The 122,993-nt window shown below is 49.1% G+C and overlaps 5 protein-coding genes across 5 annotated transcripts in view; all 5 read left to right on the forward strand.

Moving 5' to 3' along the window:
* Nucleotides 1-2,231, forward strand: part of ATP6AP2 (ATPase H+ transporting accessory protein 2) — an 11,576-nt gene extending 9,345 nt beyond the window's left edge. Inside the window, exon 9 of the mRNA XM_032958287.2 lies at nt 1-2,231. This exon is cut by the window's left edge and continues 101 nt beyond it. Coding sequence (XP_032814178.2) covers nt 1-94 — 94 coding nt within the window. The 3' untranslated portion in view covers nt 95-2,231.
* Nucleotides 2,232-14,235: 12,004 nt separating this feature from the next.
* Nucleotides 14,236-47,282, forward strand: LOC116944582 (sodium/potassium-transporting ATPase subunit beta-1-like). Its single transcript, XM_032958286.2, has 7 exons — nt 14,236-14,371; nt 17,543-17,670; nt 33,420-33,548; nt 34,488-34,634; nt 34,982-35,160; nt 40,473-40,547; nt 41,889-47,282. Exons 2-7 carry the CDS (start codon nt 17,568-17,570, stop codon nt 42,150-42,152), a joined length of 897 nt encoding a protein of 298 aa, XP_032814177.1. The 5' UTR covers nt 14,236-14,371; nt 17,543-17,567; the 3' UTR covers nt 42,153-47,282.
* Nucleotides 20,162-29,249, forward strand: LOC142925585 (uncharacterized). The gene is made up of 2 exons (XM_076068629.1): nt 20,162-20,167; nt 25,839-29,249. The coding sequence occupies exons 1-2, from the start codon at nt 20,162-20,164 to the stop codon at nt 27,753-27,755; spliced, it is 1,923 nt and encodes a 640-aa protein (XP_075924744.1). The 3' UTR covers nt 27,756-29,249.
* An 11,794-nt stretch (nt 47,283-59,076) lies between the features above and the next one.
* Nucleotides 59,077-65,478, forward strand: RPS16 (ribosomal protein S16). The gene is made up of 5 exons (XM_032958285.2): nt 59,077-59,245; nt 63,051-63,152; nt 64,139-64,235; nt 64,512-64,559; nt 65,270-65,478. The coding sequence occupies exons 1-5, from the start codon at nt 59,198-59,200 to the stop codon at nt 65,413-65,415; spliced, it is 441 nt and encodes a 146-aa protein (XP_032814176.1). The 5' UTR covers nt 59,077-59,197; the 3' UTR covers nt 65,416-65,478.
* Nucleotides 65,479-69,696: 4,218 nt separating this feature from the next.
* On the forward strand, nt 69,697-120,931 carry LOC116944580 (AP-2 complex subunit alpha-2-like). The gene is made up of 23 exons (XM_076068620.1): nt 69,697-69,950; nt 77,747-77,815; nt 82,870-83,012; nt 84,049-84,242; nt 85,443-85,572; nt 86,286-86,387; nt 87,889-87,997; nt 88,634-88,784; nt 89,351-89,519; nt 90,765-90,902; nt 92,585-92,767; nt 93,457-93,554; nt 95,127-95,358; nt 96,081-96,257; nt 98,637-98,887; nt 100,634-100,708; nt 102,381-102,463; nt 103,129-103,217; nt 105,306-105,430; nt 107,953-108,069; nt 108,987-109,056; nt 109,704-109,838; nt 110,330-120,931. Exons 1-23 carry the CDS (start codon nt 69,884-69,886, stop codon nt 110,405-110,407), a joined length of 2,985 nt encoding a protein of 994 aa, XP_075924735.1. The 5' UTR covers nt 69,697-69,883; the 3' UTR covers nt 110,408-120,931.
* The last annotated feature ends 2,062 nt before the right edge of the window (nt 120,932-122,993 follow it).

Below are 122,993 nucleotides of genomic sequence, written 5' to 3' on the forward strand. Positions count from 1 at the left end.
CATCATCGCCGTCTCCTACGGGATGTGGAACATGGACCCGGGCCGCGACAGCCTCATCTACCGCATGACCAACCAAAGGCTCAAGGCCGATTAGACTCCCTCACCCTCCCACCCCCTGCTCCACCCAGGTGTCTAGTGATGCCCCCCGTTCATTAGCAACACACCCTCCCTTCTCGTATTACCTCTGTCCCCCATCCATTCATTCCGCTCCCATCTAGTATTGTCGCACACCTCTCACTGGTGCCACGTCCCCTGTGGCTCTGCACCCTCTTGTTCCACCCCCCCCTGGGTACTGCCCCCTCCACACCTCTGCTACCACCTTGCTCAGCGCCCCCCCTCACTGGTGCTGCCCCCCTTCCTCTCCATTGGCTGACGATATTACCAACCGACCGTCCGTTCATCGGATGGGCAATCGCCGTGCATTCCGGCAACCGTAATCTTTTTTTCCCGCGCTCTGATGTAAATTTTTATTTTTTTAATTTGTTTTTGCGCGGCGTCACTTCCTCTAATAGCCAATCATTGTGATGTCATATCCTGTGTCGTCGACACCCCCTCCCACCCGCCCCCTACCTCCCCCACCACCCACACCGAGAGACTTTGTGTTTTGCGAGATTTGCCGAGCGTCAGCCCCTTTGCCCCCCCTCGATCCCTACTCTGGGTTTGTTGTTGTTGTGATTCGTGATCCGCACACAACGTCATTTCGGTGTTTGTGTCGCCGGCCTTGTGTGGTTCCCGTCCTCTCTCTGATCTTCAGAAACACTCCGTGCTTGCCGTGGGTAGTTGTGTGTTTGCTGTAGATGCAAGTGGTGGCTGCGGCTTGTGCATTCACTCGGCTTCACCCCACCCACTCGCCTCCCCCAGGTGAATCGTCACCCACTTGCGGGGGTCACAATTTGATTATCGTTGTTTCGTTTTTTACCGTCTCGGTTCTCTCTCGTTTCTAGTTTTGTTCCGTCTCGTTATTCGCCCTCCTCTTCTCCGTTAGCATAAACGTAACAATTTAATTTGCATTTCGAGAAGGCCTCAATTGCCATAGGCGAGGATGCCACCACCACTCCTCGCTGCCGACGCGTTCCGCCGTCAGCCAGATCCCGCAGCTGCCGCACGCTCAACGCGCGGCGACCTCCGCCATCTAGACATCTGTGGAAAAAAGAGCTTCATAGCTCATCAGATTACTCCGGTATAAATAAATATTCTGATCTGCTCAGTCGCTGGGCCCGTGGAGACGATCGCTCCCACGCCCGTCTTGGCAATCGGCCTTCTCCACCTGCACCCTGCACACGCGTCCCACCCAGCTAAACGAAAATACATCAATCTCGTGATGAGTTTAATAAAGCGGCGTTCATGCAAACTGCGTGCTCACAATCGCCGGGTCGGGACTGCAGGCAAGCTGGAAGGCTGCCAGGTGGCGTGAGCCGGCGCCACCGACAAACATCTGCTCTGCGGTTCTATACGTGTTAAGATGTTTTCAGCCAGTTAGCGAGTGTACAACGACGCTCCCCACCTGTCACTCCGGCGTCGCTCATCCCATCTTGCCACAACATTCCCAGCGTCCGTCTCGAACACGCGCCGGCCCTTAATGCCCCATCGGCTTCTCTTGGGGCTGCGGAGGCATAAATCGTAACGGGGTTCTCGCACGCGCGACCACTCGGATTACCGATCATTCGGCCTGCGATTCGTTTTGCTTCCACGGTCAGGGAAATTGTGAAATTGAAAGGAGGAGCCTTGGAGGTGGCCGACTGGATAGATTGAGCACTTGTAACACGTGCGGTATTGTCATGTGCTGAAGGGCTTCCGAATTGTGCACAGCTCTGCATTGGCCGTGGGGAGAATGGAGCATTGGGCCTAAACTGGAATATGGCTGACTTTGGTATAATATATTATTTTTGCTTTATAATTCACATTTTAACAGGTTTTTTTGTTAAATTAATATATTTAAAAATCGTATAAATGTCGCCTGTTTTATGTAAATGATATGCTAATGAACCATTTCATGCGAAACGGGTGCGAACAAAACTACAACATGGGAGCTAAAAAATAATCCCAGAAACCGTGCAAACGAGACTAAGCAAATCGCACCCCTGGATCGTCACGATCGTCGTGGTGTAATGCCCGGAGTGCGCAGTCCTCTCCCCCCCCCCTCGTCTCGGATGCTACTGATGATGTGTTATTCACGTACACACTGAGCAAAATCATAATTATAATAAAGTGTTTAACCCTCGCGGGTCCGAGTGCAGTGTGTGGCACTGCTTCTGTGTGAGTGGTGAGCGTGCTGCGATACGAACCTGGCGACCCGAGTTTGATTTATGCTTACGGCCCCCAAGACCAAATACGATTAGCGCAACCGGTCTTGCGCCTCTCCCTAGATCGGCTCGGCCTCAAATGAGCACGTGGTGCAGTGTGCAAGCATCGCCACTAAGGAAATAACGGCGCTCTGGCGTGGTGCTGGCCACCCACCCCCTCGTGTGCCGTGCAGGCCTTCATGGGTGCTCGCTAACAGCACTTGCCGCAAAAGTATGTTTAAGCTATACGGGGGATCTTTGTCATGAATGGCTCTGACTCCCAGCCACGCAACGTTACCCAGGCTGGCCATCACCACCACGAACGGCCCTGGCCGTCTGCAGAGGGTCAGTGGTCCCAAAATTCTAAAAGAACAACCCAAAGCTCTGGCCTCTTCATTTGCATCGAATGCCTTGACCCGGGCCAATCAAGCATTGATGTAGATCCTGTTGAAATGGTATGTTCTTTAACGCGTGTTTTAATAACGCCAATTGGATATAACGCGATTTATGTGTTTGGGAACGCATTTTTTTAGAAAACGGGTGCGATTTGGATAAAACGCGATCGAGTGAACGGAACTACGTCGCAGCGCGAGTAGGAATAAGCGCTCGTACGGCTGCCTTGGCACAGCAGCATCACACAAGGCAATGGGATGCTGCTGGATGCTTCTAGATGCTACCCACGTGCCTCCGTCTTTGCTCAGCCTGCGTGCGCGCCTCACGCGTTTTCGCGGACTGTGCTTTACCCCCTATATTATACATTATTTATCATAACGCGATATTTCCATAACGCGGTGTTCTTCAGGAACGCAACTACCGCGTTCTATGAGAACAGACTGTACCGTACATTTGCTGACGGGACAGAGTACCAGGTCTTTGCAGAACCACCCTTGCCTGAAACCATAGCGGATCTGCGAACTGGTTCGGATACAACAAGGAGGCTGATTGATGCCTCGGTGTGGTTCAGGAATTACTTCCTATTGATCAATAACCTTGCTAAATGTTTGACTTGCTAATTGCTGCTCGCTCTGTAGAATGGGTTGGAGAGTCTGCTGCTGAACTCTGGAGCTTGCCGTGAAGGAGACGGGCCCTATCAAGACGCCTACGTGGGTATTTTATTTCGTTGAACTCTCCACGAGCAATTGTGAAGAGAGAGTGGAGGACTTCCCATGTGCTTCAGTTTGGAAGCAGAGGTCTCATTCCGAATCATTCGGGCGGAATTGTATTTCCACCAGCTGCATAACGCTGTGTGGAAGCTACCTGGCATGTCGCTCCACACGAAGCTTCGGGTCTTCTCGGCCACAGTCATGCCCTCCCTTCTCTTCGCTTGCAAAACCTGGACCCCTCTTAGAGAACATTGGCGCCGGTTTGAAATATTCTGAGTGGCATGCCTACGATCCATCTTGGTGTGAGGAACTTACAGATTCTTGAAAGATCTGGACACAGTCCTATTAGTGAGGCTTCGTCATGTAGCCCGCGTGCCCAGCCACCGCGTGCCCAAGCATCTCCTGTTTGACCAGACAGAGGGGGCTAAATGGGCGGGGCACGGACTACAGAAGAAATGGACTCTGTGTCTTTGTGTATCTCTCTGCTTGTGTGTCTATGTGTCTCCGTGTCTGTGTTTTGTCTCTCTCTCAAATTTAGCAATCTTTGGAAGAACGTAATCAACCAGGTAGGGTGTTGACTGTTGTGTTAGCCGACTCTGTGTTGTATTGCATTGTATTTCTAAGTTTACTAGGTTTAAATTTAGATTTAAAGCTTTCGTGACTGCAGGGATTCATATTCTTGGTTCTATCGGTAAAGTCACGTAGAAGGGAAACAATAAAATAATAAAAATATAAAACAATACAATTCTCACGACGTTTCGACTGCAACACAAGCAATCATCATCAGGTGTGAAAACCAAGGTAAGAAAAATTGAAAAAAGTGGCGTTTTTTTCTTAACGTTAGCACCACGAAGAGAGCGATTTGTTTTCTCATTCATTCTTACCTGATGACGGTTAACTTGTTTTGCAATCGAAACGTCGCATTCTATTATTTAATTTATTTTCTTTCTACGTGACTTTACCGAAAGAGCCAAAGAGTAAACGGACTGATGTGCGTGTGAGTCGGTGAGTGAGTGACACAGGCTGGAGAGGTTTATGTGGTACGATATAACGTGGAGCTGAGTGGACTTGCCGAAGACTGGTACTAGCGGTGTCAAGATCAGCTTCCATGGAGGAGCCTCGTGAAGGATGCCACTTGGCAAGTGGAGGTAGTCGCCCTCCAACGGATGAACGACGCTCACAACAACGAGCGGAGCACCGGACGGCTAAAACGCAGCAAATTGACACAGTAGGGGGCACAGTTGGTGCATTTGCCAGTCATCTCAGTCAGTCAACCCATTGAACCTGGGTCTGTTCCGTGACCTGCCAGCAGCGAGCCTTCAACACTTCACGTGGCCTCCAGGTGCACCTAGCTTGGCACAAGCGCCGTTGTGACGTCGTCGCCATTGAGTGGCGAACGACAGCTGTTGTTGTTAATGGCTGTCTCATCTGTGTGTTGTGGCTGTGTGGTCTGAGTGAAGGATGTGTGGTCGATGTGTGTGTGTGTCTTTGTGTATGTATGATGTATGTCTGTATGGGGAACGGTAGTGTCGTGGTTGGTGTACGAGCCGTTACACTACCGGCGTCCCGAGTTCGATTTCCGCTCACGACCAGCACCAGTGACGATTATCTGAACCGGTCTTGGGCCTCAGCTGGGTCGACTCAGCCTCAAATGAGTACCTTTTGCAATGTGAAAACATCGCCACAGAGGGAGACAAAGGCGGCCGTGCCGGCCTTCAAAGGCTATACGGGATTAATATTTATCTTTGTATGCATGAGGAGCGGTAGTTTAGCGGTAAAGGCTATACAGGGCATCTGTCTTTGGAGCGATAGGTTAGCGTGCTGCGCTACGAATATCTTGAACTCAGCCTCAAATGAGTACCTGGTGGGGGTGTGTAAACATCGCCACCGGGGAGACAAAGGCGGCAGGGCGTGGTGCTGACCACCCACCCCCACATGTGCCGTGGCGGGCTGTCATAATTGGTACTCGCTAACAGCACTTGCTCCAACAGTCTGATAAGGCTACACGGGTGATCTTTGTTGTGTCTCTGTCTGCCAGGTGTCATTCTCAAGGGCGGCTGCATGAATTTCAATGAACTCCCCCCCCCACTTCTCGCCCCCCCTCCCCCCCGTGGATTTATGTGAAAATGCAAAATCAGTCCCAAAATAATCCCACGCAACCCGACACCCACGCCTGACGGATTATCATTCTGATCCCGACCTCGGAGCGTGGAATGGCTCGGCCCACACGGTCATGATAACTCTTAATTCTCACCATGTCTCCGTCTTGTCTCACCGTGTCTGTCCATGTGACCTTGTTCACGTGACTGTGTGAATGTCTGACTCTCTCGTTTTCCCTCCCTGTCTCTTCCCCTCAATGTCCCTGTCTCTCTGCCTCAGTCTCTCTCTCTCCTCCTCTGTCCTTGTCTCATCCACGTTCTTTCCTCCAGCTTCTCCCTCCACCCTCTCCTCTGCTCTCACTCTCTCCCTTCACTCTCTCTCTTCTTCCTTTCTCTCTCCACGCTCCTCCGCTCTCTCTCTCTCTTCAAGGTGATGAGTCACGTCTCAGTCACGCATCGACTCTCCTCCTGCAGTGTCTCCCTGTGTCTCTGTCTCTCTGTGTCTCCCTGTGTCTCTCTGTGCCTCCCCGCGTGTCTCTGTGCGTCTCCCAGTGTCTCTCTTTATCTCTGTCTGCCTCTGTGTGTCTCTGTCTCCATGTGTGTCTCCCCGTGTGTTTCTGTGTGTCTGTGCATCTCTCTTTGTCTCTGAATGTCTCTGCGTGTTTCCCTGTGGCTAAAGCACAGCAGGTTGGCACAGTAGGGGGCACAGGTGGTGCATCAGCCAGTCATCTCAGTCATCTCAGTCAGTCGACCCGTGGCACTTGGGTCTGCCCCGTGACCTCCTGCCAGCGGGCGTTCGACACTTCACGTGGCCTCAATGTGCACATGACCTGGCACAAGCGTCGTGGTGACGTCATCGCCACTTAGTGGCGAATGGCGGTTGTTGTTGTGTGTATGTGTCAGTGTGTATGTGTGTCTCTCCAGTAGTGATGTTTACACACCGGTGACGCTCGCTAACGGCACTTTCCCCAAAATAATGTTGAGGCTACACGGGGTTTCTTTGCCTTTGTGTATATGGTGTCCGTGTGTCTGTGTGGTTCTCTGTTTGACTGTGTTTGCATGTTTCTTTGTGTCTGGGTGTCTCTCTTCTCTCCTCCCTCCCTCCATCCCCCCATACCCAGCACCTCCCCTCCCCCACATCTCCCCACCATCCCCTCATCCCGCCGCCCCTCCTGCTGTCTGGGACACATTGAACACGAATCAATAGCGCAGCGGTCACTGGACAGGCAATTGACCTCCTATCACCATCACCACCACCACCATCACCACCACCATCACCACCATCACCACCGCCATCACCACCACCATCACCACCATCACAATCACCACCATCACCACCATCACCACCACCATCACCACCATCACAATCACCACCATCACCACCACCATCACCACCATCACCACCACCATCACCACCACCATTACCACCATCACCACCACCATCACAATCACCACCATCACCATCACCACCACCATCACCACCATCACCACCACCATCACCACCATCACAATCACCACCATCACCAAAGCTAAAGATCCTCCGTATAGCCTGAACAGACTGTTGGGGCAAGTGCTCATAGCGAACACCTTATTTAGGTCGGCTCCGCACACGAGGGGGTGGATGGCCAGCACTACGCCCGGCCGCCTTTGTTTCCCCTGGTGGCGATGTTTACACACCGCACCAGGTACTCATTTGAAACAGAATCGACTCAGTCGACCACCACGATCACGACCACCATCATCGCCAACACCACCACCATCACCACCACCATCATCACCACCATCACCACCACCACCATCACCACCACCACCATCACCACCACCATCAACACCATCACCACCACCATCACTACCACCACGGTCACGACCACCATCATCGCCAACACCACCATCACCACCACCATCGTTATCACCACCGATACCACGAAGTGACGGTGACGTCACCACGGCGTCTGTGCCAGGCCAGGTGCACGTTTTAGGCCACGTGAAGTGTCGAAGGCTCTCTGACAGGAGGTCACGGGACAGACCCAGGTGACGTGGGTTGGCTGACTGGCATGACGAGTAGATGCACTACCAGCTGTACCCCCCACTGTGCCTATTCTGGATTTTATCTGCGCGGCGCTCCGCTCGTTGTTGTGAGCGTCGCTCCTCTGCCCTTCGTTGTTGCTGGAGGGCGACTGCCTCCAACTGCCGAGAAGCATCGGCGTCCTTCACGAGCCTCCTCTACCACCATCACCACCACCATCACCACCTTCAACACCATCATCACCACCACCACCATCATCACCATCACGACCTTCAACACCATCATCACCACCACCAACACCACCTTCAACACCATCATCACCATCACCACCACCATCATCATCAACACCATCACCACCATCACCACCACCACCATCACCACCATCATCACCACCACCATCACCACCACCATCACCACCACCACCATCACCACCACCATCACCACCATCACCATCGCCACCATCACCACCACCATCACCACCACCACCATCACCACCATCACCACCACCATCACCACCATCACCATCACCACCATCACCACCACCATCACCACCACCACCATCACCACCATCACCACCATCACCACCATCATCACCACCACCATCACCACCACCACCACCATCACCACCACCATCACCACCACCACCATCACCACCACCACCATCACCACCACCATCACCACCATCACCACCACCATCATCATCACCACCACCATCACCACCATCACCACCACCACCATCACCACCACCATCATCACCACCACCATCACCATCATCACCACCATCATCACCATCATCACCAATACCATCACCACCATCACCACCATCACTACCACCATCACCACCACCATCACCACCACCATCACCACCACCATCACCACCACCATCACCACCATCACCACCACCACCACCATCATCACCATCACCACCACCATCACCACCATCACCACCACCATCACCACCATCACCACCATCACCACCACCATCATCACCACCACCATAACTCTTCCCCCTCCCCCCGTGCCCCCGTGGTTGGCGCAAGGTCATTTGTAACCGCATTGATGACGTCACCGCGCGCTGTGTCGTCACCGCGCTCTTGATCGCCGCAAGGATTCCCTTACGTCGATTACGTCACAGCCCGTAATGATTTACGGGGGGGAGAGGGGGGGTCCCTCAGGCAGCCGTGAAAATTCCACATTCCCATGACGGGAGGCTAAAATATACTAAGGAAGACCGTTATTTCGGGCCCATTGGGATTCGCGGGAGAGAAGATGACGTAATCGCACCCTGCGCTGTGACGTCATCGCGCGGGGGTTCCCTATTGCCGATGATGTCATGACTCTACATTGTAATCTTTTCGATGTGAATATTGTAGTCAACATGACCATCATGATGACGATGATGTAATTAAAACGTCGTCATAATTATGTCATCTGCATAATTTACATCATCATCTTCATCAGCTGTCCGTGAGCACAATGTAGATAAAAATGTCACCTAAAAACTCATTCCTTAAGAACAGTTTTTTGTATTTAGTTTGGTGTCCTTCCCCTGCACGTCAACAAACATAATCAATAACGCGATCAATATCATCGTCATGATCCACAGCATCAACAGAACCATAATCATCATCGTTATAACCCTTAACAAACATAATAATCCATCCATGACCGACAGCATCACCATCAGCAACACAATCATTAACATCATAACACCACCACCATCATCATCATCATCCATTCTCATCAACAAAATCATCAGCAGCAGTAACCACAGAATTATTATGAATACCTAAGCATAAACAGTAGTAACATTCACTCATCAACACCAATCATCACCAGCATCACCATCACTCAGACGTTAAAGTAGGTACCGCGGTGACGTCACACGGTTCGCTTTAATGGTCGTCCCTGGACGAGACAAACGCGGTCCGCTTTCATTTTTGTGACATTTGTAAACAATTTTTTTTGTTTAAATTTGTATTTTGTTTTACCAGGCAAAGCCCACTCAGCTACAGTATATAGCTCGTCTTCAGAAGCGGCCTGGCCCACACATGCTCGCTCAACGAAGTGGCTCGTCATCACGTGGACATACGAACCTCATGGCGATGCCCTGGGGTAGCACAGAACCCCGGGGTAACGCCATAAGTATCATATATCGCAGCCAAAGACTCTAAACGCGTGGTGACGTTGATTCAGAATGTGGAGGGGGGAAAAAACGGAGGACCCGGAGAAAAATCAACGCGGCCACGGAGAGACACCGCAAACTCCAAATCTACAGCAGCAGCAGGCGTCATCAGGGTCCAGATCGAACCCACGACCTCCTGCATACCAGGCGAGGTAGTCAACATCTCCTAGCCACCGTGATGATGATGATGAGAGACACATAAACTCCAAATCTACAGCAGCAGCAGCAGGCGTCGTCAGGCTCCAGATCGAACCCACGACCTCCTGCATACCAGGCGAGGTAGTCAACATCTCGCCACCGTGATGATGATGATGAGAGAGACACCGCAAACTCCAAATCTACAGCAGCAGCAGGCGTCGTCAGGGTCGGGATCGAACCCACGACCTCCTGCATACCAGGCGAGGTAGTCAACATCTCCTAGCCACCGTGGCGCCCGCATTCATGTTCTGCTTCACCTCTCACGAGCCTGATTAGCAGAAGCTACATAAGGAACCAAGCCTCAATTATGTAACCACAGTTTTACAAACTCTCTCCTCATTATCATTGATTGGCAGTATTCCCATAGTTATAAGTTGGGGGTGCGTCCATAAATGACGTCATGCACCTGGGGGGGGGTCAGACATTTGTGACGATGTGTGACGAGGGGGGGGGGTTTAGTAATGTGACGTCACATCAAAATGCGCAACTTTAAATAAATATAGACAACACGTTCTACTTAATTAAATAGACTTTTTAATAAATGTTTTCTCCTACAACATCAGAGTGCAGCGCCACTTAAATACGCACTACAATGACAATAGTTTAAAGCGATTTGAAGCATGTTTTTGTTTGGGGGGGGGGGCAGAGCTTTGTGACGTCATATTTGAGGGGGGGTCTGACTTTTCGTGACGCCGTGTGACGAAGGGGGTGGGGGTCAAAAATCGTCCAAAATCACGTGACGTCATTTATGGACGGCCCCCTTACTTTCCCGGTGCGTCTTATAATCCGAAAAATCCAGCAACGTCCCCTCCCCCTTCCCCTCCCGGCACGGTGTCCCCTTAGTGGGCGGGGCTAACGAAGGATCCATGGGGTGAGGGGCGGGGCCGTGGGGGAGGGGCGGGGGGACCCTTCACGCACGTGGGACCTTATCTCCGTGTATCCCTCCGCGCAAGGACACTGGCGGTGTCGAAAATAAATAAATAAACCCCCCGCCACGCTAATGGGATTCTGAGCACACGTGTGTGCATGTGCGTACACATGCGAGACAAAGATCACCCGTGTAGCCTCAACAGGCCCTTTGGGGGCAAGTGCTGTTAGCGAGCACGTTACTATGGTTGCCATGACGCACGAGTGGTGATTTCCAGCACCAGGCCCGGCCGTCTTTGTCTCTCCCCCAGTTTGACCGGGAGTCTGTTTGTTTGGTCTCTCGGCTCACAGGAGAAGGGCCGAGGGTCAGCCTCAATGTACCCGCGTCGCGTGAAATCCGTCTCGTGCTCAACGCGTCCAATAAATCGACCCCCATCATCATCACGATCATCATCGGTCAATCAGTGCCCTCGCCTTCCGTGGGGGTGTGAGAAGGCGGACAAGGCCACGTTCATCGCGCGGACGGACGATTCCCTCGGGCTCACGGGGGAAAGTGATTTGAGCGAGCGCCTATGAAGGCGCCAATGAAGACGATCACCGACTCGCCCCTGAATGCACCCAGGGCCACGCCAGATCTCGGAAGCTAAGCGGAGGCTGAGCCTGGATAGTTCAGAGTCGGAATATTTATACTCGAGGAGGAATCCGATGAGCTGTTGGTGATGCTCGTTTTTTCACAGATGTCCGGTATGGGCGGGATGGAACGTTACAACAACAACAAACGATTCAACAAAACACACGGCAGGAGTGCAACGTATAGGAAACAAATCACTTGAAAATATACGAATATATATTTTTTAATTATACAAATAAATACATTACCAGGTTAAAGCGCGCTGAGTTGCTGGGATGTGTGCCTGCGTGTTGGCTCTGGCACGGCCACTGTGCACCTCAAGACAGGGAGGAGAAGAGCACCACCCCCCCACACCCCCTGAGAGAGAGACACACACAGCTGTGCTGGGGGTACCAGAGTGCGTTGCAGCATAGTCCATTGTTGTACTGTACCACTATGCTCCAGAAACTCGCACCGACCAGCGAATGGTGAAGTATGGCCAACCCCCCCCCCACCCCACCCCCCACGGCCCTCACCATGACAACACACGGCGCGGTGTGAGACTCTCATCCAGCAGTGGATTGGCAAGCAAAAGACTGGCAAATTGTGGGTATGGATGATGAGTGGTAACAGGCTCCTTGGTGCTAGCGCGACTGCTCTGTGGGGCCACGGCCGGCCAGCGGTCTTCTTCTGACGCCCGCCACGGGGACACCGCCCGCCCTCGTCCAGCTTGAGACGGCCACAGCGAGAGCTTCTTCTGTACCAGCGCGGGGGTCTCCCACCGGATGATTATCGGGCTCGCGTAAAAGACAAGACCACTCTCTCTCTCTCGACGCCCGCCGACCTCGATGCTGCGTCGAACGGATGCACCATAAGGTCGCGCTACGTCACACACTCACACACCAAGTGTTTGGCCACGAGGGCACCGCAATTCCTCGCTGATCTCGTCAAGGGGCATACGCCATCATCACCACGCGGATTTTTAGCTGAACATCGAACGAAGACGGTCAACGCATCGCGCGTTTTTTAAGACGCGCTGCTGCGGCCGTCTGGATAGTTATCTTCCTTCCGATTGTTAGGAAGCCACTAGAGCTAAGCACTTTTAAAGCGAGATTAAAAACTGATTTATTTTATAACTTATGTTTAGTGTTTAGTCCGTTGTCCTTTCCCCGTACCTCCGATGATCACGGTTGGCTACATACGGTGCGAAATAAGTTCAACATACATACTAGTTTTTTACTTCAATTTTTATTTGACCGAGTGAGGCCCACTGAGCTGTATAGCTCTTTTTCAGAAGCGACCTATCACAAGTGATAGCTCAACGAAGTGGCTTATCACGTGGACATTTATAGCAGCCAAATAATCTAAACGCGTGACGTTGATTCTAAATGTGGAGAGGAAAATCTAGACGACCCGGAAAAAAAATCCACGCCACCACGGGGAGAGAGAGAGAGACATGTCAACTCCAAATATACAGCAGCAGGGGTCAGGGTCAGGGTCAAACCCAGGAGTTCTTGCAGACCAGGCGAGGTAGTCAACATCTCCTAGCCACCGTGATGATGATGAGAGAGAGAGACGCAAACTCCAAATATACAACGTTGTGAACGTCACGCTGAACGTCGCGGTGAACGGTGTGGTGAACGTCGTGTGAACGTCGGGTGAACGTCGCGTTGAACGTCCTGTGAACATTGCGCTGAACGTTGCGGTGAACCCGCGGCTGTGCGGTGAGCCGTGGTAGCGTCGTGGTTAGCAGCGCGCTGCGTTACAACCAGCCCACCTGAGTTCGATTCCCGAGCACGCCGAACAAGAATGGCGAGTGGCATCTGTGCTGGTCCACGGGCCTCCCCCAGGGCGACTCAGTCTCAAATGAGTACCTGGTGCGATGTGTAAACGTCAGCACTCGGGAGACAAAGGCGGCCGGGGGTTATTCTGTCCACACCGCTCCCTCGTGTGCCGTGCCGGGCCTTGACAGGTGCTCGCTGGTAGCACTTGCCCCAATAGCCTGTGTGGGCTACACGGGGGAGCTTTGACTTTGTTGTTTGTAAGAGGTGACATTCATTTTAGGCTACGTTGACCTAGGCAGAGGTCAAGGTCAGATGAATCAGGTTAGAATTGCTCACCAATACACACACACAACGATACAGAGATAAAGATTACCCACATAGCCTTTAAAAGGCTGTTATGACAAGTGCTCTTAGCAAGCACATATTGAAGGCCGGCACGGCACACGAGGGGGTGGTGTGTGACCAGAACCACGCCCGGCCGCCTTTGTCTCCCTCGTGTAAGGCTGAGTAAGACCTGCATACACGTTAACGCACGCACACACGCGCGCGTGCACGCGCACGCACGCAGCGAATATCTCAAACGGAACTATTTTTTTCGGGTTTAGATTTTTTCCAATTTAAATTTCATTTCCTCGGAAGGGCACAAAGTGCCGTGAAGCGGTCCCGGGATCCCCCCCTTCCCCCCCACCCCTTATCGCCCTTTTTTTACAGCCACACCCCAGACCCCCTCCCCTCCGGCCATCCATCTCCCCCGCAGACACCCCCCACCACACCCCCCACCACACCCCCCACACCCCCCACCTCCCGCCCTTACCTCTCTGACCCCCACTACATCGCCCCTCCCCTCTCCCCATCGACCGGCTCACCTCCCCCCCCTTTTTCCTCTTCCCTATCAAACCTTCCCCCACTAACACGCGCACCCCTTACCCCCCCACACCTCTCGCGACAGCCCCGCCCCTCACCAGTTGCTACCCCAGACACTCCATCACCCCTCCCCCGTTCTCCATCACCCCCCCCTTTCTCACCATCTCTACGCCACCCCTCCCCTCAATTCCCCCCCTCTCCACGGCCGCGTTCATCACTCCCCCTGTACACCCCCCCCCCTTCCACCCCCCACACGGTCCCTCGTTTATATAGCCGAGCCGGTAGGCGAGAGTCTTTCTCTCCTTCTCTCCTTCGCTCCGACCAGCGCCTCATCTACACCCACGCACGCTCAGGTACTCGCTACGCAATAACAGCAACAGCATCATCAACAACAACAACAGCGTCATCATCATCAACAACAACAGCATCAGTCGGAGGACCAGTAATAACATTCTCAATAGCGTGGTTAGCAGCAGCAGCAGCAGCATCAGGTTACACTATTGTTGCATGGCTAGTGAGTGGTATTCGTATCACCATCATCATCAGCAACATCAGTCGTATGAGCAGCATCAAGTTGCAGTATAATTAACATCAGAGGCGCCATCAGTGATCGCAGCATCATCAGCAGTAGCAGTTAGCAGCAGCAGTGGCATCAGCAGCAGCAGCATCGTGCCGAGCACCCCAATACCGTCAAGGTCACCACCACCATCATCAGCGGCGAAATCATCACCTTGAGCATCATCATCAGCAAGAGCAGCACACACCTGTTAACCACTCATAATTAAGACAGGGATTAATTCTCATAAATGTCGATCCGAGTCTGCAAGCAATATTGACATGTAAATATTTCTTTTAAAATACAGATGTTAGACATATAATGTACGTATGTATGCGAGATCGCCTGCGTGAATGTAATGTCCACGTGGATTACGCGGGCGTGCGTTGGGCATTCATCCAGCAGTGGATTGACCGCGGTCGATGTTCGGTTAAACGAGACGCGGGTCGCAGCGGTGACGCAGCGTCTATTGGCACGCCGCGCTGCTGCTGCTGCTGCTGAGAACCCCGCGGGACCTGGGTTCAATTCCCGGGCCACGGCTAACGTCAGTGGCGAGTGAGATATCTGAACGGGTCCCCGACATTCAGTGCAACGGTAAATTCGCTGGGGACGCTGGGCTGTGAATCGCGCCCGATGCTCGTTTTCGTCAACGTACAGACGAGACGCAGCGGCGGCTAGGAGATGTTAACTACCTCGCCTGGTGTGCAGGAGGTCGTGTGTTCGATCCCGACCCTGACGCCTGCTGTATATTTGGAGTTTGCGTGTCTCTCTCTATCATCATCATCACCGTGGCTAAGAGATGTTAACTACCTCGCCTGGTATGCAGGAGGTCGTGTGTTCGATTCCGACCATGACGCCTGCTGTATATTTGGAGTTTGCGTCTCTCTCTTTCATTATCACCACGGTGACTAGGAGATGTTAACTACCTCGCCTGGTATACAGGAGGTCGTGGGTTCGATCCCGACTCTGATGCCTGCTGCTGTTGTATATTTGTAGTTTGCGTGTCTCTCTCCCCGTAGTCGCGTAGATTTTTCTCCGGCTCCTCCGGTTTTTCCCTCCACATTTATAATCGCGCGTTTAGAGTCTTTGGCTGCTATACATTTCCACGTGATGATGATGAGCCACTTCGTTGAGCTATCATTTGTGGCCAGGTCGTTTCTGAAAAAAACCCCATTTATATCGCTCAGTGGGCCCTACCTGGTAAAATAAAAAATAAAATAGTTTAAATAATTTAGTTTGATACGGCCATACGAACCGTGTCTGTGATTTCACTGCCGGTCGAGGATTTCTCGCCACCCCGCGAGGGCCGTACGCGGCTACGTGACCATACTTCACCACGTCGGTCGGTGCAGACTGGTGGGGGGGAAGGGGGGGGTCTGGAGATAAGTGGGGGGAGGGCCAGAAATAACAATCCTATTTGCTGCACTGCCCCCTGCCTGCCGTCTGCTGCGTGCATCCCCTGTCTCGCGCGCTGCGATCGCCCGGCCAACAGCGACCCGCCCTGGCTCCACGTGCCCTCTTTATTATCGCTTGAGGTGCTCCGGCGAGAGCGTGGCGCGTTCCGGGTGATTTGGTCACGGACCTGCCCCCCCCCCCTTCCTTTCTCTCACTCAGAGGGTTCATAATGGCCAGGTCGGACACAATTAAAACTTCCTCGGTTCAAGTCGCCTGGCCTCTACGTGGGTGCCTCTTTGTCTTGGGGTTCACGAGGGCCATGTCAGAGCCATCACGGCCGCCACCCAACCCAGCAACTATCCAGGCTCAAATCCCAGCTCAGTTTTTGAGATCGGGTCGCGTTCCGGCCTGATTTTGTGACGGGCTGCTTCATCATCAGCAGCAGCTTTTTCTTATGCTGCTGCTACTGATGATGTTTCTATTGACCAGACTGAGCGCGAGGAGCGGTGGCGCAGTGGTTACCACACTGGCTCACATCATTGGCTGGTGATACCTGAACTGGCCTTCATCCAGCGGTGGATTGACAACGAACGGGGGTGGGGCTTAGCGTTGGTGAGGGAGCTGTAATTATGATGACCAAGCTTACGAGGCGCGTGCGTATGGGACGTGTTTGCACGTGTCTCAGCAAATCAAAGCGCATCGCATCTCAGTTTCAAGCTTGTTTTTTTGTAAAGCCTAGGGGACCCCCTGACGGCAGCTGTCCCTGTGCGGTGACACAAAGTCACAAGGCCAAGAGGGGGGCGGGCTGCGATGATTGCTGGGATGTGATTCTCCCACGTGAGTCATTTGAGAATCATTTTGGCAAAATTGGAGCGAGTTGCCGGCACACGATGGGCTACGTCACGGGATCTTTAACGTCCTCCGGGAAGCAGATGGGGCGCGTTTATCTTTATTCAAAGCTGAAATAAACCGTCAGTGTTATTTACCAGGGAGGCCGACGTTTGAACCGCGAAGCTCTGCAACTAAGCAACAAACTCGATGCGACTACTGTGTGGCGCCATCGCTGCGTGCTTCGTGCTGATGGTGATGCTGGTGGTGATGTTGGTGATGATTATGCTGATTATGGTGATGGTGATATATGGTGGTGATGCTGATGGTGATGCTGGTGGTGATGTTGGTGATGATTATGCTGATTATGGTGATATATGGTGGTGATGCTGATGGTGATGCTGATGGTGATGCTGATGATATTGATGATGATGCTAATGGTGATGATGGTGATGCTGCTGCTGATGATGCCGATGATAATGTCAATGATGACGACGCCAATGATGATGATGCCCATAATAACTCCGATGACGATGCCGATGATGATGATACCGATGACGATGCCAATGATGATGATGCCCATAATAATTCCGATAATGATGCCGATGATGATGTCGGATGATGATGCCAATAATGGATAATACCGATGATCATGATACCTAATGATAATAATGCCGATGTTGGTGATGCCCATAATGATGGTGATGCCGATGATGATGCCGATGTTCTGGTGATGCTTGTGAAGAGCCGCCGCCGCTCCCGCTGCTGCCATGGACCCAGCTAATCGCTTCGCGGGAGAGAAGACCAGCTGGAAGGTGTTCGTGTGGAACCCCGAGACGCGGCAGTTCCTGGGCAGGACGGGCTCCAGCTGGTGTGAGTGGCGGGCTGGGGGCGCACTCCTCACTCATTCATTCCTCACTCATTCCTCACTTACTCCTCACTCATTCCTCACTCATTCCTCACTCCTCACTCATTCATTCCTCACGCATTCCTCACTTACTCCTCACTCATTCATCACTCACTCCTCACTCATTCCTCACTCACTCCTCATTCATTCCTCACTCATTCATCACTCACTCCTCACTCATTCCTCACACATTCCTCACTCATTCATTCCTCACTCATTCCTCACTTACTCCTCACTCATTTCTCACTCATTCCTCACTCACTCCTCACTCATTCCTCACTCACTCCTCACTTTTTCCTCACTCATGCCTCACTCATTCATTCCTCACTCACTCCTCTCTCATTCCTCACTCATTCCTCACTCACTCCTCACTCATTCCTCACTCATTCCTCACTCATTCATTCCTCACTCATTCCTCACTCACTCCTCACTCACTCATCACTCATTCCTCACTCATTCCTCACTCACTCCTCACTCATTCCTCACTCATTCCTCACTCATTCATTCCTCACTCATTCCTCACTCACTCATTCCTCACTCATTCATTCCTCACTCATTCTTCACTCATTCCTCACTCACTCCTCACACATTCCTCACTCATTCTTCACTCATTCCTCACTCACTCCTCACACATTCCTCACTCATTCTTCACTCATTCCTCACTCACTCCTCACTCATTCCTCACTCATTCCTCACTCACTCATTCCTCACTCATTCATTCCTCACTCATTCCTCACTCATTCCTCATTCTTCACTCACTCCTCACACATTCCTCACTCATTCCTCACTAACTCCTCACTCATTCCTCACTCATTCATTCCTCACTCATTCCTCACTCACTCCTCACTCATTCCTCACTCACTCCTCACTCATTCCTCACTCACTCCTCACTCACACCTCACTCACACCTCACTCACACCTCACTCTCTCCTCACTCACACCTCACTCATTCCTCACTCACTCCTCACTCATTCCTCACTCACACATCGCTCATTCCTCACTCACTCCTCACTCACTCACACCTCACTCACACCTCACTCATTCCTCACTCACACCTCACTCACACCTCACTCTCTCCTCACTCATTCCTCACACACCTCACTTATTCCTCACTCACTCCTCACTCATTCCTCACTCATTCCTCACTCATTCCTCACTCACACGTGCCTCACTCCTTTCTCACCCACACAGACGCCTCACTCACTCTCACTTCACTCACGAGGGGGTGGTTAGGACAACCTCGCACCCGGCCGCCTTTGTCTCTCTAGTGGCGATGTTTGCACATCGCACCAAGAACTCATTTGAGGCTGAGTCGACCTAGGGGATAGCCCAGGACCGGTTCAGATAATCGTCACTGGTGTTGGTGGCCGTGAGCGGGAATCAAACTCGGGTCACCGGGTTCGTAGCACAGCGCGCTAACCACTGCACCACCGCTCCCCACGACCCACGTATACCCGCACTGCTATTGCAACGCCCTGCAAACAACATAGACGCCCCGTGTAGCCTGTAACAGACTGTTGGGGCAATTTCTGATAGCGAGTAGCACCTGTGAAGACCGGCACAGCACACGAGAGGGTGCGTGACCAGCACCACGCCCACCTTGCCACTTGTTGTACCGCGCTCGTCATGATGTGTGCAACTACAGGTGTGTGTGTACACAGGTGTGTGTATAGGTGTGTGTGTGTACAGGTGTGTGTACAGGTGTGTGTGTAATAGGTGTGTGTACAGGTGTGTGGACAGGTGTGTGTACAGGTGTGTGTGTACAGGTGTGTGTGGACAGGTGTGTGTACAGGTGTGTGTGTAATAGGTGTGTGGACAGGTGTGTGTACAGGTGTGTGTGTACAGGTGTGTGTGTACAGGTGTGTGTACAGGTGTGTGTACAGGTGTGTTTCTGGAGGAACCCCAAGGGCAAAGATTCAGTCTCCAGGCTCCGCAAAATAGGGTTTGGCCAGGAGATGTCAAAGACGCTTGTCCCCCGGGGCCTCCAGTTCAAGCTTAGCTCTATTTTTTCCGTGGTTTTGTGGTAATTAATTGAAGGTGGAGGGTTACCAGCCTCTCGCACCAGTCCAGAGCTCCTTTTGGCCGCTGCGGTGGCTTCAAACGCCATGAGGGGAGTAGCCAATCTAAATTGGCCCTCCCCCCATGGCAATGCTCACCACAGCGTTCCCATCCAGCACCAACGAAGAGGTAGGGGGTTGTTTTGCTGGACTGCAAAAAAACACTCCGGGTTGCCACGTGGAATGTTTGAACGCTCACTTCGGAGGAGTGGCTGCCACTCCTTTGTCTGGAGCTGGACTGGTACCGCCTGGATCTCTGCAGCATTCAGAAGGTCCGGTGGACTGGCTCTGGCCTCTGCCAACATGAGGGGTGGACAGTCCTCTACTCGGGGCAGGAGACTGCCAAACAACAGGACGTGGCTCTACTTCTGAAGATAAATAATTCAGGGGGCATGGGAGCATGGCGGTGAGGTGTGGGAAGCTGTAAGCTACTTTGGGCTCGCCTTCCCATCAACCAGAGGGGAGGAGTGGTGGTCATAGTTACTTATGCCCCTGCCGAAGATGAACATCAGTAGAGGGATGCAGGCAAGGCCGATGAGTCAGATGCTTTATATGACCTCCTGTCACAGGTGCTAGCTAAAGTGGCCCGTCGGGATAGAGTCATCTTGTTAGGTGACTTGAATGCTCGAGTGGGTCATGATGTTGCCACCTGGTCTGGAGAGATTGGATTGCATGGGCCAGATCAGCTCAATAACATGGGTAGGAGGCTGATAGACTTATGTTCAGCCCATGGGCTTGTAATAACTAACACGCTGTTCCGGCATCGGCGCATCCACACGACATAAGGGATACACGCTGGGTCCACGCAAGAACATCTGCTGGATTATGTAGTGACGGATCAGCGGATGCGGGCCCATTTTCTTGACACGAGGACCTACGGTAGAGCTGATCTGCCCACTGACCATCAACTTGTCATCTGCAAGATGCCCCTGCCAATCTTCCACTCCGGTGGTGGGTGTACATTCAGGACCCCATTCAAACCCACAGTGGCCTGGTCTTAGCTAGCTGGTGAAAGTTTCAAGCGAGAATTTCATCATCGCTTGCAACTGAAGTTGGCATCGTCTCCCACTGCTCCTGATGCCGAGGGGAAATGGGCGAAGTTTAGGAGTGTGGCGCATGCAGCTGCAATGGCTGCTTTGGGTGCATGGTCCAAACTTCCCTAGACACCCTGGCTGACAGAGAAGGTGTTCTGGCAGGCTGAGAAAAGCTGAGGGAGGATGGAATTTGTGCGCAGACTGCCCTATATAACATCATAAGAACAGTCTGGGCCACTGGACAGGTTCCACAGGATTGGAAGGATTCCCTGGTGGTCCCCCTGTTTAAGAAGGGGAACTGCACAGATTGTAACAACTACAGGGACATATCCCTCCTTAGTGTGGCGGGATAGGTCCTGGCAAGGATCATTCAACATCACCTTGCCAGGCATGCTGAGGGGAGGCTTGCGGAGCCCCAATGTCGTTTCAGGAAAGGGCTGTCCTGCATAGATGCTATTTTTTTCTGTCCGTCTGCTACAGCAGAGGTGTAGGGAATTCCAACAGGACCGACATCTCTGCTTTATTGACCTGCTCAAGGCCTATGATACCATTAGTAGGCCTGGGCTCTGGGTTGTTCTTTGTGCTTTCGGAGTCCCGGACTTTCTGCTGACAATCATTAAGGACCTTCATGATGGTGGGCAGGCCCGGGTAAAACTACGTGGCCGGGAGTCGGAGCCATTCCCTGTTCACCTTGGGGCGCGACAAGGATGTCCTCTAACTCCCACATTATTTAACATCTATTTGAACCACGTAGTTCGTGAAGCCTTCGATGGTTGTACCGGAGGAATTTCCATTTGGTACAGATACAATGGGAGGCTGATCGATGCCCAGGTGCGGTCAAGGGATGGCTCCCTATTGCTCAACCATTTTATGTATGCTGATGATCTGGTGATTGCTGCTCACTCAGAGGAGGAGTTGAAGGCGCTGCTGCTGAACCTGGAGCGTGCCACTAAGAGGTGGGGCCTTACCATCAGCCCCACCAAAACTAAGCACTTCTCTGGATATTTTGTAGCATCAGTCATTCCACCCCCACAATTCCCATTGGTAATGGGACAGTTGTGGAGAGAGTGGAGAATTTTCCATACCTGGGCAGTGTGCTCATGACCGGCTCCGGTTTAACAGCAGAGGTCTCACTCCGAATCAGTCGAGAGGTATTATCTTTTCATCGGCTGCATAACGCTATGTGGAAGCGACCTGGTCTCTCGCTCCACACTCGGCCACGGCCATGCCCTCCCTTCTCTATACTTGCGAAACGTGGACCTCCCTAATGGAAAATCTTCGCTGGTTAGAAACATTTAAGCTGCCCTGCCTACGATCCATCCTGGGTTTAACCTGGCTGGATTGTGTGAGGGGCTCACAAATCCTTAAACGATCTAGACAAAGTCCCATCGGTGAGCTCCTCTAGCAGGCAAGGCTGCGTTGGCTGGGTAATGTAGCCCGCATGCCCAGCCACCTGCATGCCTAAACAGCTTTTGTTCGGCCGAATAGAGGGGGCTAAACGGGCGCGGCTCGGGTTAGAGAAGAGATGGAGTGATGTGGTACAAGAGGATGTGGAGCTGAATGGACTTGCCGATGACTGGTACCAGCGGTGTCAAGATCGACCTCTGTGGAGGAGGCTCGTGAAGGACGCTACTAGGCAATTGGAGGTAGTCGCCTTCCAGCAACAACGGAGGGCAGGGGAACTCACAACAACGAGTGGAGCGCCGGGTGCTAAAACACAGAAAGTTGGCACAGTCGGGGGCACAGGTGGTGCATCGGCCAGTCATCTCAGTCAGTCGACCCATGGCACCTGGGTCTGTCCCGTTAGCCCCTGCCTAGGTCGACTCTGCCTCAAATGAGTACCTGGTACGGTGTGTCAACATCGTCACTGGGGTGACAAAGGCGGTCGGGCGTGGTGCTGACCACCCACCCCCTCGTGTGCTGTACCGGCCTTCAAAGGTGTTCACAAACAACACTTTCCCGAACAGTCTGTTAAGGCTATACGGGGGATCTTTGTATTTGCGTATGTGTATACAGGTGCATGAGTAAGGGTCTGTGCACAGGGCTGCGTGTGTATAGGTGTGTGTACAAGTGTGCATCTGCAGGTGTGAGTGTGTGTGTGTGTACAGGTGTCTTTGTGTGAGTGTGTACAGGTGTGTGTGTCTGTACATGTGTACCGGAGTAGTGGCACAGCGGTTAGCGCACTCCGCTATGAACCCGGCAGCCTTAGTTCGAGTAACGGACACAGCCAACATCAGTGGCGAGAGATATCTGAACTGGTCCTGAGCCTCTCCCAAGTCGCATCAGCCTCAAATGAGTACCTGGTGCGGTGTGTAAACATCAGCACTGGGGATACAAAGGCGGCTGAGCCAGGTTCTGTCCACACCACTCCCTCGGGCGCCGTGCAGGCCTTGATAGGTGCTCGCTAACAGCACCTGCCCCAACCGCCTGTGTAGGCTACATGGGGGCTCTTTGTCTGTATGTGGGAAGCAGTGGTTCGTGCACTGCGCTACGAACCCGGCGACCTAAGTTCGATTCCCGTTCACCGCTCACATCAGCGGCATAGGTGTGTTCACGTATTTTTATGTATTTTGCTAGTGCACGTATGTGCATGGGTAAAGGTGTGTGCCTATGCATGTATAGGGGTGTTCATGTGTGTGCATGTAGGGGTATGCGTACGTGTGGGCGTGTGCGTTGTGCATGCATAGGTGTATGGATGTTTCGCTACATGCATAGGTGTGTGCGCATGTACAGTATAAGGGTATTCATGTGCAAGATTGTACGTGCATATATATGCGTGCATGTACAAGCGTGTTTGCACGCGCATGTATAGGCGTATGTGTGTGTGTGTGCGTGTATGGGGGTGTGTGTGCGTGTATGGGGGTGTGCGTGCGTGTAATATATTTACGCGCGCGTGTGCGCTTGCGGATGTGTGCATGTATAGGCGTGTAAATATGCAACATTGTACGTGCATGTATATAGATGCGTGCATGTACGGGCGTGTGTGCCCCAACGGTCTGTTAAGGCTATACGGGGGGGGGGGTGGTCTTTGTCATTGTGTGGGTGTGGGTGTGAATTAGGATTCGCACAGCCGTGTACGTGCGTGCAGTGTGTCTGCGTGAGACGCGCTATCGGTCTCCATGCACAGACAACACAAACGCACGGCCCGAGATCGAATACCCACACGCTCTATCCACTGCTGGATGAATGCCACCTCCCTAAGTGTCGTCGCTTCTCTCGTGGGAGCGTGAATCTTCACGCGTCTCGCTCGCCCCGCCAACCGCGCAGCGCATTTTAAATCACGTGCGCGGTTTTCACATTAATTCGGAAGCACACGTAGCATTATTTATCATATATTTGTTTTTATATTTTCTCTCTCTCTCTCTCTCGATTTAACCACTGAAAATGCCGATAAAAAACGGAAATATGATGATATGCTTATCGTCGATTTATTAAATTAAATACATACAAAAAATACATAGATTGATAGAATTCGTTCTGGGATTGAAAAAAAAATCCTCTTTAAAAAAAACTCAAATTCAATCTCTGCTGGCGATAAGAAGGGGGCCGGGGAGCTGGGGTGGAGCTGGGGTGGAACGTGAGATGGGCGGAGAGACCTGTTTGCTCTTCTGATCACGCTTCTCCCTCACCTCTCCCTCCCCTCTCTCGATCTCCCTCCCCTCTTCTCTCCCTCCTCTCGCTCTCCCTCCCCATCACTCTCCCTCCCCTCTCGATCTCCCTCCCCTCTTCTCTCCCTCCCCTCTTCTCTCCCTCCTCTCGATCTCCCTCCCCTCTTCTCTCCCTCCTCTCGATCTCCCTCCCCTCTTCTCTCCCTCCTCTCGATCTCCCTCCCCTCTTCTCTCCTTCCCCATCGCTCTCCCTCCCCTCCGTTCCACGCGCTCTCCTAGCTCCCCACAAATTATCTCCCCTGTCTCGCTCTCTATCGCTTTCTCTCTCTTTTTTTTGTTTACGATCAGAGGAAACAAGAAGATGCTCGGTGTAGTCGGCACTTTGCTTCGTTCATCATTTCGGTTTTTTTTAATGATTTGCTTTATGTAACCCTCCCCCCTTTTTTCAATGAAAGATTTAGCAAAATATTTCTCGCTCAGCTCTCCTTACCCCTTCCCTCTCTCTCTACCCCCCTCTCTGCCCCCCCCCCTCTCTCTCTACCCCTTCTCTTCCTACTCCATGTCGCTCTCTCTCGCTCACTCTCTCTCGCTTTTTCTTTTTAACTACGACAAGTGCTGCATCTGCACGCAGCCCTTCCCACAGTCAAAGGGCCTCCGACGGGTAGCTCAGATCTGCATGCACAGAGCTCTCTACCGTCATCTGCCACTGAGCACACGGCCTCCTCCAGCGCCCTAGCACCGTCTCTCTCTCTCAGCTCCCCTATTTATTTCCCCTCTCTGCCATCTCCCTCCCCACGCTCTCTCTTCCACGCTCTCCCTCTCTCTATTCGCTATTTATCCATCCCACTCTCTCTCCCTCTATTCGCTATTTATCCATCCCACTCTCTCTCTATTCGCTATTTATCCATCCCACTCTCTCTCTATTCGCTATTTATCCATCCCACTCTCCCTCTCTCTATTCGCTATTTATCCCTCCCACTCTCTCTCTATTCGCTATTTATCCATCCCACTCTCCCTCTCTCTATTCGCTATTTATCCATCCCACTCTCTCCCACTCTCTCTCTATTCGCTATTTATCCATCCCAATCTCTCCCACTCTCTCTCTATTCGCTATTTATCCCTCCCACTCTCTCTCTTTATTCGCTATTTATCCATCCCACTCTCTCTCTATTCACTATTTATCCATCCCACTCTCTCTCTATTCGCTATTTATCCATCCCACTCTCTCTCTCTATTCGCTATGTATCTCTCTTACTCTCTCTCCCTCTCTCCCTATTCGCTATTTATCCCTCCCACTCTCTCTCTATTCGCTATTTATCCATCCCACTCTCTCCCACTCTCTCTATTCGCTATTTATCCATCCCACTCCCTCTCTCTCTCTCCCCGATATAACCTCTTCTCTTCCCTCCTCATCCCACTATCTCTGTGCTAAAAGTGTGCATCTTTCTCATCCCCCTCTCCCTCACTCTCCACCTCACTCTCCTCTCTCTCCCAAATCCCCAAACTCTCCCTCCCACACCCTCTGCCGCCTCCCTCCTCAAGATCTCCCTCAAGATCTCCCTCAAGATCTCCCTCAAGATCTCCCTCAAGATCTCCCTCAAGATCTCATCAAGATCTCCCTCAAGATCTCCCTCAAGATCTCCTCAAGATCTCCTCAAGATCTCCCTCAAGATCTCATCAAGATCTCCCTCAAGATCTCCTCAAGATCTCCTCAAGATCTCCCTCAAGATCTCATCAAAATCTCCTCAAGATCTCCCTCAAGATCTCCTCAAGATCTCCCTCAAGATCTCCCTCAAGATCTCCTCAAGATCTCCATCAAGATCTCCCTCAAGATCTCCTCAAGATCTCATCAAGATCTCCCTCAAGATCTCCTCAAGATCTCATCAAGATCTCAAGATCCCCCTCAAGATCTCATCAAGATCTTCCTCAAGATTTCATCAAGATCTCCTCAAGATCCCCTTCAAGATCTCCCTCAAGATCTCCTCAAGATCTCATCAAGATCTCCCTCAAGATATCATCAAGATCTCCTCAAGATCTCCCTCAAGATCTCCCTCAAGATCTCATCAAGATCTCATCAAGATCTCCTCAAGATCCCCCTCAAGATCTCATCAAGATCTCCCTCAAGATCTCATCAAGATCTCCCTCAAGATCTCATCAAGATCTCAAGATCTTCCTCAAGATCCCCCTCAAGATCTCCCTCAAGATCTCCCTCAAGATCTCAAGATCTCATCAAGATCTCCCTCAATATATCATCAAGATCTCCTCAAGATCTCCCTCAAGATCTCCCTCAAGACCTCATCAAGATCTCAAGAGCTCCCTCAAGATCTCCCTCAAGATCTCATCAAGATCTCATCAAGATCTCCTCAAGATCCCCCTCAAGATCTCATCAAGATCTCCCTCAAGATCTCATCAAGATCTCCCTCAAGATCTCATCAAGATCTCAAGATCTTCCTCAAGATCCCCCTCAAGATCTCTCTCAAGATCTCCTCAAGATCTCCCTCAAGATCTCCCTCAAGATCTCCTCAAGATCTCCTCAAGATCTCCCTCAAGATCTCAAGATCTCAAGATCCCCCTCAAGATCTCCCTCAAGATCTCCCTAAAGATTTCATCAAGATCTCCCTCAAGATCTCCCTCAAGATCTCCTCAAGATCCCCCTCAAGATCTCCCTCAAGATCTCCTCAAGATTGCATCAAGATCTCCTTCAAGATCTCCCTCAAGATCTCCTCAAGATCTCCCTCAAGATCTCATCAAGATCTCAAGATCTCCCTCAAGATCTCCCTCAAGATCCCCCTCAAGATCTCCCTCAAGATCTCCCTCAAGATCTCATCAAGATCTCATCAAAATCTCCCTCAAGATCTCCTCAAGATCCCCCTCAAGATCTCCCTCAAGATCTCCCTCAAGATTTCATCAAGATCTCCTTCAAGATCTCCCTCAAGATCTCCTCAAGATCTCCCTCAAGATCTCATCAAGATCTCAAGATCTCCCTCAAGATCTCCCTCAAGATCTCCCTCAAGATCTCCTCAAGATCCCCCTCAAGATCTCCCTCAAGATCTCCTCAAGATCTAAAGATCCCCCTCAAGATCTCCCTCAAGATCTCCCTCAAGATCTCACCAAGATCTCCCTCAAGATCGCCTCAAGATCTCCCTCAAGATCTCCCTCAAGATCTCATCAACATCTTCCTCAAGATCTCATCAAGATCTCCTCAAGATCGCCTCAAGATCTCCCTCAAGATCTCCCTCAAGATCTCATCAACATCTCCCTCAAGATCTCATCAAGATCTCCCTCCCCATTGCTCTCCCCTCCGTGCCACCCATCGCGTCTCTCTTCCATTCCTCTTTTTGTTTGCCTTTGACGCTCTCAATCCGTCTCTCTCTCTGCCGTCTCTCTCTGCCGTCTCTCTCTGCCGTCTCTCTCTCTGCCGTCTCTCTCTCCCGTCTCTCTCTCTGCCGTCTCTCTCTGCCGTCTCTCTCCATTCGCTCTCCCCTGTACGTCCAGAACGCAGCATCGCTTCATCCCCACTCCGAATGTCTTCCTCGTCCCTGCCACTCTCCCGATTCCGTCTCTGCCACAAGGACCTCTCCCGCCTCGTCCGTGGGTGACATCGCCGCTGTAGCGCCAAGGGCGGCGAGCGCACAGCGCCGGGAGGATGGGGATCATGGGGGGGTGATGAGGATGATGGGGGTGATGAGGATGGGGATGATGTTCGCAGAGGAGGATGTTGGTGGTGATGTTTATACGGAACGACAACGATGTCCATCGGGAATGATGATGATGATGATGACGATGATGTTCAAAGAGGATGATGATGATGGTGTTGATGGAGGATGATGTCTGTTTTTACGTCGAAGTGGCGAATGGTGGTTATTGTTGTACGCGTGTGTGCGCGTGTAACTAACGCCAACCCGTCCTGACCAGCGTGTGGTGAAGTATGGTCAAACAACCCCCACGATCGGCACGGCGATTGCGATGACTCATCCAGCAGTGGACTGAATGTTCGCCAATTTAAAAACTGGTCACCACAAAAGACGTATTTTACAAAAAATGTAATCTCCTCCGGTCTCTCTATTCACGTGCTGTGAAGAAGGGCCATTGCCTGAAACGTCGCCTATTATATACTTTATATTGGGCTTTATTAGTGTGAATTTCTCACATTCTACGCGCGTACAATATCTATGTGTGTGTGTGTCCATGTACAATGGGCACACGTTATGCAATTGCACGTGAGATTGTGTACCTCCGTCGCCGTGGCAACGGGCCCACGGCGGTTCCCTTGGAGACGCGGGCTGTGCGCGATGACGTCACAGCTAACAGGTCCAACCCGCGCGCGTACCCGCCCGCCGCGCGGTGACGTCAACGCGTCGAGCGACGTCGTGACGTCAACGCGTCACTTATTGGCTGGAAATTTCCGCCAAAAAAAAACCTGGTTTCTCGCTAAAAACAAATCCACCACCACCACTATCGTCGCCGGCGGCCTGTTTGTCAATCTACTGCTGGATGAGGGCCTCGCCACGCCGTGTCCCGCCATGTGATGGTGCAGCACAACAATGTGTTATGCTTCACCGCACTCTGCTACCCCCAGCGTAGCCCCAAAGGAGCCTATAGCACCTGTTATGCACGGCGTGGTCTCTCCCCGCCCCGCCATCCCAGCAGCTGTCCAGACGCAAACCCCTCTGGCTGAGCTTAAGAGACCTGGGGGGGGGGGGGGAAGAGCTTCATAGCTTATCGGATTTCCCCTAGGATAGATATATAGCATTCTGTTTTTTGTCGCATCGTTTGCACACACCTCACAACAATTCATCGATTTTCCTATAACTACAAATCGTGATGAATCGAGGCGCGTCTCGTGAATGAGATGGTGGGGGGGGGGGGGGTTTGATGGTGGGGGGGATGGTGGTGGGGGGTTTGATGGTGGGCGGGGTGGGGGGTTTGATGGTGGGCGGGGTGGGGGGTGAGCCCGCGTGGCGGTCACGTGAGGGTCGCGGGGCCCTCGCGTCTCGCGATGTCCCCGCACACGGTCCGTGTCCTCATCAAGGTCGACGACATCCGAGGCAGTGGCGCACTCCTCCGCTGCTGCGTATTTTGCTGTTGTTGTTTTGTTGTTGTTGTTTGTTCTTTCTCCAATGGTGTCACTGTGATGGTTTGGGTGGGATATAAAGAAATGCAAAGACGGTGACGATTTTTTATTTATTTAAAGCCAGTTATATTCTTGGTTCTTTCGGTAAAGTCACGTAGAAGGGAAACAATAAAATACAAAACTATATAAAACAATAAAATTCTCACGACGTTTCGACTGCAACACAAGCAATCATCATCAGGTGTGAAAAAGACAGCAAGAAATTTTGAAAAAAGTGGCTGTTTTTTTAACGTTAGCACCACGGAGAGCGATTTGGCAGTGATTCAGATGGACGAGTCCATCTATGTTCGGAAAAGAGGAGGGGGGAGACGAAAATAATGGATGCGGTCTGAAAGCCACCGTAAGCGTGATCAATCAATTAAGACCCGAAATGGTTTATCAAATCCTTCCAATGATTGCTAAGCCAGAATCCATCTTCTCGGTTGAAATTGTCTCTGTGTTTGTATATGTGGATAGCCTCATGAACGAATCTCTCATGGTAGCCAGATGGCTTGCAAAGAATCTCTGTCTTGGAGAAGGTAATGTCATGTGAGCCTACTGAATTATAACAGTGATCTGCCACGGCCGAGGTGTTGGTCCTACCGTGTTTAAGGTCTGCTTTGTGTTCACGAATGCGGTCCGAGACATGTCGTTTGGTTTCTCCAATGTAACTACTACCACAGAGGCAACTTAGTTTGTAGACGCCAGGGTACTGTATGTCCGGAATCACATTTTACAGACGGAACCAGATCACGGATTTTATGTAATGTGTTGAATCGGACCTGGATCTTGTGTTTATTCAAGATTTTGGAGATCTTTTTTGTGATCCCCGCAATGTAGGGTAAAGTGATGGTTTTGAAAGGCTCCTCAAGAGGGTCCTTCTTCATGGTTGGAGTGATAGCTTTGCGGATTGTGTAGTTGGAGTAACCATTAGCCTCAAGAGCTTGGTGTACGTGCTTGAGTTCGCTGGCTATGTGTTCCTGGTCGGAAATGCATTGGGCTCTATGGTATAGAGTCTTGATGAGGGAATTCTTCTGGGATGGATGGTGGTGGGAATCCGGTTTCAGGTAAGCATCCGTATGGGTAGCTTTCCTGTAGACAGAGTGGCTCATTGAACCATCAGGTCAATTTTTTATTAGGACATCCAAAAAAGGTAGCTTGCCATCTTTTTCGACTTCCATGGTAAATCTGATGGCTGGGTGTATGGAATTGATGTGGTTGAGGAATTGGTCTAGGGCAGGCCGGCCATGTGGCCAGATGACAAAAGTGTCATCCACGTACCTCTTCCATAAGTTTGGGGGCAGAGTGGCAGTCTGGATGGCGTCAGTCTCAAATTTCTCCATGAAAATGTTGGCTACAACCGGAGATAGGGGGGAGCCCATTGGGGTGCCCTTTGTTTGTAGAAAGTTCCATTCCAAGTGAAGTATGTATTGGTTAAGCAGTATCTCACCAGGGGGGGTACCTCAGTGTTTAGTCCTTGATTAACCAAGTCTTCAATGATTGCGATGGTGTCAGGTACAGGAACTTTGGTGAATAAAGAAACTACATCAAAACTGACAAGCAGGTCGTCTGGGGACAGGGAAATACCCGTGATTGTCGATATCAGGTGAGTAGAATTTTGTACCGCAGAGGTGGTTTTTCCAGTGAAAGGCCGCAGGATTTCAGACAGAAAACGAGCCAGTTTGTAGTTGGGGGAGTTGATAGTAGAAACGATGGGACGAAGAGGTGTATCTACTTTATGTATTTTTGGTAAGCCGTATAATCTTGGTGGCCTGGCAGCAGAAGGTTTCAACGATAACTGTTTGGTTTGATCAATTAATGCGGTTGAATCAGAAATGATTTTGTTGGTTTGTATGACGAGGCTGTTGGTGGGATCTCTTTTTATTTTTGTATAGCTGCCATCGTCGAGTAATTCTTTAATTTTATTGTTATATTCTACTTTTTAAAATTATTTTATTGTTTCCCTTCTACGTGACTTTACTGAAAGAACCAAGAATATGAATCCCTGCAATCACGAAAGCTTTAAATCAAAAATTAAAGGCAGTTGTTTAAATAAATATTGGCCGTTTTTATCATTTGGGATTTCAAACATTTCTGCGCTTTCCCAGCAAACAGAAACGTTCGCCCAACGTTCGGCATGTGATTGGAACCGTTGGACCAACGTTCGCCCAACGTTGGTATGTGATTGGAACCGTTGGACCAACGTTCGCCCAACGTTGGTATGTGGTTGGAACCGTTGGCCCAACGTTCGCCCAACGTTCGTCCAACGTTGGCATGTGGTTGGAACCGTTGGACCAACGTTTGCCCAACGTTAGTATGTGGTTGGATCCGTTGGAATAACGTTGGCATGTGGTTGGAACCGTTGGACCAACGTTCGCCCAACGTTGGCATGTGGTTGGAAGCGTTGGCCCAACGTTGGCCCAACGTTCCGTCTTTACTGGGTTTTGGTGGCTCTGAATCTCACCTAGAGACAGAGCGATAGACGCCGTAGATCAGACAGCGCAACGGCGGCTAGGAGATGTTAACTACCTCGCCTAGTATACAGGAGATGTTAACTACCTCGCCTGGTATACAGGAGATGTTAACTACCTCGCCTGGTATACAGGAGATGTTAACTACCTCGCCTGGTGTACAGGAGGTCGTGGGATCGATCCCGACGCTGACGCCTGCTGCTGTATATTTGGAGTTTGCGTGTCTCTCTCTCTCATCATCATCATCACGGTGGCTAGGAGATGTTAAGTACCTCGCCTGGTGTACAGGAGGTCATGGGTTCGATCCCGACCCTGACGCCTGCTATAGATTTGGAGTTTGCGTGTCTCTCTCTCACCGTGGTCGCGTGGATTTTCCTCCGATCCCTCCAAATTTAAAATCAACATCTAGTGTTTGGAGTATTTGGCTGCTATACATTTCCAAATGATAAGCCACTTCGTTGAGCTATTATTTCTGACAGCCAGGCCGCTTCTGAGAAATAGCTACATAGATCAGTGGCCCTTTACCTGTTAACATAAAATATATAAATAGTTTAGACAGCGAATTCGAGATTGACGCGGCATCGAAGTCGAATTCTCAAGCGGTCACAGCCGTGTGCTGGCACAGCACTCGCAGGGACGATGCTGCCCGTGGGCCGAGACTCAAGACGGGAGAAACGTGCCCGGGTGGCCGAGCACTGCGGAGACGGAGCGATGGAATCGTCGCGTCGTGTGCTGTCATTGTTCGCTTGCGTCACGGGACCGTGAGGGATTGTCGACGGCTTTAGGAGGCCTTCATCCAACAGTGGGTAGAACATGTCTTGCGATGATGACGACGATGATGCGTTGCTTCACCCCCCCACCTCCCTCCTCTTTCTCCATGGTCACCTGGCCGTTGCCACGGTTACGAGCGCCAGGTGAGAGTGGGCGAGTGAATGGAAAGGGCGTGGCATCGGGCTGAGTGAGAGGGGTAGAGGGACAAGGGGATCAGAGAGAGAGAGAGGGGGAGGGAGGAGGGGGGTGAGAGAGGAGGATGAAATAGAGGAGTGAGTGAGAGGGGAAGGGGGTATATTATGAGCCAGGCACCCGTCATGGCAATGTGGAATTGTCTCCAACAATGGCTCCGGGCCCGGGTTAAGGAAATGATGGGCCCTCCGAGGCGTGCAAAGACGCTTTGCTGATGCTGCTGATGACGATGATGATGGTGATAACAATTCTGCCCCTGCTGATAACAATGCTAATATTACTCCTCCTACTGATGTTCAAGATGATACTGCAGCTGCCGATGCTGATCATATTACTGCTGCTCCTGTTGATGATGTTGAAGATGCTGATGTTGATGACGTTGATGGTTTTGATGATGTTGATGCTGATGATGTTGATGATGACGATGATGTTGATGATGACGATGATGTTGATGATGTCCCGTGCGCAGTTAAGATCATCCTCTTCTACATCGTCTTCTATGGCTTCTTGGCTGCCATCTTCATCGGGACGATACAAGTGCTACTGCTCACCATCAACAAGTACACGCCTCAGTACCAGGACCGCATCCTCCCCCCGGGTGAGCGCCTCACCCACTCACCTGCCACGTCACCCACTCACCTGCCACGTCACCCACTCACCCTCCACGTCACCCACTCACCTGCCACGTCACCCACTCACCTGCCACGTCACCCACTCACCTGCCACGTCACCCACTCACCTGCCACGTCACCCACTCACCCTCCACGTCACCCACTCACCTGCCACGTCACCCATTCACCCTCCACGTCACCCACTCACCCTCCACGTCACCCACTCACCTGCCACGTCACCCACTCACCTGCCACGTCACCCACTCACCCTCCACGTCACCCACTCACCTGCTACGTCACCCACTCACCATCCACGTCACCCACTCACCTGCTACGTCACCCACTCACCATCCACGTCACCCACTCAGTCACCTGATCACTCAATCACTCACTCACCCGCCATGTCACCCACTCACCTGCCACCTCACCCACTCACCTGCCACGTCACCCACTCACCTGCCACGTCACCCACTCACCTGCCACGTCACCCACTCACTCACCTGATCACTCAATCACTCACTCACCTGCTCGGTCATCTGGTCACCCATTCACACATTCTCTCGAAACTAAACTATTTTAAATGTTACCCGGTAAGACCCACTGAGCTACGTACGTAGCTCTTTTTCAGAAGCGACCTGGCAACACATGTTATGCCAACGAAGTGGCTTATCGCGTGGAAATGTATAGCAGCGTGATGTTGATTACAAACGTAGGGGGAAAACCCCGGAGAGCCAGCAGACAAATCCACGTGACCACGGTGAGAGAGAGAGAACACGCAAACTCCAAGTGTACAGCAGTCGTCGTGGTCGGTATCGAACCCACGACCTCCTGTACACCAGGCGAGGTAGTTAACATCTCCTAGCCACTCACCTGCCCCCCTTCTTCCCTCCTTACCACCCCTCTCCCTGCCCCACTCCCCACCCCAGGTCTGTCTGTGCGCCCGCAGCCTTTCCGCGCCGAGATCTACTACTCTCTGTCCGAGCGCCACTCCATCGAGCTGCACAACAAGAGCATCAGCTCGCTTCTCGACTCCTACAGCAACGAGAAACAGGCGCAGCTCATCAAGTGCGGCGGTGAGCGACAGCGAGGCCATCCTCCTCCTCCTCCTTCCCCCGCCGCCACCGCCGCCGCCACCAGATTCCAAACCCGCGGCGAACCTCTGGCGACAGGCGGCGAATGCGCAAATGCCGAAGTCGCGCAGCGGCCGCAGCCACTCGCTGAGACGTTGGGCAAAGCAGTTGGCGTTGCCCGCGGTCCAGTTGGCTGCAGGCGATTTCGAGGGCCCGATTTTTGTTGTGGGGGAGGCTGGAGCGGGGGTGGTGGTGGATGGGGTTTGAGTGAACTCCATTTGCCGCAGATGTGGAACCCGGATAAATGTCGTAACGTGGGCACCTTACACCGCCCCCCCCCCCTCCCGCAGAGGAACCCGGCCCCGCACGCCTCTCGGGCCCAGACCCCCATTCCGCGGAGAGCGCCTGCCGCTTCCAGCGCGAGTGGCTGGGCGACTGCTCGGGGCTCACGGACTCCGACTTCGGCTACTCGAGCGGGAACCCGTGCGTCATCATCAAACTCAACCGCGTCATCGGCTTCCTGCCAGAGGTCACACGCGCTCGCATTCACGACAGCGCATGGTGACACACACACACAGTGGTAACACACACAGTGTTAACACACACACATTGGTAACACACACACAGTGGTAACACACACACACAGTGGTAACACACACAGTGGTGACACGCACAGTGGTGACACACACAGTGGTAACACACAGTGGTAACACACACAGTGGTAACACACACACAGTGTTAACACACACACAGTGGTAACACACACACAGTGGTAACACACACACAGTGGTGACACGCACAGTGGTGACACACACAGTGGTAACACACACACAGTGGTGACACACACACAGTGGTGACACGCACAGTGGTGACACGCACAGTGGTGACACACACAGTGGTGACACACACACAGTGGTAACACACACACAGTGGTGACACACACAGTGGTGACACACACAGTGGTGACACACACACAGTGGTAACACTCACACAGTGGTAACACACACACAGTGGTAACACACAGTGGTAACACACACACAGTGGTGACACACACAGTGGTGACACGCACAGTGGTGACACACACAGTGGTAACACTCACACAGTGGTAACACACACACAGTGGTAACACACACACAGTGTTAACACACACACAGTGGTAACACACACACAGTGGTAACACACACAGTGGTGACACACACACAGTGGTAACACACACACAGTGGTGACACACACAGTGGTGACACACACAGTGGTGACACACACACAGTGGTAACACTCACACAGTGGTAACACACACACAGTGGTAACACACACAGTGGTAACACACACACAGTGGTGACACGCACAGTGGTAACACACACAGTGGTGACACACACACAGTGGTAACACTCACACAGTGGTAACACACACACAGTGGTAACACACACAGTGGTAACACACACACAGTGGTGACACACACAGTGGTAACACACACACAGTGGTGACACACACAGTGGTAACACACACACAGTGGCAACACACAGTGGTAACACACACACAGTGTTAACACACACACAGTGGTGACACGCACAGTGTTAACACACAGTGGTAACACACACACAGTGTTAACACACACAGTGTTAACACACAGTGGTAACACACACACAGTGGTAACACACACACAGTGTTAACACACAGTGTTAACACACAGTGGTAACACACACAGTGTTAACACACACAGTGTTAACACACAGTGGTAACACACACACAGTGGTAACACACACACAGTGGTAACACACACAGTGGTAACACACACAGTGTTAACACACAGTGGTAACACACACACAGTGGTGACACACACAGTGTTAACACACAGTGGTAACACACACACAGTGGTAACACACACACAGTGGTAACACACACACACACAGTGTTAACACACAGTGGTAACACACACACAGTGGTGACACGCACAGTCGTCGCTCACGCCGTATTACCCAGCCTCGCCAGGAGAAGACGGTACAGCAAATCGTGCGGACTCCACCTATTCCATCTGTACGGGATCGAGTGTTTCCCCCTCGCTCTCACGCGTGCGTTTTCTTTCTCCGGGTGCTCCGGTTTCCTCCCGCGTGTAAACACTCGTGCATTGGCAGACAACACCTTCACACATAGAGGAACGCAGAGCTTGGACAATTGTTTGCGCCGGCTCACAGAATGGCTGCTGCCTTCCTGCTTGTCCGTGGTCCATCCTCGCGCCTCTGTCTAAACCACAACACTTCGCTGATCTCGTCAAGAAGCGTAAACCATCGTCACGCGAACTCCGCTCATCCTCGCAGCAGCAGCAGCCGCTTTTGGCTGAACCATCGAACAAAAACGGCCACCGCGTCGTCGCTCGGCGCTTTCAGATGCGCCTCTGCGGCCGTCTGGAACGCTCTTCCGTCCGATATTAGGAAGCCACTGGAGCTATGCGCTTTTAAATCATCATCCAGATTGACATTTCTTTAGAACTGCTTTTTGTGATTAGTTTGCTGTCATTCCCCCGCACCTCCGGTTAGCATAGTTGGCTACGTACGGTGCGAAAAAAAATCCACGTACACGCGATAGTGAGCGAACACTGCGTCGGCGCTTTACACACTGTGTGTAAGATATATACATAGTGTGATGATGCACAGTGTGCGTGTGTGTCTACATGTGTGTTTAGGAGCGGTGGCGCAGCGGTTAGCGCACCGCGCTCCCAATCCGGTGACTCGCGCTTGAATTCCCACCAAGGGCGAATGTCAGTTTGGCGAGTCATATCTGAACCGGCTCCTGGGCCTCCCCTAGGTCGACTCAACCTCAAATGAGTACCTGGTGCGGTGTGTAGTAAACATCGCTAGCACTGGGGGAGACAAAGGCGGCCGGGCGTGGTGCTGGCCACCCACCCCCTCGTGTGCCGTGCCGGTCATCAAAGGTGCTCGCTAACAGGACTACAGCAGCACTTACCACAATAGTTTATTCAGGCTACACGGGGGATCTTTGTTTTTGTGTGTGTGTGTAGTATTACATGGTGTGTGTCCTTGGAAAGGACATACGGATAGGAAACTGTGCACAGTAAATTGTCAGCAAATTAAACGCGTCACGGGATCCCAGGCGGGCGTGACGCTGACTAATTGTGTGTTCGTCTGCACGCGTGTGTGTGTCTGTCTGTATGCATTAGAGTGTGTGTATGTGTCTGTCTGTATGTATGAGAGTGTGTGTATGTGTAATCCGTGTGTGTGTCTGTCTGTATGTATGAGAGTGTGTGTATGTGTAGTCAGTGTGTGTATGTGTGTCTGTCTGTATGTATGAGAGTGTGTGTATGTGTAGTCAGTGTGTGTGTCTGTCTGTATGTATGAGAGTGTGTGTATGTGTAGTCAGTGTGTGTGTGTCTGTCTGTATGTATGAGAGTGTGTGTATGTGTAGTCAGTGTGTGTGTGTCTGTCTGTATGTATGAGAGTGTGTGTGGGGAGCGATAGTGTAGCGGTTAGCGCGCTGCGCTATGAACCTGACGACCCGGGTTCGATTCCCGCTCACGGCCAACACCAGTGACGATTATCTGAACCGGTCCTGGGCCTCCCCTAGGTCGACTCAGCCAGTACCTGGTGCGGTGTGTAAACATCGCCACTGGGGAGACAAAGGCGACCGGGCGTGGTGTTGGCCACCCACCCCCTCGTGTACTGTTCCGGCCTTCATTGGTGCTCGATAACAGCACTTGCCCCTACAGCCTGTTAAGACTATATGGGAGATATATATTATTGGCTCTTTCGGTAAAGTCAATAACATAATAAAATTCTCACGACGTTTCGACTGCAACACAAGCAATCATCATCAGGTTAGCACCACGGAGAGCGATTTGACAGTTTGTTCGGAAAAGAGGATGGGGGAGACGAAAATAATGGATGCGGTCTGAAAGCCACCATAAGCGTGAACAATCAAACCTGTCGGGACGACAGCGCTACAATTCATTGTTTGTTCCTTTCACCTGAAGAAGGCCACTTGTGTTGTGGCCGAAACGGCGTGAAAATTTTATTGTTTTATTTTATTATTTTATTCTCATTCTATGTGACTTTACCGAAAGAACCAAAGAAGATAGATGGACTCGTCCATCTGAACAAACTGTCAAATCGCTCTCCGTGGTGCTAACGTTAAAAATATCCGCCACTTTTTTCAAAATTCTTGCTGTGGTTTTCACACCTGATGATGATTGCTTGTGTTGCAGTCGAAACGTCGTGATAATTTTATTGTTGAATATTTTTATTATTTTATTGTTTCCCTTCTACGTGACTATACCGAAAGAACCAAGAATATGAATCCCTGCAGCCACGAAAGCTTTAAATCAAAATTTATATGGGAGATCTTTATCTTTGTACGTATGAGAGTGTGGGGAGCGGTGGTGTAGCGGTTAGCGCGATGCGCTGACGGGCCAAGACCAGTGGCGAGTATCTGAACCGGTCCTGAGCCTTCCCTAGATCGACTCAGCCTTACAACGAGTGCCAAGTGCGGTGTGTAACGCAACACCAATGGGGAGACAAAGGCGACTGGGCGTGGTGCTGACCACTCATACGCCTTTTGCCGGCCTTCATAGGCGCTCACTAACAGCGTTCACCCCAACAGTCTGTTAAAGGCAATACAGTACAGGGCATCTGTGTCTTTCCCTCTGTACGAGTGTGTCGATGTATACGTGAGTAGCTGCATGCACGAGTGTGTCTGTCCGTGTGTAAGTGTGCACGCGGGCGCAAGAGTCTTACTTGCCAGTGTCTCATGAGCAACTAAAAATATCACCCGATAAGTTTTCTTCCTAAGCCTCAGCCTCACACCTCCCCTCCCTCTCATCACATTCCCACCCCCCTCTCTCCCTCGCTCTCCATTGCTGCTCCCTTCATCTCAATCCCTGCCCTCTCTCCCCCCCATCATCCCTCCCTCCTCGCTCTCCCCTCTCTCCTCCTCTCCATCGCTCTCCGTCACCCTATTCTCTCCGATGTCTCTTATCACATACCTCCCCTCTCTCGTTTCCCCCTCTATCCATCCCCACACCGAACTGCCCCCCCCCCTCTCACTCACTCCCGAATCTCTCCTCACTCTATCCCCCTTCTCTCTCCTCACTCAGGAGAACGTTGGTGTCTGTGTTTGTTACTTCGGTTTGGTCATCACCTCACACCCCATCCTCACCCCACCCCCCCCCCCCCCCCCGGGGGACCTATTTAGCTTGCGCGGTCTCCACTCTGCCTGTCCCGCTCGCCCGCAGGCTCGGGGTGAGCCTCAGGGCTAGGACCGGGGGTGAGGCTCAGGGCTAGGATAGGGGGTGAGGCTCAGGGCTAGGATAGGGGGTGAGGCTCAGGGCTAGGATAGGGGGTGAGGCTCAGCGCTAGGCTAGGGGGTGAGGCTCAGGGCTAGGATAGGGGGTGAGGCTCAGGGCTAGGCTAGGGGGTGAGGCTCAGGGCTAGGCTAGGGGGTGAGGCTCAGGGCTAGGCTAGGGGGTGAGGCTCAGGGCTAGGATAGGGGGTGAGGCTCAGGGCTAGGCTAGGGGGTGAGGCTCAGGGCTAGGCTAGGGGGTGAGGCTCAGGGCTAGGATAGGGGGTGAGGCTCAGGGCTAGGATAGGGGGTGAGGCTCAGGGCTAGGATAGGGGGTGAGGCTCAGCGCTAGGATAGGGGGTGAGGCTCAGCGCTGGGTTTGCAGCAGTCCCAAACGCAGCTCCCCGCGTTCCGTTGCCGGGCGCCACGTGGCCTCTTGCCTTGACTGTCGGCCGTGGGAGGCCGACAGTCAGTCACTTCACTTGCATCATTTAACTTCATCTACCGCCCCCCCCCCTGTTTACGCTGAGTGCCCCCCGCGTGTTTCTCCAGGTGCCAAAGAATGACACCCTGCCCATCGGGCTAAAATACCATCCCAACGTGGTGCCTGTGGCCTGCAACTTCAAGGTATGGGCACACACACCACACACATCACATACACCATACACACCATACACACACCACACACATAACATACACCACACACACCACACACATAACATACACCACACACATCACATACACCATACACACCATACACACACCACACACATCACATACACCATACACACCATACACACACCACACACATCACATACACCATACACACCATACACACACCACACACATCACATACACCATACACACCATACACACACCACACACATCACATACACCATACACACCATACACACACCACACACATCACATACACCATACACACCATACACACACCACACACATCACATACACCATACACACCATACACATCACATACACCATACACACACCACACACATCACATACACCATACACACCATACACACACCACACACATCACATATACCATACACACCATACACACACCACACACATCACATACACCATGCACACCATACACACCATACACACCATACACACCATACACACCATACACATAACATACACCATACACACCATACACACACCACACACATCACATACACCATACACACCATACACACACCACACACATCACATACACCATACACACCATACACACCACACACATCACATACACCACACACACCACACACATCACATACACCACACACATCACATACACCACACACACCACATATACCATACACACCATACACACCACACACATCACATACACCACACACGCCACACACATCACATACACCATGCACACCATACACACCATACACATCACATACACCATACACATCACATACACCATACACACCACACACATCACATACACCATACACACGATACACACACCATACACATCACACACACCATACACTAAACACTCCACTGGCCCACCACCACGCTCACAGATGTCACAAATAGAGAAGTCGACGCAAGAGTGCTGTGACCTCTTGACCTCTCACCGCCGCCACCTGAACGGCTCTACCACCACCTCTAAAGACAAAGATCCGCCGTATAGCCCTTAACAGGCTGTTGGGGCAAGTGTTGTTAGCGAGCACCTATGAAGGCCGGCACGGCACACGAGGGGGTGGGTGGCCAACACCACGCCCGGCCGCCTTTGCCTCCCCCAGCGGCGATGTTTACACACCGCACCAGGTACTCATTTGAGGCCGAGTCTACCTCGGGGAGGCCCAGCACCGGTTCAGATAATCGTCACCGGTGTTGGTGACCGTGAGCGGGAATGGAACCCGGGTTCGCCACCACCACGGCCGTCGTGATCCCCGTCCCTGCCGTGTGTCCTTCCCCGCGCAGCGCGAGGAGGACAAGGGCAGGATCAGCGCGATCCGCTACTTCGGCGCGGGTGGCTACGCGGGCTTCCCGATGCACTACTACCCCTTCCTGGGCAGCGCGCGGCACGCGGGCTACGTGAACCCCCTGGTGGCCGTGCAGCTCATGAACGTGACGCGCGACGTGGAGGTGCGGCTCGAGTGCCGCATCTACGCCAAGAACGTGCCCTTGTCGGCACGCGACCGCCTCGTGGGCCGCGTCGACCTCAAGGTGCTGGTGCGCAGTTAGCGGCCTACCCGCGACCCTCGCCTCCAACTCCACGACCACAGCCTCGCGCGTGGACCCACGCACCGCCCCGCACCGCCCCGCACCGCATCGCACCGACACGCGCGCGCACGCCCAGGTACGACCTTGTGCCTGCACGCGCGTGTACGCACCTACACCTACACAGGTGCGAACGCCCGTACTCACCTGCGTAGCTTTGCAATGCGGTGCAGAGCACTCACCGGTACAGCTTGCACACACCTGCACCCACACGCACCTGTACAGGGCACACATCTGCACTTGCCCGTATAGGGCTGTACACCTGCATGCACACCTGCATAGGACACTTGCCTATCTATACCTCCACAGACATCTTATCTGTCATGCGTATAGGGTGCACGTGTACAGGTCACACACACACGCACACACCTGTATAGGGTACAGAGTTGTAGCCGCACACACCTGTACAGGAGACTCACCTGTACACGCACGCACCTGTACACATTTATACGCACACGGATATCGGGCGCTCACCTGTACCTGCACACGCTCATGTGCAGGGCACACACCTATACGGACCGTATAAGGTATGCACTTGTACCTACATACATACATACACAACTGCACACACCTGTCAAGGGCACAAACCTTTACACACACACACAATTGCACACACCTGTACTGGGGGACTCACACCTGCACACATTCTTAGCGACACGCGCCTGTACACAATTACACAGGTGGTGCAAACACGTATACCTACATGTATAGGGTGCCCACCCGTACACCGCACGCACCTGTACAGTGCTCTGTGGGTTACCAGGCAAGTGTGAACTCCTAGACCAGATCCATCTCCTCTTTGCATTGGCAGAAGGGGTTGAGGAAGAAGCCAACTTTGGCTACAGAGGCATTTAGCAGCCTCTTACCATTATTGTTGAGCTGATCTGGCCCATGCCTTCCAATAACTCCTGCCCAGGTGCTTGCGTCATGACCCACTCAGGTATTAAAGTGACGATCAAATTCTTGCTAGAAAAAAAAAAACCTCCCACGGCAGCTGGCTGAGACCAAGCTTTAAGCGTTCGAATGGGGTCTCAGGTGGAAGTGCACCACCACCACCAGCAGCACAGTGGAAGAAGGCAGGCGCATCCTACAGACAATCTGGTGGTCAATGGACAGATCAGCTCCGCGGTAGACCATGGTGTCAAGGGTACGTGGGCTCACAGCTCACATTCACTGTTCCGCCGCTGTGTAGTCCAGCAGATGTTCTTGCTTGGGTATGGAAAGCACCCGAGGTGTTGTGTGGAAGAGCGGATGACGAATCAGCGTGCTGGTCATTAAAAGCCCATTTCCATGCACAGAAATCTAGCAGCTGTCCCTCCCCCCACCATGATTGTTGAGACGATCAGAACCCCACTGACTGCGACTTACTCCGACCCAGGTGCTAACTCAGTGGCCCACCTGAGCATTTAAAAGTCACCCAAATCCGAGAGGGGCCACTTTAGCGGACACCTGGGAGAAGAGGTCATAAGGGGAATCTGACTCATCAGCCTTGCTTTTGTCAATCTACCAATGGTCGTCTTCAGTTGGGGCAGAGGACAACCACCACCGCCACCGTCCCATGCCTCCTGTGGATGGAAAACGTGAGCGGCTTCTCACCGCCACGCTCCCACAGCCCCCCACCCCATTGAATTCTTTATTCAGAAGAGCGACTCCCCATAATCCAATGTTATCCTGCCCCGAGTCGAGGACTGTCCATCTCTCATAGTGACTTGGGAGTCAGAAACCGTCCACCACTCCACCGGACCTTCTGCATTCGAGAGGTGCAAGTGGTACACCGGACAAGACGAGCGTCAGCCTCTCGTCACGTTCAGTCACTCCACGTGACCAGCCGCAGTGATTGTCGATCGCTTCTGGACGCTCTCCGCCAAACATTGCCCGGTGGCCAAGAGGCATTGGAGACGCCTCCTGTCCCCCATTCGGGGCCTCTTGCTTGCTTAGTCAGCCACTGCATTGGGTGTGAGCACGCCGTGAGGGTGATCATCGGCTGACTGACGTGAGACGTTCCCCCACAATGATTTTACTCGCAAAACACCACAAAGCTCCCATCTGGCACCGCAGGCAGTCGGGGAGGACGGTTTGCCAGACGCACACCGATCACAAATGAATCCTTTCCCCCGTATAGCCCACATAGGCTGCTTGGGCAAGTGCTGTGAGCGAGCACCAATGCAGCCCAGAGTGCAGACACACAAAACAGCACCACCACCTAACGACAACAAACAGCCGCCATTCGCCACTAAGTGGTGGTGAACCTCACCATGGCGCTTGTGCCAGGCTAGGTGCACCCCCCCCCCCACTCACGTACCCAGCTGTGTAAAGTGTTCGTGTCGTGCCGTGTGTGTAACTGTGTCCTCGTGTTTCGTGTCTTTGAAAATCGACATCTTAAACAACAAAAAACGATAAATTATATTACTCGAATGATGTACAAGATTTTAGAATGAATAGCAGAAGAATATATATGAATATACTATATTACATAGAATTATATAATTAGCATATATTTAATAGGATATAGAATACATTTTATTATAATTTGACGTCTACAACTAAGTTGATGATGTCACGAACATGACTTCGTTGCTAGCGGCTCGTGTCGAGCGATGACGTCACATGTCGTGTACTATAACGTTACAAATCATTGGCGATTCCGTCACATGCGCACTAACGTCACCGCTCTGTATGTGCTGTGCGATGACATCATGGCGCAATGACGTCGTCAAACAGCACAATGACGTCACCGCAAACCAGCGATGGCGTCACAGGTTAATACATTTCGCGCGAGGAAGACGTCAGTCTCCTTTTCAGCACAAACGGCGCAGTGACGTCAGCGAGGCGTGCTGGCATTGTGACGTCATCGCGCCCGCCAGCACAATTGACGTGGCTGCGCGCGGCTCCCTCTCCCGTCCACTGACGTCATCGCGTCATACGCGGGGACGTCACAGCCCTAAATGTCAGCACAAATTACGTCATCGTGTGGCGACACTGAGCCGCCGCCGGGGTTAAAACTCCGGCATTGGGGGGTGGTCAGTAAAGCGAATTAATGAAGTACTCGCCCGTGTGATTGGTTGCCTGGGTTCGTGTTTTACTCATTCCGTGTCACTTGAAGCTTCATATTCCGTGTTAAGCGACCGCTAATTGCGCGCCTCTCAAGCCACGTGGCCTCCCCCACCCACCCGCCACGTGGCGATGTTGAGGCCACGTGGCCCCCTGGCGACACTGGGCACGCGACTGCAGCTGTGGCAGGTGACGTCACGACGTCATGCGGTAGGACAGCGACAAGGCATTGAAACAAAAAAACGTCGAACACATTCGTCAAATAACCAGTGTGTGTGTGTGGGCTTCAAAAATATAATAGGCGACGTTTTGGGCAATGCCCCTTCACATCACACGGATCAAATTTGTTAATTGTGCTTGTGCATCACTGCCAAAGTAGTAGCTACTACTACATATGTAGTAGCTACTACTACATATGTAGTAGCTACTACATATGTAGTACATATGTAGTAGCTACTATGTAGTAGTAGTAGCTGTAGTAGTAGCTGTAGCTACTAGCTGTAGCTACTACTACTACATATGTAATCGATCCAGCAAAGTTTCGTAGCTGTAAATACTACTACTATATGTAGTAGCTACTACTACTACATCTACTACTACTAGCTGTAGTCGTAGCTACAGCTACTACTACTACAGCTACTACTAGCTGTAGTAGTAATAGCTGTAGCTAGTAGTAGCTGTAGTAGTAGCTACTACAGCTACTACTAGCTGTAGTAGTAGTAGCTGTAGTCGTAGCTACAGCTACTACTACTAGCTGTAGCTACTACTACTAGCTGTAGTAGTAGCTACAGCTACTGCTACTACTACTAGCTGTAGTCGTAGCTACAGCTACTACTACAGCTACTAGTAGCTGTAGCTGCTACTACTACATGTCGCTTCTTTTGCTACTCGGATAATCTGGCACTCGGTCCAAATTCGAAACTAAATTTACGCGGTACAATACGGAACTTTGCTGGATGGATTTCAAGCGGCGATTCCATTCATTTGATTCCCATTTCGTGCTCACATTGTGAGTGGAGTGGGTGGGGTCATCACCCTGTACTGCCCTGTTCTACTTATTAGGCACAGAGTAAATCAGCCAGAATAAGAATGTTTATTTTAGACTGGCGCAATCCGATGAGCCACTGGCCATGCAATAAAATCAGAAACGTGATTAGATCGATGAATAGATTTCTGTTAACTTTTTCAAGGAATCGCTATATTATTAAACATTCGGCAGGTAGCGACTCAAGTAACGATTCTCACGTCCCAATTAAGACCCATTGCATCCCCATTGTCTCGGAACACGAATTAACTATCCAACGAGTGTAATTATCCCTTCGTGCTGAGCTTCTACTGACGAGCGAGGCTTCCGAGAGAGCGATAACACGATGGCGGTTAAACGCGCCAATATGGCAACTGGGTGACGTCACGAGCCCCCTATACTCAAGTGGATTCCGTTTAGGATCACGTGCTGCATGCAGCCGGCTGCATTGGGACGCCCAGTGTCCCAGGCCCCCTCCCTGCCTCCTTCCCCCCCACCCACCCAATCCCCCTCCCTCCCCTCGTGCCACCTCGTGAAGTGAGCCAACGACGTCGCGCGCAGTCGGTCCGGGGCAGTGACGACGCCACTCCCCCTGTTGGCGCGCGACGACGCCGCCTCCGATTGCTTATTGTGACGTCACAAAGGGGAGTCGGAGGGTGGGGTGGGACCCGTCGTCCGTTTCTCTCCGCCGCGTGCGTGCGTGCGTGCGTCCGACCCCGCTTTAAAGCTGCCGCGTTCAAGTGTCGATGTGACGGGCGAGCCGCGCGCGTCCGCCCGTTCTGTTTGCGTGCCGAGTGACTCGACCCCCGCCGCGCCGTCGGTCGCCCCTCGACGACTCCCGCGCGTGCCGATGGGTTCCGGTCGGTCGAATTGCGTGCCGTGGATGCTCGACCGTGTGTGTGTGTGTGCCGATTGATCGATTCGCGTGCCTTGCCGTGCCGTCTGTCGCTCGTGTCGTCTGTGTCTGTGCGAGACCCGCTCCATCCTCATGAAGCAATAAAAATGTGGAGAACACAGCACAGGGCGTCTCCCGCGTGTTTCTTTACCAAGCGTCTGTTGGCTCACGATGACTCTTCAGTAAAGATGACCCAGGGTGAGATCTCGTCTTGCGTATGGAAGCAAGGAGAGTAATACGTATGTCAGATGGATGGCTGACACATATATCACAACAAAGACAAAAACGCCCCGAATAGCCTTAACAGACTGTTGGGGCAAATGCTGTTCGCGAGCACCTATGAAGGCCGACATAGGTGCTCACAAACAGCACTTGCCCCAACAGCCTGTTCAGGCTACACGGGGGATCTGTCTTTGTGATTTTGTGATTATTTTGTGATTATATATGAGTGCGAGTGTGTGTGTGTGAGCGTGATTATTTATGATTATGTGCGATTGTATGATTGTGTGTGTGATTATATGTGATTGTGTGTATTATTGTGTGTGTGGGGGTGATTGCGTGTGTTATGAGTGGAGTTTGTGTGCTCTCATCCTATTTGGTAGACCTGTGTGTGAGCAAGAGAGCTTGATTTAATGCGAGTGTGGAGTCTGTGCGTTCTCTTCCCCTGTTCTGCGTGGTTCTCCGGTTCCCTCCTCCCATAGCGGACCCCATACCCACAGTGGAACTGGTAGTGGTCAAACCACAGCTACACCTACAGCCACAGTGTAACTGGTAGTGGTCAAATCACAGCTAAACCTATAGCCAAGTGGAACTGGTAGTGGTCAAACCACAGCTACACCTACAGCCACAGTGGAACTGGTAGTGGTCAAACCACAGCTAAACCTACAACCACAGTGTAACTGGTAGTGGTCAAACCACAGCTAAACCTACAGCCAAGTGTAACTGGTAGTGGTCAAATCACAGCTAAAACTACAGCCACAGTGGAACTGGTAGTGGTCAAACCACAGCTACACCTACAGCCACAGTGTAACTGGTAGTGGTCAAACCACAGCTACACCTACAGCCACAGTGTAACTGGTAGTGGTCAAACTACAGCTAAACCTACAGCCACAGTGGAACTGGAAGTGGTCAAACCACAGCTAAACCTACAGCAAAGTGTAACTGGTAGTGGTCAAATCACAGCTACACCTACAGCCACAGTGGAACTGGTAGTGGTCAAACCACAGCTAAACCTACAGCCACAGTGGAACTGGAAGTGGTCAAACCACAGCTAAACCTACAGCCACAGTGTAACTGGTAGTGGTCAAATCACAGCTACACCTACAGCCACAGTGTAACTGGTAGTGGTCAAACCACAGCTAAACCTATAGCCACAGTGGAACTGGTAGTGGTCAAACCACAGCTACACCTACAGCCACAGTGGAACTGGTAGTGGTAAAACCACAGCTAAAACTACAGCCACAGTGGAACTGGAAGTGGAAAAATCGCATGGGATGCCGAGACATCATCGCCTGCAATGGACTCATTTGGGATAGTGCAACGAAGTGGAATATTTTTCGATTTAAAGCTTTCGTGACTGCAGGGATTCATATTCTTGGTTCTTTCGGTAAAGTCACGTAGAAGGGAAATAATAAAATAATACAAATAAAACTATTAAATTCTCACCAAAAATATGAAGTGGAATATCATGCGGAAATTCATAGCAGCCAAATACTCTAAGCGCACGTTTATTATAAATGTGGAGGGAGAAATCGGAGGGGCCGGAGAAAAATCCACGCGACCACGGGGAGAGAGAAAACACGCAAGCTTCAAATACACAGCAGCAGGCATCGTCAGGGTCGGAATCGAACCCACGACCTCCTGCGTACCAGGCGAGGTAGTTAACATCTCCAGGCCACCGCGGGACCCACACACACACATAGCAGCAGCAACGACGTCTCCGAGTGCCAAAACTCTTTGAGGCTCTGTGAGCCTTTCGCGGGTAAACGAGCACAAGTAACTAATAATACGTTAATAGATCGTACATTAATTCTAATAAATACATAGCGCTCAAACCCAAGCCTCGCGCCCACGGACTCAATCATCGATCACCGCGGGTTCGGGTCGGGGCGAGGAGTGTTTGAATGTCTCACAATCGACAACGCTTCCCCCACCGAAGCGAATTGCTCTCCTTTCGAGTTAAACAACCGTCAACGCTGTACCTGACCTTTTAATTCATCCGGATCATCGAAGTAATCGTTATCCTCCTCGTTAGTTGAGTTCTTATTATTTGCATTTGATTATTATTCGTATTATTGCGTTCTCGGGACAAAGTCCGCCGCGCCGATAAGGAAAAGTATGAACGGTTTTCGTGATTTGTTTATTTAAGAGCGCGTCGGCAGACTTTCGACTCGTTCACTGGGGCCGAGCGGGACGGCGAGGAGGTCACGCGTGTCTCTGTGTGTCTCTGTGTGTCCCCCCCGAGTGTCTCTGTGTCCCTCGCGTGTCTCTGTGTGTCCCTCGCGAGTGTCTCTGTGTGTCCCTCGCGTGTCTCTGTGTGTCCCTCGCGTGTCTCTGTGTCCCTCGCGTGTCTCTGTGTGTCTCTGTGTCTCTGTGTCCCTCGCGTGTCTCTATGTGTCCCTCGCGTGTCTCTGTGTGTCCCTCGCGTGTCTCTGTGTGTCTCTGTGTCCCCCCCCGAGTGTCTCTGTATGTCCCTCACATGTCTCTGTGTGTCCCTCGCGTGTCCCTCACGTGTCTCTGTGTGTCCCCCCGAGTGTCTCTGTGTGTCTCTGTGTCCCTCGCGTGTCTCTGTGTGTCCCTCGCGTGTCTCTGTGTGTCCCTCGCGTGTCTCTATGTGTCTCTGTGTGTCCCTCGCGTGTCTCTGTGTGTCCCTCGCGTGTCTCTATGTGTCTCTGTGTGTCCCTCGCGTGTCTCTGTGTGTTCCCCCCCGAGTGTCTCTGTGTGTCCCTCGCGTGTCTCTGTGTGTCCCTCGCGTGTCTCTGTGTGTCCCTCGCGTGTCTCTGTGTGTCTCTGTGTGTCCCTCGCGTGTCTCTGTGTGTTCCCCCCCGAGTGTCTCTGTGTGTCCCTCGAGTGTCTCTGTGTGTCCCCGCCCGAGTGTCTCTGTGTGTCCCTCGCGTGTCTCTACGTGTCTCTGTGTGTGTCCCCCTGAGTGTCTCTGTGTCCCCCTCGCGTGTCTCTGTGTCCCCCTCGCGTGTCTCTGTGTGTCCCCCCCGAGTGTCTCTGTGTGTCCCTCGCGTGTCTCCGTGTTGTGTGTTGTTAGTAGGGCATTAGTTTCACGTTGTGTGGATTGTGTGTTTTGACGCAGCAAAGTAGCATTTACGTTCCAGGTACTTTCACTTTTTTCCTGTACTGTTTCCATGCCACAGCCTACGGCCACTCCTCCAGAAAGACTAGCGCACCCCTACGGGCTAAGAAACAATGCTCTAAAATCAATAGAGTGCACGGACGCCTCTACTTACGGACATACAAACAAACCTGTCCCGTATGTCCAGTTGGCTGTTTGGACCGAGAGTCGTAAGTTCAACCGCCGCGCAATAGATGGCGGTGGTGGCATCTACATCTGCAGAACGTAAAGAACCAGTGGCATCTACATCTGCAGAAAGTGAAGAACCAGTGGCTTCTACATCTGCAGAACGTGAAGAACCATTGGCATCTACATCTGCAGAAGGTGAAGAACCAGTGGCATCTACATCTGCAGAACGTGAAGAACCAGTGGCATCTACATCTGCAGAACGTGAAGAACCATTGGCATCTACATCTGCAGAACGTGAAGAACCAGTGGCATCTACATCTGCAGAACGTGAAGAACCAGTGCCATCTACATCTACAGAACGTGAAGAACCAGTGGCATCTACATCTGCAGAAAGTGAAGAACCAGTGGCATCTACATCTGCAGAACGTGAAGAACCATTGGCATCTACATCTGCAGAAGGTGAAGAACCAGTGGCATCTACATCTGCAGAACGTGAAGAACCAGTGGCATCTGCATCTGCAGAACGTGAAGAACCATTGGCATCTACATCTGCAGAACGTGAAGAACCAGTGGCATCTACATCTGCAGAACGTGAAGAACCAGTGCCATCTACATCTACAGAACGTGAAGAACCAGTGGCATCTACATCTGCAGAACGTGAAGAACCAGTGGCATATACATCTGCAGAACGTGAAGAACCAGTGCCATCTACATCTGTAGAACGTGAAGAACCAGTGGCATCTACATCTGTAGAACGTGAAGAACCAGTGGCATCTACATCTGCAGAACGTGAAGAACCAGTGGCATCTACATCTGCAGAATGTGAAGAACCAGTGGCATCTACATCTGCAGAACGTGAAGAACCAGTGGCATCTACATCTGCAGAACGTGAAGAACCAGTGGCATTGACATCTGCAGAACGTGAAGAACCAGTGGCATCTACATCTGCAGAACGTGAAGAACCAGTGGCATCTACATCTGCAGAACGTGAAGAACCAGTGGCATCTACATCTGCAGAACGTGAAGAACCAGTGGCATCTACATCTGCAGAACGTGAAGAACCAGTGGCATCTACATCTGCAAAACGTGAAGAACCAGTGGCATCTACATCTGCAGAACGTGAAGAACCAGTGGCATCTACATCTGCAGAACGTGAAGAACCAGTGGCATCTACATCTACGGGAGACTCTACAACGTTTAAAGCCATTTCCCGTGTTTAGTGTACACGCCGTACAGGAGTAAAGTTTGGGCCGTACGAACAAACCGACTTATGGACAGATCTCTGAAACCTAACTCGTTCGTAAGTAGAGGAGTCCCTGTATATTACAAACAAATATACACACCACTCGGTGTGATGTCGTCCTTACATATTTACCACGAGCGGGAAGGTAAATCAGAGTGACGCGACGATGATGTTTATCACAATTATCACAGCAGCCAAACGAACAAAAAATAAACATTTCTCAACAACACTGCACCCTCCCTGATAACGTTTCGGGCAACGGCCCTTTCCGTGGTTGCGAGCAAACGAGAACTACCCGCGGGGTTTAAGCGACACAACGCGGTTGCGACACCACAAGCGAATGATTTATTTTAAATAAAAAGTTACTGATTCCATACCTGTCAACCCCTTATTCGTGCCCTACCTTATTACAGACCAAATTCAGATCGTATTGGTCACCCCCTGCCCCTTTATAAATCTCAACGTTCATCCTACAAAGTCCCTTTACAAGGGAGAAACACGGAAATAATGACACGTTTGTGATGTTTGCCCGGATTGAAACGGCTGTAGGCCGCGTGGCACTGAGCACGCAATTCCCTCGTGCCAGTGATGGGGTAGCAGCGCCGCCTGCCGGCCAGAGGTGGCAACTGCGGGTACAGACGGTAGCACACAGACGGTAGTACACAGAGTACACAGACGGTAATACACAGACGGTAGTACACAGGCAGTAGTACACAGACAGACGGTAGTACACAGAGTACACAGACGGTAGTACACAGACGGTAGTACACAGGCGGTAGTACACAGAGTACACAGACAGACGGTAGTACACAGACGGTAGTAAACAGGCAGTAGTACACAGGCGGTAGTACACAGGCGGTAGTACACAGAGTACACAGACGGTAGTACACAGAGTACACAGACAGACGGTAGTACACAGACGGTAGTACACAGAGTACACAGACAGACGGTAGTACACAGACAGACGGTAGTACACAGTACACAGACAGACGGTAGTACACAGACAGACGGTAGTACACAGAGTACACAGACAGACGGTAGTACACAGAGTACACAGACAGACGGTAGTACACAGAGTACACAGACGGTAGTACACAGACAGACGGTAGTACACAGACAGACGGTAGTACACAGACGGTAGTACACAGAGTACACAGACGGCGGTGGGGATGAACTGGGGGCCAGGGTCATTGCGGGTATCCATCCGGGAGCTCCCAGACCCCGCTAGAGAGTTGGAGAGGGAGGAGGAGGAGGATAAAAGGGGGTGAGAGTCGGGGCTCGGGGCTGTCCGAGGGACTCGGGATCGTCTCGTGGTTGAAGGTCGCCGCGGCCGCTGCTGCTACAGCTGCTACAGCTGTAGCAGCTGCTGCTACCGCCGCTGCAGCCGCCGCTGCTACAGCTGCCGCTTGAGAGTCGTCAGTCGTCGCCACCTCGGCAGCAGTTAGCGCCGTCGTTGCGAGACGACCATCGTTGTGTTGTGATGAGCTGGTGAGTTGACATTGTGATGAGCTGGTGAGTTGACATTGTGATGAGCTGGTGAGTTGACATTATGAGCTGGTGAGTTGACATTATGATGAGCTGGTGAGTTGACATTATGATGAGCTGGTGAGTTGACATTGTGATGAGCTGGTGAGTTGACATTATGATGAGCTGGTGAGTTGACATTGTGATGAGCTGGTGAGTTGACATTGTGATGAGCTGGTGAGTTGACATTGTGATGAGCTGGTGAGTTAACATTATGAGCTGGTGAGTTGACATTATGATGAGCTGGTGAGTTGACATTGTGATGAGCTGGTGAGTTGACATTATGATGAGCTGGTGAGTTGACATTATGATGAGCTGGTGAGTTGACATTGTGATGAGCTGGTGAGTTGACATTATGATGAGCTGGTGAGTTGACATTATGATGAGCTGGTGAGTTGACATTATGATGAGCTGGTGAGTTGACATTGTGATAAGCTGGTGAGTTGACATTATGATGAGCTGGTGAGTTGACATTGTGATGAGCTGGTGAGTTGACATTATGATGAGCTGGTGAGTTGACATTATGATGAGCTGGTGAGTTGACATTATGATGAGCTGGTGAGTTGACATTGTGATGAGCTGGTGAGTTGACATTGTGATGAGCTGGTGAGTTGACATTGTGATGAGCTGGTGAGTTGACATTATGAGCTGGTGAGTTGACATTGTGATGAGCTGGTGAGTTGACATTGTGATGAGCTGGTGAGTTGACATTGTGATGAGCTGGTGAGTTGACATTATGAGCTGGTGAGTTGACATTATGATGAGCTGGTGAGTTGACATTATGATGAGCTGGTGAGTTGACATTGTGATGAGCTGGTGAGTTGACATTGTGATGAGCTGGTGAGTTGACATTATGATGAGCTGGTGAGTTGACATTATGATGAGCTGGTGAGTTGACATTATGATGAGCTGGTGAGTTGACATTATGATGAGCTGGTGAGTTGACATTGTGATGAGCTGGTGAGTTGACATTGTGATGAGCTGGTGAGTTGACATTATGAGCTGGTGAGTTGACATTGTGATGAGCTGGTGAGTTGACATTATGAGCTGGTGAGTTGACATTGTGATGAGCTGGTGAGTTAACATTATGAGCTGGTGAGTTGACATTATGATGAGCTGGTGAGTTGACATTGTGATGACCTGGTGAGTTGACATTATGATGAGCTGGTGAGTTGACATTATGATGAGCTGGTGAGTTGACATTGTGATGAGCTGGTGAGTTGACATTATGATGAGCTGGTGAGTTGACATTATGATGAGCTGGTGAGTTGACATTATGATGAGCTGGTGAGTTGACATTGTGATAAGCTGGTGAGTTGACATTATGATGAGCTGGTGAGTTGACATTGTGATGAGCTGGTGAGTTGACATTATGATGAGCTGGTGAGTTGACATTATGATGAGCTGGTGAGTTGACATTATGATGAGCTGGTGAGTTGACATTGTGATGAGCTGGTGAGTTGACATTGTGATGAGCTGGTGAGTTGACATTATGAGCTGGTGAGTTGACATTGTGATGAGCTGGTGAGTTGACATTGTGATGAGCTGGTGAGTTGACATTATGATGAGCTGGTGAGTTGACATTGTGATGAGCTGGTGAGTTGACATTATGAGCTGGTGAGTTGACATTATGATGAGCTGGTGAGTTGACATTATGATGAGCTGGTGAGTTGACATTGTGATGAGCTGGTGAGTTGACATTATGATGAGCTGGTGAGTTGACATTATGATGAGCTGGTGAGTTGACATTATGATGAGCTGGTGAGTTGACATTATGATGAGCTGGTGAGTTGACATTGTGATGAGCTGGTGAGTTGACATTATGATGAGCTGGTGAGTTGACATTATGATGAGCTGGTGAGTTGACATTATGATGAGCTGGTGAGTTGACATTATGATGAGCTGGTGAGTTGAAATTATGATGAGCTGGTGAGTTGACATTATGATGAGCTGGTGAGTTGACATTATGATGAGCTGGTGAGTTGACATTATGATGAGCTGGTGAGTTGACATTATTATGAGCTGGTGAGTTGACATTATGATGAGCTGGTGAGTTGACATTATGATGAGCTGGTGAGTTGACATTATGATGAGCTGGTGAGTTGACATCATGATGAGCTGGTGACTTGACATTGTGATCAGCTGGTGAGTTGACATTGTGATGAGCTGGTGAGTTGACATTATGATGAGCTGGTGAGTTGACATTGTGATGAGGTGGTGAGTTGACATTGTGATGAGCTGGTGAGTTGACATTATGATGAGCTGGTGAGTTGACATTATGATGAGCTGGTGAGTTGACATTGTGATGAGCTGGTGAGTTGACATCATGATGAGCTGGTGAGTTGACATTGTGATGAGCTGGTGAGTTGACATTGTGATGAGCTGGTGAGTTGACATTATGATGAGCTGGTGAGTTGACATTATGATGAGCTGGTGAGTTGACATTATGATGAGCTGGTGAGTTGACATTATGATGAGCTGGTGAGTTGACATTGTGATGAGCTGGTGAGTTGACATTATGATGAGCTGGTGAGTTGACATTATGATGAGCTGGTGAGTTGACATTATGATGAGCTGGTGAGTTGACATTATGATGAGCTGGTGAGTTGAAATTATGATGAGCTGGTGAGTTGACATTATGATGAGCTGGTGAGTTGACATTATGATGAGCTGGTGAGTTGACATTATGATGAGCTGGTGAGTTGACATTATTATGAGCTGGTGAGTTGACATTATGATGAGCTGGTGAGTTGACATTATGATGAGCTGGTGAGTTGACATTATGATGAGCTGGTGAGTTGACATTATGATGAGCTGGTGAGTTGACATCATGATGAGCTGGTGAGTTGACATTGTGATCAGCTGGTGAGTTGACATTGTGATGAGCTGGTGAGTTGACATTATGATGAGCTGGTGAGTTGACATTGTGATGAGCTGGTGAGTTGACATTGTGATGAGCTGGTGAGTTGACATTATGATGAGCTGGTGAGTTGACATTATGATGAGCTGGTGAGTTGACATTATGATGAGCTGGTGAGTTGACATTATGATGAGCTGGTGAGTTGACATTATGATGAGCTGGTGAGTTGAAATTGTGATGAGCTGGTGAGTTGACATTATGAGCTGGTGAGCTGACATTGTGATGAGCTGGTGAGTTGACATTGTGATGAGCTGGTGAGTTTACATTGTGATGAGCTGGTGAGTTGACATTGTGATGAGCTGGTGAGTTGACATTGTGATGAGCTGGTGAGTTGACATTGTGATGAGCTGGTGAGTTGACATTGTGATGAGCTGGTGAGTTGACATTGTAAGCAGTGCGAGAAATGAATAAAGGTGCCCCTACAGTAGTTGTCGCCTGCGGAGTCCTTCGTTACACCAGAGTGCGTTTGGGTTTACAGCTGTGAGTCATTCCCCACCATCGCCCTCGTTATCGATAATCGATAATCACGTGTCGACTCCCTACCCCCCCCGAAACGGTGCCCCTCACGTCAAGCCGAGGAGGATGATGAGGAGGAGGAGGATGATGATGAAGATGATGAGGAGGAGGATGATGATGAGGGGGGGGGCGGACGAGAAGGCAGAAAGGCGACACGGACGTGACCGGGACTCGCGACTCGAATAATCGATCTCTATCGTTAAGCCCCAATCGATTCAAATCGATCGCGATGGTGGGGGGGGGGGGGCGATTGATCGATATCCCCACACCTCACAGTAAAAAACCAAAAACTTTCCATTAAAAAAACGCCATGAAGAATTACAAAGTTTTAAAAGAAGTCGACGATCGTTCCGGCAAACATCTGATGGGGGGGGGTGGGCAGGGTTTGTGGGGTCCGCGGGAGAGGATTTTGACGGCGGACACGGACTGGAACTATTTTCGCGAGCCAGCGGATCGATGGCGGTGGCCGCGCGGGTGCACGGACACACTCGGCGGGGCGGGAGGTGAAGAGGCCGTGCCCGGGTGGGGGGGGGGACAATCACCGCGGCGGCATCGCCGCCATCGCGCATTGATTTGGTGACGTCACGGGCGGTGACGCGCTTCGGTCGCCATGTTGCGTAGGGAGGAAAGCGTATTGGAATATAAGAATATATTTTACCCTTTGTGCCAATAAAACAGGTGTTTAAGATGTTCAAACACCAAACAGAAGCCTTTGGCAATGAATTATGGCTGCATTAACCACACACGCGGTACTTGTGGTGAACATGCAAACAAAAACATGCTCTGGTATTATACGGTATATGACATTGTCTTTGAAACTGATTGGTTCAGTTTAGTTTATTTTGGTATAGCCCTGTGAGCCATTCGGCTCTTGAATCGGGTGCAACCACAACAAAAAAACAAACACGAACAAGAAAATCATCTTAAAGTGACTATGTGACTGTGCAAACAGAAAATCCATGGAAAAAAAACCCAGCAAAATATTCCTGAAAAAAGCACCGTACACCAACGCTGTGTGCAAAAAAAATCCCAGTGGGATGCAAGTCAAACAACAACAACCACAACTTAGATTAAGGCCATCAGTCTAACTCCGTACTACAACAAAACATGTCCAAACCAAAAAAAACGTTTTCCAAATCACCAAAAAAGAAAGCCGTAATTGCAACGTAACAGTGATCACAAGGACTGTGACCGAATTTTTACAATAAACTACGTAAATAATAACATGTAACCCCAAATCCTAGAGTCATAGCTGGCTGCATGAGTTACTCCACAACAACAGGAGCATCGGTCGGCGTATCAAATTTTCAATGCACCTTTAAGAGCAGCACACTAAATCAAAATAGACACCAGAGACAGCTTTCTTTAGAGCCGAGTCGCACTAACAGTGTTCGAAACAGAGAACGCCAAAAGGCGAAAGGCACAAAGATAACGCCACTATCGGGGTATTTATAGCTCCGGGTGAGGAGCTACATGGGACCTTTCTTGCCAGTATCAAAGTTTAAGAATCGATTTGACCCTTTGTGGCAATAAAACAGTTGTGTTTAAGATGTTCAAACACCAAACAGAAGCCTTTTGCAAGGAATCGTGTCTGCATTAACCACACACGCGGTACTTGTGGTGAACATGCGTAACACGTTTGTCAAAAGCGCTATATATACATCGCACATTATTTACTAATATTTTTTTAAGGCCGCACACCGGTGTTATTTTGAGAGGGAACGTGTTAAGTTCTGTTCGTGCTTCTGTGCTACCACTGCATCATAATAAGCCACTTCGTTCAGCTATAACTTGTGATAGACAAGTCGCTACTGAAAAAGCGCTACTCTATAGGCTCTAGCCGGTAAAATATTTTTTTTATTATTTTTAGCGGTTGGGTTACCTGCCCTATACTTTGCACTCCTATCGTTGTTTTTGCATTGTTTGTCCTAACTTTCTGACCCCGTGTCCCTACTGGACATATCTAACAAAAGAGATTTATAACTAATCAGATTCCTCCACGACACAAAAGATTATGATTCTGAAGTACAGTAACTTGCAAATACAGTGTACACTGTACTGGGCGGCGTACTGTACTGCACTCGGAGAATCGATCCACAGCGGCGTCCATTCATCGATTCGCTGAAGCCACACACCCCACCCCCCACCAACTCTCGCGAGATCCGTTTGGCCGCCTGTGCCTCGCATTGACAATCCCCGGCGTGGCTCTCGCGAGAGTTTGCGGCCCCTGCTATCGAGCCCGGGAAACCCCGCGCGCCTCCCCCTTTTCTCACCAGGCCTCGCCACTGCGTGGCTCCTCTCCCCGAGCGCTCCGCGTCGCCGCCACCGCCTCCTCGACCGACTTCTCGCCAGCCGCACGCAACAATGCCGCCCAAGGGACCCCCACAGTCCGTCCAGGTGTTCGGGCGCAAGGTGAGAGCCGTGAAGGAAGACGGGGCCGTTTTTTGTGCGCCTGGGACGAGGCGAGCCGAGCCGGGGCCTAGCGATCTCGGCCTCGTGTCTCCCCCGCGCGCTCCCTTGCCACACTCGCTGTAGTCGCGACGCGCGCGGGTTAAAGAAAGCGGTCAAGAGTTCTCGCTCGAACAGACAAGCGTCGAGGCTGCGTATTCACGCCGCCTCGAGAGAGCATGTTGACGAAAGGCGAGGGCGATCCGTACGAGAACGCGACACGCTGCTGATTATTTCCCCCCCACACCGAGCGATGTCGTCCCATCGTGTGGACGCCGGAGTCCTGACGGGGCCTGGGGTGGTTTTTGAATGGTCAGTCGGGTTGAGAGTTGGCAGTGGTGCTTGAGTCACGTGCGTGTGAGGGTGCCTGGTGTGGTGGCTGGATGGAAGAGACGGCGCAAGCCGTGCGCCTAGCCGCTTGGCTAGAGGCGCGGCGAGACGCGTGGTTCGGTGTGTCTGGATTCTGGTGGCGGTCAAGTCGATGATGTTAGCGACTCCCAACCAACATCGATAACGGGCCGATGCGCGCGTCTCCTTTTATAGTTGGACAATAAATAGACGGGGGGCCACGGTGGAGCGATTGTAGCCATGAAACCCTCATTATGGACCGTAGTGTAAAGCCGCTGTCGAAGAAGACCAAAAACTACGCAGACCATCCTGAAGACCTCTCGTCGTGGCCAGCAGACGCCGACAATTGGCATTTACCTCCTGAACATGTGCTGCCATACACAAGAATGGATTTGGTGAATGTTGGCAATTGTGTACGGGCAGAAAATGGTTATTTCCCCCCCACCCCCTCGTTTAACGCTGCGCTATGCGACATGTAAACTGTAAGCGGCGTAGTAGACTAACCATGGCGTGTCCACTCTTTCGAATTGCGTGTGTTAAAGCACCTTTAAATGAGCAATTCAGTTGTAAGTACCTTCACATATTTGTGAAAGTGCAGAGTTTGTGGTCTCCACGGTTTGGATTTTGTGGCTACAGTCACAGGGCGCAGTCTTTGATTTTCCACTTGCTCTGATTTAGGCTCATTTCCCGAAACAGACGTTTATAAGGCAGGGCCAATCAATTGTAAACGCTTTGGTAGTTTTATATGGATAGCGTATTGTACACAACAGCTACGTAATGTAAACGAGACTTAACAATCGTGCATATTCATGGTTTCTGTACCGCTCTCCAACATGCGTTTATCCTCGGAAGTTTCCGTGTCACGAATACCTACGCGCTATGTATGGCATGGATCAGAAACGTAACATTCACGCGGGCAATGGAAACATTGGTCGGCTTCACGCTCGGCGTTAACGACGAGCCAAGACGAGAAACGCGCGCATTGGGGAACATGTACGCGAGTCGGATATCGTTTTGACTTTGTAAAAGTGGGATTGGGCAGGATACTACTACAGTCTAGACCATTGGTTCTTAACCTGGGATGCACTACTGTACACGACACTACTATACACTACTATACACGACACTACTATACACTACACTACTATACACCACTAATATACACGACACTACTATACACTACACTAGTGGTTCTTCTTAACCTGGGATACACTACTATACACTACACTATACACTACACTACACTATACACTACACCAGTGGTTATTCTTAACCTGGTATGCACCACTATACACGACACTACTATACACTACACTATACACTACACCAGTGGTTCTTCTTAATCTGGGATACACTACTATACACTATACTGTACACTACACTATACACTACACCAGTGGTTCTTCTTAACTTGGGATACACTACTATACACGACACTACTGTACACTACACTATACACTACACCAGTGGTTATTCTTAACCTGGGATACACTACTATACACTATACTATACACTACTATATACTATACACTACACCAGTGGTTCTTCTTAATCTGGGATACACTACTATACACGACACTACTATACACTACACTATACACTACACCAGTGATTCTTCTTAATCTGGGATACACTACTATACACGACACTACTATACACTAACTATACACTACACCAGTGATTCTTCTTAACCTGGTATGCACCACTATACACTACACTATACACTACACCAGTGGTTATTCTTAACCTGGGATACACTACTATACACTACACTATACACTACACCAGTGGTTATTCTTAACCTGGGATACACTACTATACACTATACTATACACTACACTATACACTACACCAGTGGTTATTCTTAACCTGGGATACACTACTATACACTATACTATACACTACACTATACACTACACCAGTGATTCTTCTTAATCTGGGATGCACTACTATACACGACACTACTATACACTACACTATACACTACACCAGTGGTTATTCTTAACCTGGGATGCACTACTATACACTACACTATACACTACACCAGTGGTTATTCTTAATCTGGGATACACTACTATACACGACACTACTATACACTACACTATACACTACACCAGTGATTCTTCTTAACCTGGTATGCACCACTATACACTACACCAGTGGTTATTCTTAACCTGGGATACACTACTATACACTACACCAGTGGTTATTCTTAACCTGGGATACACTACTATACACTATACTATACACTACACTATACACTACACCAGTGGTTATTCTTAACCTGGGATACACTACTATACACTACACTGTACACTATACTATACACTACACCAGTGGTTCTTCTTAACCTGGGATGCACTACTATACACTACACTATACACTACACTATACACTACACTATACTATACACTACACTATACACTACACCAGTGGTTCTTCTTAACCTGGGATGCACGCATCCCTTGGGGGGTGCGAGACATGGTCATATTTTTTTAAAGGTAAATCATGGAAATACAAATTAAGCACAACTACTTTGTTTCATCAAACCCTATGTATTTATGAACAAAGAAATTTACGATTGAGAACCAAAGGGGGGGAGGTGGTGGTGCAAGGTTCCAGTAAAGGTTAAGAACCACTGGTCCAGAATGATGGGTGGCAGCCATGGCAGGGAACGACCGAGGGAGGAGAGGATTCCTTATCCACCGTTTGCTCAGTGGATTGTTAGGGGAGGGTTGGGGTTGGTTTCCTGAGGGTTTGCCCGCAGCGGTGAGTGCTGCGGGCACTGGACATCTGTGGAAAAAGTGCTTTATAGCTCATCGGATTCCTCCACGTATTTTCTGATTCTGTGACAAGAGCTTGAGTGGAGAGAGCAACTGCTCAAGACAGCCCAGCCTGGGAGAATGCAATTGGATCATAAAGTAGTTTTCATATTTGCATGAAAAAAAATAGTTCGTACTGTGGTTCTGTCAGTCCACTGCTGGATGAAGGCTTCACATTGCCATGTCAATCATGGGGGTGGATTGACCATACTTCACCTTGTAGGTCGGGGTGGACGACTCCACATGCTGGCTGGCTTAGGAGCTTCTGATTCAGTTCCTTAAGATGCTCGCAGCATGTGGAGCAATACGTGGCACGACCCAATAACACATCCGAGAGCTGTAGTTGTGTTAATGGGAAATTGATCGCTGTGCATGTCAAATTTTCTTCACTGGATCGGGCATACGGATCCATAAACTTCCCAAGTGAGTTGCGGCCCCAGAAATGTAAACCTTTTAAAATTGGGGACCCTACGTCAGCGAAAACAACGTGAAATCTATTACCGGCTGCTAATTGTCACACTGTTGTGCAGTTGTACCCATGTGTGTGTCTGCTTAATGGTGAATTGTTGACTGAACACTGCGCGGGCATTTTCGCGCAGAAATCTGCGACGGCCGTGGCGCACTGCAAGCGCGGCAATGGCCTCATCAAGGTGAACGGGCGGCCACTGGAGATGGTGGAGCCAGCGACTCTGCAGTACAAGGTAAGGGGGGGGGGGAGAGTATGCATGTATGTTGAACTTCTTTCGCATCGCATGTAGCTATAGCCATACTCGTCTGGAGATGCAAATTATTATTTTGTAAGAGAATTCACCTGATAGCGGATTGCCATTTTACATGACTGATACGTGCAGAATCTGATGGTAGCGTGAATTAACCTACCTGCTCTTCAATTGAAATGAGATTCTAAGAGTATATTACTGTGTTGACAAATGTGTTAGTGTATGAATGAGTGGATATTACCGTTGAGCTTGACTGCATCTGTTGATATCCAGGGCGTCCACTTATAAGCAGATGTCAGTTTTAAATGTGATTTAATCTTGGGGGTTTGTGAAATGAGAGGATGTGCCAAAAAATCAGATGGGATAGTGATATTATACAGCACAAAACAAACATTTTTAAACCAATGTAGGCGATCATCTAGGTCTCTCATTGACGAATATCTGAGCTCAACGGCTAATATCAGTGACAAATATCTGAACTGCTGCTGGGTCTTCCCTAGGTCGACTCAGCCATAAATTAGTACATGGTGCTTTGTGCAAACATAACCACTTGGGGGAAAAAGGTGACCGGGTGTGGTGTTGGCCACCCACCCCCTCGTGTGCCGTGCCGGCCGCCATAGGTGGGGAACCATGGTGGCGAGATGTTGACTACCTCGCCTGGTATACATGAGGTCGGGGCTTTTTTTCCACGTCCTCCAGTTTTTCCCTACACATTTATAAACGTGTGTTTAAGAGTTTTTGGCCGCAATAAGTCGCCACGTGATAAGCCACTGCATTGAGAAGTTATTTGTGGCCGGGTCACTCCTTCAATAGAGCTATATAGCTCAATGGGCTTGACCTGGTAAAATAAAAATTATAGGTGCTCGCGAACAGCACTCGCCCCAAACAGACTGTTAAAGGCCACGGTGGGGGGGGGGGTCTTTGTGTCTCACTGTGTGCACACCTCGCCGTGTCCCCTGCATGTGCAGCTGCTGGAGCCGATCCTGCTGCTGGGCAAGGAGCGGTTCTCCGCCGTCGACATTCGTGTGAGGGTGAAGGGAGGTGGCCACGTGGCACAGATTTACGGTGAGGTTTTTATTTATACACGTGGGAACCATTACTTTCGCTGCTTTTCTACGTTTCTGCCACTCTTACACTTGGAATTCAGATGTCCTAAAACATCAGTCACCGTAAACTTCATGATACTTGACCATTGTGTTTAACATACAGCTTATGAAATAATAGTAACGCGAAAGTTTTTTTTCTCATAAGGCTTCTGTGCATTGCTATCTTATTGCTTGCATGACGCTGCTGTTTTATATTCCTCAATATAACGAAAGCGTTTGTCGTGTGCTCCCACAGCCATTCGCCAATCCATCTCCAAGGCACTTGTCGCCTACTACCAGAAGTGTAAGTCCTACCTTGTTTCTATACTTGTTTCTATACTTGTTTACCCAGCAAAGCCTCACCGAGTCTCCTCTTGACTCTTTCAGGCAGGGTCCCTGCAAAGTTTTCACAATTGGGGGTGCAGTGACATCTATACATGTACCTATGGTGAACTTCTTTTGCACGGTGCATGTCCAACCCGTGCTAATCCAAGTTGACTAATTTGCGGGTTACATTTAAAATTTGGCGATTTTTTTTGCTTAAACCATGACGCTGGCACACGATGGTTTGCTCCTGCGAATGCCGTCGCGGGATCTTTAAAATGCCCGCCGTGGCAGACGGCACGTGGAATATTTTGCGGCAGTGACGGGGGGGGGGGGTTGGCCTCTGGATTCGAACCGTGAGCCTCTTGGGGCAAATGCGCTGCCGCTGGGCCACGTCACCGCCCCCCCAAACCTCTGCACAGAACGTGTTTTCGGTGAGGTGCAAGCATCTGCCTTCCTTGGTTTATGCTGCCCGTGTTTTAACTTAAAGTGTGTATATCTGTCTCTACCCTTTATCTCCGTTTGGCACTCGATGTTCCTGCATCTCATCCTTCCTACCTTCCTAGTATCTCCCCCCCGCAGTGTCTGCATTAATAATTTGCTTTGTTTTTTCCACTCTTGTCTCTTTCGCCCCACCCAACCCCCTCTTATCCTTACCCTCATCTCCACTACCCTCCTTGCCTCCCTTAGATGTGGACGAAGCCTCCAAGAAGGAAATCAAGGACATCCTGACACAGTACGACCGTACTCTGCTGGTTGCCGACCCTCGCCGCTGTGAGCCCAAGAAGTTTGGTGGCCCCGGCGCTCGTGCCCGCTACCAGAAGTCCTACCGATAAACCTTCTCGGCGTCGTGGCTCAGCTGCCAAATTCGTAATAAAAGCGGATGCGTTGACAGCTTCTCCCCTTGTTTGGAGGTGTGCATTATTTGCCGAGTGTGTGCATAGTGGTGGTTGCAGCCGGTTGGGCTTGAGTAGCTAAGAACAAATTTGAGGTTGTGTTTTTGCTTGCATAGCATGGAGAGATGATGATTGGTCGATTAAATTAATCGACTAAACTGCAGTAGACTACTTTTTTGATGATTTTAACTTGTAATGTGCTACACTGCTTTTGCTTGCACTCAAAGAGAGGGTAACTCGGAGGCTTGAAGAGGAACCACGGTCAAGAAGGAAGGCAGTCACGCAGTGCGCCTGTGCCGACAATTGCTCAAGCTCTGCGGTCCTCGGTTATTAAGATGTTAGCTAATTAATCTGTCCCTGTGAGATGAAACTGGAGCACTGCAGAACACGTGTGCAAGGGAGGGGCAACACTGTCCCATACAGACGGAACGTGGAGGTTATTTTTTTGCTATACTGCGTTCCAGAAAGCCAGCGTTATGGGCATCTCGATGGCTATGGGTAGAATTTCATGACATTTGTGCGTTCCAACAACCCTCACCTCATATTCTTGGTTCTTTCGGTAAAGTCGCGTAGAAGGGTGGCTTTCAGACCGCATCCATTATTTGAGTCTCCCCCCTCTTTTCCGAACATAGATGGACTCGTCCATCTAATTAACTGCCAAATCGCTCTGTGGTGCTAACGTTAAAAAAACGACACTTCAAATTTTCTTGCTGTGGTTTTCACACCTGATGATTATTGCTTGTGTTGCAGTCGAAACGTGAGAATTTTATTGTTTTATATTTTTATTATTTTATTGTTTCCCTTCTACGTGACTTTACCGAAAGAACCAAGAATATGAATCCCTGCAGGCACGAAAGCTTTAAATAAAAATTCAACCCTCACCTCCAGTGTTGGAATATAGCCACCACCTCCAAGTCTTGATTGATCACTTGGGTCTCTTTTTAAAGATAGTGGTCGATCTTGTCTCCTGCCCACCTTCCATCCAGTTGCTGGCAAGGGAACAGGGATGGGACTTGTTTAAAGCTATTATAGTAAGTCTAATTGAATTGATATTCTTTTTGAGATATTATTTGATTAGATTCCCCTGTTCTGCACGGGTGTGGTTACATAAAAAGCAAATTGTACAGTTGAATGGGATTGCAAGCGAGTGAAGCTGTTAAATAATCGGTGACTACCAACCATTGTTTAAAAACAAGTGTTTTAGCTTTTTTGGTAGCTACGTAATGTGAGGCCTACCCTAAACATTCAAAGTGAATGTTTAGGAGTCGCTCCGTAGTGTTAGTTGCAAATTCGTCGTTTGCTGCACCTACTTCCATCACCGTTGCTGTTGTGTCCTAGAGCGTGTAGCCCGTGACCTGCTACATTTCCCAAGTGGAGCCTCGCGTCGTGACATCGTCTCTCATCACAGCCACGGGCGCATTTTTCACTGCCCTCAGTGTGTCTCTTACGGCGTGGCGACGATGCTCGAAGCTGTTCGCAATGAGTGAAGGGAAATCTCTCACTCGGAGGACGGCTTCACAGCTGCCCCGAGGCACAAATCAAGACTGGCGTTCCAGCAGTTTCTCACACGAACAATTTAAAATGCTATCTTCAATCGGCAATTCACGTGGAAATAATCATTTAAACAAATGTAAACAACAAAATTATATAAAAGTATTTTTTATGAGAACATTTTTCTCTCATCTCCAGCTGCCTCGTTGGGAACGCCCCTAGTGGACGAGCCGCGCCCTGGACGAAAGTGAACAATTGATCGCTTTTCGTCCCAACTAAAGAAGGCGAAATAACGCTACGGAATAAAAAAAGCCTCTGCGCATTGACAACAAAAACAATATCCAGGGAATTTGTGGAAATTTGTCGACGGTCAATTTACCAATGGTGACGTAAACGGCTGTCAACCCATTATTAGTGACCGAATTACAGACCAATGCATACCTCGTATTCTTTGGTTCTTTCGGTAAAGTCATAGAAAAATAATACAAATAAAGTGAATATTTTATTTGTATTCACTCTATTTGTATTATTTTTCTACGTGACTTTACAAATAAAATATTCACATTATTTTTCTTCTGTCTACGTGACTTCACCGAAATAACCAAAGAATATGAATTCCTGCAGTCACGAAAGTTAAGTCAAAATTCAGACCTTATTGGTCACCCCGTTTCCCTTATACATCTCAACGTTGATTCTACAAAGTCCATCACGAGGGAGAAACAAACTAATAGACCTAAAAAAATTGAACTCAATCTCGCTGTACAAGAAACACGGGGTAGCCGTACGGGGTTGACAGGCGTGCGTACACGAGGCGTGGTGAACGCCGCGATTTCCCCACGCGGAATTCGGCGATGCTGCAGATTTCTTCGGCCGCGCCGCGGAGTCGTTCCGACTTGTCTTGGCGCTTCCGCGGATTTCACCCACAGCGGACATTTGACGCCTCTGCCGCGGATTTTCCTAGGGCGGATTTTAAAGGAGCGCTGCCGCAGTTTACCTTGATGCAGTATTTGCTGTTGCCACGGATTTTCACAGCGGACATTTGACGCTTTCGCGGATTTTCTACGTCAAATCCACAAGGGCTGCCGCAGATTTCCACATCAAATCCATGAGGGCTACCGCGCATTTATACATCAACTCCACAACGCTGCAGCGGATTTCAACATGAAATCCATTAGGGCTGCCGCGGATTTCCACGTCAAATCCGCGAGGGCTGCCGCGGATTTCCACGTCAAATCCACGACGCTGCCGCGGATTTCCACGTCAAATTTACAAGGGCTGCCGCGGATTTCCACGTCAAATCCGCGAGGGCTGCCGCAGATTTCCATGTCAAATCCACAAGGGCTGCCGTGGATTTCCACGTCAAATCCATGAGGGCTGCCGCAGATTTCCACGTCAAATCCGCGAGGGCTGCCGCGGATTTCCACGTCAAATCCACGACGCTGCCGCGGATTTCCACGTCAAATCCACAAGGGCTGCCGCGGATTTCCACGTCAAATCCGCGAGGGCTGCCGCGGATTTCCACGTCAAATCCACGACGCTGCCGCGGATTTCCACGTCAAATCCACAAGGGCTGCCGCGGATTTCCACGTCAAATCCATGAGGGCTGCCGCGCATTTCCACGTCAAATCCGCGAGGGCTGCCGCGGATTTCCACGTCAAATCCACGACGCTGCCGCGGATTTCCACGTCAAATCCACAAGGGCTGCCGCGGATTTCCACGTCAAATCCATGAGGGCTGCCGCGGATTTCCACGTCAAATCCACGAGGGCTGCCGCGGATTTCCACGTCAAATCCACGACGCTGCCGCGGATTTCCACGTCAAATCCGCGAGGGCTGCCGCGGATTTCCACGTCAACTCCACGACGCTGCCGCGGATTTCCACGTCAAATCCACAAGGGCTGCCGCGGATTTCCACGTCAAATCCATGAGGGCTGCCGCGGATTTCCACGTCAAATCCGCGAGGGCTGCCGCGGATTTCCACGTCAAATCCACGACGCTGCCGCGGATTTCCACGTCAAATCCGCGAGGGCTGCCGCGGATTTCCACGTCAAATCCACAAGGGCTGCCGCGGATTTCCACGTCAAATCCATGAGGGCTGCCGCGGATTTCCACGTCAAATCCGCGAAGACTGCCGCGGATTTCCACGTCAAATCCACGACGCTGCCGCGGATTTCCACGTCAAATCCGCAAGGGCTGCCGCGGATTTCCACGTCAAATCCATGAGGGCTGCCGCGGATTTCCACGTCAAATCCGCGAGGGCTGCCGCGGATTTCCACGTCAAATCCGCGAGGGCTGCCGCGGATTTCCACGTCAAATCCACGACGCTGCCGCGGATTTCCACGTCAAATCCGCGAGGGCTGCCGCGGATTTCCACGTCAAATCCACGACGCTGCCGCGGATTTCCACGTTAAGTCCGCGAGGGCTGCCGCGGATTTCCATGTCAAGTCCGCGAGGGCTGCCACGGATTTCTTTCACCCCCGCAACTACGCGGCGACGAGTGTCATGGCCGCCATTTTCGCTCGCTGTGCGCTGCGGTGAAGGCGTCCTCAGCGGCGGCTCCCGGGCAGCGGCGAGGGAGAAACTTAAAACAAATTAAACGTCGAGCGAAAGGGGTGGGTGGGGAGTAGGACAAAAAAACCCCGCAAATCTAAACAAACGGTTACCAATTCGACATCTGACGTAAATTTAGAGCGGGGAGGGGGCAGGGTTTGTGGAGTGGGGGGGCGGGGTCGCTGAAGCGGAGGGTGAAAAGGAGGGGAGGGAGATCGGAGCCACTAGCGAGGAGGAGGCGAGAGGAGTCTCTGACGAGGAGGAGGAGAGAGAGGAGTCTCTGACGAGGAGAGGAGGACGAGGAGTCGTCTCTGACGAGGAGGAGAGAGGAGTCTCTGACGAGGAGGAGAACCGCGCCAACTCACGAGATGCCGGCCGTGTCCAAGGGCGATGGCATGCGCGGCCTCGCCGTCTTCATCTCGGACATCCGCAACTGTGAGCGGGGCTCCCCACCATCACCACCACCAACCCCACCCACCCCCCTCCTCCTTCAACCACCTCGCATCCACACCAACCACCTCGCAGCCACACCAACCACCTCGCAGCCACACCAACCACCGCGTTCTCGGTCGCGCCATTTCGTTGCCGCCGCCGCTGCTGAGCTAGCGAGGCCGGCCGTGGGGGGGGGTTCCGTCGATGGCTCTGTTGGAATGATGCGTGGGGCCCCCTTCCCCGCCTTAGGTGGCGGTTGTTGTTGTTGTTGTTTTCTCGTCGGCCCGACTGTTCCGCAGACACAATGCGGCTTGCAATGGTTGCACGCCGTCACCGCGGTTCATGCCCTCGTCGATTTTCCTGTTGCCCGTCATCGCAAATGCTCTTCTGCTGTTCGGTGAACGCCAGGACTCTGGCCTTACCTCTCTCTCTCTCTCGCGCTCGGTTAATAATGTTTGCGATACGCACGGCGAGTGTGAGATCGCCTGATGCGTGAAGCGCATCGTCGTCGGTCGTGGCTCGAGCGTCCGGAATTGTGAATGTCCCCTCGGAGTCGATAGCGCGACGTGGCCACCGGGACCCGTTCCGTTCATCACCCCGACAACCCCGCGTCCCCCTCGATGGAACACGCCGCTCGCAAACCTCTCGGCAATCGTTGGCGCGTTTTGATTCCCCGCGCGATGTCTTTAGGGGCACGGACGACGACCACGACGACCTTCTCGCGTGCACGATTTGTTGTTTGTACGCCGTCAGAATCGACTTTGCCGCATTGCATTGCGTGACGCGAGGGGCGGCTTCGCCTTCGCCACATCCCCAGCTCAAAGCCCAAAGGTCCCCAGCCACCCGGGGTGTGTGCGTGTCGCCTTGACCAGACTTGCGGGGGCAAGTGCTGTTAGCGAGCAAGCACAAACCTCGTGAAGGGGTGGTGGTGGGGGGCCCGGCACTGTGGCACACACCAGGGGGGGTTGGGGTGGGTGGCCCAGCACAACCACGCCCGGCCACCTTTATCTCCCCTAGTGGCGATGGTTATACACTGCATTGGGGTACTCATTTGAGGCTGAGTCGACCTAGGGGGGGGGGGGGTAAGCCCAGGATCGGGTTGAGATAAACTGCTGCCGGTGTTGGCCCGCGACCGGGAGCTGGAATCGAACCGAGGTGGCCGGCGTGGTGGCGCAGCGCGCGATGTAAACCAACCCTGGCATGCTACGAGCGCTCCATAGTCTCCTCGCGGGAGATTAAATGACACAGCAAGCAAGGATAGATTAATAATAACAAGTCACTGTTCGATTACAATTTGCATTGCACAGCTGGTGTAGTAACGTTGCGGACGGGGAGAGCGAGCGAGACGCGTTCTTGCACGTGCAATGATTGATTGAGCCGAATTGAATGGCGTGTAACCACGGTAATAAAACCCCCTCAAATCTCCTAATAACATCCCTTTTTTCCTGCTCCCGTGCAGTAAAAGCGGCAGTGTCGCTTGCTTGTCATGCCTCGCCCTGTACCAGTTACTTGATTGAGCGACGACCCGTAATCTCACTGGCGCGGCGTACTAATAACCTGCACGTTATTTACACGACACATCATCAGCACGTACGTGAACATACCGTGTATATCCCAACCTACAATGGATGAACCCATTGTAATTTCTATGCATTCATTCATTCCGCCCCATCCCCACTTGGCACGTGAAGGGCTTACAAGTGACATCATCACATCTTTATCTCTGTTGAAGGAGGAACGGAACAGGAGGAGGATTTCTCCACAAATCTGGCTGTCCGCCTGATGATGCTACTTGTAATTACTGGCGAAACGTCGTACTGAGATTGTAAATATTCCTGGTTCTTTCGGTAAAGTCACGTAGAAGGGAAACAATAAAATAATAAAAATATAAAAACATGACGTTTCGGCTGCAACACAAGCAATCATCAGGTGATGATGATTGCTTGTGTTGCAGTCATCAGGTGATGATGATTGCTTGTGTTGCAGTCAATAATTTTATTGTTTTATATTTTTTATGATTTTATTGTTTCCCGTCTACGTGACTTTACCGAAAGAACCAAGAATATGAATCACTGCAGTCACACGAAAGCTTTAAATCGGAGATTGCAAATGTGGATTTGCTGTCCAACACACCGGTGTGCTGTACTCGTAACGAATTGGCACGTTCTGTTTACGTGACAAACCTTACTAATTGGCTGTGTCGGGTGGTGGCGGGTTTAGCGACACATTTCTATTTACGCGATCTAACAAAAAACATTTTGGATGATATTGATCTCGAAAGCCTACGTGTTAAACAGACGTATATTAAATCATTATTCGTAGCTAAGTGTGCAGTGTATTTAATTTGGGTTTTTTTTTTGCCAAACCATCTCAATCCTATGCAGGACCCTTCCGAAATTTGGAATATTCGGGGTCATCGTGGTAGCATCTTTCCCGGCCGCGTACGTAATTGTATTGGCGTTAACCTTGGCCTGCGGCTTATTGAAAGATGGTGGCCGCGCATCCCAGACGATGTGGGCCGTATAGTCAACCACCGCAGTCTGCACCTCTTAATTTGAGAGATTGGAATGCACGAGCAGAAGCTGTTGTCGGCTCCCACCGTCTCTCTCTGCCAATCGGTGGACTCGAGCGGAAAACGACTGAGCAGTGGTTCCCAGGGCCGTGGTTCGCAAAGCCGTGACAAGCGGTCCGGTTGAGACTCTTGCAGTCACTACGACGGTGTTGTACTTCGCTGACACCAGAAACATTTGTGCTACCCCTTGGACAACTGTTCAGATAGTGGCCAGCGCAACCCAAACAGTGGACCGTGGAGTTAAATCCAGTGTAGCTACACGAACTCTCTCTCCCCGAAGCCCCCTCGTCATGTCCAGCAGCAGCAGACTCATGGAGATACAATAAAGACCAGCCACAGTAGGAGTGTGATTGTGGCTATGCAACCCAAACAGTGGACCGTGCAGTTAAACCCAGTGTAGCTACACGAACTCTCTCTACCTGAAGCCCCCTCGTCATGTCCAGCAGCAGCAGACTCATGGAGATACAATAAAGACCAGCCACAGTAGGAGTGTGATTGTGGCCATGCAACCCAACCTATGGACCACAAAGTTAACCCACTGTGGTTGTGTTCTTTCAACGGCTGAGGAGAACAGCGACATGACACAAACTCTCTTGCTCTGCTGAAGCCCTCTCGTCGTGACCAGTAGCAGCAGCAGACCTCAACATTGGCATTCATCTCCTGAATTACATTGGGGCTGCTGCTGCGCAAGGATCGCCATTGAAATGAAAAGGTCTGGCCTGTGTTTGTCTCTTGATATGCACAGCGAATGTGGCGAGGCTCTCTGTGTTGTTGTATGTTGAAACTTCTTTCGCACTGTACGAAGCCAACCGTGCTAATCGGATGTGCTAGCAACAATACCCGCCATTCGCCACGAAGTGACGGTAACGTCACCATGGCGCCTGTGCCAGGCCAGGTGCACTTTTTGAAGCCACGTGAAGTGTCGAAGACCCCCAGGTGCCATTGGTTGGCTGACCGAAATGACTGGTAGATGCACCAGCTGTACCCCCTACTGTGCCAACTTGCTGCATTTTAGCCGCCCGGCGCTCCACTCATGTTGTGAGTATGCTAACAACAACAACCGCCATTCGCCACGAAGTGGCGGTGATGTCCCCACGTTGCTTTTGCCAGGCTATGTGCACGTTAAGACCACATGAAGTGTCAAATGCCCGCTGGCAGGAGGTCACGGGGCAGACCCAGGTGCCATGGGTCGATTGAGATGTCTGGTCGATGCACCACCTGTGCCGCCTACTGTGCCAACTTGCTGTGTTTTAGCCGCCCGGCGCGCTGCTCATTGATGTCACCCGTTGCTCCTCTGCCGTCAACTGTTGCTGGAGGGCGACTGCCTCCAACTGCCCAGTAGCATCTTGACACTACTGATACCAGTCATCGGCAAGTTCACTCAGATCCACATCCTCTTGTACGATGTAACTCTATCCCTTATCTAGCCTGTGCCACGCCCATTTTGCCCCCTCTATCCGACCGAAAAAAAGCTGTTTTGGGATGTGGTGGCTGGGCATGCGGGCTACATGACCCAGCCAATGCAGCCTTGTCTTCCAGAGGAGCTCACCGATGGGACGTTGTCCAGATCTTTCAAGGATTTGTGAACTCCTCACACAATCCAGCCAGGTTAAACCCAGGATGAATTGTAGGCAGGCCAGTGTAAATGTTTATAACCGGCAAAGATGTTCCATTTGGGGGGTCTATGTTGTAAGCGTAGAGAAGGAAGGGCATGACCGTGGCTTGGAAGAACCAAAGCTTCTTGTGGAGCGACAGACCAGGTAGCTTCCACACAGCGTTACGCAGCCGATAAAAAGATAATGCCGCTCGACTGATTTGGAGTGAAACCTCTGCTGTCAAACCAGAGCCGGTCATGAGCACACTGCCCAGGTATGGAAAACTCTCCACTCTCTCCACAACTGCCCCATCGCCAATTAAGAGTTGTGGGGGTGGAGTGTGATGGTACAAAATACCCAGGCAGGTTCTTAGTTTTGGTGGGGCTGATGATAAGGCCCCACCTCTTAGTGGCATGCTCCAGGTTCAGCAGCAGTGCCTCCAACTCTTCTGAGTGAGCAGCAATCACCAGATCATCGGCATATGTAACATTGTTGACCAATACAGAGCCATCCCTTGACCATCGAAGGCTTCACGAACTACGTAAATAGATGTTAAATAATGTGGGAGCCAGAGGACATCCCTGTCGCACCCCAAGGTGAACTTGGAATGGTTCTGACTCCCGGCCACATAGTTTTACCCGGGCCTGCTCACCATCATGAAGGTCCTTAATGATTGTGAGCAGAGAGTCAGGGACTCCGTAAGCACGAAGAACAACCCAGAGCCCAGGCCTTCTGATGGTATCATCGGCCTTGACCAGTTCAATAAAGCAGATATGTAGGTCTTGTTGGAATTCCTACACTTCTGCTGTAGCAGATGTGCTAGCACACACAAAAGATAAAGACCCCCCATATAGCCTTAACCCACTGTAGGGGCAAGTGCTGTTATCGAGCACGTGCTAGCACACACACGGACGTACACTTCGCGTTTATATTTATATACTGAGCTTCATTTACCCGCCCCAAGCCCATCCCAAGCCCATCGCATAGCTTCTCCTGCATCACTTGCCGTCATTGGTTCGCCTGCATTGACTGAAATTACGCGTGACGCTCTTCCTTCTGTTGACATTCAACCAACCGTTCCAACGTGCAATCATCCACCGCTATTTTAGCAATATAATTTATTACACCACTTGCGTATAAACTTGCATTGTAATTATAGCATGGTACATACATTACTCAACTGTTTTAAGTTACAGTACAACCTCTCTCCAGTTAATGTACTTGAAGCCCCAACGAAATATCAGCTGTTGTAATGCATGTTTCATTAACGTTCCACTAATTAATGATGCACGCTAGTGGATCACGAGCGAGGGGTGTGAGGTGGCTGAACCTCAATGCAAAATCTTAACATTTCAAACCCTGTATCCCTTAAATGCTCAATACTAGTGAGCCATGTTTCAGAATAACATGTAATCAATATCTATAACTGTGTACAGTACACGTACTGTATTTATATTTTCTTTACACCAATTTTTTTCCCACACGCGATAATGGCACATTTAGGAGCAGGTCCGCTCGTTCAATGCTGCACCGCCATTTCATATTTGACGGGGGGGAAAATCGCTGATACTGGGCCACATTTTATCATCCAAACCTCCTGGTAATAGTTTTAGGTGTATAAAAAAACTGTTTGCGATGTTTAACGTGCAGTTGGCCGGGCTTTAAACCAGCATCGTACTGCTTGTAAGGCAGTAAAATGGTCTTCTAGATGACCCAGTGATCTCGATTAAGGAGACTTTTGCAAAATATGTGGTGGGAAGGCCACCTTTTAGCAGCGGTTCGACGACTCAATTTGATATCCACGTCCTTTATTTAACCAGGTGAGACCACGTGAAAATCACAATAGTTTATTGTCCTATAGTATAACCAAGTAAAGCCCCACTGTTGATGCGTTATATCATGTCGGAAAATAACACATATACAGTACACAGGTTATAAAGTGTAAACGTATTGATGCATAAGCATGGGTTTTCTTGCTAAAATATCGGACAATAAATCCGTAAAATATTTTTGTTCTTTCTGAAAAATAATGTACGATAAATTATTGGCGCATAAGTGTTTTTTTTCCTGGCATCATTGCCATATGTAACATACAGTATGTATATACCTGGGACTGAACGTAGCACTATCTTCTTGCAGGAGACTATAAGGCTGACGTGCAGTAGCCACGTGAATATGTGCTACGCGATGACGCGCTAGTGCACCGCTACTTAGCAACGCTGCTCTGAAGTGCATGTGCCGAGTCTGTTAGAGGTCCAAGCCCGCGGGACACGTACTATCATTGCTGACTGTGCAAGACGTAAATCACAGATGAATAGAATGAAGGTACCTTTTACAACGGTGTTCTTCACTAATGTTAAGAGGGGGTGCCACTTTCGCCGATAAGAAATCATCAGTGTGAGGGCCGCCACACATTTGAAGCCATTGGGGTTTAACAGCAGCACGATGATGATGATAATGGGGGTGGGGGGGTGTTTTCACATTTTGTGTTTTCATATTTTGTGTGCTATCGGGTGCTGCACTAAAGGCCGCCAGTGGCCCACTGGCCTTGCAATGAAGAACATTAATATACATTTTTGAGGGTTCTGTTGATGCCTGTTTCGCTGAGAACTAAACTGACATCTGTAAAATAAAATTGGGTTGATCGTTGTTAATTCCCAGGGATCGGAGAATTGTTTTTCTTCAGTGGTACATTTTTATATACGCTATATAAATATATACGCTATATAAATATACCCGTTATCCAGAAAAGCTACCACGCAGAGTCTTGAGACTACTGTTCTAATATTTTCTTGTTTCGTATAGGAATATTCCCATATGTATATTATGAATGCATTATTATAATAATCTTAGTACCTTTTCGCAGTAAACCATGGTTATTTAGCAGAAATCTAAAATTGCAACCATTCATTTTATATATATACTACAATCAGGGTTATAATTCTGTTAAAGTTATCATGCTGATTTCTCCCGTTATCTAATTCAGGTCGGCATCCGATCCGATTTCATTTCTGGATCCTGCTGACTGTCCGCTAATATCCACACCCAATCCGGACTCGAATTTGGTTGCAACTGCATTCTTGTTTCGCACGTTCGGAGGCAGCATTTCTTAACCACACATTTTCTTAAACTCTTAATTACATTCCCTACGCCATCCCATTGCCCACCCGGCTTCAATGTTGATAAGAGACGCATTTAATTTCACGAACCGTTTCGTATGTTGCTGAGCGCCAAACGTCGCTGTCTGGATGAGCAGTGTCGCGGGATGCAAGACCGTAAACGTAATATCGTGCAATGATTCCCTTGCCGTTGTCGTGCGTTCACCATGTGAAAAAGAGTTGGTATATTTTAAATGCTTAATTACACGAAACGCAATGTTCAAGATTTAAAACGATGTCGACTTGGCTTCGCTTTAGAACTGTTGTGTGGAGGATGCAGTGTTGCCCTAACATTTGCTTGATTAACGTGAATTTAAAAAAAAACCCCCGCCGTGTCTCAGGGACTCTGTCGCTGCTGACTCACGTCAGGCATGTCACAGCTAAGTAATGTGGCCCACCGAAATTGAGGTTTTAATCGTGTTGGTCGTTTTCTCCGTGTGTGTTTCTGTGCCCTCTGTTCATTTGCTCATGCAGGCAAAAGCAAAGAAGCCGAGATTAAGAGGATTAATAAGGAGCTTGCTAATATTCGCTCCAAATTCAAAGGTGAGTTTCGTCACTTTCCTAAGACCCTCCCTGGCGTTGCTGCTGATCTGTATAAAATCTTTACAAATTGGCGATAACTCCCAACAATTTTGTAAGTCAAGTTAAATGGCGTCACCTTGATCCTTCGGTGTGTCATTGGTGAGCCAGCACAGGCAAAAGAGCTTACTAACGAGGAAGAAGGGCTTTATTTGCAAATTATTCACGAGAAAAACCGGAGGACTTGGAGAAAAACCATGAGACCAGGGAACGTGAACTCTGTAAGACGTTAACTGCATCTCTTTAATGTGTCTGCAAACTCTGCCGCCTTATCTCCTCCAAGCCTTCCAATTGTAATCGCTTAAAGACTCTGCTAATTACAAGTCTGCCTCGTCAAATCTGTAGACAACATACAAAAAGGCCGCCGCAAGATTTGTAGTCCTCACTCCACCAAAATGTTTTATTAGTCCCCACAATCATACCATCACTCATAATGTGGTGAGCATGATATGATATGAGCACGGTTGGCTGTGCATGATGCGAAATACGTGAATCATACATTCCTACACGCAGTGTGGCCATTGGTGTATTATGGCGTGTGTATGCTGCCTACTGCATTCCCTCGGCGTCTGTGAGGTTTCCCGACTCGGCTCGGGTAGAGAAGCTATGAGGTTTGATTTTAAAAGTTTCCAAGGTGGTATTTCTTTCAAAATGTACGTGGGGATGGCTGTCGAAGTGACGTCAAACTGTTGCTTCACATCGCATCAGTAAGGTGCCATGACGCAATACTATTTGGGATTGGTAACGTGCAAAGGTGTGCTGCTCGCAAGCAGCAGGGAGGCGCAACTCCTGTCGTGCCTTGCGTCCATGTAACGTGCAGTGCGACTCGGTGACATCGCACGAACAACGCTCTGAAGCTTGTCTGCGCTCCCTTGCTCGGTAGCTTAATTTGTGTTTATTGTTTAAGCCATCAACTCAAAACAACCTAGTTTTTTAAGTGTGGCCATCTTAACAGGCAGAAGTCTTTGTTTTATTCTTCCGTATGGCTGCTGACATAGTTGCAGAGCAACAACTACTACAATCTCACATTTTTAAGTGGACAAGCCAGATAACCGCATTTGGAGCAGCGGAATGTTATCGCTGTGATGTCCCCTTCCTATTTGTGGATCGGGCATTTCATTGTTATATACGTTGTACGGTCTGTTCTGGATGACCACAGTCACACACTACTGGAGAGTTTTTAACTTTCCATTTGTGCATCAGGCATCTGCATATGCCATGGTTTGTGCATTGAATGCAATTTAGGCTGGACCGTGAGCTTCGTGGAAGACCAAACCCAGTGATATTCTGCTCTGGGTCTTTCACAAGGTGTTTGTTTGCGAGTTCATTTGAACTCCATTCAGCTCTCCAAGCTTCATCGGGGTTGAATTCACATTTTTTAAGGTTAAGCGCATTGGTACAAAAGGGCCTTACGTGACTTTAAGCGATGACGAGGGATGTTATTGAGGCGCTGATGATGGGACGGGCAGCAGTGAAACGGAGACAGCTGTAGACCAGTTTCATCATCATTAGGCCTCGTCAGTAGAGTCGGCATTGTTGACTGCTGCCCTATGGCCTGCGAGCGTATATAATCAGAGGGCTTATCTTTACACTTTGGGGACCCCGACCCCCCCCTCCCCTCCCTCAGCACAAATCCAAAGCTTTCTATAAATTAATATAAAACCCCATCACAACAGGAACGTGCGTGTGGACTGGAAACAAATATAAATAACAACACATGGATGCTGACAAAACAGCAGGAAGACACTCCCATCATGCCTTGCATGCATGTCACCTGACCACCACATTGCATATACAATGCTGTGAGCCTTGCCTCTAAACCACCAGACTTTGATATATCGCTCGTAACTGCTTTTTTCTCATTTAATTAAGCTTCATGCACACGTCTGGCAGCCTGGAACACAAGGCTTTTAACTATCTTGCTTTGAAGCTTTCGTGACTGCAGGAATCCATACTCTTTGGTTCTTTCGGTAAAGTCACATAGGTATAAAATAAATAAAATGCTTTTAACTATGTTAGTCCAAAACGATATCTAAATTAAGCACTTTTTTTCTGGAGACAGGTTAATTGCAAGAGAAAATGCATGCAGACCAGAAACAATTGATAATTGTTTTAACAACGAAGTGTCTTTAAACAGCAAAAATATTTTGTAATCCCAGTATATTTTGCTTATCCAAGCTGACACCATAACATTTTTGTTGTATTCTACACTCAGCCTTGTGACAGCCATCAGCTCACAATAGATGAGGTGGTGGCAATGGTGTATTTATTATGGATCTTCAGTACCTTATAGCCATAATTGCCTCCTGTTATTTGTGCCCAGGGGGGTGATGTATATATTAACCAGTCCTCCACTGCAGACATTCGGCATGGCCTAAGGGGCGAGAACCTAAATGAATTCGTAATTTGTTCTCAGCCTGTCAACATTTTTGTCTGGAACTTGGAAGTGTGCCTCTTCAGCGGAGAGAAAAGTTCATAAAAAGAAAACACATTGTGCTTTGCCCCCAATTTTTTAAGCTTTTCGAAAGCTGGAAAAACAACAAGAAAGTATCTCGTGCACCAGTGGCAGGAAAGCATGCAAGGATTCATGTCAATTTTGTTGGTGACATCTGTTATGCTTAATACAAAACCATATTAACAATGTATTATAGCTGCCTTTGAAATATCTTTCCTGTCCTCCATATCTGTTACTCTTCGCACACTTCCTTCATAATTCCATGCGAATACTCGGAAGCAACCTTTCGGCACGGCAGTTCACCATCCACGTCAGTTAGTTGCGAGTTTGACTCCATGCTTTCGGTGTGGCTTTTTACCGTCGTGTTAGTTGTGAGTTTCACCCGGAAGGTTCAGTTTTGGTTCAATATACCTAGGCTTGTTCAAATTCTGAGCGATTGAAATCGGATCATGTGCCGCAGCTGGATGGATCGTTGCGTAGTGGGACTGTAAAGGATACACGACAGCCGCTTTGGGTGAGTCCTTCTCCAGCAGTGGATCGATGGTGGCTAGTGAAGATGATGAGTGTACCATCTGCCAGCGTACTGCAGCTATACGGATTGAAATACTAACGGCAAAGAAATTGGAACAAAAGCTGAAAAGTTTACGTGCAAAAGCATTGATAAATTATTGGTCAGAATTGAACTTCTACTTCCGTATGGCTGCTGATGTTAGATGCAGAGCAACAACTACGATTTCACATTCAGGTGGTTAAGCCCAGACAACCGCGCCAGGAGCAGTGGAGAAGTATATCGCTGTGGTGATGTCTCCCTCGTATTTGTGGATCGGAGTGGGGGGCTGAGCGGAGCGCATGGATTATTGGGGAACCAAATGTAAATCGGCAACGTCATTGTCAAGAGACGCACATGGGCTTGGAAAAGAGTTATTGGTCACGGGCTACCTGATGTTTAGGTGTGACAGGCACGGACGTCGTGAGGTGCTGCGTTCACCAAGTGGGAGTCCTGTTATTCTGGTTGTTACAGCGGCGGCCTCTTGGCGTTTGTTTATGGATTCCAATGTGCGAAGGGGAAAACTAAACGTGTAATACTGACACGGTCCTGCGGCCTGGTTGCCGAGATGTGAATCTGCGCGGTTGTATTTATCAACTGCTGCATATCTCTACGTCGGTATTCTGTAACCTAATTAAACAACACCGTACAGTTTTTGGGGTTGCATCTTTAAGTTTAAGCGATGTGTTTTTTAGGTTGTTACAGTGTTCGAGACTGACAAAACAAGTTGGGGGGTTTAAAATTATACTTGAAGATTTGATGGGTTAAACAACAGTCCAGAGCTGTTTTCATACCAACCTTGTGTATATATACGCAAAACACATCTTGAGCAGGTGACCAAGGAGAGACGAGAGCTCTGATTTTGGTGGCAAGGAATGCGGGTTTGGACGCTCAATGCATTTCCTGCAAAAGCAGCAAGTTACTTGGGCTTGCGTCACAACCTGCAGCAATGTCAGCATCACTCTTCCTGCATAATTGGGAAGTGGTGTTTTTATTATTTTAGCCGCTCTGTGTTTTGCACGACCATGTACTAAGAAAGTATGTTGCACAATGCCTTTCCAGCTCGTTAAAAAAAAGTGGCCGGGTGACTCGGAAGATAGAGCGCTGAGCTGGCACCTCCTAATATCCTGGGTTTCAATCCAGGAGACTGCCTGTAATGTTGTTTGTATAAAGGTGTCAGTTTTTGTGCTAGATAAAAAGGGTAAAAACCTATTACTATGCCTGTAATGTTGTTTATTGTGCCCCTGATAACTCCTAATATCCTGGGTTTCAATCCAGGAGACTGCCTGTAATGTTGTTTGTATAAAGGTGTCAGTTTTTGTGCCAGATAAAAAGGGTAAAAACCTATTACTATGCCTGTAATGTTGTTTATTGTGCCCCTGATAACCAGTCTTCACACAAAAAAACCTAATAAAATGTGGTTTAGCATTTAATTAATCTAAATTCCAGCTTCTATTATGCGATGAACACTACTCTCTGTAACATACTGGGTTGGATAGTGCTGCCCCCTCATAAGTAAGAGATCACGTAAAGAGCATTCGGAAGCAGTTCTGTGATACCTCCTTCCGTGGACCGTTATCTAACACGGGGTGATACTCTCATCTGCGAGAGTTCTGATTTGTGTTCTTCGCCTTCATGGTGCCGTTTGTTGCTGGCCGCTTGACATTATGTTGCCTTTGGACCTGTGTTTGGCAACTCTTTTTAAACATTCTGGCGAATTGCCCGATGATGCTGGATGTAGTTACCAGCGAAACGTCGTACTCAAACTGTAAATGTTGTGGATTCACTCTTCAACACACCGGTGGGCTAAAATAGTGAATTATTTGTCTTTTGTCAACGTGACACTTTTTTTGCTGATTGGCCGTGTCGGGTGGAGGGTTACAACAAATTTATAAATAACGCGATCTAACCCAAAAACCTTTATTATGAAATATATATGTACACTTGACCACATAGGAAAACTGCATCCTATGTGTTTTCATGCATGTCCATTCCTATATATCCGTGCGCTTGTAGGTGACAAGGCGTTGGATGGATACAGCAAGAAGAAGTATGTGTGCAAGCTGCTGTTTATTTTTCTTCTGGGCCATGACATTGACTTCGGGCACATGGAGGCTGTCAATCTGCTCAGCTCCAACAAATACACTGAAAAACAAATTGTAAGTAGCATTTACGCACACAGTAGCGGCCCTGCCCCAATCTCGATGGCCTTGCCATCGTGAGCGGGATTCCAGTTCCAGCTTAATCATGCCCGACGGTGGCTAGGAACGTTTGTCCCTTGATAACATTCTCGCCACTGTTTTTGGTCTTGAGCGGAAATCGAGCGCAGGTCGCCGGGTTCATAGAGCGATGCGCCAAGCACTACACCCATGCTTAACACACATACACGTGAATGGGTGGGACTTCATGCCTCTGCTCAACAGCAGGTGTCGGGAGCATTATCGTCGTAAAGATCATCGGCAGATACAGCGGTACCGTTAGAATCATCGCTCTGACGCTGTGGGCACACGCAGCTGTTGGACGCGCAAGCAGCCGAAACTACCCAATATCCGTCATTTAAAAATGTCTTTCAACGTGACTTTTCACAGATTATTGCAATACTTTGAACATATTTTTACAGCCCTAAAGTAATATGTACACACGTTAATGCGTGCACCCACACACGCGCGGTTTCTTAGACATGCTTACCAGGATGTACACATGTACGGTAAGTTCTCGCTTAACACGTGTTCACACACCGCGTTTTCTTGAAGATGCAGGTAACACTTTTGCATAACGGGAACGCGTATCATTATAATGTGAAATTTTGCCTGTTATAACACTGCTTCTGAGTGGTCGATGACGAAGTATTTTCTTTAGCTGTGCGGCTAAACGAAATGATACAGTACGTGGAATGATACAGTACATGGCGGTGTACCCTCATCTCCGTTCTTTGTCCCGCCATGGGATGAGTACATGCTGAGTTTATCGTGAAAACTTGGTTCATATTTGCATTGCTTTATTATTTATTCATGCCCTGTAATGTGTAAACATGCAGTGATTTCTCACTTTGCACGATTTTGCTTGACTTGGCGCATCTTTTGCGTCAAGCGGGGGGGGAGTCGCCGCGTAGGCGCGCGTGCCGCGTGTGCGTGCAAACCCTTTGGCTCGTGCCCGCGTGAGGACTTCGCATCTCTTCCTCATTTTCCTGGACAGGGCTACCTGTTCATCTCGGTGCTCGTCAACTCCAACAGCGAGCTGATCAGGCTCATCAGCAATGCCATCCGCAACGACCTGTCGAGCCGCAACCCGATCTTCATCAACCTTGCCCTGCACTGCATCGCCAATGTGGGCAGTCGGGAGATGGCCGAGGCGCTGGCGTCCGAGGTCCCGAAGCTCCTCATCGCTTCGTACGTCCCGCCCTGGTTTTTTTCCATGCTTGCATGTGTGCGTGGCGTTTTTTCGATCGATCGATCTTTATATTACGTGGTCAAAATCACCCGCAATTTAAAGTAGGCGTCGGTGCACATTACACAGCGGAATGGTACGGGGGCGGGGGGGGCGGCATATGAAACTTGTCCTGACCTCGGCGGCTAACACAGACCGAGCAAAGTAGATTGCAAGCATGCGCAACGAATAGCGTAAGAAAAAAAGGTTGATGAAATAAAAAGTAAAGAAGCGGTTTTTTTCTCCCTTCAATTTTTTTGTTTTAATGGGAAGGCAAGTCTGAAGAAGAGTTAGTTTCTATAATCTATTATTGTTATCATTACGCTTGCTTACCCAGGAAAGCCTCGCCGAGTCCCGCCATGTTTTCGCAGTAGGGAGGCGATGTTGTTGCTCCTGCTGTGTAATCCCAATTGACTAATTTGCAGCATTGGGATGTCTCGAGAGTGCGGGCATATTACGAAACTATTTAAGCTATTTTTGTTTTACCAGGTAAGGTCCACTGAGCTACATAGCTCCTTTTCAGAAGCGACCTGTCCACTAATGATAGCACAACGAGAAGTGGCTTATCACGTGGAAATTTATAGCAGCAGCCAAATACTCTGAACGTGCGATGTCGATTCAAAACGTAGAGGGAAAAACCGCAGGACCCGGAGGATAATCCACGCGACCATGGAGAGAGGACATGAAAATTACAAATATACAGGTGTCAGGGTCGGGATCAAACCTACAGGCGAGGTAGTTAAGATCTCTCCACCGTATGGGGCCCTTGAGCTTTAAGAGTGAACAGGAGAAGCTTGAGGAAAACCATGGCAGAACAAGAGGAGAATTTACAAACTTCACACAGTTTAAGGTGCCCGAGTCCGGGAATCTTAAAATCGTGCCCAGTGCCACCCTGTAGCCCACTGAATCCTAGAGGAGTGATGGTTCAGTGGTTATCGCAGTGTGCAATCCCACTGTCCCAGGATTGTGATCCTATTATATTTTTGCGCATGATGGCACCAATAAGTTCAGCAGCTAAATGCCAACATCGGGGTGTGCTAGCCACGACGAGAGGGTTTCAGGAGGCGCGCAGATTTTCAGTGGTTGACTCTGTGGTTTTAAAGTTGATGGCAACGCAACGTGCACGCGTGTGTTTATTTTGCGCGTACGGCGGTGTGAAACAGAGACACAATGGACAGCGTGAAGCAGAGCGCCGCACTGTGCTTGCTGCGGCTTTACCGCACCTCGCCGGATGTGATCCCCGTGGGAGACTGGACATCGCGGGTTATCCACCTGTTAAACGACCAGCACATGGTACTAAACCCAGGCTCGCCCTCCTTCTCACGCTGATGCACACCACAGACATTATATTTTTGTGTACGCGTTTGAAAAATGTAATTGTTTGTGTGGATACTGCCTGCCATGATGATGCTGATAATGTTTTTGTGATTTGGTGACTGATAAATGGGGTATGCTTGGGGGGGGGGCTACCTTATCTAGAGGTGCCACGGCGGCGAGATGTTAACTACCTTGCCTGGTATACAGGAGGTTGTGCGTTCGATTCCGACCATGACAGTGCCTGTATATTTTTTTTGGAGCTTGCAAGTTCTCCCCGTGGTTGCGTGGATTTTTCTCCGGGTCCTCCAGTTTTTCCCTCCACATTTAGAAACATGCCTTTTGGAATATTTAGCCGCAATACATTTCCACATGATAAGCCACTTCGTTGGGCTTTCATTTGTGGCCAGGTCGCTTATGAAAAAGAGCTATGTAGCTCAGAGGGCTTTACTTGGTAAAATAAATGCATGTTTCTAAATGTGGAGGAAAGAGCCAGAGGACCTGGAGAAAAATCCACACGACCACAGGGAGACGGAGCACGCAAACTCCAAAAATACAGCCATCATCAGGGTCGAGATTGAACCCACGACCTCCTGTATCCCAGGCGAGGTAGTTACGTGGGCTTGACAGAGTGCGACAACTATTGCTATTTGTTCAGTGCGCAACACTTTTTTAATGTTGTTTCTCTTCAGGGGGTGGTGACCGCAGCCACGAGTCTCATAACAGCGCTGGCCCAGAAGAACCCGGAGGAGTACAAGGGCAGCGTCTCGCTCGCCGTCTCACGGCTCAGCAGGGTACGTGTGCACACCCTTTGCCCCCGTGTCTCCCCCTCAGCCGTTGTCCTCGCTCAAAAACACGAGCGCGTGTGCAGAAACGACGTGTGGCTGCCCATGTGCGATTCGTGCAAAACCCCACCATGTCGTTATGATCTTGACTTGGTGCCCTCCGAAACCTTGCCCCGGGCCTAAATATTAGTACAATGGTGTGGTTGGTTGCAAGCGAGCATTGTTATTGGCGGGACAAAAGTAGCGAACGTGTGTCGTGCTGCCATACAGCATTGCCACTACAATCAATAAATACCATGTGGGTGCACCGTGGTGTAGCGATCAATGTTCTTTCCTACAACGCTAATGGCAATTGGTATTTGAAATTACTATAGTCTTTCCTACGTCGGCTCCACTTTAAACTCTTAATTTCTTGGTGTAGTGTCATTGTTAATAAACAATTCACAGCCCTTTGCCAGTCCACTGATGGATGAAGGCTTCTCTGTTTTACGTTAGTTGTGGGGCTTGTTTTAGCATACTTCGCCACTCAGGCCATTGCGGGTTGATGAAGGCTAGCTAGAGGTGGGGGGGATGTGGGAGCGCCCCCCCCCCCCCAACCGGTGGAGGGGGGAGCAGTGGGTGGTAATGAGGACCGGTTCATATACCACTCAGCACTCGTATAAGCAGTGAGCAGGAATCGAACTCGGGTCGCCAGGTTCAGAGTACAAGTGTGATAACCTCTCTGCCACCTGTGTCTTCTCCGTGTCGTTATTAGCACTGGGGAAAGCAGTTTTACAGGGGGAGTTAATGTGTGTTTGGCATTTGTTGTCAGGTGCTTGTTACTGCGGTTGGCTGAGTAAAGTTGGTTGTATTTGTCTGCGAGTGAGTTTTGCAATACTGTCGTCAGCGTGTACACCACACTATGATCTTGCAAATCCTGCGATCAGTTGCTGGTCACGCATCCCCGATTGCCAATTGATAGATTAACCTGGCATGTATCCTGCTGTAACTTAAAATAAATAATACAGATGGTTTTGTGATGTGGTCAGGAACATGTCATTTATGCATTCGGAGGCGCTAAACTAAACTTTTTTTATTTTACCGGTCAAGGCCCACTGAGCTATTTCGCTCTTTTTTCAGAAGCCACCCGGCCACAAATAATAGCTCAACGAGGTGACTTATCACGTGGAAATTTATTACAGCTAATACTGTAAATGCATGTTTCTGAATGTGGAGGGAAAAACCCGAGGACCCGGAGAAAAATACACGCAACCACAGTGAGAGAGAGACACGCAAACTCCAAATATACAGGAAGTCAGGGCCGGGATCAAACTTACGACCAGGCGAGATAGTTAACATTGCCACTGTGGTGTTATGGTTGTGTTGTGCTGTTATGCATTGCCACACACGTTACCCTAGGCCATGGAGGCCTTGAATAATAACTTACTATTTATAACACTTGCTTTTATAGTCTGTCCAGAAAAGTGACAGCCTCTGTGTGTGTGTGTGTGTGGCATGGTGGGTGGAGCAGATCGTGACATCCTCTTACACAGATCTGCAGGACTACACCTACTATTTTGTGCCAGCGCCGTGGCTCTCTGTGAAGCTTCTGCGCCTGCTGCAGTGCTACCCACCACCCGGTACGTCGGTCACTTTGGATCGTTACGCCGCGGTGTTGCCCACGGGTGACGCGTCGCTCCCATAACACGCGTGACACGAGCGTTATCCCCGGAGAAGCGTAATTCGTGAGTTGATTTTTTTTGCGCTTGCGAAGAGCGTTTACATTCGACAAATTGATTTGCTTGGCAATTTGTGGGGTGCTGGAGGGCCTTGATGGGACAAAGTTGGCCACATCGTTACGTGGCTTATCGCTATTTTTATTTATTTATGAATGGCAGCGAGCCGTCTGCCAGTGCAGCATGGTTCTCCAAATCACACATTGTCACGGTGAATATTACGTCGCAATTAGCCAATAAGTATGTCATGCATGATGCTTTCAGTACATTACGTTTGCCTGACATGGTAATTCATTTAGTGCGGGCTGGTACGTCCCAGTGCCCCACGGTATGACACAGCGAGACATGTCTCCTTATTCTTTACAGTGCCATTCTGCCTCACGGTATCTAATCGATGCCTTCGTAGTTCATCATTAACACTTTTGTTGTGCACTCCTATTCATGTGTACTTGGCTGTGCACGCACACACGCACACCCACGTGTGCGCCTGCATTCTCCCCTGTGTGCCCGCCTACTGCGTTCGCCTGTGCTGCGTGACAGAGGACCCGGCAGTGCGCGGGCGTCTGAGCGAGTGCCTGGAGAACATCCTAAACAAGGCGCAGGAGCCGCCGAAGTCGAAGAAAGTGCAGCATTCCAATGCCAAGAACGCCGTGCTCTTTGAAGCCATCAACCTCATCATTCATCACGACAGGTGTGGGCCCCCTTTCTCCTCCCCTCATGTCAACGTGGCCAATCGGGTGGGGCCCAGGTTTTGCTCAGTTTTATGATGGCAGCGTCTTGATTGATTTACTCCACACCCATGGGTCTCCGTGGCAAACATGGCGTTCTATTTACGCTTCGTTGAGCTGACATTTGGGATGGCGAGGTCACTTCTGAAAAACAACTAATAGCTCAATGGGCTTTACCTGGTAAAATTATAGTAGGTTTATTTAGTTTTTGTGATTTGCTTACCTTTCCTTTTTATTTTGGACTTTTTGTTTGTCATTGTAATGTTCTGACCCACCTTACCAGACATCTGTGAAAAAGAGCTTCATAGCTCATCGGATTTCTCCAGGATAAATATTCTGATTCTATTTTAACGGGTGGTTGCATTATTGCACAACATATCATATCTGCATTATTTCACGATGAGGGTGTTGGGATGATGATGATGATGACGACGATGATGACAGTGATGCGGCTACTGATGAGGATGATTACGGTACAGTGATAACCGGTGTAATTAGCGGCCTCTCTCTCTGTTCCCCTCTGCTCCAGCGAACCAAATTTGCTGGTGCGCGCGTGCAACCAACTCGGCCAGTTCCTCCAGCACCGTGAGACGAACCTGCGTTACTTGGCCCTGGAAAGCATGTGCCTGCTGGCATCGTCGGAGTTCTCGCACGAGGCTGTCAAGAAGCACCAGGAAACCGTCATCAATGCCCTCAAGGTACATGCTTCTCCTCCATCATCGTGCTGCCGTTACAAATAATCTGTGCCTTGAGTTTCCTGGCCTGGGTGCTAGGCTGGGCTCCTCTCCACCACTGGCCAATAAGGGCGCCGCGGTGGTGAATGTTAACTACTTCGCCTGGTATACAGGAGGTTGTGGGTTCGATCCCGACCCTGACACCTGAGGTATATTTGGAGTTTGCGTGTGTCTCTCCCCGTGGTCACGTCCGGGTCCTCCAGTTTTTCCCTCCACATTTAGAATTGACATGCGTTTAGAGCAGTGGTTCTTAACCTGGGGTGCACGCCACCCCCTTGGGGTGCGAGATGCCCTTTTTGAGAACCAACGTGGTGCAGGCTGTAGTAAAGGTTATAAGAACCTCTGGTGTAGAGTATTTGACTGCTATAAAAATCCATGTGATAAGCAACTTCATTGGGCTATCATTTGTGGTCAGGTCGCTTCTGCAAAAGGGCTATATAGCTCAGTGGGTCTTACCTGGTAAAAAAAAAAAAAAAATTCTAAAAGAATTAATAATTAATGTTAGTGACTGCTGCGAACTGGTGCCAGCAAAAAAACTCATCGGTTAACTGGCTGTGCGCGTTTTCCCGTGTAACAATCTAATGAGTTGCATGGCGGAAAAATTTCGGAAGACTTATAATAGCTAGCGAAAATTATGAGGTGGAAATAACGAATACAGAAGACTGACCACACGGCTAATTTAAAATTGCTCTAACTTTTCAATTTGTGCTCCTCATGAATGTAATTGCTTCGCTAGAATATTCTTAAAATTTGAGAGAATATAAAAAAAAGCCTCGCCAATCCAAATTAAATTGCTCTATCTTTTCAATTTGTGCTCCTCATGAATGTAATTGCTTCGCTAGAATATTCTTAAAATTTGAGAGAATATAAAAAAGCCTCGCCAATCCAAATTATCTTGTACACCGGTCCGTACTTGTCTTGAAATCAATGCCGATACACAGGGTCAGTGCTACACCTGTCAAAAACAGACCCCCCCCTCCCCACCATTGACTTGTCTAGTCAAGAGTAATGGTCACTGCTCAGTTTAAGATAAATTAACCGAAACGATAGATCGGTTTACTGCTTAATTCCTTTAAATTAAAAGAGAAAACTGCTGACTTTGTTGTGTTCCACATTAAATAAAAAATATTGTACCTTCTCTCACTTCTCTTACATGTAAAATCAAATCTCCGCAATGCCCCTTTGCTGCCCTGCGTGGTGATGGAACAGACCGAGAGGGATGTGAGCGTTCGCCAGCGAGCCGTGGACCTGCTCTACGCCATGTGCGACCGTAGCAATGCACAGGAGATCACCTCCGAAATGCTCAACTATCTGGAGACAGCCGACTACTCGATCCGGGAGGAGATGGTGTGTAAAAACGAATTTGTGTCCGTGTACTTATATGCTCCGTCGCTCACTCTCATATGTGGCCAGGTCGCTTCTGAAAAATAAGTTAATACCTCAGTGGGCTTTACTTGTTAGGATGGGGATGGTTTAGTTGTATTGGTATGTGTATGTGTTGGGGTGATTTTGTTTACCTCTCTTGTACTCTCCACTACTATTGTTCTTATCCGCCCCTACTGGACATCACAATCAGAATCTATAAATACAGATTCTGATTTATATATTTTGGGTGGCGACAGGGCCCAAAATAAAGTGTTTTAAAGGAACTAAAATGTATTAACTTTTTCAGTGTGTAAATACATTATTGGGTAATATAGTATTTCTTTCGGTAAAGTCATGTAGGTATAAAATAAATGTATACCTACGTATGTATCCCTGCAGTCGCGAAAACTTCCTGTAAGTGACCGTTAACATCTTATGCACTTTTTTCCCCGGTGCCACCAGAATTTGGACAGCATTTGCCCTCTACTAATTTTATAAGAAATAAGAGCCTGTATTCCGTGCATTAACACCAGCATTCTGACACACGTCGCCCAACGTGAAGGGGTGCTTGCCCACACCTCAAGTGTTGTGCACACGGTGGCTAGGAGATGTTAACTACCTCGCATGGTACACAGGAGGCTGTGAGTTCGATTCCGACCTTGACGCCTGCTGTATATTTGGAGTTTGCATGTTCTTCTCGTGGTCGTATGGATTTTTCTCCAGGTCCTCCGGTTTTTCTCTCCGCATTTAGAAACGTGCGTTCAGAGTATTTGGCTGCGATAAATTTCCACGCGATAAGCCACTTCGTTGGGCTATCATTTGTGGCCAGGTCGCTTCTGAAAGAGCTACGTAGCTCAGTGAGCCTTATCTGGTAATATAAAGAATAGTTTTGTTCATAGTTTTTTCGTAATAAGACGCTGGTCGGCATATACTTATGCCAGCAGTCCCGTGTAAACTATTCGCTTTGTTTTAAGTGGTATCATTAAGGTTTTCATTAGGGCCAAGTCGGTGTAAATTACAACTCGACCAGTCTAACGTGTTACCCTTGTATAGACACTGCTCGTTTGTCATTGCCTGCTTCCAGTTGTCTTTGAGGATTGTGCTGCGTTATCTCAGTGGTAAGGAGATGAATCTACGCTTGCACATCGATTCACTTTAACCAAAACCAGTACGAGCCTGAGTCGTACTCTACCGCGGCTGCAAGCTTGCAGAGTACAGGGCGGGCGACGTGTATTGTCGATGGTTGTAATTGAGATAATATTCGCACTAACGATGAGGACTGTCATGTTAATTGTAATCATTGTAGCAGTGGCTGTTGTATTGGTCACCAGTGTGGGTGATGATGGTGGTTATGCTGGTGTTTAGGAGGAGTTGAACAATCTGTGATGTAAAAGAAAATCTACGCATTTATCAGTGTTAATTTTTCTTGCTTCTGCACCACTGCCCGAAGCAAGAATTATTTTCTTGATGATTGTCGTGGTGGTAACGATAATATTGGCTTAAATGCCAATGTAGAGGTCTGCTCCCTACGACAAGAGGGCTTCGGGGAGAGAGTTGGTGTGGCTTTGCTGTTCCTGATGCTTCATTCACGATGGTGACGAAAACAAAGCCTTTGCCAACGATGGGTGGCGGCTATCGTGTGACCCCCGCCTCCCCGCGTGCAGGTGCTGAAGGTGGCGATCTTGGCGGAGCGGTACGCGGTGGATTACACGTGGTACGTGGACACCATACTCAACCTCATCCGCATCGCAGGCGACTACGTGAGCGAAGAAGTGTGGTACCGCGTCATCCAGATCGTCACGAACCGCGACGACGTGCAGGGCTACGCGGCCAAGACCGTCTTTGAGGTACGTGCTCGTTTCCCAGGAAGTCAGGATAACCGTGTCATCTGACTGGCTCTTTTTTAATTTTTTAAACAGCTGTCATGACCTTGCCAAAATGACCAGCGAGAATTGCACGAGATATTAACAGTCACTACAAATTATTGTTTTTTTGTGTGTTTAGTTTTTTTTGCTTCCCCCGCACCTCCCATTAGCATGGTTGGCTACGTACGGTGCGAAAGAAGTTCTACTTGCATACATATTATTTTGTAATTTTATTCTAATTCATCTGGACCAATGAGTAACATAACATGAGAGATATCGGGTTTTCATTTTGGTCCAAGTAATGACTTTCCTTCAGAATGAGTTGTTGATTGGAAAATAAATTGCTATATTTATGTAGAAGCTCTTGTCTACAAAGATATGGGAGAACCGATCTCAGATAAGAGAGCGAAGAAATAAACTCTGTTGTGCCTTGGGCTTACTAAATCATTAATGGCCCGGGTAACCTCGAGTTATGCTTTTTTTGTTATCAGTCCATTATAAAAATAATTATTGACAAGCCTTTTTATTGTTCGTGAGATGAATGCAATTATAGTCCAGCTTAGGGCTTTATAGTCTGTACATGCTGTTTTTATAAGTATTAAATTGGGCTCATTTTAAGTGTGCAGCTCTGAGCAATTGGTGCATGTGTTGTGGACTCTGTGTGTGTACAGGCACTGCAGGCCCCAGCATGCCATGAAAACATGGTCAAGGTGGGTGGTTACATCTTGGGAGAATTCGGAAATCTCATCGCTGGAGACCCTCGCTCCAGGTGTGTGTGTCCTTGTGTACACCTTTTTTTTTCTGGATTAGATCGATGTGGGCTGCTCTCGTCAGGGAGCATAAACCATCGCGTGAACACCGGTCACCCTCGCAGCGGATTTTAGCGAGCCATCGTACAAAGACGGTCAGCGCATCGTGCAGTTTTTAGATGCGGTTCTGCGGCCATCTGGGACGCTCTTCTGATATTAGGAAGCCACTGGAGCTATGCACTTTTAAATCTAGATTTAAAAGTAATTTTTTCAAAAATGCTTAGTGTGTTTAGTTTTTTGTCCTTCCCCTACACCTCCGATTCGCGCAGTTGACTACGTATGGTGCGAAATAAGTTCTACATACATGTACTTACAATCATAGCTAAAGGAGTTTATAAGCGATATTGTATAAACCAAAACGTACCACAGGAAAGGACTTGTGAGCAACTCGCCTCTTTGCTTTTTTTTTAAAGTGGTCAAGAAAATCCAGAATGGAATTCTGTCTGACTCTGCTCCTCGTATCGCCTGTCCTCTGTGTCCCCCACCACCCACCCTTGACATGTGTCACAGCCTGTCACAATGAACAACATCGCGACAACTTGTAAACGTACTCGTCTGTCCTCGATCCTTTACCCCACCATACCCATCCCTCGCTGCCTTACCCGCCCTGGCCCCCTATACATGACCAGCTTCATCAGTGCCTCTGTCTAACTGGTAACATCCCCACAGCTCTCAAGGTTGCTGCTATTACTCTATCCTACAAATTCACATTTTGGTCTCAATTTATTTTCTCTGATCCCTCCAAAAAAATGTCCCCCTCCCCCCCCCCCCCCGTGGTCTGGATGACCCAGTACAATGTGGTTTTCCGCCAAAGCCATTCTTTTGAAAGTGCTCTCCAACATTCGGTTAATGACTTTAGTCACCCTTCAGACAATGGGTCGCTATCAGCGCTGCTTCTCCTAGGCCTCTGGTGCTTTTGACGCTGTAGGCCACTCCATCCACTCGCTCCTCTTTTGTGCACTTCCGTAATATTTAGGGGACTCCGTCACACTTCCCTTCTGGTTTCCTATTTACCTTCCAAAACCGCTGCTATATTTCCATGCAGGGACCGTCTTCCTGTCAGACACACCTGTGTGTGCAACGGTGTCTCACACAGCGCCATCCTCAGCTCCTTGCTCTTCTCAATATACTCACTCTCCTGCTTGGCTATATCATACGTGAGCCATTACTCCTCTGCTGAAGGCACCCAGCTATAGCTCGCTATTGACTCCATAAACTCAGCTTCACTGTCCACTCATAGTTTTTTATTTATTTATCATAACTTTGAAACAACTGGATTCCATCTGTTTCTAACAGAATCTGCTCTGTTCGTCCCATAACCAGTCCGAGAATCTTCAACACTCTTAAAGTGGCCTTACCAGCATTCATGTTGGCGCCGTGTAAGTGTGCAATGATGTTTGTGTTTCGATTTTTTTAAACGTTCGTTTACCTGTATACATGGCCAAGTCTTGAGTTTGTCTCTGAACCGCATCGGACTGAACCTTGAGCGAATTCTGTCGTGTGCGTGTGTTTGTGGGTGCCTGCGTGTGCAGCCCCCTCGTGCAGTTCAACCTGCTGCACTCCAAGTTCCACCTGTGCAGCGTATCGACGCGCGCGCTGCTGCTCAGCACGTACATCAAGTTCGTGAACCTCTTCCCCGAGATCAAGCCCACCATCCAGGAGGTGCTGCGTTCGGGGAACCAGCTCCGCAACGCCGACGCCGAACTGCAGCAGCGAGCGGTCGAGTACCTCAAGCTGAGCACCGTCGCCACCACCGACGTGCTGGTTCGACCGCCCACCCCCACCCGCTGCATGCCACCGACGAAACGGCATCGCCGTCGTCGTCATCTTCGCCGCCACCGCCTTCATCGCTCGGCAGCAAAACACGACTGACACTTACCACCGGCAGCATAGGAAACACACAGTTGTTAACATCCGCGATGATGTAGCAGTCAAAAGTCAGTGTGTTTTTTGTGCTCAAATAAGCATTGAAAGGGTGGTTGTTCATCTCCCGTTTTACAGCCCTGAGCCAGCGGTGGCGTGGGGTGAGCATCCATTGGGCATCCACCGTTGACTTTGCAAACAAAGCGGTGATCTTCTATGAAGAGGCCAAACCAAATCTGCCCAATAAATATTCCATGGCCTCTGTTCCTTCATTGACCTTATTGTTCAACTCCACTGACTCTCCTGAAGCCCTCTCCTGGCTAGCAGACCTCGACATTGCCTTTTTAACTCCTAACATAATGCCATACGCCAGAATAGAAAAAAATGTTCACATCATCAACCCATCCACCTCCATTTCTCCGTACTCCTCCTTTGGGTGTCTTCTGTCTGCGCCGCACATGCACGTATCGTTTGCCTAACCGCGTTGCCTCCTTGGTCGGCCTCTGCCCATGGTGCAAAGTGACGTGCCACCGAAATTTTCTCCTTGTCCCAATATGCTCTTAACCGCTCTATCCCTCTGCTGTTTCCCCCACCCACCCACCCCCGTGGTTAACAAAATCAAGGCCACGGTGCTGGAGGAGATGCCACCGTTTCCAGAGCGCGAGTCGTCCATCCTGGCCAAGCTCAAGAAGAAGAAAGGCCCGTCCACCGTCACAGACCTGGAAGACGGCAAGAAGACCGGCCCTGGTGGAGAACTCAACGGAGGATCTGAACCCATCGCACTGAAAGCGAGCGCCCTTGTACGTACATCTATACCTCCGGCACGTCGCGCTGTTTACATGCTGAACGTTTGTTTTCATTTCAAACAGTTTTTTTTTTGCAAATTGGGTTCTCGGAGTCCTATTGAGACGAATAAACTCCTGTCCAAAATGACAATATTTACAGGAGGAATTGTTTTGTAGTTTTGCCTAAAGAATTTGGGGGCCAGGCATGAGACGCCGGCAAACAAAATGCTCACGCTGTTCAACGGAGCTATTTTATCCAAACTTTACTGCACCTCTTCATTGCCTCCCGACTATGTGCTGCTCGATGTAGGTTGGCAGGAATGACCTGCTGGCGGTGGATATTACAAACTCGTGATCAGGGTCGTTTTGCATCTATATTTATATTAAAGGCTAAGGATGTCTGCAACAACTCGGCTGGCTTCTGCTCCCTGGATCATCTGCTTCGACCCCGAAGACAAGACGCTTTGGAGGAAATATCCCCGATGTATTTTTTTTGAACGGTGAAATTTTAGCAGTACAGCATTCGCACAGCCTCCTCCTTCAGTGGCATTTTAAAGGGGTTTGAATTTTTTTCAGATTTCATTTTAACGAAAGATTTCATTTTACAACTGTTATGTAAATTTCGATTTAAAGCTTTCGTCACTGCAGAGATTCATATTCTTGGTTAATTTGGTAAAGTCACGTAGAAGGGAAACAATAAAAATAAAACATAATAAAATTCTCACGACGTTTCGGCCACAATGCAAGCAGCCGTCCTCAGGTTATGTACCTTGGCAAGATAGTATGGAGGCAAAATCCATGGTGTATTTATTTAAAAGTGACATTGTATTCTTTTATATCGTTATTGAGCTATATCTTCTATCTGTCTGAAGAGCAATCTTTGATTTAGAAAATATAAGTAAAAATATGCGTGAATCTTTATTTAAGGTCTGCTAGATCGGCGCATGTTTACAGCTAGTAGTTTATAAAAGCCTAAATATGACTTGGTATCCCCCCCCACCTCTCTCCCAAAAAGATTGCCTTGTTGTGTACCCTATGTGCCGATGTGGAATTTGCACTCCTCTGGCTGGCACCTCCACTCGTCCCATGACATTGATTTTTTTTTATTCTTCATGGGTTAGCCCCTGCCTATCTTTACCCTCTCATTTAAGTTCATTCCCCACCTCCGGTTCTCCGCTCTGCTTCCCTCGAGGTTCTCTGTCCACCCCAAAATGTAAACACAAATCGATTGGTGAACGAGCGTTCACATGTGCAGCTCCCACAGTCTGGAACACTCTCCCGCTATACATCCGACAAATGAAATGACTTATTCAAATCTGAACCAACGGCCTATTTATTTGTCCTGGCATACAATGAAAAATAGGCATTTACATTATTGTCCAACTGGCTTGTAACTTTTTGGCCACTCCACCACCCCTCCAGTGAAGGTTCTCCAAAATCTGGCAAAATGTTGGGATTGTGGTCTGGGGTATGGAGACCGAGCAGATTTGTTTATTTTCTCTTATGGATTATTTTTTTGCTAAGTAGTGGGGTTTTGTTTTTGTTTAATCTGTGTACGGAACTGGATAATTGATGTGCAGCGTTGTGGGATGCAATTGCATGAATGATGCTCTATAAAATGAAATTATTATTTTTAAAAGGAACAATGGGCCGCAGCTTCTCAGTGGAAAGACCAGTGCTCTGGGACCTCCTTGCAGGCTTTGTGTGTTTACCCAAGTTCTAGTTAAAGATTCTGGGAAGTAATACACATTATAATAGAATTTGGGTCAGGTACTTCAAGGTTCACGAGGACCTAACGTACCTTAAACGCAAACAAATTAACAAATGTAACTTTTGCTGAAAAGGATTTAAAATTGTATTATTTTGGTTGTCATGACCTCCCATTTTCAGACAGACGGACAAAGTTAACACACTAACACTTTCAATCTTGGTTTGGAAAGCGTAGAAAAAGTATCCACAGATTGGAACTATCGAATAATGCCACACTATACACTTAAGTGAAATAATGTACGGTGCCCGCAAAAGCCACCCACTGTCTGCGTTGTGTGCCTCTATATGCACATGTGTGTCTTGGGTTCCACACATGCAATTGCCTACATGCCTGTGTGTGTGTGTGTGGGGAGCGGTAGTGTAGTGGTTAGTGCACTGCGCTACGAACCCAGCGACCCAGGTTCGATTCCAGCTCACGGTCAGCCAGTGACGAATATCTGAACGGGTCCTGAACCTCAAATGAGTACCTGGTGCAGTGTAAATTTCGCCACTAGGATGACAAAGGTGATCGGGTGTCGTGCTGGCCACCCAACCGTTCCGGCCTTCGTAGGTGCTCGCTGACAGCACTTTCCCCAACAGTCTTAGGGCTATACAGGGGAATCTTTGTCTTTTGTCTCGGTGCAGTCCACCCCATCCCCATCCGCGTCTGCTGACCTGCTTGGCCTCGGCGCCCCCGCGGCGGCCGCGGCGGCCGCGGTGGCCGCAGTCGCGGCCGGCTCTGTGCCGTCGCCGGGAGGGCCGGGGCCCAGCGGCTCGGTCGTGGGGCCGCCCGGCGGAGGTGGCGGGGGAGGAGGAGGACTGCTCGTCGACGTCTTCTCCGACATTGGCACCGCCGCTGCGTTGCCTTCGATCTCCTCCGACGAATACTTTGCCAAGTGAGTTGCCAACGCGCAGGATCGCTTTGAGCGCAAAAGTAAAACAGCTACGGCGGCGCTGCTGCCCTCTTGCAGTGGGTTGCTGCGTCTCCCGTGCTGCTGCCACGATCTGAAACGGCCTCTCGCTTTGCTGCCTGACGACTCGCGTGTGGAACAGTTAAAAAAAAAAACAATTGGAACGAAACTAGCAAAGAATTCGCAGGACTGAAACATGCTGAACCCATTTTGATGTTGTCACACAGCCCCTAGCCAACTCGCTAACAAACGCATATGTGGGGTGGGAAGAGGCGGAGTGTAGAGGCCGTGAAACGTGTGTCATCGTTGAGTGTATGGGAAAATTTACGTTGGCGCACAAACACACACGTTTGTGCATGCGAAAATGTATGTATAAGTGTCGCGTATGTTTGTTTGCGTTATATATTTCCATAAAGCGAGTGCACATGTCAGGCGAATGCATTTGTATGTTGCTGCATTGTCATGGACACCCGCACACTATAGCAAAATGGCAGTTGTAAGATCGCTGCTCGATTATGGCAAAGCTAAGTGCTGTCCTCTATGGAATGTAAAAGAAAAACTTTTCTCGGGCTACAGAGGGTCCAGAACAAACTTGACCTGAGTCGTCACACGGTCACCAAAAGCGATCGCCTTCTCAGCTGCTCCTGAAGCCTCCGCGCTGGTTCCCGGTGCGCTTACAGAACATGCTGTACGCTGGCACTTCTTTCCGAGCTCAGCACTGTGCTGTGGCATACTGTTTAAGACCCAAGGTAGCCGTACGGAGCGTACGCCCGTCTCATTCTCAACGCGTGCCTGTGTTTGTTTCTGTCTTTTGAGGGTTCGTCCTGGTCTTTGTATTTTTGCGGATTTCCTCAAATGTTCTCGGTAGGCCGGGGCCTCGATCCAGAGTAATTCTTGAGATATTTATTTTGGTGATGGCTTTTTTTTCAGGGCCTTTCTTGCTGCTGAAAGCCGTGTGTAATTTTGGCATTTTCTCGCCGGTTAAGCGGATTGCAGTTGCCAATATCCAAAATCCCTCCGCATCATTGTTAAGGTCCCCTCGGCAAAGGGTGTAGCTACCTTTTTTCGAGGCTTGACCCTTGCTTAGCGAGAGCGATGTCGTTCGCGTAGACAAATATTCCAAGATGCTGAGTGTGTGGCGTGTCGCCCGTAATATTAATTGTAATAATGGTGGCGCAAGCAACGGGGGACGGGTGCTGCCTTCCTGGTCTTTCCTGCTTTTGGCAGCTTTTGGCTGGCCACCGAACAAAAAATGGTCACCGCATCACGCGCTTTCAGGTGCACTTGTGCAGCCGTCTGGAACGCTCTTCCCTCCAATATTAGGAAGCCCCTGGAGCTATGCACTTTTAAATCGCCTAGATTAACAAACTCATTTCTTTTAGAACTGACTTGTATTTAGATTGTCCTTCCTCCGATTTAGCACTGTCGGCTACGTACGGTGCAAAAGAGGTTCAACATGCGCACGTGTATATACATCCCCGCGAAATGCTTGGAGACCGAGGTTACTCGGCATTTGACAGCGGCTGGCTGCATTTGCGGCACGGCATCGGAACCGTTGGGACTCTTTCATTAATAAAAAGAGAGCCCCAACACAAGTGTGTGCTCACGGGCGTACACTTTGCTTTCCGTGGTGCATGCGTGCGTGCACTTGGAAGTGTGTATGCCCTTTTGCTGTTTGACCGTACGCGTGTGTGTGTGCGTGCGTGTATGCACATCGGGGATTGTGTGCAGCCAGCGCACTCTCTCCCCGCCCGTCTCACTCTCTGATGACAGCGCCCTGCATGGCGCCGATGAGCTCTTTAACAAGTAAGATGTCCGACCCCTAGTTCCCCCGCACCTCCCTCCATCGTGCGTCCCACTGCGCATCCGGCCAAAGTGTCAGTCTGACCGTTCGCCGTTCAGTGGAAGGGGATGCCCGATCCTGCACTGGAGTCGCGGCTTGCGTGTGGGTGGTCGCTCTTCCTCCAGTTCTACTGTGGGCCACTCGGCCTGAGTTGTGAAGTAGTTTTATTGTTCTCTCGGTAACATTAAGAATACACCGTTTCTTTTTTACTCTTTGTATTGCCCGCATGTGTACGCACACCGAGTAAAATAATACAGGCGCACGTGTAACGTGTGCACATGTTCACGCGTGCACACAAATGCACACGGGCCCTGTTTCGCTGGATTTCACCCAGCAATTGGCAGACTACCGCTCCATGGGGTGAAATTGGAAGAGCCCTTCTGTCCTTTGCAAATTGCAATGGATGCTGAGACAAAAGAGCCGATTTGGGAGGGGGGTTGATCTCACAGTGAATACGCCCATCACGTGACCTCACCTCTGATAGGGGCCAGTCTTCTAATCCAAAATCCACGATGGGCACACCAAAACAAAGGTCCCCAGTATAGCCTTGGCAGACTCTTGGGGCAAGTGCTGTTAGCAAGCATCTATGAAGGCCAGCGTGGTGCACGAGGGGGTGGCCAACACCACGCTCGGCCGCCTTTGTCTCCCCAGTGGCAATGTTTGCACACGTCGCACCAGGTATAGTATACTTGTGCCACGCCCCTAAGATCACAAATATAATTACAGCGGCGCGCACACGCGTACGTGCTCGCTGTCTCATCTCTCTCGCATGTGTCTGCAAGGCAGAGTAGGTACACGCGTTTTTTTAAACGTTCACATGTTGGCACTCAAATCTTTCTCCGTCACGTAACTGCTGTTGACGTTATGTAAAGTGATGCTGGCCTACTCCAGGCTGATCTTTGTTTAGTCCACTACAGAGAGATGGCGATGGATTAAGATGATGCTGAAATTTGCTCTTGCAGGGATTTTAATGCACGATCTCAATATCGAGAGTATTTCGTGCTGTCAAATGAGCTGTATCTTAGCGTGTGGAATATGACAAATTATTTTTTTGTAATTTTTTACAATGTGGGACAATTATAAATTGTGCCATCCCATAGTCTTAAAATTGATGGCTAGCTCTAATAATGCTATATATATACACACGACAGCAACACATAATGATTTTGAACTCGTGTAATTGTGGGACTAGGATAGATTAGCATGGCTAATGTGTTTCTCAGACACTTGGTGTCACTCAACAGTACGTCACAATGTGCCAACATCAAAGCCTAAATTCCAACTGAATATAATGCACAATTATATTGTGAATACTGTATATACCTACCTTTTTTAGTATAGTGTTAAGATTAAAATATATACTTCTATTTAGCCCTCTCCATGTAAAAAAAAAACATGGTCAGTGGCCAAGACAAAATAGCAAAGGCATTTCTGGTCCATATCAGACAGCGTTGCAGCAATGCAATCTAAATCTTTATTGGGATAACTTCATTCTAACAATAGTCGTTCTGAAAAAGGTCACAAACGGTTTTAACAAAAAGTTTGTTCCTATTAAGGGAACAATACGTGAATATATTTAGAAAAAAATATATTTGCAACACGAGTGTGTATTTGTCATTTATCTTTGTCCCTTAGGTTTGTGTGCAAGAACAATGGAGTTTTGTTTGAAAATCAGCTGTTACAGATTGGCGTCAAGTCTGAATACAGGCAGAATCTAGGTAAGTGAGTGGCGAGGGGGATTGTGTGTGTGTATGTGTGTGCGTGCGTATGTGAAACTGTTAGCGCTCTGCGCTATGAATCCGAGTTCGATTCCCGCTCACGGCCAACACAAGTGATGATTAGCTAACCCGGTTGTGGGCCTCCACTAGGTCGATTCGGCCTAAAATTAATACCTGCTGTGGTGTGTAAGCATCGCCGTGCTGCTGGCCACCCCCCCCCCATCGTGTGCCGTTCTGCCTTCGTAGATGCTCTTACAGCACTTGCCCCAACAGTCTGTTAAGGCTATAGGGGGAATATTTTGTCTTTGTGTACTTAAGCGTCAAGATGTCAATGAGCACACTCCACTAACATCCTGGCAGCAGCAAGATTTTCATTCCCGGCCACGCACACAGCTGCACGTGATGACGCTGACATGCGCCGTCAGAGCCATATTTGGGCAGTAATTAAAAAATGAGTTGCTGGCTCCCATGTGGTAAAATCGAATCGCCCGGGTAGCTGAATGTGGCAGTGCCTGCACCTTTATTAATCCCGTCATTTAGTGGTGCCTCCACAGGGTGCATCAAGCCCTTGGCTAATGAAACAAATCCTTCCGCGGGCACCTGAGTCTGTCTCGGAACTAACAAGAGGTGCCATGCTCGTTCTTGTGTCTGCCCGCAACACGCAGGCCGCGTCTGCCTTTTCTACGGCAACAAGACGTCCGTTCAGTTCCAGAGCTTCTCGCCCACCGTCGCGTGCCCCGGAGAGTTGAAAAACCATATCCTTGTTGTACGAGCTTCTTTTATTGCGACCTAAAAAATAATGATGACAAAAATGCGATTTTTTTATGATGTGGATTAATTGAACACGCACGCTTTCGCGACCAATATTATCCATTAAAGAGGTTTTTGGGTGAGATCGCGTAAACATAAATGTGTTTGTTAAACCCACCACCACCCGACACAGCCAAATAGTAAGGTATGTCACATAAACAAAACATGCCAATTCGTTACTAGTACAGCACACACCGGTGTGCTGTACTAGTAACGAATTGGCACGTTCTGTTAGCGTGACAAAACTTACCAATTGGCTGTGTCAGATGGTGGCAGGTTTAATGACGTATTTAACGCACCCAAAAACCTCTTGTAGAGTATGTGGATTGTTGTGCGGTCGGTTTTAAACAGGGCAGCCCACACAGGCAGGTTTGTTTTTGCCAATGCTCAGGGAAATTGTAATTTCGCTGTCTTGGGTTTTTGTTTGTTGAGTATTAGTTGCTTTTGTTAAAACCTAAGAGTTCTAAATATATTCATTTGGCTTAACGAATTTTGAGATTTTCCGTCCAAACCTTAAGAACCATAAAACTGCCCTATTTTGACACACTCAGTCTTGTACATAACCTCTCCAAAGGATCATAAACATGTCCTTTCTTACTCTTCGAGTCTTTCAAGTTAATTAAGAACAAACCTACTCGTGCTATAATTTGATTTTGCAATAATTGTAATTCCCATTACCTCATAAACCCCTTAATGAGGCCTGTGTTTTGCCGAATTGTCAAGTGACTCAACTGACGCCCAAGAATATCAAATAACGTGAAAACGCATTATGTGACCGTCGATATTGTCATTTAAAAATGCATCGGTCGCTCCGGTGGCCATGTGGCAGAAATCGCCCATGCGTTCCTCATTCCGTCTGCGACATAGGTCATTGTTGCATAACGCTCGCATACGCAGCCTGTCATCCTCGAATCTAATTTATATTTAGAGAACGCATTCACTCAAGGCGCTTGACATCGGGATGACAAAATGGTAAAAGATTTGATTAATTTTGATGGCCGTACAAGGATTCAGGAATGAGTGACAGCGGTAGACGGGTACCGAAAGATCACAAAAATGGTCTGGGAGGGATGGGAAGGAGTGGGAGGGGCGAGGGGAGGGAAGAGGAAGGGAATTGGCGATAGAGAAGAGGTGGAGCTTTACGAGAGGAACGGAAGAAGGTTGAGGGGGGGGGGGACTGCTCAATGTACAGGGGGAGTGTGAGTCTGGGTGGTAGTGTTGAGTCTGGGTGGTAGTGTTGAGTTTATGGGCAATGCTGATCAATGTACAGGGGGAGTTGATTCCAGTGGAGGGGTGCACGGAGAGATAAAGATCGAAAACGGGATTGGGCACAGGGAGAAGGAGAGAGAGAGAAACTGGGAATGAAGAGGCTGAGAGGGGATGTGGAAGGAGATGAGAGGCAAGGTGAGGTGTGGGGCAAAACGAAACTATTTTTTATTTTATCGGTAAAGCTCTTTTTAAGAAGCGACCTGACCATCACAAACAATAGCTCAGCGAAGTGGCTTACCATCATCACGTGCAAATTTATAGCAGCAGCCAAAGACTCTGAAACGCACGTCGGCGATTCTAAATGTGCAAGGCGGTGGGCGGCGTGTTGTGCTTATAGAATTAAAATATGTATTTATACTGGAGGAGGAATATGATGAGATATAAAGCTGATTTTCCACCGATATCCAGTAGGGGCACGGTGTAAGGACATTACAGGAACAAACAGTACAAAAACACGTAGGCTTTCGCGACCAATATTATTCATAATAAAGGTTTTTGGGCGAGGTCACGTAAGTATAAATGTGTCGCTCATTTATACTTACGCGACCTAACCAAAAAAACTGTTATGAACAGTACAAAAAACACGGACAGGACTGCAAAGTCCAAGAAAGGGTAAACAAATCGCCCAAAACACACAAATACAACATTAAAACCATCCCTGCCCTACCAGGCAAAGCCCCACCGAGGCATTAACTTATTCTTCCCAAAGCGACCGTGGCCACAAATGATCGCCTCCTTGACTGCACGGGGGCCCCCCCTCGCACAGCTGGCGGTGGAGGCTCGCACAGTGGAGCCGCTGATCGACGGTGGGGCACAGGTGCAGCAGATGATCAATGTCGAGTGCTTGGACGACTTCAGCGAAGCACCTCTACTTACCATCCAGTTCCGGTGAGACCCAGAAACTCCTCTTCGGCAACACAGAGACGGGTAGGGCGTGAGAGGGCTTGAGCTTGTTGTTGGCCTTACGAAGCTGATGTTAGGGTAAAGGCATAGTGGTTTAAATTAATAGGTTGTGTTTATATTCTTAGCTCTTTCGGTAAAGTCACGTTGAAGGGAAACAATAAAATAATAATATATATATAAAACAATAAAAATTCTCACGACGTTTCGACCATAACACAAACGGTCGTCATCAGGTGTGAAAAAGCCAACGGCAAGTTTCTTGGCGTTGGTTTTTTCAGATAATTTTTATTGTTTTATATATTTTATTATTTTATTGTTTCCCTTCAACGTGACTTTACCGAAAGAGCTAAGAATATGAATTACTGCAGTCACGAAAGCTTTCAATCAAAACTTAGGTTGTGTTTATGTTAAATGGAAAGGTTCAGGGGTAAAAGGTTTTGTAGTTAATCGTAAAAATGGTTTAGAAGTTGAGATGTGCTTGGGTTAAGGATTTGGGTCTGTGAGCCATTTGGGGTCCAATTAGTGTTCAATTTTGTGTTCTGGTTTATGCTAAGAAGTTATGGTTTTTTTTTTTAGACTTACGATTTTAGCGTGTGGATATGGTTAATAGTTTTGAGGTTATGGTTCATAGTTTTGAGGTTATGGCTATGGGCTTACGGTGAAGGTTAGGGTTTTATATTCTTGGTTCTTTCGGTAAAGCCACGTAGAAGAGAAACAATAAAATAATAAAAAAAATATATATATAAACAATACAATTCTCACGACGTTTCGACTGCAACACAAGCAATCATCATCAGGTGTGAAAACCACAGCAAGAAAAATGTTAAAACATTTTTTGGCGGTTTTAGTACTAATTGGTGGTGGTGGTGATGGTAATGATTGAGCCCTATTGAGGGCACATGTTAAACTCTTAGTTGTAACTTGCTGACCCATCCCTACTGGACATCTGCAAAAACAGAGCTTCAGAGCTCATTGGATTCCTCCTGCAGTCTAAATAAATATTCTGGTATCCTCTCATCCTCTGGAGCACTCGCCGAGTGCCTAATCGGCGAGCCATGCGATGGCCATGTGGCTTTACGTGCAGTCCCCCCGAAACATTGGGGGGGGGGAGTGCAGAAATATTGGCAATCGTATGTTTTATTTTAAAGCGGCGTTATTGACGAATGGTTTTTAGTTAGTTGTGCTTGTCCACCACTGCCCATGCAGCATCACGATGCGAGCTTGTCTTAAACTTAAAGTAGAACCCCTCTTAATGACCACCCCTGTTAACGACTAATTGCTTAACGACGGGCCTCCATAGAGCCCAATGTGTAGTATATAGTAGTGTAGTGGATAATGTACTGTATAGTAGCGTAGAGTAGAACCCCTTTTAACGACCTCCCCCCCTCCACTGTTAATGACTAATCACATAACGACAGGCCTCCATAGAGCCCAATGTGTTCGCTTACTGAACAATCCCCTGTTAACGATGGGCTGTTGTAGGTACAGTAAATATGAATTAATGCATTGATTAACCGTCTTTATTTTAATGTGTTTATAATGTTGTTAGTATCTTTATGTATTAATATCCGTTTAATATTAGAAAGTATTTTTTTTCTATTAAAAACGGGTAACTTTCGTTTCCATTAACGTGCATTTCCTATACTCGCTTAACGACCAAATCACTTAACGACCGGTTTCGTGGAACCAATTACCGTCCCTAAGAGGAGGGCTTCTGCTGTCTGTGTGGGCGTCAACATGGCCGAGTAGTAGCACATCAACCGCTTGTTGCAGAGGTTTACGGTTACAGCCCCATGGCTACCCTGTTTAATCCTGCGCGGAGGGGGGGTGGGTATGAACCGCAAATGTCCGCACACCGTCTGCTTTACAGTGGACGTTGAAGATCCCATGGCGCTATTCAAAAAGGAGGAGGGGACGTGGCCCTGAGGCGTTATGGTCCACATTTCTCAAATGAGAAAAATGGCCCGCAAATCTACTCGCTTGGCAAACCAAACACTAGAGTTGTCGCCCCCAACTTGTCAAAAACCATAGCGGTACTCCCCTGATAAGTGTAAAACTCGGCGAGGCCTTCCTGAGTAAATCAATGCCAGTGAATAAATGTGTTTTACACGCATGTATATGTACTAACGTATGTGTGTGCGCAGTGGGGCACAGTAGTGTAGGGGTCAGCGCGCCGCACCACGAACCAGGCAAACACCAGAGAGTGGATTCCCGCTCACGGGCATCAACATTGGTGGCGATTAGCTGAACGGATCCCGGGCCTCATCTCGGTCGACTCGGCCTTAAATTACGACTTGGTGTGGCGTGTAAGCATCACCACCGGGGAGACAAAGGCGGCCGAGCACAATGCTGGCCACCCACCCCCTCGTGCGCAGTAACCAGCCTTCAATAGGTGCTACTCACTAACGGCACTTGCCCCCCCCCCCAACGGTCTGTTAAGACTATAAGGGGGATCTTTGTCTTTTGTGCGTGGTGCATATGGACGTGTGCGTGCATCCATGCACCAGCTATGGGGGCTCCATGCAAAGCATCACGATGCAGCTCCCCGTCGTTCTCAACAAGTTCTTTCAGCCGACTGAGATGGCCTCGCAGGACTTCTTCACACGCTGGAAGCAGCTAAGCAGGTGCTGCCCGTGCCCCCCAAGGCTTCATTTCGCTGCCAGCCGAGGAGACTTGGCAGATCACGCAGTCTGGAGAAGTAGACACGTCTGTGTGCGCACGTGTGGTGGGAAGCCGGTAGTGTAGCGGTTAGCGTGCTGGCGCTACCAACACGGCGACCCGAGTTCGAATCCCGCTCACGGCCAACGCCAGTGACGATTATTTGAACTGGTCCTGGGCCTCCCCTAGGTCGACTCAGCCTCAAATGAGTACCTGGTGTGGTGTGTAAGCATCACCACTGGGGAAGCAAAAGCGGCCGGGCGTGGTGTTGGCCACCCACCCCCTCGTGTATCGTGCCGGCCTTCATAGGTTGCTCGCTAACAGTGCCTGCCCCAATAGTCTGTTACAGGCCACACGGGGGATCTTTGTCTTTTTGTGTGGTGGGGAGCGGTGGCGCAGTGGTTAGCTCACTGCGCTACGAACCCGATGGCCCGAGGTTCGATTCCTGCTCATGGCCAACACCAGTCATGATTTATATTAATGTTCCTTTTTGAAAGGCCCGCGGGCCACGGGTGGCCCTTAGTGCGACCCCTGACGTGCAGCCCCTGACAATACACAAATGTGAAAACACCCCCCATCATCATCGTGCAGCTCTCAAACCCCCCTCTGAAAATTAGTGAAGAACACTGATCGGATGACTCAAACTCACGAGTACCTGGTGCAATGTGTAAAAATTGCCACGAGGGAGACAAAGGCGGCCGGGCGTGGTGCTAGCCACCCACCCCCTCGTGTGCCGTGCCGGCAATCATAGGTGCTCGCTAAGAGCATTAGCCCGAGCGGTATGTTCAGGCCGCTGGGGCATACCTACGCCATCGTTATCGGTTGATGGCGGTGTAAAGAAAGACTAAACGTTGCTGGTTTTTCTGTGTCTGTGTGAGTGCAGCCCACAACAAGAAGCCCAGAGAATCTTCAAGGCAACGACACCAATGGAACTAGAGGTTACCAAAGCCAAGGTGCGCGTTCCCCATCGCTTGTACACAATGTAAAACGGAATGATTGAAGGTTTATAATAGAGGGGTTTTTTTTTGGGTTAGATCGCATGAATATAAATGTGTCGTTAAACCCGCTACCACCCGACAGCCAATTAGTAAGATGTATCACGTCAACAAAACATGCCAATTTAGTTATTCGTTCAGCACACCGGTGTGTTGGAGAGTAAACCCATTCGAATTGTAAATGTTTTTTGAAAAAGACAAAAGACAACTATGAGCTCTCAATACAGAATTTCCTCGGTTAACGCAGGAGATGCGTTCCTGAAAAGTGCCGCGTGAAGCCAACATAATTTTTCCCGTAAAATATATAATACGATAAAGTTTGGCGAGATACTAGGTACTCCTACGCACACGCAGTAAGATGGCAGTACCGCTGTACCACTCGGCTACGCAGCTCAAGAACGTAGTTCGTCGTTGAGTGCTCCGAGTCTACGTTATAACGGTGCGCGTTCCGCGTTATGACATTCCCCCCGTTGTGCAAAAAGTGTTCCCTCGTGGGCGAACCGCGTTATGGCGAAAAAGCGTTGTGTGACCATACGCGTTTAAGCGAGGACTTATTGTGTTTGTGTATGTGTGCGCTTGCAATCTTGTGCACACGTGTGTATCAGCTGGTTGGGTTTGGCATGGCCATGCTGGAAAGAGTCGACCCCAACCCGGACAACTATGTGGGGGCAGGAATCATCCAAACTAAGACTTTGCAGATCGGCTGCCTTCTGCGACTGGAGCCCAACCTGCAGGCACAGGTATGAGTGCGGCTCGATTTACATTTTTTTGAGCCGGCTGGGCCAGGATTGGGCAAAACTTCTCGCCAAATGTTCACCCTCCAGGCAACTGGAGAGCAGCAGCTCAGACTTTTGAGTGGTCGTTTTTTGTGCCTTGTATGTGTTTTGTTGTGTGTGTGTGTGGGGAGCGGTAAGCGCAGCGGTTAGTGCGCTGCACTACAACCCCTGCAGTCCGAGGGTTCGATTCCCGCTCGTGGCCAACGCTGGTGGCGATTATCTGAGCCGTTCCTAGGCTTCCCCCCCTAGGTCGAATCCAACTCACATGAGTACCTACCATTGCGTTGTGCAGTAAACATTCTTAGGGAGATAAAGGCGGCCGGGCCTGGTGCTGGCCACCCACACCATCGTATGCCATGACGATCTTCATAGTTGCTCGTTAACAGCGCTTGCCCCAACAGTGTTGTCTTTGTCTTTTTTTGGTGCGCGTGTGCGTTGTGTGCGCGCGCGTGCAGATGTACCGCCTCACACTGCGCACGAGCAAAGAGAGCGTCTCCAAAAGGCTTTGCGAGCTCCTCGCCGAACAATTCTAAACTCCGCTCTTCTCCATTCCCCCCCCCCCCCCCTACCCGTGCGCGTCTGTTTCTCACGCACTCAAACGCTGTCCCTCCCCTCCTCCGCCATGCCGCCTCCTTCCTCTCCACATGTCGTGCCCATTGTCGTTTCCTCTCCCACGTTCTGGTAAAGGCCCCCCACCCCCCCACCCCACCCGCTTCGTCCGTACTTTCGAATGAAAAATCGATTTGGAGGGATTCCCTCCACCTCGTCCACCGCTCCTGCACCCACCCTCGTGTCGTGGATTCACGCTTCCGAGATCTTGCTTCATCGTTGCTTGCTCCTCTGCTCGCTCGCTCGCTCGCTGTCTCCCGCTCGCTCGCTGTCGCTTTGTCCACATCATATGATCTCTAGAGCCGTGTATATCTGATCTCCCCTTGGCTGGAGCCTTACATCAATTGTGATTTATTCTTCCCCCCCCCCATCCCCTGATCCTCCCAGGCCAATTGTAACCCTCAGCCTGGAAATCTTTTGAACACTGAACCTGACCTTCATTTCCTACCCAATCTTGTCCTTGCACCCAGCTCTTAATACATTCCACTGTTGTGATTGGTTCCCCCATTACATTGGCCGACTGAAACTAAATTAAAAAGCTTCCTGATGACTAATCAGGTGTGAGCGTAGGGAATGCTTGAGGCTCAGAATAAAGCTAAAGTACGCTGCGGCTGTGACAGCGATGGGAGGGGGGGGGGGGGAGATTTTGGCGATTTTTTTTGTCTCGTTTGCGGGCATTCGGGGCTTGCACAGTTGAACGGGCCTTGGTCACTCATACTCGGATTACTTGAGTAAAAGCTACGCGTCCGATTCCGAAGAAATTTCGCACGTTATATTTCCGTACACCATTTCAGACTTCCTTTTCACATCCTCAAGAAAGTGGGGTTTTTTTTTGCACAACTCGAGGCCATGGTCATGTGTAGGATGTTCCCCAGAATAGTGGTGATGCTTTAAATGCACTTATAGTGTTACACACACAAACTCACATGCACACGTATGACAAGATTGCACGGGAAGAGTGATGGTATTTAAAAAGCTCTTACGGGCAAGAGATTAAAAGACAACAGGATTGGCCAAACGAGACATGTTGATGATTCATTTCCCTGTTACATCTTTAAGAGTACCGCTTTTCCCTCCATACCTTCTCTTCGCATTGTGTCGACGGGCACACACAACAGTCGTGGAATTCCAAGGAAGCTATGAAAGCAATGACATTGTTGATCCTGTTAGCCGCTTCGGAAGGGGGTTGTTTTTGTTTGGATCTTAATTATTCGAACTAAACTGTTACATTATCATGTCTTATACAAATATGCCCAGGCCGAAGGAGAAAAATAAAGTACGTTGTTCTTACCTGGGCTTAAAAATATATATAAATACATGTGAGAAATCTCTCCGCGATTATGAAATTCACCTCGCTATAAGTGGAGGCAATACCTCCTGCTTTGGCAGTAAACTATTGGGGAAGGACTGCAAACTGCGTCCCCACTACTGCAGTGTTCAGCTACCCCTCGAGAATTAAAAATCTGCACCAATTTAAAGCGGTGGGGGGGGGGGGGGGGTGGCTGTTTAAAATTTAAATTATTTTTTTGTTTGTTATCGAGCAATTGGCGACAAGATCAAGAAAGTTGACTTGCAGCATCTTGTTTTGGGCTTGTTACACCACCACCCCTCCTCCCCACGTTGTACAAGCGAAGTTTCACCCTGTAGATGTCTCTACTCGAAGTTTTTGTTTGCAATTCAAGACGGAAATGTCTAATCGCGGAGTTCCACCGCCTACCGTAGCAACAGTTTTGAATCCCATTACAGCCCCCTCCCCCCCCCACATGCTTGTCCGTCAGCCAGATCAGCAGTTTGGTGTAGCAAACGACGTGGTAAACTCTGATGGTACCAATCTCTATTTATGGTCCCCGTATTCACGCGTGATTGATAACATTTTGACTTCAAAATACCATCTGTGGTTATGGACCCTTTAAAAAAAAAAAACTAAATATCCTAATATTTTTTTGGTTTTGCCTACTTGTCAATTGCTAACTAAATGTTGCGAGTGACACGTTGTATCGGTTGCTGCGGACAAGTTACCTTCTCCCCATGGCGTTGCCCTCGAAAAAGAGCTGGCCAGCTCAGTGGGCCTTCCCGCCCCACCTGCACCCCCGGGATAACCAGCACACAGAGATACAACACAACCGTTTGGTCTGGGCGAGTGCACTAATTTGTCAGAGTTGTTGGTCGGTGCCGCTTTGGTAACGCGTGTATTGATTGCTTAACCACGAACGTGATTTCTTTTTTAAATATGATTCGTGATTGTATCGCGTGTGACCCCGATGTGAGCCTGTGGACTAACTTCTATCACTGTCGCTTCTCAAAAGCCAATGTGATGAATTATATTCTGAATGTCTCGCGCGCTTCATGGTTCTAAAAAAATGCAATCGATTAAATATATATAGGACGTCTTTTTTTAAATGTTGACGTATAGACCGATGTCGTTTCACGTACCCCCCCCCACCCTTCCTCCTCCTTCATAGCTACCTCCGCCCGATCTCGTAATGACACCAGAACTATTTCGGCAAACGAGCGGCCACAACCTCGATATCCTTGCCCTGCATGGACGCAGCTGCACGTGGATAATGTTACGAACTCATTCATGCATCATTTATAAACGCCGTGGGGAGTGAGTTACAGGTGGTGTTCGGTGATGTGTCCAGAATCCTTTTATTAGATAAGTGTGGGACTGGGTTGGTGGGCGCGTGTGCTTGTGTGTCTTGCGAAAATTGTAAACGAGCGGATGATTTCATAACTTTTCGGACACGTGAACCAGACAAGAATGTTCATCGAACTTCGTCCGTGAATGAGCCTAACTTCAACCACTGCCACTTTCGAAACACGACCACACCATACATGCGTTGGCACATGTATGTATAAAGTACACAAGCACATGTGATATTAAAAGGTATGGCATGTAATCTATCGGAACACATGTACAATTCAGTATGTTTAATGCTTATATATTGTGTGTGTACTGTATACATAAGCCTAATAATAGTATACGTTATATGCGATGTATATTTGAGGATCGGATACATTTCCAAGCACTGCCCATACACAAAAAAATATATAACATGTATACTGTTGATATAATGTGCGTGTAGATGGTCATATGATGTGTAAAAGTAATTGATCACATACCTGACTGATCCGAGTGTTGCTCATCGGTGGTGGTGGTCTTCAGCCAGTTGTCGGGATAAGGGCATTTAACTTATGGTACAGAGCGACTTCTGATTCCAAACCATGTTCGCACCCCCCTGCTGTGCCAAAACATTTGTTTAACATCAACGAGCGAGGCGTTTTACCGATCCCGGATGGACAATGAGTGATTTCAGCTTGGAGGGGATTTTTTTTGCAAACCTTCGTGTTTTTACGATTGAGAACACCACAGCCGAACTAGTTTGAGATGCGCCACCCGCTTGCTTCTTATCCGCTTGTACAACAGTACCCCGATTTACCGTCCCTCCTTTACGTCGTTTCGCAACTACGTCGTCACTTTATTATTCACACCGCTGCTACCTGATTTGCGTCGCCTCAACCTCACACCAAACTCACGTCGCTGACAGCATCATCATCATCCGTCCTCTCTCCTGTCCCGTCGCCTCTCAGCCTTCGCCTCCACCACCCACCTACTAGCTACCCTTCGATTTGACGTCGATTCGATATCCGTCGTCGCACCTATTTCAGGAAACGCACCCCCGAAGTGAACCGGGGCGTATTGCCGTAGGCGACAACCACTTGACCGTCTACACACACATTCATTACGGACGCGGCGATGTGCAAACCCAATAATGAGCGTACCCACCCAATAATGAGCGTGCCCACGCAAACTCTATCATTGATGCCCCGTGGTATCCACGTTGGGTGGGATGCGCCTGCCAGCCAGGTCGGATCTGACTTTGTTATTGTTTTTAATGGCCATTGTGAAACCCGTCGCATGTGGCGATGCCCCCCCCACCCCCACCGATTTGCTGTCCGGCTCTCGAGTTTCTGTGAAAGTGAGGATCCGTGTTGAGCAACTTCAACGCTGTCGTTTGTGCTGTCGTGGGTTTTTTTGGTGGTGGAGGGGGGTGGGAAAAACAACTCTTGGTTGATTTTTGTCTTCCCTATCCTTAAAACCCAGTCCTCCCCACAATGGTTATTAAATTATGTGATTCAAGGGTTATTACGGACTATATTTAAAGCGGCTCAACACAAGTTGCATGGTTCTGCAGGTGTGTGATATCGTGTGGTGTGGTGTGGCTTCACAGTCCTGTGTACGTCGTTCGTGTGTAAGTGAACATGTGTACAGGTGTAATGTACGTGTGTAGTTTAATTGTACGCAGCTATGCGCATGGTTACGCGTGTGTGTAGGATGTGTGGTGTGTACGGGTTCCTATGCACGGATGCGCACGTGTATTGGACGGGTGTGTGCTCATGTGTGGTGGAGCGGTTTCGAAGTGGTTAGCGCACCCCGCTACGAACCCGGCGTCCACAGTTGGATTCCCGCTCACAGCCACCAACAACCAGGTGACGATTATCTGAACTGGTGCCGGGCCTCCCCTAAGTCGAATCCGCCTCACGAGTACCTGTTGCGGTGTGCAGTAAACATCGCCACTGGGGGGGACAAAGACGTTCGGGCGTAAAATGTTGGCCACCCACCTCGTCGTGTGCCATGGCGGTCTTCACTGGGGCTCGCCAACAGCCTATCCCTCGACCGTCTGTTCAAGGCTTTACGGGGTGGGTGGGTGGGGATATCCGTGCAAATCTGTGGTGACCCGTAATCGATAGATGTGTGCACATGTACACGCGTTTTAGCAGGGTGCTGCCCCCACCCCCCCTCCTGCTTTCATTAATTTGCCTGTTAACCTGAAGCCACTGCGAGCTTAAACAACAATCACTCTATTTTACAGGTTGCTCAACGGAGTTGGACAAATACATCGCAGTCAATGCACGTACAGCCCTAGTAGGCCAGTGTCCTTGACTGCAAGGCCCGCGGGCCACTGTCGGTCCCTGGTGACCTTTAGTGCGGCCCCCGATAATGCACCAATGTGAAAACACCACCCCATCGTCAGCGTGCTGCTGTCAAACCCAGCAGTGGTTTCAAATACGTGGCGAACCTCCTCACACTGACGATGTCTTATCGGCGCAAGTGGCCTAAACCTCTGAAAATTGTGAAGAACGCCGATTTATATGAACGGGTCTTGGGTCGCCTCTAGGTTGACTCAAACTCACGAGAACCTGGTGCAATGTGTAAACATTGCCACGAGGGAGACAAAGGCGGCCGGGCGTGGTGCTAGCCACCCCCCCGTGTGCCGTGCCGGCATTCACAACATTGCAGTCGAGGCGTAGACCCAGATAAGAGGTGGTGGAGGAGGTCGCGGTTATATTCGCAGATTTGGAGTTACATTTTTGTCAGCTGTTGACTTTTACACCAAAGGTAAGAAATTGAGAGGCGGGTATACAAGAGCCCAAAAAACGAAAAAATTACTTTGCCCAGTATGCTGCATACTGAGTGGCAGCACCCTGTATGTATGTTATTTATGCTGGCGTGTGGGTTGTGTGGTGCGTGTATACATGACCACGTGTGCTGCACGAGGTGATTGCGCCGCCAGTAGCCAACGCTTGGTAGCACAACGTGAAATCTGTGATATAGTACAAACTAAGCAACCGTTAAACCCGCCACCACCCAACTCAGCCAATAAGTAAGGTTTGTCACGTAAACAAAATATGCCAATTCGTTACTAGTTCAGCGCACCGGTGTGTTAGAGAGCAAACCCACAACATTTATCATTCGAGTATGCCGTTTTGCCAGTAATTACAACTAGCATCATCAGGCAGCATGATTTACTAATTGGCTGTGCAGGATGGTGGCGGATTTAACGATACATTTAATGCGATCTAACCCAAAAAACCTTATGGATAACAGGGCTTTCGCGACCAATATTAAACGTTTGCTTTAATGCATGCACGGCCATGTGCAATATGAACATCCTCTTTCGTCTACATTGCTTTCTAGGTATCGATTTCAATGTACTGCATTTTCCCTATTTAAACAATCCAAATCGTAGTGTTAACCGTTAACCCAATGGAAATTGCTTAAATGTGTTTCTGTTTATAAATGGATGTATGGTGTAACGCGGTGAACAGACGGATCGCTTGAGTTCTCTTTTAAGCGAATCGGGAATCGTCTTACAGTGAAATTGGGGCTTGAAAAAAATGTGTGGCTGATGATTCACAACATTTATGGAACTACAGATATCGGACACGCACGTCATCATTCAAATAATGCACATGAACTTAGCATTATAAGAACTGTAAAAAAATCCTGTTATTTTCACTCTGTACTTCAACGTTGTTAGCAATGTTTACTGCATGGGTTCGGAACTAATTAAGGATTAAAAATTTGCAGTGTTGATAATTTCCCGTGTTTATCTTTATAAACACGTGAATGTTGATCGCGTTCCATGTATGGCACAAAATGCTCAATATAATAAAAAGAAAACAGGTTCATGTAGTGTCTGGGTTAAACCGTAAAACAAACTGAACCAATGAAAAGTTTTGAGAAGGGGCCTTTGACCAAAATCACTTGGAATGTGCACAGTTCTCGTCAGATCTCGGAAGCTAAGCGGAGATAACCCTGGATAATTGTGTATCGGCTTGCAGCATGCAAAACGGATTGTTGAAAGCTATAGGGCCCCAACGATGGGCAGTAAGGGGCAGCGCAGCAGAATCCATTGTTGTACCATACATCTGTCCCCGCCTGTTCGCTTCCCACCTTCACCAAGCTGCGTCGTGAAGTAATGGCCAAGTAACCCCCACGATCACCCGCACGGTGTGGGTGTGGCCTCGCCCAGCAGTGTTTGGAGAAGGAATGCCCTTTGTAGGATGTGCATGTAATTAAGTTAGCCCTTAGCAGTCCTCTTGGGTTAAGACTCTACCCCCAAAGATAAACAGCCCCCCCCCCCCCCATAGCAATACGGGATTTAATTGGTAGATTTCAAGTAAAAAAATCACTTTCTGAACGCATGGAGATTTTACCGTACATCAATCGGTGAAAGCCGAATACATATGTTTACATTTTTTTGAAAGGAATACGTGAAAACGAAAGCTAACCTTGACGAGCCTCTCAATGAGGACGCCTTTGCGAAGTGCGAATCCGGCACGGGGTTACGCTGTGACCGCTACCGCCTGTAGACGATGAACCACTGCAGCCCGGCCACGTGGCCCGTCTTCACGGTGGTGATGTCATAGTCGATCGTGATGTCATAGTCAATCGTGAAGCCGCCGCATTCCATTGGCTGCATGACCACACTGGTTCGCGGGGTGGGATGTACTTTGTCACTGGCGGAGCCAGTGGGGGAGGGGGGGTGGCACGTGCCCCCCCCCCCCCCCCCCCCAATGATCCGATCGAAATCCCTAATTTCGATCGGATTATCGGGATTTATTAGGAATAAAGCGGCATTTTGGGACTCCCACTGCCACTGTGGAGCATATTATTACGTGCCAGGGACTCTATGAGATGATAGGACAATAGTCTGAGTCCATAATTGGCAATAAATAACGGCAAAGCAGTGAAAAGTGACTCAGAATTGTGCGCAGTTGCGTATCCAGTCCACGACTTCCCTGAAGGCATTCACCTTCAGCGAGCGCGATGCCGATCACACAACGCGGTTCGAATTCGACTCTCGATCGATGGCTGCGCCATCGCCGCTCACGCGTCGAATAAAAAGCAAGGGACAAGTCCTTACTAACAACTCCTTACTAACAACTCCTTACTTACTAACAACTCCTTACTTGCTAACAACTCCTTACTAACAACTCCTTACTCACTAACAACTCCTCTATCATTTCTCATTGCTGGAGGAGTTGCCCCCCCCCCCCCCCCCCCCACATGAAAATCCTGGCTCCGCCATTGTACTTTGTAGCGATCGCTTTCCGCTGGTCACCATATATACAGGGTGGTCCAAACTCAAGGCCGCAGGGTTATTCGGTTTATTTTAACACTGGCATTAAAACGTTTTAACTGTTCAATGCGTTAAATTTTCGTAACTGAGCAAATATTATACACGTTCCCTGTTAAAAGTTGTAATTAGTTTTTTAACTGCATTATCCATTCTTAAAATCGTTTATTAGAAATGTGTTTTTCACATATATTCCATGCAATCATACATATGACACCCCTTTACAGACCGACGCTGCTAATTTATTATGCACACTAGCAATTGCACTGGTGATAATAAAATATATTTACCTTCGCTTTTCCCCCATGCAAAAGATATAGGTGGATACAAGATATACGTTACATGGCTACCGTCCAAAGCCGTGGCCGCATTGGTCCTCAGCACTGGCCGGAAAGACGACAAAAAGTAGGAACTGTTTATTGTCGTCGCGTTGTGAATGCAACGACTCACAATCGCAGAAGCCTATCCCATTTGGCAAATAAAGTGATAATGACAACAGATGGAGGTGGCCAGGTTGGCTCGGGGCTTTGAGCTGCCACCAGCTGCGATTCTGGGTTTTCAAGTTTTATAGCGAGTTGTTGATGTTCTCAGCTCAGGTATCAATAACTAACAAAAACCAACCACGTATCTGGTTATGTGCTCAATTTGGCTCCGTGCGTGCTCGGAGAAAAAAAGAAATATCGGTTTGACCGATAAATATTTATCTGTGCTTGTCCACAGGGTGGCCTAAAAGTCAGGACACATGGGGTTATATTTATTTTAACAAATCACAGGGGTTATTTTTTTAATTTCAACAAACGTTCAAACTGACTGCCATTAACATCAATGCATTCATGAATTCCCTTTCGAAAATAATTTAGGAATTTTTAGAGCTTTCGATAGACGTAAAGACGAATTGAACTCGTTCGTCTTTTGTAAAGTGTCTTTCCATTTTTGAATGCCATCTGAAATTGGAAGACAAATACGTATAAATAATGATAATAGCTAAAATATTAACTTAAAATTTAAATATTTCAATGCCAGTGTTAAAGTAAATCAAATAACCCTACGTGTCGCAGAGTGTGTGGGAAAGTGCTTCCTTCTTGGCGGCTACACTGCTCTGGTAGAGTTCTCAATGCATCATTTGTCATAATTACTAGTCAGAATAAAATACCTTCATGAACATGTTACCTTACAAGCTTTTCCCCAACTTCCATTGGATTCTTCGTCTTTTCACAATACTGACTACGATTGGCATTAAGTCTCGGGAATTATATTTTTTGTGAAAGGAACATAACGTGCCACGTTGTAATGCGTTTAATCGGATCACCATGTCTGATTTCTGCAACGTGATCTTAAAATATTTTACTTCAGTATCATGTAAACACACCGTCCGTTTTTGTTAGCTCATTGTGAAATACGGGCAAGTGTAGATTATTATGGCGCACGATCATTGTCGTCTTAAATAACTCCTTAAGCCTTTGATCGTCTTTGATTCGTATTAAAGCAGCGCACAACGCATGATGTGTTCGGGGGATTCCGATAAGCGACACACTTTTCCGAGACAACTTTTTATTTACTTAAATATTACTTCATCGTTTTTATGATTAATAAAATCATGTTCTGGATTCACACACCGCCCCCCCCCCCCACACACTTTATTAAAACCTCGTACCTCCCACTACATCTCAACCCAATGAGGAGGAGAGTTTTCCTAACGAGTCGAGCCGCGTTGTCCCTTTTTTTTATTAAGTATATAGAGTACTGTACTTTTAAATCGCCGATCGCACTCTCTTCACTTTTGTTCTGCCGTCAAAACCGCATTGGGATTTTGTTTTGACATTTAAAGAACTCGCTGTCAGGTCAAAGCATCTCAAGCGCAAAGATGCTTTTTGCAACTTTGTTTTCTCCATCCTGCTTTTACAATAAATTATAGACTTTATTTTCCGAAAATTGTGCCTAGAAGCGTTACCACTTAATCCGATTCTATAGATTATAGTGTAACTTATCAAAGGGGATACATTTAAGGGACCTAAAATATATCGATTTGGTATACTGCACATGCATTTTAAGTGACACGTGCGGCAAACACTTTAACCTCTGCTCGCTCACACAGCAAGAAATAAATCAACTTCCAATTTCAAATATGTGACCTTAATTTTAATTTAAAAAGTGGCAACATTGAGCAACCGAAACTGAGCGAGGGGCAACGTGTTCTCCAACATTAAATCGAACCATCGTTAGACACCGCGATTCAATCTCCCTTCGGCTCTACCAGGTTAGAATTAAGGCGGTGTCATTAAATATCTTTTATCAAATGGGACTGCATCTCATTGGGGTTTAAAAAAATATAATTTCTGTAATGGAAATTATTTTTCCCCTTCCACAGTATACAGTGTCGTTATCCAGTAGCTACACGATCCTCTGTAGATTGGATGTAAAAAATAAATTGTGATTTTATTGTTATCTGAGTGTTTTTCGTGAAATCAGCCTGTATGCTAAATTACGTTGTGTATAACTACCATAAATAAATCGTTATACGTATATGTTCGTGCAATGATCCATACATTCCGTGTCTTGTGTTAATATTGTTTGTCCAGGCGAGAGATGGTTAAGATTCCTTGTCTGGGCAATTACAAAGGTCCTTCAAAGCAAACTAGAGGCAACAAACATGTCGTGATGAGGGTGCTAAAACATTTTAATGGTCAGACAAGTCAAGTGGCATACACGTCTAATGGCGACTTGACACACTTCACTTGATTTAAGACACGTTCACTTGACATCAGGCGGAGACCCCACTGCAACAGCCCCGAGTCTCCCGCGCATCTCCCTTATATACCAGCACGAGGCCACGCCTCCTTTCTCGATCATTCTCGATAGACTCTGGACACTCGCTCCACCTCTTCCGTCACCTGACCACGCTCCCTTCTCGATCATCCTGTAACCACCAGTCCCTTCGCACTCACAACTGACTCCCCTGTCATTACCTCCCGTGGCCACCAGTCCCTTCGCATTCACAACTGACTCCTCTGTCATTACCCCCCGTGGCCACCAGTCCCCTCACACCGCATGCAGGCTCTATAGTCATTACCCACGTATTACAGAGAGCAGAGTACACCACAAGAAGATGACTGATAATGATTGTAATGAGAAAACAATGGGATTTGATCGGGACATGTATAAGTGCAGCGAGAAATCCGGGTAGAGACGTAAAAACTTTGAACAATCGGATGCAACTGGGAGGAGTATCTCGTGCAAAGTTCTGGAACAAATATGGACAGAGCAACATATAAGGAAGACTACGATTAATGGCGTATGTTGAGAAAGGAGATGGCAGAGAGAGTTGGACTGACACTGTCCATAGGCTAACATTACCCATAGGCTAACATTACCCATATACTGACATTGCTCATTGACTAACATTGCCCAGATACTGACATTCACAGACTAACACTGCCCATAGACTAACATTGCTCATAGACTAACATTTCCCATAGACGAACATTGTCCATAGACTAACATTGCCCAGAGGCAAACAACTGACCAGACTAACAAGTTCTAGAGTTATCACGGGAAGATCTAAAATGAAGGCCATGATTGCCAACGACTTTAAGAAAGTACCAGACACCTGTGTCAAAAAAAGAGCTTCCCAGCTCATCGGATTCCTCCAGTTACAAACAAATATTCTGTATAACACGTAGCAGGCTTGCGCGACCAATATCATGCACAAGCCTTTTGCCCGTCCAAGGACGTGTGTGCAATTTGGAAAGCCGCGGTGACACAGACTTATTTCATGTAAAGGTTATAATCCCTTGTTCATGATGACGTTCTTTTTACTTCGATGTCTCAACAGCGTTACAGAGATCGCGTGATGTGAGGGTTCTGCCTTTGTAGTGAGGGTTGTAAGTTGACGCTGAGGAGGGGGGAGGCGCCTCGCCCCCCCCACCCCATGTGGAGTGACGTCAGCCGCTAATTATTATTAATGGAGGGGGGGTCCATTTGGAGGACGTCACCTGTTCATGATTGTTAATTAGGGGGGCTGTTCGATGTGGAGTGACGTCACCTGTTCATGATTATTAATTAGGGGGGCTGTTCAATGTGCAGTGACGTCACCTGTTCATGATTGTTAATTAGGGGGGCTGGCCGATGTGGATTGACGTTTCGTCGAGGACACACAGGCATTCTTGGCTCATTATAGTAGTAAATAATACAGGGGGGGGGGGGGGTTTGGGCGGAGGGGGGGAGTTAGATCGCGTAAATATATAAATGTGTAGTTAAACCCACCACCGCCCGACACAGCCAATTAGTAAGGTTTCTCACGTAAAGAGAACGTGCCAATTAATTACGAGTGTAGTGACTCACTGAGAGATACTAAGAGTAGGAGGCACTCTGTTTATTAAACGGCCTTAACAGTTCACACTTAGTAACTCCGGTTCCCAGTCAGGGCAGCTGGTAGACTGCCCGACTGGCGACGCCGAGATGGTGAAGACGGCGATGACGGCGAAGACTCGAGCGGCACGACGGGGATCCCACTTCACACGACAGCCTCGAGGTCCCTTCCCCTGGGGCCCGTCTTCCACTGTCAGCGTGGCCTGGCTCCGTCCCC

This window comes from Petromyzon marinus, chromosome 21 (genome assembly GCF_048934315.1).
Source record: "Petromyzon marinus isolate PM22_M1 ecotype Great Lakes invasive population chromosome 21, UKy_Petmar_22M1.pri1.0, whole genome shotgun sequence".
In the NCBI taxonomy this organism is placed as follows: Eukaryota; Metazoa; Chordata; class Hyperoartia; order Petromyzontiformes; family Petromyzontidae; genus Petromyzon; species Petromyzon marinus.

Coding starts and splice junctions, on each gene's coding strand:
- LOC116944582 (XM_032958286.2), top strand. CDS start 17,568: ATGGACCCAGCTAATCGCTTCGCGGGAGAGAAGACCAGCTGGAAGGTG. Junction 17,671..33,419: donor CAGGACGGGCTCCAGCTGGT/GTGAGTGGCGGG, acceptor TCCCGTGCGCAG/TTAAGATCATCCTCTTCTAC. Junction 33,549..34,487: donor GGACCGCATCCTCCCCCCGG/GTGAGCGCCTCA, acceptor TCCCCACCCCAG/GTCTGTCTGTGCGCCCGCAG.
- RPS16 (XM_032958285.2), top strand. CDS start 59,198: ATGCCGCCCAAGGGACCCCCACAGTCCGTCCAGGTGTTCGGGCGCAAG. Junction 64,236..64,511: donor CCACGTGGCACAGATTTACG/GTGAGGTTTTTA, acceptor GTGCTCCCACAG/CCATTCGCCAATCCATCTCC. Junction 64,560..65,269: donor TGTCGCCTACTACCAGAAGT/GTAAGTCCTACC, acceptor TGCCTCCCTTAG/ATGTGGACGAAGCCTCCAAG.
- LOC116944580 (XM_076068620.1), top strand. CDS start 69,884: ATGCCGGCCGTGTCCAAGGGCGATGGCATGCGCGGCCTCGCCGTCTTC. Junction 69,951..77,746: donor CATCTCGGACATCCGCAACT/GTGAGCGGGGCT, acceptor TTGCTCATGCAG/GCAAAAGCAAAGAAGCCGAG. Junction 102,464..103,128: donor TGAATACAGGCAGAATCTAG/GTAAGTGAGTGG, acceptor CGCAACACGCAG/GCCGCGTCTGCCTTTTCTAC.